At 36.3% G+C, this 126,167-nt stretch overlaps 9 protein-coding genes across 10 annotated transcripts in view; 7 read left to right on the top strand and 2 right to left on the bottom strand.

The window, feature by feature from the left end:
• LOC114521392 overlaps positions 1-855 on the top strand; it is a 1,924-nt gene extending 1,069 nt beyond the window's left edge. The window contains exon 6 of the mRNA XM_028541828.1: positions 49-855. Within this exon, the coding sequence (XP_028397629.1) occupies positions 49-707 (659 nt within the window). The 3' untranslated portion in view covers positions 708-855. The remainder of the gene's footprint in view (positions 1-48) is intronic.
• A 2,703-nt stretch (positions 856-3,558) lies between these two features.
• Positions 3,559-5,881, bottom strand: LOC114521321 (general transcription factor II-I repeat domain-containing protein 1-like). Its single transcript, XM_028541727.1, has 6 exons — positions 5,671-5,881; positions 4,943-5,084; positions 4,379-4,572; positions 4,158-4,305; positions 4,009-4,068; positions 3,559-3,866 (listed from the first exon to the last, which is right to left on the bottom strand). The coding sequence occupies exons 1-6, from the start codon at positions 5,827-5,829 to the stop codon at positions 3,559-3,561; spliced, it is 1,011 nt and encodes a 336-aa protein (XP_028397528.1). The 5' UTR covers positions 5,830-5,881.
• Positions 5,882-22,311: 16,430 nt separating this feature from the next.
• LOC114521308 lies at positions 22,312-61,740 on the top strand. The gene is made up of 34 exons (XM_028541702.1): positions 22,312-22,528; positions 25,741-25,806; positions 28,102-28,158; positions 28,752-28,808; positions 28,934-28,984; positions 29,071-29,112; positions 29,224-29,265; positions 29,350-29,391; positions 29,694-29,735; positions 29,814-29,855; positions 29,949-29,990; positions 30,092-30,133; positions 32,555-32,596; positions 33,473-33,511; positions 33,821-33,862; positions 34,930-35,561; positions 35,849-36,002; positions 36,683-37,611; positions 37,757-37,901; positions 39,067-39,155; positions 39,338-39,383; positions 39,752-39,795; positions 41,450-41,518; positions 42,447-42,590; positions 52,855-53,034; positions 53,136-53,221; positions 53,623-53,779; positions 56,114-56,262; positions 56,759-56,842; positions 58,183-58,338; positions 59,361-59,483; positions 60,173-60,316; positions 60,450-60,512; positions 60,933-61,740. Exons 1-34 carry the CDS (start codon positions 22,312-22,314, stop codon positions 61,132-61,134), a joined length of 4,461 nt encoding a protein of 1,486 aa, XP_028397503.1. The 3' UTR covers positions 61,135-61,740.
• Positions 61,741-64,800: 3,060 nt separating this feature from the next.
• Positions 64,801-69,612, top strand: LOC114521301. Its single transcript, XM_028541689.1, has 5 exons — positions 64,801-64,976; positions 66,915-67,228; positions 67,614-67,922; positions 68,860-69,197; positions 69,586-69,612. Exons 2-5 carry the CDS (start codon positions 66,928-66,930, stop codon positions 69,610-69,612), a joined length of 975 nt encoding a protein of 324 aa, XP_028397490.1. The 5' UTR covers positions 64,801-64,976; positions 66,915-66,927.
• Positions 69,613-69,811: 199 nt separating this feature from the next.
• Positions 69,812-79,558, top strand: LOC114521294 (uncharacterized WD repeat-containing protein alr3466-like). Its single transcript, XM_028541679.1, has 12 exons — positions 69,812-70,208; positions 70,707-71,117; positions 71,562-71,816; positions 72,419-72,640; positions 72,785-73,000; positions 73,101-73,338; positions 75,511-75,749; positions 75,877-75,959; positions 76,874-77,294; positions 77,890-78,503; positions 78,732-78,960; positions 79,053-79,558. Exons 1-12 carry the CDS (start codon positions 69,812-69,814, stop codon positions 79,340-79,342), a joined length of 3,615 nt encoding a protein of 1,204 aa, XP_028397480.1. The 3' UTR covers positions 79,343-79,558.
• A 98-nt stretch (positions 79,559-79,656) lies between these two features.
• Positions 79,657-88,877, top strand: LOC114515576. Its single transcript, XM_028534865.1, has 8 exons — positions 79,657-80,209; positions 80,499-80,696; positions 83,381-83,790; positions 84,145-84,552; positions 84,812-85,219; positions 85,480-85,887; positions 86,261-87,303; positions 88,010-88,877. The coding sequence occupies exons 3-8, from the start codon at positions 83,383-83,385 to the stop codon at positions 88,686-88,688; spliced, it is 3,354 nt and encodes a 1,117-aa protein (XP_028390666.1). The 5' UTR covers positions 79,657-80,209; positions 80,499-80,696; positions 83,381-83,382; the 3' UTR covers positions 88,689-88,877.
• A 621-nt stretch (positions 88,878-89,498) lies between these two features.
• Positions 89,499-92,918, top strand: LOC114516940. Of its 2 annotated transcripts, XM_028536566.1 has the most exons (6): positions 89,499-90,226; positions 90,605-90,799; positions 91,288-91,410; positions 91,563-91,682; positions 91,856-91,941; positions 92,283-92,918. In XM_028536566.1, exons 1-6 carry the CDS (start codon positions 89,509-89,511, stop codon positions 92,499-92,501), a joined length of 1,461 nt encoding a protein of 486 aa, XP_028392367.1. In that variant the 5' UTR covers positions 89,499-89,508; the 3' UTR covers positions 92,502-92,918. The 2 variants fall into 2 exon arrangements, with proteins under 2 accessions (XP_028392367.1, XP_028392375.1); XM_028536574.1 differs by lacking the exon at positions 91,288-91,410.
• A 3,152-nt stretch (positions 92,919-96,070) lies between these two features.
• Positions 96,071-102,430, top strand: LOC114521842. Its single transcript, XM_028542402.1, has 5 exons — positions 96,071-96,192; positions 98,504-98,912; positions 99,850-100,257; positions 100,574-100,981; positions 101,536-102,430. The coding sequence occupies exons 2-5, from the start codon at positions 98,508-98,510 to the stop codon at positions 101,935-101,937; spliced, it is 1,623 nt and encodes a 540-aa protein (XP_028398203.1). The 5' UTR covers positions 96,071-96,192; positions 98,504-98,507; the 3' UTR covers positions 101,938-102,430.
• Positions 102,431-111,955: 9,525 nt separating this feature from the next.
• On the bottom strand, positions 111,956-118,789 carry LOC114516673. Its single transcript, XM_028536212.1, has 10 exons — positions 118,374-118,789; positions 116,174-116,542; positions 115,820-115,862; positions 114,612-114,771; positions 114,432-114,503; positions 114,131-114,203; positions 113,983-114,059; positions 113,423-113,513; positions 113,069-113,146; positions 111,956-112,409 (listed from the first exon to the last, which is right to left on the bottom strand). Exons 1-10 carry the CDS (start codon positions 118,758-118,760, stop codon positions 112,260-112,262), a joined length of 1,500 nt encoding a protein of 499 aa, XP_028392013.1. The 5' UTR covers positions 118,761-118,789; the 3' UTR covers positions 111,956-112,259.
• Between the last annotated feature and the right edge of the window lie 7,378 nt (positions 118,790-126,167).

Genomic DNA, 126,167 nt, shown 5'->3' with positions numbered 1-126,167 from the left:
GAAGGTTTTCAGGTAGTGTATTTTTATAACTTTAATATTTTTTGGTAGATGGGCAAGCAATTGCAGTCAAATTGTCCAAACAAATTTCACAAAGAACCAATGCCATCAAAGCTGCAGTTACCAGGTACAATGCATCATTGAATTCACTGGAAGACTGGATCCAAGAATTACCAGCAGAAATGCAATTTGAGGAAGCCAAAGATCCAAATTCCGTCATATACTCCCACCTAAATCACCAACAAACCAACGACACAGTGCCCTCCGCTGTGAAGAGAGCTGCAATTGATTCACATAATTTCTTAGAAAGGTGCAAAGAAGAACAGAGTATTCTGCTTTTAGAAGTCGAAAGGCTGTTTCGATACTACGTGGACAGAAAAGAAGAACTTGATAAGTACTGCATCACGCACTCTGGGGATCAACCAAAGCTCGTGAATGGTTTAATTGCAATGGCAAAGCAAGAAATTGTTGAAATATATAACGCATTATTTTTATTGAAGTCAAACCTTTCTGAGCACCTCAATGTGGAAGATATAATGATGAATGAAGTATGTATCAGAAAAATTGAAGCAGAACATTCGTGTGCTAAAGGTATGGGAAGAGAATTTGAATCCATTTCAAGTTTCGATGACGAAGTAGACGAAGAAGACACGCCATTGCTGGATTTTTCCGAGGACGATTCGGAAAGCTCCGATGACAGTCTAGAATAAACAAGTGAAGTCACTAAGACACACGCAGATAAAAAAGTGTAAATTCATATTTAAATACAATGTGGTCATGGGATCCTGTAAGCAGGTCATGTGGTCGTGTAAACATGTTTGTCCTACTTAAGGACTGTGTACTAGATTAGAAACAAATTATATGCACACATATTGTTCACACTCCAATGTATTTTTGTGTGCTTCATTTACATTCTAATTTAATTTATGTCAACTTACCCCATCTTAGGGTGCTTTACCACACTAACATAGCGTAGGTCACCTTAACTTGCCGCATAGTGGGGTGCTCAAATTGATACTTAAACGTAAGTTAGATCATGTTGATTCTTGTGTAATTTTTACATCTTAACCTAAGATGTGGTCATGGGATCCTGTAATCAGGTCATGTGGTCGTGTAAACATGTTTGTCCTACTAAAGGACTGGGTACTTGATTAGAAAAAAATTACACGCACTGCGCTTGTTCACACTCCAATGTATTTTTGTGTGCTTCATTTACATTCTAATTTAATTTATGTCAACTTACCCCTTCTTAGGGTGCTTTACCACACTAACATAGCATGGGTCACCTTAACTTGCCGCATAGTGGGGTGCTCAAATTGATACTTAAACGTAAGTTAGATCATGTTGATTCTTGTGTAATTTTTACATCTTAACCTAAGATGTGGTCATGGGATCCTGTAAGCAGGTCATGTGGTCGTGTAAACATGTTTGTCCTACTAAAGGACTGGGTACTAGATTAGAAACAAATTATACGCACAGAGCTTGTTCACACTCCAATGTATTTTTGTGTGCTTCATTTACATTCTAATTAAATTTATGTCAACTTACCCCATCTTAGGGTGCTTTACCACACTAACATAGCGTAGGTCACCTTAACTTGCCGCATATAGTGGGGTGCTCAAATTGTTACTTAAACGTAAGTTAAATCATGTTGATTCTTGAGTAATTTTTACATCTTAACCTAAGATGTGGTCATGGGATCCTGTTATTAAGTCATGTGGTCGTGTAAACATGTTTGTCCTACTAAAGGACTGGGTACTTGATTAGAAACAAATTACACGCACTGCGCTTGTTCACACTCCAATGTATTTTTGTGTGCTTCATTTACATTCTAATTTAATTTATGTCAACTTACCCCATCTTAGGGTGCTTTACCACACTAACATAGCATAGGTCACCTTAACTTGCCGCATAGTGGGGTGCTCAAATTGATACTTAAACGTAAGTTAGATCATGTTGATTCTTGTGTAATTTTTACATCTTAACCTAAGATGTGGTCATGGGATCCTGTAATCAGGTCATGTGGTCGTGTAAACATGTTTGTCCTACTAAAGGACTGGGTACTAGATTAGAAACAAATTATACGCACAGAGCTTGTTCACACTCCAATGTATTTTTGTGTGCTTCATTTACATTCTAATTAAATTTATGTCAACTTACCCCATCTTAGGGTGCTTTACCACACTAACATAGCGTAGGTCACCTTAACTTGCCGCATAGTGGGGTGCTCAAATTGATACTTAAACGTAAGTTAGATCATGTTGATTCTTGTGTAATTTTTACATCTTAACCTAAGATGTGGTCATGGGATCCTGTAATCAGGTCATGTGGTCGTGTAAACATGTTTGTCCTACTAAAGGACTGGGTACTTGATTAGAAACAAATTACACGCACTGCGCTTGTTTACACTCCAATGTATTTTTGTGTGCTTCATTTACATTCTAATTTAATTTATGTCAACTTACCCCATCTTAGGGTGCTTTACCACACTAACATAGCGTAGGTCACCTTAACTTGCCGCATTGTGGGGTGCTCAAATTGATACTTAAACGTAAGTTAGATCATGTTGATTCTTGTGTAATTTTTACATCTTAGCCTAAGATGTGGTCATGAGATCCTGTAAGCAGGTCATGTGGTCGTGTAAACATGTTTGTCCTACTAAAGGACTGGGTACTAGATTAGAAACAAATCATACGCACAGAGCTTGTTCACACTCCAATGTATTTTTGAGTGCTTCATTTACATTCTAATTTAATAACTGCGCTCTAACGAACACTCTAACATCACCTTGCCCTATCTTGGGGTGCTTGGTCACACTCAAACGTAAGTTAGATTATGTCGCTTGTTGGTGTATTTCAAAAAAGTAATCTTTAATGTACATGGTTTACTTAATTACAACATTGAGCAGAACATGATGAACGTAACAACAGATAGTTTGTAAATACAAGCCCAATACAAATGCAGTGTTTCCCTATGATGACGATAAAAATTTGGGTTGGGACGAGCTTGTGGCATCCGCAGTCAATCAGAAGCTCTCATTTCTCTTTATGATATTTACAAACAGCAGAGTCTGCCAAAGAGCCGCTTGAATTAACTTCAAATCTTAACTACAATATACTTAATTAAGAAAATCCCTGATGCTCCAAACACTTCACAATTGAAGTGTCAAAATCTACTGGTAGAACAATTGTCGTACGATTACATAGGAGCAAATGTTTCTTCAGCCGCAACGACCCCAGATTGCCATCAAAACAAATCACATTTAAGGCTTTGATTGATGTCTTTTTATGGAGAAGTTTAAATTCTAAATTTGAGGTCGCTTTATCCAGCCAATATCCTGAAATGCTGTCTTCTGGACTTAGAGATTCTATCTCCGTTGCGGTCCCAGGATGATAGAAAAGCCAATATGGGTCTTCTGTCTCGGTGTAAACTGGTAGAATATAACCTTTGTGTCTGAAACTGCTCTGATAGTTCGCGATAAGCGCTGACATAGCATCCTTTTCAAAATGACTGTGTAAATCTGTCATCAGGACTTGGAAATCACTTGCAGATAAATCCGGGTCAGCAACTTCTAAATCGTCCTTTAATTGACGTTTCTCCTGACAAAATTCTACCAATTTTGTCACTGTCTACAATTTTTGTTAATGCTTGGGAATGCTTTGAAGTGAGTTGAAGTGTTTCTTCACGGTCACTAGCCTGATTTTCAACGATGAAAAACTTTATGTTTTCTGAATTCTTCATAATGGCTTGAATGGTATTAGCACCATAGGAAGTTGGCTTTTTGAACTCTACACCATCAGGTAACCCTGTTACCTCAAACCCACCCTTATGGTAAGGTACACGAGCACAAAGTTTTCCAGAAGCCTCACCTGTCAAGCGAAATACATACACATAATAAATTTACAATATATAGGTACTAAATAGATTAGTTTGGCATTCGACGCATGTCATGAGTGATGATTGAATAATTATATTTTGTACAAATATAAATGTAAATTATGCTAAGCTTACGGTATTTTCTGTTGAACATTGCAGCAACATCTGATGCTGAATACTTTTCGTTCGGGCATTCTGCAAAAAAAATAAGAACACAATGATTAAACATCTGTAGTCAGTATTTAAAACATAAATGTACATACACATGTACTGTTCATACAAACCAAAAAATTCCATAAACTTTATTGTTGCCTCATTGTTCTCACTAAGGTACTTCAGACCTTTGCCAGTACCATAGTGGCTAATTTCTTTCGACTCATGCTCAAAAATCATGACCGATGCATCACAACCAAGGCTTTCCAAATATGACAACTAAAAAGATATAAAACACTAATTTGTTTTATATTATTAACTAGAATGACTTGTATGAAATATAAATGTATACCTGTGCTATTAGTTGTTTCTTTGCTTTCAATACTTGAGCTTTTTTTTGTTTTGGTGTTAGCTCTGTTGTGCAATTATTAGCAAGTTCTCTAGCATTTTCTTTCCATTCTTCACATTTTTCCAATGAAAGTGATTTCCACTTATCAACTGCAAACTTCATTTTAGCTGACTTGCTTGATAACATTTGGCATTCGTCTAAATATTAGATTTCATTTATGTAAGTCATTTTACATACAAAATTACAGATTAAATATTGTTATACTATTTAATACTTTTTTGGTTTTGCAGATTTACAGAAGTTCTAATCAGAAGCAATCCACCTGGTTGCTTCTGTTGTGTTTGTCAAATTGTTCATGGAACTTATAACATGTTTTTGCACTGATGAATGCCCAGGTTATACTGCACATAACAAATACATGTGGTATTTACAAAGAAAAGGTACCAACTTAAAGACCCTTAATGGTAAATTATTCATTATTTTTTTTGCATTGACAGAGTTTAAAGTTTAGCATTGCTCAAGTATAACATTTTTTAAATTAGTCACATGTTAGAAGAATACTGAAACCTGAATTCATCATTTGGGAACAGAAAAGATTATATCCAGTGATTGCACGTTTAGATGGCGGCTTGTTGGACTGTCTCTCTTCCAAATCATTTACAAAAGTAGAGCTTGCTCTTCGCTTTCTCCTTTCATTTCCTATCCATTTCTAAAAACAATAATTTATTTTACACATTATGGGTAGTCATGGCATGCTGACCCATGCATTTGCAGAAGCATTAACCATTATATACTATAATTAGATATTCAAAATACATGCTTAGAGAACACATTAATTTAATGTCTTTTAATTACAGTTGGGGTAGTTGTTTTTGGTCAACTAGTATTAAACAAATATATATTCTGCCAATTGTGCAATAGAATCTTTTTATTTCAAATAGTTTTCTATTGCATGGTTGCTTTCACTATTCGCTTTTTTAAATGGAACATTCCATCTTTCAAGTAATTATGTAATATAATTACATCCTTACCATTGCACGAATGAAAACAATCTGACATTATTAGTTCATTATAAAATGTATAATATAGGATACTCAAATGCTATAAATACGATAAACAGGCATAACTTTACAACACCGTACTAAATATAAATTGAATTTACACGAAACCAAGTAATTAAAGCATTATTATATACACCTAGAAACATTAATTTTGTTGTGAAACGATCACAAACGTTTAATAACATAACGTTTGCCATTTGAAGGGTTTATTTATATTAGAACAAATTCACTAACCTTGACTTTATCAACACTAAGATTCGCTTCTTGCGCAGCTTGGTCAATGAAAGCATGCATGCATGGAGACGTTGTGGTCATGCCTTTATCATAATATTCACAAAGAATTCGTTTTTTTTCATCGGTCAAGACAGCATAACAACCCCTTTCTGTCGCCATTTTGTTTATGTTCAACACGTTGTAATAGTTATCCCAGCTTGCTTTGCGCGTGCGGATTAGATTATTTAGATTATAATCTGGCGACGCTTAATTGCGACGTTCTAAAATTTAGAACCCATGCTTCAAGCGTTTTAGAACATGTGAAACCGGTGCCCGTACATACCTTAGAGAATTACCAGGGTAGGTATGGATTACGAAAAATATAAGACAGACAACCTTCAGCAGACCTAAAACGATAATGAATCAATAATTAGTCTCATCTTTGAATGCATCATGCAAATTATTTGATATATGTATCATAAGGTGTGCAATATTCGTCCTAACCCCTCGTTAGTCTAACCAACCCTACATCGAAACATGTATAAAATTCTTCAATATCCATAAACTTTATACAGGGTGAATCAGAAAAAGGTAGATGATAGTGAGTAGTAAAAGTAGATAGAAAATGTGTGTATAATTCCACTCGAAATTAAGACTCTTTCAACCTCTCTCTCTATATATATCTATATCTAAATACAAATTTGGATTTGTTCGTAGTAAATCAGCCCGTGCTCAATACCAATTAAATAGTAGAGCAAATAAAGAAAAAAAGGGATAAATCAACAATATATATATATAATATATAATTATATTATATATAATATAATATATATAATATATATATTATATATATATATATATTAGAATAAAAGTAAACCAAGACAGTAAAAATTTCAAAACATATAGTTTACTGTACAGTTTCGTACGTGAAGCTATGCTTACACGCACTCTTCAGATCTTTGTACAAATTTGTACACTTAAGTGTCGTCTTCTTGCATGCTTATAGTGGTTGAACTACTTTATGTAAGTATAATATAAGATTTGATATTTTCCGGAAATACACTAGGTTACCTTGTGAAAATAAGCCATATATAAGCCATACATATAATTTTCACCGATAAATATCCGACTTCGATCTTTCTGTACAAACCTCGCTCTGTTCAAAAAGACCTCGGTCCGATATTTTTCGGTAAAGACCTCGTGCTCGGGAAGTTAATGATCTTGAAGATTATAGCTACTAGCCAGAATAAAATGGAGAATAAAATGTGGAAAAACAAGATAAAGACAACCAGATAAGTATGACGGAAACATGGGTGTAGTTCAAGACTAGTTTATATTTGTATACTTTTGTGCTGCGGCCAAGTTTTACTAACTGAAAGGCTGTTACACCACCGCAGTTTAAATTCAAAAAGTGTTTTTGAAGGTGTAATTTGAATTTTGATACAACAAATTTCACTATAAGAGTAGACTGCAATCAATAAATATTCGAAAGATAATGTTAAATTTTGACGCTTAGTCTTTGAAAATTTTGTACAGTTCCGAAGCGGCGGGAGTCCATAAACCGTAAAATACCGCCGTGCAGAATGATATAGAAAGTTGAGCAATTGTTTACAGGCTGGAAATAATTTGTTGCCCAAACCCATTTAATTATTATATAGTCAAAAACAATCAATAGAAATCTATATTTATTGTATGTAAATGCAATTAATTAAGACGCTGCGGCTCAATTTCCTATAGAATACAGGGCATCATGAATATTACATAATATGCCTTAAATGAAACATTATACAAAATTATATACCTTTATAATTTGTTTCAAACGAATGTAACTCCGTTGCACATTAAGAGAAAACCTTATTAAAAATAGGTAGCTAGTCAAAATCTAGCTAGCAAAATGACAATAACTCCTCGAGTAAACACACTCGATAAGACGAAACACTGCACGCAATTTATCTAGCAACTAAATACTGAATGAACTATATTCTTACCTTAATTATATTCAATCTCACTTAATCTGAGCGTCTTAAATATTGATTGAATTCAACTTGAATTTTTTTGTCCTATACCGGGATCAACCACCTCCGTGCATGACTCACCGTGTTGTGAATGTGTCACGACGCATCCAATAATTTTATGTCTGGAACCGGATATATTAACTCGTGGTAACAAAAATTTCGCCCACGTCTTACTTAGAAAATTGCCATTGCGTCACTGTTCCCCTGAATAGATGAATGCTTTGCTGATAAATTTTTAAATTCCTGAAGCAGATATAGCTAATACCAATTATACTTCGTTCCAAATATATAACACTGATAAAAATTATTCATGCACTCACTTAAATAACAAAACACTAATTCGATTCCGTGCATATTCTATCTGAAATTCGTTCAATCTATTTAATTTTGAGTGATTTTATTGAATTCGTTCTAAAACTATTTCTACTCTATATAATGATAAATCAATTCAACCCTTCGGGAAGCTATTATCTAAAACGCGGTTTGAGCGTGATATACATTCCACTCGAATTGTGTTCCTGCTCCCTTCTTAGAAAGAGTGCAAATAGAAGAATGATTTGATGATAAATCTTTAAAATTCCAAAGGCAAAGCAGATATAATACCAAGAATCCTTCGTTTCTAATTCCAGGAATCACAAATATAATATACAACACTGAAAAAAAATATTCACTCACTTAAACTAGTTTAAGTGAGTGAATATTTTTTTTCAGTGTTGTATATTATATGTGTGATTCCTGGAATTAGAAACGAAGTTCCCTTCTTAGAAAGACTGGGAATGACCAGAAGAATGTTTTGATGACAAGTTTATTAAAAATTGCGCATTGCCTAATAATAATTGCATTAATAACCTACACCGCATCGCAGACGTATAGGTTCAAATGTTGCGTATGATCCGTAGTTTACGAATATTTCTTAGCTCTTCCTGGTTTGAATTCGAGATGTGTACGACTTCCGATCGAAATTTAGACCATTAACCTAGAATATTTGCATCCTGAAATATAACAAATGTTTGCATATATGTCACAAACAGTCAAAAGTCACGTGTATTGTATGTGCGATTAAGACGCTGCGGTTCTTTTGCAATTTCCAGGAATATAGGGCATCGTACGCGGCAGAATGATGATCGCGCCTAATTATGTATATTACATATATATGACATAAATGAAACATTATTAATTTTATAACAATTATACTGTATAATAAGCTTTATTTCAAACGAGAATTTTATATTAAGAGAAAACGTTATTAAAGAATTATATAAGTAGTCAAAATCTGGCTAGTAAAACGACCATATAACTCATCGTGTAAACATGCACACTAATAAGAAAACACAATGCATGCATGCATGCAACATACCTGTAACTAAATATACTGAATGAACTATGCTTAAACAATGATTGAATTCAGTTTTAAATTTTTTCTCCTCCACCAACAACCTCTGTACATGACTCGCCGTGTTGTGAGTATGTCACGACGCATCCAATAAATTTATAATATCTGAAACCGGATAAGCTCGTGGTAACAAGAATCTCGTCCAAGTACGCCTTACTTAGAAAATTGCGATTGCGTTTAACTTACTGTTATACCATCTTAGAAAAACAGGAAATACAAAAATGCTTTGATGATGAATTTTAAAACTTCCAAAGCATATAAAATACCGAGAATCCTTCGTTCCAAATTCTCAGAATCACATATACATAAAAAACACTGCAGGATAAAAATATTCACTCACTTAAACAACCAAACATGCTTTATCTAAAATTCATCAAATCTATTTAATTAAGAGTGATTTTCAGTATTGAATTTGTTTTAAAACCCTATAGCTATACTCTAATGATGAACCAATTCAATCCTTCGGGAAGTTAGCTATTATCTAAAACGCGGTTAGAGAATGATCATGTGTGCCGTCAATAGCATATAGATTCCACTCGAATTGCGTTACCGTTCCCTTCTTAGAAAGACTGGAAATGACTAGAAGATTGTTTGATGACAGATTTATTTCAAAATTGCATTGCAGATAAAATAGTGTGCATTCTGTGCATGTCTGCGTTCCAACTTAACCAGATACACTTAATAACCTACACATGCAGCTCGCAAAAGACATAGGTTCGATTTCTGCAGTAGGACCGTATAGTCGTCAAATATATTTCTGATCTGTTCCTGGCTTGAATTCGAAATGTGTAGCACGTCCGCTCGAAATTAAGGGCATTAACCCAGTATATCTGCATCCTGATATATAACAAATGTTTGTACATATGTCACAAACCGTCAAGAGGCTCTATATATATATATATATATATATATATATATATTTATTATATACCACTTGTCAAAGTTTTGTTTTCGTAGCGTTTCATTGGTCGAGAGCGAATCACGCGAGAGTGACGAAATTTTGATGTCGCCAGCGCGACCCCCTGCAGAGTGAGATAACGTGTTATCTCATGGGAAATAACAACTTTTAAGTTTTATCCATTTGAAATTATATCTTTTATAAATAGATATTTCGTTGTTTACCTTGTAGTTTGGTTTTTCTTTGACAAGTGGTATATAATAAAACACTTATTTACCGAAAACTCAGAAAACATTATGTTTTGTGGACCCTCGACCATCGATATTTTACTCGGCTTCGCCTCGTGAAATATCGACAGGTCTTGGGTCCACAAAACATAATGTTTCCTTCGTTCGTAGTAAATAAGTGTTAAATATTGTATGCAATAAAGAGGCTGCGGTTCTTTTGCAATTTAGTTGAAATTAAATAGCTATAGAGCATCATGTATATTACATAATATGACATAGCTAAATGTAACATTATACAATACTATTTAGCTTTATTTTAAACGAGGATTTCGGATGTATAACTCCGTCCCACATTAAGAGAAAACCTTATTATAAATATAGGTAGTCAAAATCTAGCTGGCAAAACGACCATGACCCCTCAAGTAAACACACTGATAAGACAAAACACTGCATGCAATTTACCTGCATGTAACTAAATACTGAATGAACTATATTCTTACCTTAATTATATTCAATCTCACTTAATCTGATCGTCTTAAACAATGATTGAATTCAATTTTAATTTTTTGTTCTCCTTCACCAACAACTTCTGTGAATGACTCGCCGTGTTGTGAATATGTCACGACGCATCCAATAAATTTATAATATCTGAAACCGGATAAGCTCGTGGTAACAAGAATCTCGTCCAAGTACGTTTTACTTAGAAAATTGCGATTGCGTTTTACTTACTGTTATACCATCTTAGAAAAACTGGAAATACAAGAATGCTTTGATAATGAATTTTAAAACTTCCAAAGCAGATATAATACCGAGAATCCTTCGTTCCAAATTCTCAGAATCACATATACATAAAAAACACTGCATGATAAAAATATTCACTCACTTAAACAACCAAACATGCTTTATCTAAAATTCATCAAATCTATTTAATTAAGAGTGATTTTCAGTATTGAATTTGTTTTAAAACCCTATAGCTATACTCTAATGATGAACCAATTCAATCCTTCGGGAAGTTAGCTATTATCTAAAACGCGGTTAGAGAATGATCATGTGTGCCGTCAATAGCATATAGATTCCACTCGAATTGCGTTACCGTTCCCTTCTTAGAAAGACTGGAAATGACTAGAAGATTGTTTGATGACAAATTTATTTCAAAATTGCATTGCAGATAAAATAGTGTGCATTCTGTGCATGTCTGCGTTCCAACTTAACCAGATACACTTAATAACCTACACATGCAGCATCGCAAAGACATAGGTTCGATTTCTGCAGTAGGACCGTATAGTCGTCAAATATATTTCTGATCTGTTCCTGGCTTGAATTCGAAATGTGTAGCACGTCCGCTCGAAATTAAGGGCATTAACCCAGTATATCTGCATCCTGATATATAACAAATGTTTGTACATATGTCACAAACCGTCAAGAGGCTCTATATATATATATATATATATATATATATATATATATATATATTTATTATATACCACTTGTCAAAGTTTTGTTTTCGTAGCGTTTCATTGGTCGAGAGCGAATCACGCGAGAGTGACGAAATTTTGATGTCGCCAGCGCGACCCCCTGCAGAGTGAGATAACGTGTTATCTCATGGGAAATAACAACTTTTAAGTTTTATCCATTTGAAATTATATCTTTTATAAATAGATATTTCGTTGTTTACCTTGTAGTTTGGTTTTTCTTTGACAAGTGGTATATAATAAAACACTTATTTACCGAAAACTCAGAAAACATTATGTTTTGTGGACCCTCGACCATCGATATTTTACTCGGCTTCGCCTCGTGAAATATCGACAGGTCTTGGGTCCACAAAACATAATGTTTCCTTCGTTCGTAGTAAATAAGTGTTAAATATTGTATGCAATAAAGAGGCTGCGGTTCTTTTGCAATTTAGTTGAAATTAAATAGCTATAGAGCATCATGTATATTACATAATATGACATAGCTAAATGTAACATTATACAATACTATTTAGCTTTATTTTAAACGAGGATTTCGGATGTATAACTCCGTCCCACATTAAGAAAACCTTATTATAAATATAGGTAGTCAAAATCTAGCTGGCAAAACGACCATGACCCCTCAAGTAAACACACTGATAAGACAAAAACTGCATGCAATTTACCTGCATGTAACTAAATACTGAATGAACTATATTCTTACCTTAATTATATTCAATCTCACTTAATCTGATCGTCTTAAACAATGATTGAATTCAATTTTAATTTTTTGTTCTCCTTCACCAACAACTTCTGTGAATGACTCGCCGTGTTGTGAATATGTCACGACGCATCCAATAAATTTATAATATCTGAAACCGGATAAGCTCGTGGTAACAAGAATCTCGTCCAAGTACGTTTTACTTAGAAAATTGCGATTGCGTTTTACTTACTGTTATACCATCTTAGAAAAACTGGAAATACAAGAATGCTTTGATAATGAATTTTAAAACTTCCAAAGCAGATATAATACCGAGAATCCTTCGTTCCAAATTCTCAGAATCACATATACATAAAAAACACTGCATGATAAAAATATTCACTCACTTAAACAACCAAACATGCTTTATCTAAAATTCATCAAATCTATTTAATTAAGAGTGATTTTCAGTATTGAATTTGTTTTAAAACCCTATAGCTATACTCTAATGATGAACCAATTCAATCCTTTGGGAAGTTAGCTATTATCTAAAACGCGGTTAGAGAATGATCATGTGTGCCGTCAATAGCATATAGATTCCACTCGAATTGCGTTACCGTTCCCTTCTTAGAAAGACTGGAAATGACTAGAAGATTGTTTGATGACAAATTTATTTCAAAATTGCATTGCAGATAAAATAGTGTGCATTCTGTGCATGTCTGCGTTCCAACTTAACTAGATACACTTAGCTAATAACCTACACATGCAGCATCGCAAAGACATATAGCTTCGATTCCTGCCGTAGGACCGTATATAGTCGTCAAATATATTTCTGATCTGTTCCTGGCTTGAATTCAAAATGTGTAGCACGTCCGCTCGAAATTAAGACTATTAACCCAGTATATCTGCATCCTGATATATAACAAATGTTTGTACATATTGCACAAACCGTCAAGAGGCTCTCTCTCTATATATATATATATATATATATATATATATATATATATATATATATATATATATATATATATATATATATATATAAATGTATATATATATATATTTAATATATATATATATATATATATATATATATATATACCTTAATTATATTCAATCTCACTTAAACTGATCGTCTTAAACAATGATTGAATTCAATTTTAATTTTTTGTTCTCCTTCACCAACAACTCTCGCCGTGTTGTGAATATGTCACGACGCATCCAATAAATTTATAATATCTGAAACCAGATAAGCTCGTGGTAACAAGAATCTCGTCCAAGTACGCCTTACTTATCGCTACTCTGGTTTTAGTAAATGAAAGTAATCACCACACAAAGATTAACTTTCACGAGGTCGTGAAAGTTAATCTTTGTGTGGTGATTACTTTCATTTACTAAAACCAGAGTAGCGATAATTACGATGGATTATATACCTGGTTGCCGTGAACTCATAAACTTCAATTCGTTGCGTTTTACTTCCTGTTATACCATCTTAGAAAAACTGGAAATACAAGAATGCTTTGATAATGAATCTTAAAACTTCCAAGCAGATATAATACCAAGAATCCTTCGTTCCAAATTCTCAGAATCACATATACATAAAAAACACTGCATGATAAAATCATGTGTGCCGCAAGGGCGGCGGAACAGGGGGGCTAGGGGGGCTTTGGCCCCCCGAGAAATAAAGGGGGGGGGCTTAGCCCTCCCAAAAATTTTATGAAGAATGTCAGAATCACAGATTGGGAGAGCAAATAATAATACAAACTACGTTAACATGAAGTCAAATTAATGCTCGCCGGCGTATTAAATGCTAATAAGAACTTGATATCCTATAATATTATTAAATCATAGTTGTCTTTAACAGCAGAATATTCGTGGTTGTACATTGTTATTATTTTCGGACCGTCATTTTGTTTGGAAATTATTTTGAGAAATGATTTTTCAAATGTAGAAGATAGAGCTACACGCACTGTGCCGTTTTCAGTTTGTGTTTGAAAGCGGCAAGTAAGACTCTGAAATGGGCATTTCTGAAGATCTAGAGCATTAAAATTCCAAAAAAAATTCGCTCGGCGCCAACCATGGTGGAGCCTCGTGAAATTAGCCCCCCGTGAAATTATGTTCCGCCGCCCCTGGTGTGCCGTCAATAGCATATAATTTGCGCGTTACCGTTCCCTTCTTATAGAAAGACTGGAAATGACTAAAAGATTGTTTGATTACAAATTTATTTCAAAATTTGCATCGCAGATAAAATAGTGTGCATTCTGTGCATGTCTGCGTCCCAACTTAACTAGATACACTTAATAACCTATACACATGCAGCATCGCAAAGACATATAGCTTCGATTTCTGCCGTAGGACCGTAGTCGTCAAATATATTTCTGATCTGTTCCTGGCTTGAATTCGAAATGTGTAACACGCCCGCTCGAAATTAAGACCACTAACCCAGTATATCTTACATAATATGACATAGCTAAATGTAACATTATACAAAATTATTTAGCTTTATTTTAAACGAGTATTTTGGATGTAACTCCGTCCCATATTAAGAGAAAACCTTATGAATATAGGTAGTCAAAATCTAGCTAGCAAAACGACAATAACTCCTCGAGTAAAAACACGCACTCATAAGAAAAACACTGCCTGCAATTTACCTGCATGTAACTAAATACTGAATGAACTATATTCTTACTTAATTATATTCAATCTCACTTAATCTGAGCGTCTTAAATATTGATTGAATTCAATTTGAATTTTTTTCCTATACCGGGACCAACCACCTCCGTGCATGACTCACCGTGTTGTGAATGTGTCACGACACATCCAATAATTTTATGTCTGGAACTGGATATATTAACTCGTGGTAACAAAAATTTCGCCCACGCCTTACTTAGAAAATTGCCATTACGTTACTGCTCCCATCTTAGAAAGACTGAAGAGATGAATGCTTTGTTGATAATTTTAAAATTCTCGAAGCAGATATAAAGCCAATTTTCCTTCGTTCCAAGTATATAGCTAACACTGATAGAAAATATTCACTCACTTAAATAGCAAAACATTAATTCGATTCCATACTCTATCTGAAATTCGCTAAATTTATTTATTATATAATACGCAGTGTTTTATTGACGAAGCGCCATTTTAAAAAGCGATAATAACAAATGTGCGATTATCGTGTTTGATCCACCAATCTGGAATCAGGAAGGGGGATAAAAGACTTTTCAAAAAAACATTTATTTCTCGTGTTGAGAAAGATATCTCACTCGTTCGATATCAATCTCAACACTCGAAATAAATTCCATATTTCCGCGCATCCATGTATTATTCTCTATTTAACTATGAATTATTTTATTGAGTTCGTTTTAAAACTATATATACTCTATGATTATAATGATGAATCAATTCAACCCTTCGAGAAGTTAGCTATTATCTACAACGCGGTTAGAGCATGATATAGATTCCACTCGAATTGTGTTACTGTTCCCTTCTTAGAAAGAGTGCAAATAGAAGAATGCTTTGATGATAAATTTTAAAATTTCCAAAGCAGATATAATAGCAAGAACCTTCGTTCCAAATTCCAGGAATCATACATAATATATAACACTGAGAAAAAATATTCACTTACTTAAAACAATCAGAAATCAAAACCGACAGTAGCAGCCTTTCCTTTCAGAGCGACGATAGCGAAATAGCGAAAAACGAGGTGTCCCGAGTGGACAGCGGTACTGCTTCAAAACGTATCGACATTTCGCAGCACTCTGTGAAGCAAGTGTGCGAGATTTTGAAAGGATTGGGTATGGGCAGATATATTGTTAAGAAATTGGTATCGTTCGAAAGCGGAAGCTCTCCTCTTTCGAATGACACCATTTCGTGGCGGTATGTATTTTTGTTCAGGAGATATTTGAGTGCGAACGAGCGGACTTGAAATTCTTGACATTTGACCCGACAGCAATGAGTTAAATTACTTGCGTTACTGTTCCCTTCTTAGAAAGACTGGAAATGACTAGAAGAATGTTTTGATGAGAAGTTTATTATAAATTGCATTGTAGATAAAATGCCAAGTAAGCTATCTGTGTGACCGCCTTACCATCTTAATTAAATACACTTAATAACCTACACTGCATCGCAGACCTATATAGGTTCAAATGTTGCGTATGATCCGTAGTTTACGAATATTTCTTATCTGTTCCTGGCTTGAATTCGAAATGTGCACGACTTCCGCTCGAAATTAAGACCATTAATCTAGAATATTTGCGTCCTGATAATTTATATAACTAATGTTTGTAAATAATTATGTCACAAACAATCAAAAGACACCTGTATTGTAAGTGCGATTAAAACGCTGCAGTTCTTTTGGAATTTTGAGGAATATAAGGCATCAACGCGGCACAATGACGATCGCGCCTAATTATATACATTACATATATGACATAAATGAAATATTATTAATTTTATAATAATTATATAATATAATTAGCTTTATTTCAAACGAAAATTTCACATTAAGAGAAAACGTTATTAAATATAGGTAGTCAAAATCTGGCTAGCAAAACGACCATAACTTCATGGTCGAGAATACCGAAAAACGGTATACCCGACCATGGTCGAATATACCGAATACGGTATAATGGTGATATGACTGATATCAACAGTTTTGGTTTTTCGAAACAACCTGTATATCCCATGCAAATTAGTCTGAATTGATGTACAAATTTGCCACCATAGTCGAATATACCGAAAAACGGCATGTTATGGATGATTTCAATAGTTTAGGGGGTTTTTGGGACACAATGTATAAAAGATATAGCAGAAAATTAACAAAAATCAGCAATTAACAGTGACATGTCGAAAGTTAAGGCGCTTGAGTTGTGTAAATTTAAATATTTCTACCCTTATTTGTAAAGTGTAATATTTGCATTGGTAATAAAATTCATTTGTGGGTACAAACAAACTTTAATGCCTAAAAAAAATAAATAAAATTGCTTAAAATTTATAAAATGCTTATGTGAGACATTTATACACTTGTGGATCCCAACAAGGTGCTTCAGGCATTCAAAATCTGACTATTACATTGTTATGGGTGGTTTCAATAGTTTTGGGTTGTTTGGAACACCCCGTACAAGGTGTATAAAAAAAGAACTCTAATTTGTATGCACGAGATCATACATTTCAATTTGCTGTGCTACTCTTTCAACAATACTTTGGCAATTTACTCTTTGTGTGAATTCGAATCAAACTTGTGTGGAATTTCTCAAAGTATAATGAAATAAATGAAGAGCATAAAGATTATTGTTATTATTAGGATTTCACATTCAATAACATACTAAATACGAGTAATAAAAGTAATAAAAAGCCTCAATTTGCCGATATCTGCTCAATCATATGATCCATAGGAAATGACGTGTGCCTTACAAGAACTGAAGGATGTTATCAAAGAAGTGCTTCCGAACGGCCAGAATGAATAAATTTTAAAATTTCACAAGCATGCAGCGAGAATGTTTGAGTGGTTTTAATTGAGAGACACGTCGCTTTCAAAGTGATAGCTGGAAGCACAAGATATACCGAATTGTAATATATCGTGCCTAAAGTATTCTTTTAAAAGTTCTATAATTATTCTACGGTATACAAAATTAAATATGAATATTGTTATTTTCTTGTCGCAATTGGCGCTAAACTAACGAAAAAAAAAGTAAAAGTAAGAAATTAATGAACGCAGAATGTGTGAGCGATAGTCAATTCACTTTAAGGATCCGTTACCGGCTGTTATTAGATACCCCAATATCATGTAATTATAATATTATACATGCATTCAATGAACCTGTTTACCTTACATGCATGAGTAAGAAAATAGTTGCGGAGAACCTCTTTCCGCAAACCAACAACGTAACCGACATGGCTTGGTTTGGGGATAACCGTTGTTGTTGTTTACTTGCTTATTCACCCTGTATTGCGTAGCGGAAATATGTCATAGTTTTTCTCCTTGCAAGCGATATAAAAGTCTGGGTACAACTCGACAATTCATGCATTATTCATAAGGCGCTAGCCTCAAAAACAAAAACGCACTTTATGAGTCAGGAATCAGGGAAAATGGCCACGTACCAAATCAGTTAATTGCTGGGTTTCATGTTAATCCGGTTAACGTTGGTGTAATCTAAATATAGCTATAAGTTACCCGACTTAGAAATTTGAGTAGATTTCATGCCGATTCGAATAGCTTCTACCTTGAAATTCAATTCCAGAGACGAAAATATTGTACTTATATGTAGTTTTTGGCGTTTTCATAATTTTGACAAGATCGTGTTTCTTATGTGCCAAAAGCAATTATGAGCAACAATGAAGTGATGAGAAATATATGTATCTCAATTCATTTGGCCATTTTTTTGCCTGAACTGGAAAATTTATGGTACCATGTGACGTCGACCACTTTAGTAACGCTGTCAACACCGCTACTTTCAGGAGAAACGTTCATCTTTTGCATGGCAGATAAAACTATGATGGTGATACCTGGGTTGAACGATGAAAGAAAATGAGGTATAGCAACTCGTACTATGAGTGATCTAACAAGAGCAGTTTATCTGACCAGCTCTTCAAGAGCTGATCAGATAAAACAAAAACAGTTGTTTGTTTATATAGAAAACTGCTGGGTTTTTAGTCAAGATCTTGCGTATGTCATTTATCCCCAAGCTGGCGCCAGGCGCCGGCGAAGGTACTAATTCCGCTAGGATATTAGGAATAAAACCTGGGTATTGTGAGAGAATATAGCAGAATCCAAAGTTTCCCAAATTCTATGTCATGGACGTTGGACGTTTAGTGGTTGCGCATACTTTTACCTGCATTCTATATAGGGCAATGTTTTCACTTTATGACTATTTGTGACCGAATTATGGAAATATAAGCCATAAGAATAATATACTCAATAATTTAGACTGATTTGAGTTTTTAGTCATTTCATATTATAAGTTTTATTCACTTTGCAAAATTTCAATGTAACAGCTGTCTCGTAAATTCCAAAAACATTGAAACGACGGCAAAAGCTTACATTGCAAGTGAGAAAACAAGGCAATATTCTACAGGAAGAAACTTAGTACCCTTTGACAAAATGGTATTAATTATATTATAAAAGTTCTCAATCGTTCGATAATTAACAAAACAATACATTTCTTGCATTCCTATTTTTTAACATGTCACAGAGAAAAAGATTCTCATTCATGCAAGTAAAACTTTACATTTTCATCAAGTCAATCAGAATGCATAATTAAATCTTGATTACTTCGGATAAAAAGTTAAATCATCTGCCATTTTACCTGAAGTATTAAAAATTTAGGCATTCTGATTGGCTTAACCTGAAAAATGTAAGCAAATATACAGATTAGTTCAAAATGAAGTTCCTCCTTGTGTCTATCGCATGCAATATTAAAGGTGAAAAGATCAAATCATTGCCATGCAGAGTACAACTGTGGTAGGTTGTTGACTACAGCGTTTAACAAACGAAACTAGTACTACAGAACTAACTAAAGCGGAAACTTACGTAACAGTCCCGTGTCCCGTTTTGTCGCTCAAATCACTATATATTATACATAATTATTATGTTTATATGACTACAAAACTCCTCGAAACATGTACTTTTCCAAGAACTTTAGGATACAAATACTAAAGTCTGCCTCCCAAATGTAAAAATCCAACTGAGCAAAAACATGATCTACCCAAAGTTTATAGCAGCTTCAAATCGGAACTGGTTATTGCGTCATATATAAATCGCCAATTAAGTAATGTTTCTGGTATTCTTTTTCTTTCTTAATCATCTTGAATGCTGCTATAGTTGTGAAATTTATAATCAACTCGGTCCGCAGGATCCTATATCAGCAACGTAATAAAGTGTAAACTTAAGTAAAATGTTGCTGCTATTGTTTCCCTTTCTTAATCATCTTGAATGCTGCTATAGTTGTGAAATTTATAATCAAATCGGTCAGGATCTTATTTCAGCAACTTAATAAAGTGTAAACTTATGTAAAAAGTTGCTGCTATTGTTTTTCTTTTTTAATCATTTTGAAAGCTGCTATAGTTGTGAAATTTATAATCAACTCGGTCAGGATCCTATATCAGCAACTTAATAAACTAAATAAAGTGTAAACTTATGTAAAAATTTTTGCTGATATTGTTTTTCTTTCTTAATAATTTTGAATGCTGCTATAGTTGTGAAATTTATAATCAACTCGGTCAGGATCGTAATTCCAAGTGAGGATTCCCTATTTTGAAATGAAAACATGAATGTGGACCGTTCAATTTCCAAGTCAGAATGCTCAAAAATGCAGGTTTTCTAATTCATTAATGTAACAGCATATGCTAGTATTGCTCAAAGCCATGCTACACGCCACGTATATGTATGCCCTTATTGTGGAAGAAAGAGGCACATTCATTTGAAAACCAGAATTTCATAGTTATATGCTTGTTGTTCCCAAATGTATCCTGGGATAGCCTTAAAATATTAGGTACAGTGGTTCATTCTTTAACTCTACGTCACATGCAGTGGCGTACGGGAGACGATGATTTATATATTCATGTTGTGCAAGATTAATTTCTTTTCAAATCTATTGTCTTTACAGTTCTGTTAACATGAATTGATGAATATGTGCCCACCCCCCAATGATCGTCTCCCGTACGCCACTGGTCACAGGAAATTTAACTTCAATTATTGCCAAGTCATCGAGCACGAACTTCCTGTTATAGATACTTTTAAGAACTCGGTTGAAGTTGTGTAAGTACACAAACCACTAACAATGCATCAGCCTATGATGGTTCGTATAGATAATATGTTAAAGACCTATACGGTGGCAAACTAACAGGTGAGCTTTGAAATCAGAGAAATGATGAATTTTAATGCCTAATTTGAGGATTTTGTGACATGAACTTCGAGTGATGTATTATGTTTGTCTACGGAAGTTAATATGAATTCTATTCGCTACTATGAAATCACTATTCACTACTATGTTCATGTTGCCCATTGCAAATAATTATGTAGCCCCAGTGTTTTGCCACAATTTTGTGCCTAAGATAAATGCTTTCAAGTCAGAAATTCTGACCGCGCAAGCATATATGCCCCTATCTAATTCAGACAATGATGTGAAGGAAGTGAGAGCCAGCTAGTCAGTTTGGTCGTTTGGTACAACCTATTAATCGATATATGTCTACGATATTTGGTACCACTTAAATGTATCACGTTTGGTCGTTAATCTATGTTACATCATTATGGAAATAAACGGTCCTATGTTTTTTATAACTTGTATATAATCGATTATTTAATAAATCAAATAAATAAATATCTATCGAGCATATGAGAACACCGCTGAGAAAATTTTAATAAGTAAACGATGTTAGCGACTTCAGTTGGATTAATATGCTTGTAAGTTTGCATGGTGACACCAATATACGTAAATTAGCTTGTAGGTGCATATTTAAAATACTTACGTGGTGTACCTACAAGCTAGTTTGCTTATTCAGTTGGATTGCCTAATAATAGGTTGTCTGGAAATATTTTAACGAACCAAATGAACTATATCCCAAAAATGTTGTCCAGACAAATATATATAAATACATATAATTATATCGATCACGTGATCGTTATATATATATATATATATATATATATATATATATATATATATATAATTTTGTCTGGACAACCTATATATATGGTATATATATGGTAAGTGGTTTCTTTTTAAAAAAATGCTCAACAAAAGGAGCTATATACACCGTTTAAGAAGGCTATTTACACATAAAAAACTACAAATTTGTTTTGAAAGCACTCTATCGAGTGCTCTCTCTGCTTATATAACGCCTTTATATATTGCAGGTGGTTTTAAGGCTGTGCAGCACGAACATGCTTTTGTTGACGAGCATCCGAGTTGTAGTCTAAGGTTCCTAAATCCGCTGAAAAGTTTCAGTTTTCAATTCGTGGCGCATTGTATATCACACAGCTTTATGGATGACCAAGAGGATGAGGTTATTAGGGGGGAGAATGCGAGCTGTAGCCACCAGACACAATATAGGGTTGAATCACATGGACCAGGACCCACCTACATAGGGGATGGTACGACGGTGAACGTTAATAAAGATGAGAGGGCAACCACAAACTTTGTAAAAGTATCTTTCTATCAAATTAATATCGATCCGCAGTCGAAAGCTGTTGATAAAAAAGGTACATGCGGGTGTGACTAAAGAGAGAGTCATCAACTGGAGAGTTATCTCAGAGAGCTCTCAGAGAGTACCAAGGTATGATTTCGTAGAGTTATATTGGGATCACGCCTAAACCACGCCCATTTTCCAGAACGACCATGCCCAATTTCTTAGCTCTCTATAGATGTTGAGTTGAACTAAGATGAGAGAGTTGTGTTTCACGTAACACTCTCTCCTTAACTCTATGAAGATGTTAGGAAGTTAACCTGTTTTTTACCTCTTAGTGTTCCCGATTCTGAATATGTCAAAGAGAGTTATGTCAGTTTTGGGAAAGAAACTCCAAATCTTTAACTAAATCTATAACAATACAAAAAAGCAATATCTAACAAACGCGCGTGCATTACCAGAAATTATTTTCAGAATGAGAATGCGTACTCTCACTTGCGTACTAATATAAAGATCTAACCTAAGTCTTTTTTGATGTTGCTTAGCAAGAAGAACAGCTCGTTATATATCACACTTATATTATAATATCCTCTGGAAATTGGGTTGAACGGCATCTAATTAAAGACCGTTTGATATTTCACGTTTGACTTTAACAGGTAGATAATTCCAAATAGGCTTGATAAAACTCCGATACAATGCAATTTTTGAAGAGTATGGATTTTATACGGTGCCGGGATAGGAATTTCATAAACGTTTTGATTAAATCGGTCGTGTCACAATTCATTGACTTGTTTCACTATGTTAGTATTAAAATTCCCACTGGCGTGAAGTGCTCAAGTTTCAAATATATTAGGATTTAGAGGTTTTTCCCAAAATTGAAATAACTCCCGTCATAATTAGAATTGTGAACACGGAGAGTTAAAAGATAATTGTTGACTCTTGACTCTTCAACATCTTCATAATGCTACCGATAGAGAGAGTTACGTCAAACATGACTCTCCCATGTTAGTTGAAGAAATATCTGGAGAGTTGAGAAATAAGCGTGATCGTTAAGGGAAGTGGGTGTGATTTGGGGGTGTTCCAAACATAACTTTCCGAAGTCGTAACCCTCCCAAGTCGCAACTCTCCGAATTACATAAGGCACGAGACAAAATTTTAAATTCAAACAACTTCTATCTTACATATTGCAGTTGCTGAGTTGAATTTAAGACAGGCAGAAACTCATTACTGTTTTTCATATTTTTGTCTCAACTTTAACAGCTTCCCCGTGTCATTCCAGCAAGGCGTTATAGCTACTTGCTATATAACAATTATATTGCAAGTACTGTATATATAGCGTTGCTGAAATCACATTATTGGGGTACAGGTAAGACAAAAATATAAAAAATTGGCATAATCCTACTTTCTGCCCATCTTAAATCAAAATCGCGAATGCAAGATATGTAAGATAGAAGTTACCTTAATTTCAAATTTTATACCTCGTACTTTTAAACTTTTATAATAATCCTACTTTTCACAGTCAGTGTACATACCACTTTCTTTGCTAATATCATTGTCTTGTGAAGCTGAATCTGTAAGACCTGTTTTACGTAAGAGCAATCAGATGGGAACTTTTTTAAAGTATACTAGGAATTGCAAAAGTATCACACTAGGTATCATACTCAATTGAGTCTATCATACTGCATTGATCTTTAAATTTTAGAAAAGTATCCCGGGCACAAAAGTATTTGTTCATCCCTTTAGAGCTTCCTTTTGGTCAAGTATAACTAACCTAGATATATTAGCATCAAATGTGGTATAACAACTGCATAAAATAGACAAAAGAGAATTGTTTTGTCTATTGTTATACCACATTTGGATTTTGAGACGCTACGTGTTTTGAGCGCACGCCGCTAGTTATATTGGAACTAACCTAGATATTGCATGCAAAGAAACAGATGTTCTTATTACTAATTCCCAAAAAAGTTTTAACACACCATTGTTAACATTTGGTTGTATTACCATATATAGTTTTAGACTATCTGACTCACACATCATAGACTTAATATGCCCTACTAAAACATATTTGTGTGTATCTAAGATAATAAAGTCACGCATTTGATCGGAGCTTTTTAGCTAACTGGCAAAATAGCAAGCATGCATGTTTCCTTGAAATTTGAACATGCACGCATCGTACAGCACTTAGGTGTTTTCTATATTCTAACGCTATTGGTTTGGTCCCAATATTCAAATTGTGTTCCATATAATACGTTGTTATCACTTACTAAGGTCCACATTATGCATACTGAAATTATATGTTATATGATTTCCGCTTCCCGAATTTAACCCAGCGTAGCGTACAAAGTATCTAAAACCTCAATCCTATACATGAGTATATTACTTACACAGGGACATAGGATTATATTAAAAACATAAATATAAAACAAAATAATAATACCCGACCATATATAGAGTGAAGACCAGTAAACAAGCAGGTAGCTGAAAGAAAAAAAAACTTTTACAGCAGAATTTTGCTACACAATATTCAGGTCAAACATTAAGCCCTATAAAGGACACAAAATTTTCTTAAATACTACCAACACCAAAGTTGGTTTGTTGCAAATGAGTTATGTAGAACAAGTACCCTGTAACAAGTACTCCCAGGTAGGGGGCAAGGGTGCTTTAGAAAAATTAAAACTAAGTTGCTATGAATATAAAGTATAACGAGTCAAAATTTCCTAAAAGGCAAAAGTAAAATAGACTGAATTCATTCCTAACCTAGTCTAAGACCACTCAGAGATAATGCTAAAATTTGAAGTGAACTAAGGATATGCTAATAGAACCCCTCTCCAAAGAATCGAAAGACTGCTTTTGGGTTGATATGCTAGCACATTCTTACTTTGTTAGACAAACATTAATATTTTGAGTATAATATATCAGCCCTTATTTACTTTCTAAAGACGGATTACATGTTATGACCACCCTACAAGTTATCAAAATCATAAAGTTTAATATAACAGGGCATCAATATTCTATGTTTCTCTCCACAGAATAAGGGGTAAGGGATATTAATGTTTCGCTCCATAGAATAAGGGGTGCAGTACACTTATAAGTATACTATAGAATATGTATCTAGACTCTAAGTTTATTGTATTTTATATCGTCTTGGTACTTCATATGACTTTATTCACTACAAATTTGATTTGTATAACAAGCGGTGCTTGCCACACTCATCAGGTCAATTTAAAATTGAACTGAAGTTCTGTTAGAGAGAATGCATAAATAGAGTTTCATTTCTTCTTTGTATAGGATTGCCTCCAGATGGTACCGTTCAAAAGTTGGTTAGAGTTTTGGAAGAAAACCAGCTGAATGAGGGTACATAGACTTTTTTCAATGCACTCATAAAACTTTTTTATGTAAATAATGTTTATTTAGAATATTTTTTGAAACGAATCGTTAACATTTATTAAATTTCAATTAGATTAACAATTACTGATCATTATTTAAGAATAAGGTAAATTTCAATAGCTTTTAAGAGAAGTTCCATAAGCATAACGGAACAGTCTATAGAAGCAAAGCCCAAGAGCAGGTTAATTTAAACGTTTAATACTTTTAAAGTATGTGCGAATTACTAACCGTTTCCCTACATGTCCTTAATTGTTCACTGTCTTAGCTTCCTGCGAGGATTATAATGTATATAAGATATAAAAACGTAATTATCGCTACTGTGGTTTTAATAAATGAAAGTAATCACCACACAAAGATTAACTTTCACGACCCAACGTTTCGACACTCCGGTTTAGTGTCTTTATCAGGGGTGATCTGATGTTGAAACTCAGTTCCTTATAATATACTCTCAAAATGACGTCATCTATCAATCAGATGTAAATATGTGACAAAAGAATGAGTTCTACGAGTGTTTTAGCTCTAAGTAAAATATGTATATATACAACTAAAACACTCGTAGAACTCATTCTTTTGTCACTTGGAGAACTCATTCAAAGTTTATTCCTTTGCCCGGCATTAAACAAAAGCTAATATTAAATAACATTGTGCGATATGCCAATAAAAATTTGAAATATTCATTTTAACGAACAGAAAATCATTAATATTTGAATTTAATTTCAATTAGATTAATCTATTAATTATTGAATAATTAAAGTGAATTTCAATAGTTTTTTACGCGTTAAAACACTCAGCAAGAAAGATATATTGAAAACTCTTACGATAGTACAATGACGTATAGAACTTTCAGGACGTGTACATAACGATACTGAAAAAGCTGACATGTCATTGCCGCTGATACTGATATTCATCTGATTTAAATTTAATTCAAATATTAATGATTTTCTGTTCGTTAAAATGAATATTTCAAATTTTTATGGCCGTAACGCACAATATTATTGAATATTAGATTTTGTTTATTGCTGGGCAAAGGAATAGACTTTTCTTTGTTACCTGATACCGTAATATCATGTAATTATAATTATAATAGCGTTATATACTTACTATAATTAAGAATTAAAAAACGAGTCGCGTGCCTTTATGGTGTAATAATGCACGATGGGGGAATGTTGGGAGAATACGAGAGAAGCTTGTAAAACACGAGGCGTAGCCGAGTGTTTTACAAGCTTCTCGAGTATTTTTCCAACATTTCCCCGAGTGCATTATTGCACCATAAAGGCACGCGACGAGCTTTTTTAATTCTTTTATGATATAAGAAGAAATTATAGGGCAACAACAAAATTTATTTATTTGATCAAAAATGAAATTCTCCTTACATGTTATTTAAGATGTTGCTTAGCAACAAAAACTTCAAAAGCCAGAAGCGTGCATTATGGCCTCACAATGCACGCGCGGTAGCAAATCAAATTGCTCGTTATATCATACTTATATTATAACTATATATATGATACATTCGATGAGCTTAGTAAACTTAAACTTACATGCATGAGAAAGCAAATAGCTACCCACACATTATCCTACAAACATGTAACAATTAAGGTGTCGACCACAAACCACGATAGCATGTGCTACAACGCACTGTATTGCGTATACTGAGGGGAAATGACTTGTAGTTTTATAGCTTCTTCTCCTAGCAAGCATATAAAGCCAGAGCACAAACCTTTAAGGCATGCATTATTCATAAGGCATTAGCCTGAATAACATCACAATGAAAAGAAATACCGAGGGGCACGCAAATACTGAAGAGAGACAAGAAGGCTAAATTGAATAGCCATACACCTGACGATGCTAATTTAAGCTGATTAATGTCAACACACATCTACATGGATTTCCAACTAGAGAGCTATTGGCTGTTTAAGTTATCAGTCAAGCTATCGAACTATGTTACTCTTACCAGATAAGTTATGTATTAAGAAATATGATAATGTTAATCTGCTTCGTTAAGTTTAAATTCCTGTAGTTCACTAAAAGTTTAAAAATGCTCAACACTGTTCTCAGTTTTTGTTCGTCATCACCGGCGAACGTAACATCTTTTTTAGACTGTAATCTGTATTTTTCTAATTCATGTTTCTTGCATACTAATTTAGGAGAAATCATGCAAATGTAGGAATAACTTGTTTCATTACATTATAACAATAGCAATAATTGTGATGGAATATATTATAGTGTTTTTGGTTTACATGTTGGTTGGCTCCTTTTTTTTAGCCACATCGAGCAGTGATGCGTGTGATTTTGAAGACTATGACGATGTGTTGGAAATGGGTATACATCTTGAAAATTATTATTGTGTTTTTCCTGAGCTTATTTCGATGCAGCTTGAAATTAGGCACTTTGAATAGCGTATGTATAGACTACAGTACATGAAAATTAGGTCAACAAGCGACGTATTGAGATTTTAGTTATATTGAAATTTTGCTTATGAAAAAATGACTCAAATTCTACAGGATTAGAAATATCAGTTTTTGATGGGTTTTGAAAATATCTGATGCAAGTAAAGACCACAAATCACAAAGTCTTTGTATTATTATTATTATTATTATTAACTTCATCTTTAACCAGGATACCCACGTCACCGAAGTGTTTTTCAGTGGGGTCCTGCATCTATATGTTACATGATTTCAAAAGGAAACATGCATTATTTACAGCAACACATATATACAACACAATACAATACAATACTGAACGATACCATCCCATACTATGCCAAACAATACAATACTGTAACAACGCAATACAATATAATACTATATGATGCATTGTATAGTCTTTACAATGTGAGAGTGCACACTGATTTGAATAGCAAATTTCTAAAAGCAAAAAAAACGAAAACTAATAGTTTCCAGCTTTTTTTCCAGTGGATGAAAACGATGGATATTTGCAACCAATTGGGGAAAGCGTACGAAGAAAAATAGGTATATAAAATTTGATAGCCATATATAATAGTAGTTTTAATAATAGTAACAAGCGAGTGCAATTATTAGCTACAGAAATATTGCGGTTATACTTTTTCTTATATAATGTTTCCGCATTTTCATAGAAGCCATTAATGATCTTGGTCACGAAGCAGAAGCAGAAGTAAAAAAGAAAGGTATAGATGAAGTAATAGCTACACAGCATTACCTAGATAATACCTAGATATGGCTACACTGTACACTTTTTACTATTTAATAATAGGAACTGTCGATCTTGGTTACACAGCAGAAGTCAAAGAGAAAGGTAGATAAAATTATAAGGTGGTTTTCTTATTACTTTTGGTGATGTTATGCAAAGCCATACCAAGCATTGTAATTGTTATTTTTATTACTTCACATCTTCGCATTTTAATAGAAAATCTGGATATTGATCACGATACAGAAGCTGAATGGAAAGGTAGAGAAACGTTTTGGCTACAGAACATTACTTAGCTAAAGCGAAAAAGGTGGTCATAATTTTTTATGTGACATTTTATAATAGAAACCCTTAATCTTCGTCACGAAACAGAAGTAAAAACGAAAGGTAAATAAATTATAATTAAGCAAAATAAAATACGAAGTACAGTAGTACATGATCTCAAGAGAGATTGTAAGTAGCAAAATAAAAGTAGCTAAATGAAACTACTTCGCTGTCACTGTCTTCATATGTGTATGGAAGTATTTGGTTAATTTTGGTACATGTGATTACTATTATGAGAAAGTGCCCTATTTTATTAGTGCCCCTCCTCCCCGCTTCGAAATGGTTGGTGCGCTTGCAAAACGCTTGCCACAGAGATAAATGTAGTTACACAATTTTTATTGTCACATTTTCGCATTTTTTATCAGCAACTCTTGATCTTGGTCCCGAAGAGGACGTAAAAAAGAAAGGTAAGTCAAAACATTACTCAGCTACGGTGATAAAGGTGGGTATACTTTTTCTTATATTAAATTTTCACATTTTGATAGAAAACCGTGATCTTGGTCACGTAGAAGACGTAAAAAAGAAAGGTAAATAAATTTTAACCACATTAAGGCATTACTTAGCTGCAGAGAGAAAATTGGTTATGCTTTTTCCTAAGTCACATTCTCGCATTTTAATAGAAACTCGTAATTTTGGCCACAAAGCAGAAGTTAAAAAGAAAGGTGAGTACAATTGTAGCTACAAAGCATTATACGTATATAGTCTAGGCGATAAAGCTATGGTTATTCGTTTTATTGCATTTCACATTTTCTCATTTTAATAGAAACCATCCATCTTAGTCACGGGGAAGAAGAAGAACACAGAGGTGAATTAAATTATAGTTATATATATAATTAAATTTTAGCCACAACAATAAAATTGGTCGTTTATTCTTTCATCATATCACATGTTCGCATTTTTACTAGCAACACCTGTTCTTGCTCACAAAGCAGAAGTTAAGAAGGAAGGTAGGTAAAAACAAGGGTGATTATTATATACTACTTGTCAAAGTATGGTGCTCGTAGCGTTTTATTGGTCGAGAGCGAATCACGCAAGGGTGACAAATTTAAATGTCGCTCGCTCGACCCCTGGAGAGGGAGATAACGCATTATTTCCCAGGGGAATAACATATTTAATCAAATGCAGCGCAACTGGACATACGACCTTTACACTATTTCTCTATTCGAAATTGTCTTTTATGAATGAATATTTCGCTGTTTCTCTTGTTGTTTGGATTTCTTTGACCACAGTCAATAGAATACACATGCTTTAGCGACAAAATAAAAGTACAATACAACTCATTAACTATGTTATTGTCTAGGTTTAGGCAAAAAATGGTTTCTTTCTTGTCACGTGTCTATTGTATGTAAGCCAAACTTACTAATGGCATTTGTCTTGCTAAGCTCCTCAACCTTGGCTTGATTGCTATTGATTTATCTGTGCATAATACAATAGACATGTGATGAGAAAGGTACAATTTTTTGCATAAATCTACCTCAACATAGTTGAGTTGTATGAATGAGTTGTATTGTAGTTTTACGTGATCTCCAAACCATTTAACTGTGCTTTGACAAGTGGTATATATAATACACAGCAGCGTAGCCAGCCTGTCGATTTGTCCCGCTATGCTAATATTTGGTGTTCACTGACTGTGAAAACAATACATTTCTAAAGAATAAATAGTTATAATAACTCGAAATTTACATATAGTGGTACAAAATCGTAAGGCTGGCTACGCCAACAACCAACGGGGGAGAGCGTACAAAGAAAAATAGGTATATTAAATTTGATAGCCACATATAATAGTAGTTTTATAATAATAGTAACAAGCGAGTGCAATTTTTAGCCACAGAAATATTGTGGTTACACTTTTTCTTATATAATATTTCCGCCTTTTCATAGAAACCATTAATAGTCTTGGTCACAAAGCAGAAGCAGAAGTAAGAAAGAAAGGTAGATGAAATAATAGCTACACAGCGTTACCTAGCCAAAGATATAAAGGTGCATGGGTACACTTTCTATTATATAACATTATCCTATTTTATAATAGGAACTGTCGATCTTGGTTACACAGCAGAAGTCAAAGAGAAAGGTAGATAAAATTATAGCTACAACAAAAGCATTAACTTCAGAGATAAAGGTGGTTTTCCTTTACTTTTGTGATGTTATGCAAAGCCATACCAAGCATTGTAATTGTAATTTTTATTACTTCACATCTTCGCATTTTAATAGAAAATCTGGATATTGATCGCGAAGCAGAAGCTGAATGGAAAGGTAGAGAAACGTTTTGGCTACTGAGCATTACTTAGCTAAAGCGAAAAAGGTGCAGTCATCATTTTTTATGTGACATTTTAATAGAAACCCTTAATCTTCGTCACGGAACAGAAGTAAAAACGAAAGGTAAATAAATTATAATGAAGCAAAATAAAATACGGAGTACAGGAGAACATGATCTCAACAGAGATTTTTAAGTAGCAAAATAAAAGTAGCTAAATGAAACTACTTCGTTATAACTGTCTTAATTCATATGTGTATGGAAGTTTTTGGTTAATTTTGGTACATGTGATTATTATTATGAGAAAGTGCCCTATTTTATTAGTGCCCCTCCTCCCCGCTTCTAAATGGTTGGTGCGCTTGCAAAACGCTTGCCACAGAGATAAATGTAGTTACACAATTTTTATTGTCACATTTTCGCATTTTTTATCAGCAACTCTTGATCTTGGTCCCGAAGAGGACGTAAAAATGAAAGGTAAGTCAAAACATTACTCAGCTACGGTGATAAAGGTGGGTATACTTTTTCTTATATCAAATTTTCACATTTTGATAGAAAACCGTGATCTTGATCATGTAGAAGACGTAAAAAAGAAAGGTAAATAAATTCTAACCACATTAAGGCATTACTTAGCTGCAGAGAGAAAATTGGTTATGCTTTTTCCTAAGTCACATTCTCGCATTTTAATAGAAACTCGTAATTTTGGCCACAAAGCAAAAGTTAAAAAGAAAGGTGAGTACAATTGTAGCTACAAAGCATTACTTATATAGCTAGCCCTGGCGATAAAGCTATGGTTATTCGTTTTATTGCATTTCACATTTTCTCATTTTAATAGAAACCATCCATCATAGTCACGGGGAAGAAGAAGAACACAGAGGTGAATTAAATTATAGTTATATATAATTAAATTCTAGCCACAAAAATAAAATTGGTCGTTTATTCTTTCATTATATCACATGTTCGCATTTTTACTAGCAACTTCTGTTCTTGGTCACGAAGCAAAAGTTAAGAAGGAAGGTAGGTTGAATTATAGTTACAAAGTATTACCCACAGAAATAAGGGTGATTATTATATACTATTTGTCAAAGTATGGTGTTCGTATAGCGTTTTATTGGTCGAGAGCGAATCACGAAACAGTGACGAAATTTGATGTCGCCCGCACGACCCGGGGAATAACAAATTTAATCAAATGCAGCGCAACTGGACATACGACCTTTACACTATTTCTCTATTCGAAATTGTTTTCTATGAATGAATATATCGCTGTTTATCTTGTTGTTTGGTTTCCTTTGACCACAGTTAATAAAATATGCATGCTTTAGCGACAAAATAAAAGTACAATACAACTCATTAACTATGTTATTGTCTAGGTTTAGGCAGAAAATGATTTCTTTCTTGTCACGTGTCTATTGCCAAACTTACCAATGGCATTTGTCTTGCTAAGCTCCTCAACCTTGCCTTGATTGCTATTGGTTTATCTCTGCAAAATACAATAGACATGTGATGAGAAAGGTACAATTTTTTGCGTAAATCTACCTCAACATAGTTGAGTTGTATGAATGAGTTGTATTGTTGTTTTACGTGATCTCCAAACCATTTATATTCTATTAACTGTGCTTTGACAAGTGGTGTATATAATACACAGCAGAGTAGCCAGCCTGTCGATTTGTCCCGCTATGCTAATATTTTGGTGTTCACTGACTGTGAAAACAATACATTTCTAAAGAATAAATGAAAATAATATAAAACAAAAATAAATTCCATATTAGCCATTTCCCAGTCGAACTGGGTACTGGGTCTAGTCGCCAACCGCAAAAAATCTATGGACTGTTTGACAGTTTGAGGGACAGGAAACAATCATATATATAATATATATATTTTGAATTTAAATAGAAACTCTTGATGTGTTTCATAAAGAAGAAGCAAAGAAAGGTATCTTAAATTATAGCGACAAATACACTCTATGTGATGTATTATATAGAAACAATTTATTTAATTTTGATCACGAAGTAGAAGAAGACAAAAGGGAGTGAAATAGAGCTAGAAAGTCTTACATGCACAGGGGTGGACCCAGCACTAGTGCACTAATTTGCATTACAAAACAAAATGGCTATTTTGAGCAGTTTTCTTGTGTCATGCAATTTAGTGCACTAGTGCTGGATCCACCCCTGTACATGCATAACCACTAAGAAGCTAGGTGGTTATACTCTATACATTATATCACATTTTGCATTTCAATAGAAAATTTTGATCTTGTTGACAATGTAGAAGTAAAAAAGAAAGGTAAGTAAAATGATAGCCACACAGATAAAGGTATTTATACTTTTTTATTACGTTTTTGCATTTTACATCTCGAGTGTGAGTGTGGGGTATACAGTTTTGAGTGTGGGGTATTGCGGGTTTTGAATATATCCAAATTTTAGGATATTTTGAAAAACTTCGCAATTCATACATTTTGTTATTGACGATATCCCGATTTGACGTAATGTCCGTGATGTATCATGTAAATTTAGTATTATAATTTATAATAGTAGTGCACATTAGGTTAGATATTTAACCCAAACAATCAAGTTTTGAGCGCTTTATACTTCTATAGTACTCGATCCCTTTGTGTTAAACGCGCTTATGCCATACGTATGCCAAAAGTAAATTATAGTCAAGTTATGCTAATTATGATAACACATGCGAGACAGCCAAAATTACACATTGTTGCTTTTATAAAGAATGACATGAAAGCGTTTAGTGCCATTGACCAAGGGTTATATCATGGTAAAAAAAATACCAGTTTGAAAGAGAAATACACCTCCAATTTTGGCCAAACCTCCAACGTATAGGGGAAACCCTGTTTCTGTTTCATTGCTAACTTTACCGATAGCAATGTCGCCCTGCGCTCGCCCGCCAAAGTCAGCGCCCTACATGGCAAAGCCCCTGCGTGAGATTTTGAAAACAGCATTGTTTCCACGTCATTCTGAAGCATCTAAGGTTGTATTTAACAGTAATTTAAATTTTAAAACGTTTAGTTTAAAAATCAATCGAAATCGTTTCTGTTATAGGACAAACGTTTGTCAATCACGCTAAGGATATTACTTGCTTAGACGTGGCCAGAAGATTAATGCATTAATGTATTTCTCGTATCAGCCACAATAACGACCCCCCCCCCTATCCGTACTGACCCAGGAGTGTTTGACAGCATTATTCACTATTCTTTTTTTGGGTTTCCATAATGAATGTTCTATAATAAATTTTCCCCCTCGATATTTCTCAATAACTTCGATAATTTATTTTGTCGGATCATTTTATTTTGGAATATGCAAATTTAGGTGCTGATGGTTTGTACTATGTTTTCGCAGGTGCTGAAATCAACGAAACTGAAACTGCTGAAGAGAATGATCGTTTTCGTTTTTCTATATCATATCGAAAAAAAGAAATCGCGAGTTTCGAAAAAACGGAGAGGCTTGATCTAATGATAGATGAATATTGCAACGCAAAACGTGGATTAGAAAAGAAAAAAATGAAGGAGATAATTCACACTAAATTGAACTCACTCAGCGTAAACTACAATGATGACTGTAATATATATCAGGCAGAGTCGAAGCTACGAGCATTCTTGCTTCAAAATAACGACACACTCGTAAATGGAATTAGCCTCTATGCATCATTACTGACTCTTATGGCGCAAAATTCATTTCAACTCGATGACGAGAAAACGTTAAAGAGTCTTCTGACAAATTTAGAAAGGGTCGTGCAACCTTCTAACTTTTCGCGCATGTCTCGTGTTCGTCGAGATATGGAAACCGTAATCAGTTTGCTTCCCGCATTCATTAAGAAGCTTAAAGACAAGAAGATAATAAATGTAGCCAAGCTACTTGCAAAAATCAATAAAGATCCGCAAAAACAATCGGTGGCTAGTAATCTAAATAAATATCTGGGAAGCAAATGTTGGATGCAACATTATCTGTTGATATCTTCACTTAAAATGCAGGTAACGTTAGGTCAATTACTATTGTAGTTTCCAGGAATTATTAGTCATTAGTGTAGCGAAAAACTCCCAATGCACTAATGTCATACACCCTTCCTTGTTTGAAAGGCCGGGATATTGTATCTATATGTATATCATATCAGTTTTAAAGTCTTAATTATAAATGCAGTGGAATAGCATTCAATACTGACAACTTTGGTGATCGAATTTCATTTCCATCACTGTAGTACTATTTTCAAACTTATATACGTATGGCAGATAATTTATTTCCGTTTTTGTTGTGTTTTAAGGTTTTGAGCCAGGTCGATGAAGGTCTTCTCACAGCATTCTTGCAAGTTATCGATTGGTTATCAGCGTCTTTAAATCAGATGGGTTCGAGTCATCTATGGAAATATGTTGTTACTGTTGTTGAGAGTCTAGTTCAAATTACAGGAGAATCTCAAGGTTGGTGGTCAAATGTATATTAATTTTTTACTGTTGGGGAAGGAAACATGTTAAAGAGATGAGTTGTGTGGCACTTGGACATTCGATAGGCCTATGTTAGAAATGTAGCTACGTTCGCATATACATAATAATTATACTGAAAATCGATCTCTTACATTCAAGGTCATTAGTGTTTTGGATAAATGTAGTATGGTTTACGAAATACTAGAGAGCGCTCAATTCCGTAGAACGGTCCAATTCCCATCTGCGGAAAGATGTGACTTTTTTGGACTTTTTTGCCAAACCATGCAATATTCGTTCATTTTCCAGCGGAATGACGCGTACATTCATGGGTGTCATTTGAAAAAAAAACAACTTAGCAATGGTGTAAAAATCAACCAATTTTGTCACATATATTCTGCATACAAATTGTTTTTGTTATGACATAAAGTTCGGATGCAATTCACTTCTGACTTACGGAATGCAGTCATTATTTATATGCGGTGTAGCGCTACAAATTGTGTTTTATTGACCGTTTCATACGAACAAAAACTGAGTTTCTTCATCTTCGCATGTAACCCCAGCAAAACGACTGAAAACGAATTTGATCTTTCAATCACCCAATGTGATATACCATTTTTTTATGTATCTCAGTGTGATATAGTTTGTATATTAAGTTTTTATTGGCTTTCTTTGGACAGATCCTGCACGTAAAAAAGCAATCAATGGTCTATGCAATTTATATTCTGTTCTGCAAAAAAAGAAACTTAACGATTGTATGGGCATATTTCAACAACGCGCACGAGTTCTAGTTTTCAGTCAAGATATGAACACTCGGAGCTTCTTATTAGAAGGAGTTTTCAAAGAATTAGTTACAGATACGGAAGAGATGTGTAAAGAGAGACTTGAATTTTGCAAGGATTTGGCACTTAGTGCAATCGAGAGGAGACTTCACGGCGGGAAACACTCATGGATTTTTTCCGCGTATGCCAACGGCTTCGAGGTAATTGTAAAGTGCTACAGGGAAACGCGGGCCGAACTTCTTAACAAGCGTCTTGGCTCACGACCAAGTTATTGTGAATACGAATGCAAAAATTTAATCGAGTTGCAACATCCAAACATCATACGGCTTATTGATTTTGACGAGCGTGTCAAGTGTGTGCTGTTAGAGCCTGTCTCAATTGGAAATCTGCTGAACTACCTAAGGAATCGCCGATCCGATGCACTTGGGCCTACGTTGACGGAGCTGTTGTGGATTGCTGTGAACATTGCAGATGCGTTAAAATATTTAGAACGGATGGGCATTCTTCATCTGGCAGTGCAGGCGGGAAATGTTCTTCTCCATGAAAGAAATATTGCAAAGTTAACAGGGTTTCAGTTCAGTCGAACATGGGAACAGATAAAGGAATCTGGAGTGAAGAAGGCCGTCGAAAAACGACATTTTAAATGGATGGATCCGCAAGCACTTCGATTTGAATCTCTTAATCGGAAGACTGTGTCGTGGAGTTTTGGTGTCTTTCTTTATGAATTGCTGACCTTGGGTTGCGTTCCTTACAACCACCACGGGTCATGTTCAGAACACGAGGATTTCAAAAGAAAACCGTTCACTTCGCTCGAAGCAAGAATTTTTGTAAGTGTAAAGCTTTCCTTGACAAACATACTCCATACTTTTTATACCTTATGTTTCATACGAAAAGAAATTATGTTTCATACGAAAAGAAAATGTTATTTATAATTGGTCACATTTTTAATCTCATTGATGTTGAATTTTACAGGTAATACGCGGAGGAAAATTAGGACGAGAACCTTGTATTCCCAAAGCCATATACCGCTCAATCATAATAGAAAAATGTCTTCAAGATAATTATTCATCTAGAGCCTCGCCAGAAGAACTTGAAGGACTCCTTCGCAGTCAAATAAGTACGTAGCTAGTCTGCTTAGTTGAACGATCTCTCGACGTTTAATTATAATTCAACTCCCCTCGGTATATATTTTCATAAATAGTTTATGCTTGATAAAATGTTCATTATTTGCACGATAAAATTACGGGCTGCTAATTGGTCGAAAGGAAAAACATATATTTCATTATTGATTTATTATACATCTTCTGTAATCAATAATTGCAAAATGCAAACATCTTTCGAAGACGTCGGTCACTTTGAAGTTCTTCGAACGAAGATTTTGAACACAGACTTTGGGCACACAAACTTTGCTAGTGTAAACCGGCCTTAAAAGTTGGTGGGAAGGAATGCAAATTAATGCAACAGCGACAGCCATTTTGCCAGTAATTTTTGGTAATGTTGTGGCAAAATTTATTGAAATTAAATTGTATTTTTGTCCTTTTTTGATTACAGAAGATATATAATTGATAAGTATTAAAAGAGTTAAGTCGTGCATTTAATGCAAAATCATACTCGTGGTTAGCAAATCAATCTCCCGCTTGACTGTATAAACAGTCTATGATTTTGCACTGCTAATTGTTCTATTACGATTATTTATTGTACTGCAGTACAATTAATTATGTTGTTATAATTAATGCGATAAAGCCCCTACCTCCTCCGCAGGCCCTTTTCCCGGAAAATATGGTGGGCGGTAATATTTTGCGAGTTTAGATAAGGCGCTACAAATTCGATTTTATCAGACAAAAAATAAACAAATAATCATGCTGCTGGTACATTGTTCGATACATTATGTCCTGAAATTGGACGAGTCGCCAGGGCAAAATTTTCAAACATCACTCGCAATATAAATCCTGAATAGACCTTTCCCTTATTAGCTTTCAAGCGCGCAATGCGTGACGGTAGTTGATTATCAAGTAACTTTGAGTTGCAATATCGCTCTGCTTAGAAGCGATTTTGTTTGTTAAAAACCTTACTGATTGTTTTTGCTCCTTTGTTGAACTAAATCGCTCCTCAACATGCATGGCGAAATCACAACTAAAATTGACCTTCATAATCAACTTCCGTCACGCATTGCGCGCTTCAAAGCTAAAAGGGAAAAGGTCTATTTTATGATCGACAACGCATGATTACCTATACAAATCCTTCATCGTAACTTACTAATTTGTATAGCTTTTAATTCCTAGAAAATACAAAGCCATCCAAAAAGATCTCTGCTCCTCCGGAGATAATCCTCGAGAAAGAAGATCGAAATCCAGAAAATTACAACCCAGGGGTTGGTATAGAGGTTTTATTAATTTTTCAACACAATAGTAAATTTGGCTTTTCGTTCAAAGATTTTCATTGGGCTAATTAATATTCACGTAAAGGAAATTTTAAAACACCTTAGTAATTTCAATTTCATTATTTCTTACCAGTGTCCCAATTTAATGCTAAATTTTTCTTTAATTTTGTTAGATCGACGATGATGACGATTTTCCCTTTGCCCATCTAGATGTTTTAGGTACTTTCACGGTTCTTTCTTTTCAATATGTTCTTAAATTTTTTTCAATATATTCTGTTTCTAAACTATATTCATTCGCTTCCCATACCCATGAAGAATCCAACATTATCTGCTTCCATTTGAGGTTATGCAGCCATTGCTGTTATCATTTATTCGAAGCGGTGATTCAAAAACGTTTATTTCCAGTTAGGTCCATTCTTCCGAAAAACCTTCAACATTTAAATAAATTCATATCAGAAAATGAAACTATGCCAAATCTAGTAGACTAGTTGTGACCTTAACAACTGGCGCTACACAAATATATTTACGGACGTGAATTTACACCTCTCACCATTGTACAACTGTCGTGAATTACTTTTCAATTGCAGAACACGTTTGGAATGAAAAATACCATTGCAATGAATTTTTTGAGGTACGATTTATGTTAATTAGATAAAAAAATAGAATCTGCACTCACATACGATATCCGCAACTTTGATTGCAAATAACAGTAACTAGAAATTATTTTGTCCTCAAATTTGTGTCCTCAAATCTTCCCAAAATGTACACGTCATGCACATGCCATGACACTTGCTGGGCTGATGGCTGCGGGCTGCCTGTGAATTTTTTACTCTTTCTGCCGTTTTAGTAGGAATTTGTTGGCTTTTAATTGATATAAATTATTAGTGAGACAAGTGGAGTGGTAAAATGTGCTACCGAGATTCTCCCGCGCTCTTGTACTGAATTTTTTGTAACACCTGCATGATCAATATTTTTTGCGAGGCAGACACTGTTTTCGAAACAGACGCGATGGCGACGTTTCTAAGGACAACTCCTACAACGAAATGGTCTAAACTTAGAGCATTTGTACAAAAATATTGAGTAAAATGGTTTTTTACCATGGCTTCTGTGCAAGCAATGGAAAAGGTGACATTGATGTAATGTTTAGAGGAAATTAATGCTTAAAACTAGGCGAAAGACGGCTACTCGAGCAGCAAATACAAATCATGAAGAAGATAACGTTTCATCAAGTTTTGTATATTAATAGACAACACATTAGAATTAAAACAACCTAGGGCTATTACGAATCCGTGTACTATTACGAATGCGTGTACTATTACGAAAAAAAGTCATAAAATAACTGCTCGAGATGGGCAGAAAACAGCCACAAAAGCTAATGATGTAATGATGTTGATCTCGATGTTGATGATCAAAATTGTGTACAAACTGAGACAAAGGATAAACCTGCAAAAAATAGGTTAAGTTTCCGTCCTCTTTTTTCCCGTCCTCTCGAATCGTATATAGCACACCAGAAAGGAGAAATAGACAATCAAGGGTCAAAAATTGAAATACTTTAGCAGGAGTTAGCAGATTATATACAGCGGAAAGAACCCTTACCTGGAACTCTTTCGTGTTGCAGCAAGTGTGACCGTAAAGAGGGACATAATCGCTTAAATTGCCCATACCCAAAAGAATGCACTTCTGCCTTGCTTTTGCGGAAATATTGAAAAACATCCTAATGATAAGTATGACGGTCAAATAAAAAACTAAGAATGTCGCTGGTGCTTCCCCGGAAAATATCCGTTCGTACTGTCACCGCAAGCTTTTAACACAGAGTCGATAATCTCGCCTTTAAATTTATTATACATGCTTTAAACATGCTTATTATACTTTGCTTATTAAACATTAGTTTGTTGTTCACCAACTCGTCCAGTGAAAAATAGCCATCACGCGCTGCAAAAATGATTGATCACGTGGTACAAAAAATTAAAAGAACGCGGGAGAATCCCGGTAGCAGATTTTACCACTCTACCTGTTTCAATAATAATAAATTTATTTTTAAATGAATTGTCATCTCCGCAAATGCCAAAACATTAGTGAAACGGCAGAGATCATGACGTATATCACGCAATATCACGCAATAAACACTTGCAAGCAAGATGGCTGCCTTGGCCGGACATTTTTATGCTGAGATGGACACCTGTCCATCATTTATCTATGCCATCATGCATAAGCATCTGCGTTATGTCCCAGTTAAATTCCTTTTCATTGATCCAGACTTTCATCTATAAAAATCTCTTCTTTAGGATGGATACAACAATGCAGATCCTTCTCATTATGGACCAGTTTTGTGTGCAATGAAACGGAAACTGGAGGTATGTACATAGGAAGCCCAGAAATCTGTCTGTGACTGAGTCTTCGACTACAATTGTTTACGCGCGCGGTCAGCTTTACACTGACTCGTACTCGAGAAAAAGTTAAATTGAGGTAAATATTAAGATACCTTTACTAAATTTTCGTAAATTTTCGTAAATTTTCGTAGATTTTCGTAAATTTACGAAAGTTTACGAAAATTTACGAAAATTTACGCAAATATTCGTAAATATTCGTAAATTTTCGTAAATTTTCGTAAACTTTCGTAAATTTTCGTAAATTTTCGTAGAGTTCGTAAATTTTAAAAGGCAATAAAATAATGCCTTTGTGATTCAAACCAAAACTCAAAAGCTGCTATCAGGCAATTTGCATCCCGCATGCATGGTCAGAACAAAAAATTTAGCAAATTTGTAAAAAAATGTGCCGATTCTTCGATACTTGCAGTGTCGTTTACGACAAAAGAAATGGCTAGTAGTTTAGTTGTTTTCTTCGAAATTAAGTCGCCAACCTTATCAATATATAGTACAGTCAGTATAAAGCTGACCGCGCGCGTAAACAATGTAGTCGAAAACTAAGTCACAGACATATTTCCTAGGTATATATATATATATATATATATAAATATATATATATATATATTTTTATATATATATATATATATATATATATAATATATATATATGTATATATATATATATTATAATATTTATATATATAATATATAATATGAATATATATATATATATATATATATATATATACATGTTTTTTAATAACAAAGTCAATGAAATGAGGGTATATAGGCATAGCATCATCTAGGATTGTTGCAAAAAAAATTAATTTACACATTTGATAAATGAATCTACCATGGGGAATTTAGGAAATGCAGCTATATTATTGTTGCTCTACTTTTCATTCCATTTCATGCAGGGTAATGAACACAAAGAAATCTGTGTGCTAGAATACATACCATTCAAAGCTATAAAACTGGTCGAAAAATTGAAAACTTTGGATTGTCCGGAACTTATTAAAGTTATCGCGGTCAATCCATACGGTCCGCATACATTGGAAATGGTTAGTATATAGTCACTTTTTACTTTTGCGCAGGGTCGTAGCTAGAAGCTTAATTGGGGGGGTGCATATTCATATATTCGTCTTATGCCCGAATGATTTCTTTTGTATGCTATTGTTCCTACGGTATGCAAACATGAATATATGAATATACACCCCCCCAATCAAGCGATCTAGCTACGGCCCTGCTTTGCGGGTAAAATAAAAAACGGCCGTCACGTCAAATAAAAAACGGCTTGCGCACAAACGACCACTAAACAAGGCTTATTTTGTTTCTTTATTAATATCAGTATTTTTCGCCTAATTAATATGACATTTAAGAAACTTTCAAGACAGATTTCCAACGATTTCCCATAAAATTAACGTTTGCAGTGCAATCATGTGATCGATATTTACGTATTTATATTAGCCATTTCAAATCGAGCATGGTACTGGGTCTAGTAACGAACCGCAAAACATCTATGGACTGTTTGGAGAGACAGGAAATATAGGTCTGAAATCATTTGTCTCTCGATGCACAGTTTAAGTTTAAGTGTAATACGAATATTTATACAGTCCATAAATGCTTTGCGGTTCGCTACTAGACTCAGTACCCTGCTCGATTGGGAAATGCATGGTTAATTATTTCCGGCTGACGACATACATAGTAAAGTAGAAACAAAATTCGAATTATACAAGGGCTGTTCCAGCCTGCAAGTATAATTTCGGTTATATGAGGGAACGAAGGGAGAAATATATGAGAATACAAGCGGTATGGCATACCAATCTGTGCTTCACATCACTTTTTTAACCCTGAAAAATATTTGGTATTACCCCCCCTGAACTGACCTGTCCCATGATCCTGCTGTGGCTTATTTAACCCTGCATGAACAATGGGAGGGATTAAGGGAGGGCTCATATATTTCTCCCTTCGTTCCCTCATATAACCGAAATTATACTTGCAGGCTGGAGCAGCCCTTGTATAATTCGAATTATATTTCGGGAACTCCGGTCGAAATATATGAGAATACAAGTGGTAGAGTTCAACACTACAACAGTAATTCGTATTTAAACTTGTTTTATTACTCTCTGTAGAAAATTATCAGTCCAAAGACTATAATATGATTAATTTAACACAACACGACCAAAGTTTGATGTCGATGCTATAGGTCTGTAATAGAACTGACGAAACGTGGACTCTTTATTCCAGTCAGCCATCTTCAGTATCTCGTCTAAGGGAACAGATCCATTGACAGCTGCCGAAGTTGCTGCTCCCCTGACTGAATGTGCTTTAAAAATTTTTGTGTCTATACCAGCCGGACCTAGCATTGAACGAATCCAGCAAGCCAGTGTTGCTGAACTAACTGGTTTATGAGGTTTAATAAATGAAAGAAACAGCTTATTGGGTTGTTCTTTTGAAGTTTCTCTAAATTCAGCTGTCGTTGAAATGTAATGATTAAAACATGCCACTGGACATAACCTACTGTCATCCGGAAAACAAGTATAAAATGGCGTAACGGTTTCATCCGGTCGAGTTGTCTTTGTGGTAAATAATGTAAACGTTAGACCCTCTGGAGAAAGTTTGTAGTGATTGAGGTCAAAATTAGAGAGAGACGAGACTCTTTTTTGGCAAGTTAAGGTGAAGAGGGTTGCCAGCTTCAAAGAGAGCTGTTTTAATTTGAGTGTGGTGTTTTCTCCCATTTGCTTAAAGTACGCTGTTACTGAATGAACATCCCATGTGTGGGTATATCTAGGCTTTGGAGGACGATTGTTTAAGACACCTCTCATCAGATTTATAACATATGGATGTTGCCCAATAAGATAACTGTCGATTCGGGGATGGGTTGATGACAAAGTTGATCTGAGGACATTCATAGTTCGATACTCTAAACCTGAATTAAATGAATCAGCCAAAAAGGTAAGAATGTTGTTCAAGGTCGCTGAAACTGGATTAATTTTCCTCGTAGAACACCAGCGGCTCCAACGCTGCCAACTAGATTCGTAGGTTTTGCGTGTGGAACTACGAGTTGCTGAAATGAGTAGTCGGCTAACGTGTTCAGGAAGGCCTTTTGCTTGGTATCGTCGTTTGAGATGTGAAATACGCCCAGATGTAGACGTGGATACATTGGATGAATCGAAGAAAGGTTCGATGGGTCTATCAGGAGATGTTTGTTGTTTGGTAGAAGAGTCGGTTGTTCGACGAGAAGGCTGATTAGTAAGGGCCAACAAGGCTGGGCTTGCCAAATCGGCGCGATTAAGATGATCTCTGTTTGGTCCGACATAACTTTTTTGAGCACCATAGGGATTAAGTTGAACGGTGGGAAGGCATATCCCGCAAGTCCTTTCCAGTTGACCGTGAAGGCATCCCAATGTTGGGCTTCTGGGTCCGGTCTCCAACTGATGTAATTTTTCAGTTGTCGTGTGAGTCGAGAGGCAAAGAGGTCCGTTCGACAGTCTTTCAGGAATGGTCTCAAGATTTTTGGATCGACCATCCAGTCGCTGTTGTCCAGAAATTGTCTGGACTCGAGGTCTGCTTGAATGTTGGTCTTTTCTGGAAGGTGATGAGCTATGACAAAAAGGTCTCTCTGATTGCACCAATCCCAAAGTTGTAATGTCAGCTCTAGTAACTGTAACGAGTGGGTACGTGCCGCCCTTGTGGTTTATATAGGCAACGGCCGTGGAATTGTCCATGTTCAGTGACACAGTCCTTGCCCAATTGTTCTTCAAGAGGGCTTTCAAGCCGAGAAAAGTAGCTTTCAGCTCGAGTATATTGATGTGTAACAACTTCTCTGTGGCTGACCATTTCCCGTTGGTGTGATTGGTGCTGCTGACTGCTCCCCACCCCAGTTTCGAGGCATTGGAAAATATTGTTACATCCGGGGGTGGTATTATAATTGGGCTGCTATTGATAGTCGTAATATTTCGAAGCCACCACTGGACTTCCGCTCTCTGTTTGTCTGGAAGACAAACTTTCACTTCGTAATTGTGGTTTGAGCTGTGAAGGTTGCGGATAAGTAGAGGTTGAAGGAAACGGAAATGAAGGGGAGCTTTCCAAATTGCTGGGCAGTAAGATTCTAGCACACCCAACAGTTGAGCTATGCTCCTTAATGTATGTTTCCCTGTTTTCAGCAATTGTTGACACAGCTCTCGAATTTTGTTTATCTTTTGCTGAGGTAAGGAGATGATCATTACGTTCGAGTTGATAATGAACCCCAGAAATTGGATTACCTGAGTCGGAGACAGGATGGATTTCTCCTGATTGACTATAAATCCTAGGGACTCCAATAACTGTACTGCCATCACCGTGAATCGGCTTGTCTCCTCCGGTGTTGCCCCTATGATCAACATATCGTCGAGGTAAACTATTAGCAGAACGCCTCGTTTCCTAAATAACTCGCAACCGGTTTCATTAACCGCTCGAGTGAAGATCATTGGAGCTATATTGAGACCGAAAGGGAGAGCTTTGAATTGATAGGTTTTGTTTTTCCAACAGAACCGAAGGTATTTTTGAGATTGTGGGTGAATAGCGATTGAAAGGTAAGCATCCTTTAGATCTAGTTTTGTCATATGATAACCCTGTTGTAGAAGTGTTTTTATCGAGGAGAGATGCTCCATCTGAAAATGATGAGCATCTATGTACTGGTTTAGTGAGCTCAGATCTATGACTGGTCTCATACCGCCGTCTTTTTTGGGAACTAGAAACATGCGACTGTAATACGCATCCTTGGTAAAGGGAACTTTGCAAATTGCCCCCTTGATCAAGAGGTCGGACACTTCTTTGTCTATAAATGTTACTGACTCTGAGCGAATCTGAGTTATTTGTGCAGTCTTTTGAACAGGAACGCAACGAAAAGGAATCTTTAAACCGGTAACAATCTCTAGAATATATGGGTCTGCTGTCAGACCTTGCCACTGTTTGAAGTGGCTTGGTAATTTGGCGGCCGTTGGAAACGAGACTGGGAGGGACGAAAAAACCGACCCCGCTTGTTTGGAGTTTTGTATTTTCCTGACAAGGGAAAGCTTCTGCTCGAATGTTTAGAGTCCTGGTTATATAATCGGGGGACCGTGGGTGCCAGGTTTTTTGCCAAGCCCCGCGATAATTCGGCTTCTTTAGATGCAAGGGTGGGAAAGTCAGGTCCGAAAAGCAACCTTTTGGCATTTGGTAAGGGCTGGTTTGCCAAATCAACTTTTGATTTGTTAATCGACGTTAGTACCTTCTTGCGACGCAGTATGGATAATTGCGTGTTAGCCGAACCTAAAAGACATAGTGATTGCTCAACAAGTAATTTGAGATCTGTAGGGTTAACAGGAATGTTATTCTCTAAACGGTCATGTAATGTGCATAATGGACCTGTGATGTTTAACATGGCGCGTTGGACAACTGAGAGCTCTTTGTCTCTCTCCTGAACAAACCTTTTGTCATGATAAGAAATATGAGATAACATTGGAGGATTTAGAGTAGGAGCGACCAGTGCATCGACTTGCGGAATAGCTTGATCCTCTAAAATATCACAAATGTGATCAAAGTATAGTTTCCTTCGGAAATTCTTTTCTAGAAAGTCGTTAAACTCAGAGGATGGTGACCACGAGGTCGTCACGGATTCGGGGTCGTAAAAACTTGATTGACCCTCGGTGGATTTACTATCATCCATTGTTTGTCGATTTGTCGTGCCTCGTGTATCATCGCCATCGGTATCGAGACAAGGATTTTGTTGTGTGGTAGAGTTGAGAGGCTTAATAGCCTGTTCTGGTGGCTTAATAGCCTGATCTGGTGGCTTAATAGCCTGTTCTGGTGGCTCAATAGCCTCAAAGTCCTCGCAGTTCAAGGGATTGTCGTTTCCCGCCAAAATCGAAAGTGTGTCATCGTCCCGTTCGGAATCTGCTTGATTTCAGAATGAGAATGTGTGATGTTTTCGCAAACCATGGAATCTTCAAGTTGCGAAATTCTTTTATTACACACTTCCATGTTTGATTTGAGATCAGAAACTGTAGATGAGATAGTGCGAAGCTGGCGCAGCATCTCCACGTTAATTTTGTTATGATTTGACTGCTCTGTTTCGTGCGAGGATTTTTTAGACTTCGAAGATCGGTGGCTGGAGTCGCGTGAATGAGATCTTTTTCGCTTGTGGTGATTAGACATGGTCTAAAATATACGTGCCTAAAGAGGTCGACAACACAAAAAGGAAACGTGTAAAGATAGAAATATTTGCTTACCTGAAGCCTTACCTGTTCGTGTGTGAAGCAAGGTAAAAAAGCCACAGCAGGATCATGGGACAGGTCAGTTCAAAACACACAGGACAGGTTAAAAACAAATTATTTGAGAGAAAGCGCCATCTGAATTTTTCTCTAAGTCATTTGTGATCAGGGACTTGTAGTTTGTATAAAGTTTGGTTGTCGTTTGCGTTGTTTATTCCTTGGTTTTGATTGTCTGTTTACTTGGTTGAAGAAAAATTTTTAGCAGTTCCGTTGAGCAACGCCACTTGGTATGCTGACGATGCCACACAAGTTTAAAGGAAAAAGAGCGCGTGCGCCTCTGATTATTCAAAAGAAATACGAGAAAATCGCGGGAGAACTTGAACAAAATCACTGTGGATGGTGTAAGTCATGTATTAAGGACAGTGTAGGCTGTCTCTTGATTGTGATATCATTTCTCTGGCTATGCCTACGAATAAAACCATCATATATTCCATTGGAGAATGCATCTAACAACAATGTTATTAATTCCGAACTTACGACACTACCAGAAAAACTTTGTTGTATATGGTCAGCTACTCGAGATTTCAAACAGAGAAAATTTAATTACACGCCCAAGCATCGCTATGGATTGAATCTGGACACTAATCGTAAACTGGCTCACTTATTTCTTCTTATTCTTCTCGCTGGTGATGTGGCTTCAAATCCAGGTCCTATCTTGCCAAGTAATTTAAATAACGATCGTTTCATAAACAACTCATTCAATTGCTTAGTAATAAATGCGAGAAGTCTCAAGAGCATTCATAAAGACGGAGAATCAAAGATACCAGTCAATAATCTTCATCGATTCCAAGATTTGGTTTACAGTGAAAATTCTGATGTTATTTGCGTGACCGAAACGTGGTTAAACAACACCATTTCTGACAAAGAATTATTACATCCTGATTACACAGTATACAGAAAAGATCGTAAAGACCGCAGCGGTGGTGGAGTCCTAATCGCGATAAAAGCTGACTCGTTCAAATCGGTCAAAGAATTCTCTCATCAGGATCAAGAAAATTTGGAAATTGTTTCAGCTGAGTTAAGAACGGTTGCCGAAAAGAAAATTTTGTACTGCTGTTGTTATCGTCCTCCCAATGAAGATCTATGCTGGATGGCCAAATTTAAAACCTTTCACACAATTTGTGACCGTTACGATAATATTGTAATTGCTGGAGACTTCAATCTTCCAAACATCCGTTGGGAAACAATGGAGAGCGCAACTGGTGTCAATGAGCTTCTGTTCTTACAACTACTGAACGATCATTATTTGTCTCAACTAAACTGTATCCCAACACGTGGCAATAACGTATTAGACCTTGTAATCACCAACGTGCCCGACAATGTTAATCATATGCACATATTATCGCCGAATGACACTTCTATATTTACTGACCATCACTCCATCGTGTTCGATTTCTCCGCTTTTGTCAAAAAATCAAAAAAATCAGTAAGAACAATTTATGACTACACGAAGGGTAATATGGATGGACTATTTTCCGCCTTGAGAGAGAGCAATCTGTCTGAAATGATTACCAAAACTGACGACATTAATACTGACTGGGAGCGTTGGAAGTGTACTTTTCTATCGTTTGTTGCCGAGTTTATCCCAACAAAGAAACTTAGAGGTCGGAATCCATTACCATGGATCAACAGCAATATTCTTCACTTAATCAAGAAGAAAGAATCTATTCGCCGAAGATTGAAATCCACTCCCACTCAACATCTAAAAGAAAAGTTCAAGTTCATGCGATCGGAAGTCAAACGTTTGCTACGCGAAAGCCGTGAAAAGTTCTTCTCTTGTGTCAACGATGGCTTTAAGGACAACCCTAAGCGCTTTTGGACTATTCTAAAGCAGAAATCAAAAACCTGTAGCATCCCTGATTTCATCTCTATGCCTGCCACATCCAATCCCGCCAACCAAAATGACCAACCCTCAACTAGACTAACGGCCACAAATCCTTGTAAGATATCCAACATGTTCAATACTTACTTTGCATCTATATTTACCTCGGACAACCCAGCCTATCAACCAGAAATGTCAAGAATTAAACCAATTATTACAGAAAAAAGTCTGACTGAACTTGAAGTGGAATCGTCATTACGTGCTCTTGATATTAACAAAGCTTCCGGTCCTGATGAAATCCCTGCACGTTTACTCAAAGAATCTGCCTCCATCATCGCCCCATCTCTTTGCAAGCTGTTTAATAAATCTTTACGCCTAGGATCTGTTCCAGATGAATGGAAGTTAGCAAACGTCGTACCCGTGTTTAAGAAAGGAGATAAAGCCAAAACTGAAAACTACAGACCTATCTCACTGTTATCGATTGTCTCCAAAGTATTAGAACGCAGAATTTTCTTGAATATCAAACATCATTTATTTCAGCTGATCAACAAATGCCAGCATGGCTTTCTCGAAGGCAAATCATGTGTAACAAATCTGTTAGAAGTTTTGGACTACGTTGGTAGAATTCTAGATCATGGAGGTCAAGTGGATACGATATATCTTGACATGTCTAAGGCTTTTGATCGGATTAACCATCAGACTTTACTAATCAAGATGAGAAATTACGGTTTTGGAGGTAGTCTGCTGAAATGGTTCCAATCGTATTTATCAGGCCGTCGCCAGCGTGTAACAGTACTTGGTGCCACCTCAAACACTCTTCCTGTATCATCAGGTGTTCCACAAGGATCAATTCTTGGACCAGTTTTGTTTCTGTTGTATGTTAATGATCTTTTTGAATCAGTCAATACGTCCCAAGTAGCAATGTTCGCTGACGATACGAAATTGTTCTCTAACATTAAATGCCAGGAGGATTCTACGTTACTTCAGAAAGATCTCAAAAAGCTGGAACACTGGTCATCTACATCTGGTCTGACTTTTAATAAAGAGAAATGTAAGCAGCAACGTATAACCAGGAAGATTAAACCAATATCATCTGAATACAATTTAATCGACCACCAATTACATCGAACTAACATTGAGAAGGATCTTGGAGTATGCGTATCGTCCAACCTTACGTGGAATGCACAAGTTCATCAACAGGCATCTAAAGCTAACAAGTTGCTAGGCTACATTAGAAGAAACACAATGTTTATCTCGAGTTCAGCACCAAGACGGACATTATATCTCGCATTGTTCGTTCTCACTACGGCTACTGTTCGCAGATTTGGGCACCACAAACCATTGAACTCATTAACTTATTAGAAAGAACACAGAGACGTGCAACGAAATATATCCTCAACCTTCCATTTTCGACAGATGAAACGTACAACACAAGATTGCAAACCCTACACCTTCTTCCTATATCCTACTGGCATGAATACCTTGACCTAACCTTCTTCTTCAAAATTACTCATGGCATGATCGAAACGACTGTTTCCCCTGTAATCCAAAACTCACGTAGAAAAACAAGATCCTCATCAAGTAACAACACTAAATATGATGTTCCTAGATGTAAGACCACAACCTACCAACAGTCATTTCTTATCAGATCATGCCGCATATGGAACGCACTCGTGGATGAGTTGGATTTTGATACGGACAGTTATAGTTATTTCAAAACAGTCTTGCTAAAATATTATTATAAATCTTTAGCAGTGAATTATGACTCTGAAAATCCTCGAACATTCAAAACGATATGACTAAAATGTAACTTGGCGCGCAGTCTTGCGTGTCCAATATCCTGCTGTTGTTAGATAATACGAGAATGAGAGTTGATAAGGTCTACTAACCTATACATATATTCGACGTGAATTTCTATTTCATTCAGTTTTATAAATTGACTGATCGAGGTGATCAGTTTTCATATTTACTCGATCTTATCCACTCTTGGTCTGGTGTTGTATTAACTTTGTTTCTTTGTTATATGTTTGTTATGTTGTGCTTTGTTGTTATGTTAAGTAATTATTCGGTCCGCGGTAATTGGCAACTAGCTGTTGCGGCTCCCGTGTCAATTTATTGTTATTACATTGGCAAAGTTATTAAATTAGTTCAGGGGGGGTAATACCAAATATTTTTCAGGGTTAAAAAAGCGATGTGAAGTACAGATTGGTATGCCATACCGCTTGTATTCTCATATATTTCGACCGGAGTTCCTGAAATATAACTGATCCGAATAGACAGACATCTTTGATCTTTGAAACTGTAAATGAATCAAGTAAGATACAGGTTGACAGTTTATTTCAAAGTACTCTGAGTAATCATTCGCCTTATGATCGTTTCAGAAGAAACGTGAAACATTTCTGCATGCATTGATTTTATTTCATTTTATCAATTGCTCTATTAAATTTTGATATCGAGCACTCTTTCATCTTGGATACTTCACTGATTGTATATATATCATGCACAACGCAGAGAGAGAGAGAATCGATCAATCTATCATGTTGTTGGAAGGCCGATTAATCCAAGCGAAGCGAAACCTGATGACGTGCATGGCGAATAAAAGTGAATTTGTATGATATATTTAGAGCAATGTTTATATAGTAAAAAGATTAAGGCCAGTGTTAAGAGAAGGCTTGTTGTTTTTGATGAGGAGGGCTTCAAGAAAGGCGAGAATGTTGTAGCTGTTAGTCGAATGAAGTATTTTGTAGTTAAATCTAAGTTTTCAACAGGAGAAGGGTTTTCTGAAGGTGTAGGAAGATCGTTAAGTTGTGCATGTGAACTGGTCTTGTAGAGTGGCTAGGAACTGAGATGTTAACTTGCTATAGTGCATGTTAGCATGCTTATAAGTTTCTAATCAAAAACGGATAAGTCTTTTGCTGGTATGGACGATCGGAGCTATAATATAACACATTTTAATTTAAGTCCCATTTACACTACACTCGATTTATTGGCAGGGCACTGCTCGTGCCCATTTCACCCATGCCCGGCCTTTGTTTTGGTGGCCTAAACACTAATAAAATTGGGCTCGGGTACCTATTTTAGCCGTGCCGCGCCGTACCAATAAATTGAGTGTGGTGTAAACGAGGCAATTATAGCCATGCAACTGAAGAGAAAGGACGCGTAAACCTCTTGAATATATGCGCTGACTTAAATAAAAAAATTATTTTTCAGATTTCCGAAAGCTTTCCGCTGGGTAATGTTCTCGATGCAATGCTTCAAATTCCCCTGCTTCGTGGGTCGTATAATTCGTACATTCATCAAGCTGCGAAAGCCGTTGCCTATCTTCACACACACGGAATCGTGCACGGAAATTTAAAAGTTGAAAACTTTCTGTTGGTCAATTTTGACAAGGTAGGAGTATCACACATATCTCGTTATCATTGAATGTTTGACCAAACTTATGTATTGTGTTCATTAATATATTGTTTTTCATCATTATCAATTCTAATTAGATCAAACTAGGCCGTCTTGGAATGTCTATTGGAGAGGTGGATCCGAATGCTATATACTGCGAACCTATTGATAAAGATCCTCGATGGTAACTATATATACTGACTTTGCGGTTACTTACAACTGTTTGCTGTGTTATTGAAATAATACCTGCCAACTAAAATCTTAAAAATGACATCGCACACGCCAGAATTTAGTCGACCAACAAAAGCGTACGACAAAAAGCGCGTCCTGTGCGCTTGGCTTTATGTGGTACATATAGTCATTTGCGATTAATTAGCAACCGTTAAACTCAGAAATTAAAACTTAATGAAAGTCCGCCTAATTGATGACTGCATGGATGCGTGAAATGCAATTTGAATTTTAGTCTTCCCATACTGCATTAGATATAAAGCTATATACAAAACGTGATACATTATGGTTGTTATAATTTGCAGTTGAGCAAGCTTATGAAATGGTATAAGAAAGCTTGCATGGATTTTTTTTCAGGAATGCCCCAGAAGTTTTAAAATATGGTTACTACTCACAAACAAGCGATATTTGGTCCTTAGGAGTTGTTATTTGGGAGTTTATGAAAATTGCAAACAGTTCACCAGATGCGAATAGACAAGATGTCCTCCCATACAGCAATATACCGGATGATGAGGTATATACATTCATTATTGGCCTGCATTATTTATGCATAAAACTTTGTTTAAAACCGATAACTCATAACCCCATGGTAATGCAGCGCGAAATTGAAGCGATGAAGTGCGGGGTCTTTACTGTTGCCGGAATAATTAATACCGATCGCGTGTCTTTTAACTTGTTCATATACGCTAATCAGACCGTATTCTTGGACCAGGAACTGGTCCCTAACCGCTGCTAATCTTCCTCTTCTTCTTCTTCTTCTTGTTGTTAGGGGGCGACGCTCTTTAAAAAAACCCTAAGGCTCTAGCATTACTTGTTTGATCGGAATGAAACTTGGCACAATTATTCTAAGCAATATTCCGCATCGATTGACGGAGTTCGAATTTTTACTTTTGACCTTTGAAGCAAGTTACAAGCAATTCTTGATATATTTGCAGCAAATAATATATACATATCATTAATATTCAGCCTATATACAGGGTGAGTCAAAAAAACCTGACACCTTTCAAATTCAAATTAGCTGCGAACTTATGGCTGGAATATGACAATTCCCATGTACAATCAACAAAAACGTTTTGATAATACTGTTCTTTTGTATTTACAGAGCAGAGAATGCATTTTAACTCCCAATGGGAACAAACTTAATGTTTTACGTTAATTAATATGATATGCTTCGTATACCTATGAAATATTTTAAGCAACTTCTGTCACATTACAGCCACTATGCGACTAATTTGAATTTTAAAGGTGTCCGTTTTTTTTTTACTCACCCTGTACAGGGTGTCCCAAAAAAAACGAAAACTATTGAAATCACCCATAACAATGTAATTGTTAGAGTTTGTATACATACGTGTACATGTAAACTAGATCGTGCTACACTAGTCCTGTTTCAATAGCACAAGAACTGTGATGGAGCCTTATATCACACAGAAAGCGTTCATTTCGATTAAGATATAACCGAAAGTTGCTGCGGAGGTGATATTTTATCCGTTGTTTATGCTAGACGATAACCGAGAGTGAGGAACAAGTTCGTCAGTCTGTTCCTTTGGCTAGGCGTTACCAAGACCACCTGTTAAAGTGAAGAAACGAAGTATTTTAAAGAAGCTGCCACTACCCAAAAAACAGATAAGACTAACTTCAACCTGTCAAAAATGGTTCAGGCGCCGATTACATCAATCGCCGAGTGACAAAAAATCTTAGGGATATACGTCCATTGTATATAAAAATAGATTTAATCACAAAAGATGAACAATTGGAATTGAACTCTTTTTGCGAAAAAAACAAGTTGAAAGGGTCATTCATGATATCTTCCAGCCATGATGTTTTTTAATAATTATAATGGTGCACACGAGCGTCGTTTTCGAGCGTTTTCAAAATCGTTTTTGACTTTTGTCTATGGATTTTAAAACATTTTCATTCCTAATCGTGCCTCCATGGCTTCTCGACTGATTTTTTGGTGCATTTGCCTCGCTTTCGGTTTTTGCGTTTGCTTCCACTTCCGGGTTTTGTACTAATTTGTCCTGATAATGTTTGTTCTAGAATTTGTTCTAATAATGCATGTGTCCTAATTTCATCTGCTTTCCGTATTTTGTGACAATATGCTGTTGTTCCATCACAATACATAGGTTTAATCAAAATACCGCGGGTCGGAATTATAACTATACTACCCCTACTCGCTTCACACCGGCTCACGAATACCACAGTTATGGAATTGTTAGAGTCGGTAAACGTGTTTATATCTGTTAATTTATCCATCCATCCATCCGCCTTCAACCTTAAACCGAAAAACTGAAGCAAAAAAACAAAGCGTTTTACGCCACTTTTACGCCCTATAGCTAAAAAGTAATGGAGATTTCCATTTACTCATGCATGTATTCCTGCGCTCGATGCCGCAACATACATTTTGGCGAAGAAAATGCGAAAGTCCCCCATTCTATCTAACGCCGATAAATAATTGTGTAGATGTAGATCTCCCAAAAGACATATACGTAAATTTTTGACGATTTAGTTCCCGGTAGTATGATTATTCATTTCCTAAAAATTTGACACAGTTGATGAGCACCACTTAGTGCACTAAATTTATTGGCACGGCATCGCTAAAATTGGTAACCGTATCTAATTTTATTAGTATTCGGACTATCAATACAAAGGCCAGGCAGGGATTAACTGGGCACAGTACCGATTCTAGCCGGCCGTGCCGCCCGATAAATTAAGTCGCAAAATCAATCGTTTCTTGCCACGACTGTTCTTTGGTATATTTATCATCATCATCATAAATTATCATCATCAATGTTTATAATACATAATATATAATATTGTACATTTTACACCACTGCAATTAATTTTAAAGGTATTCAACGTGGTGAAAAACGGAAACATGCTTCAAAACCCAGACCCAACTCGACCATTTTTGTATCAGGTCTACAACAGATGTTGTGATTGCGATGCAAAAAATCGCCCGAAAGCGACAAATGTTGCCCATTTAATGAAGAACCATAAGTAAGTAAAATAACAAATTATATATAAATGACAATTAAATTATTATGAAAATTAGTTTTTCTAAATCAAAACTCAAAATTTTGCGCATTAAAACATATTTATTACCATTCAAAAGTTGGATATTCTTTCCAAAAGACTTGATAATGCGCTAAATGTGTAAAAGTCTTGAATATGATAATTATTTTTTAAGTCTCACTGCTATATTTCCCTAAATTTCCTATATTTCTAAATTGCCGCCAAAATAACATACGACAATTTTTCATTTGTGAAGAATATCGTACGTCTAATAAGATTGCATGAAGTTAATTTACCCAGTGAAATACGATTTTTATTTCCTCATTCTGCTGTGCATAGTCTCTATACACATATAATAAAATATTGTATTGGGGAAGGATCGACTGACACTAAAATATTACTATAGTAGGACTGTATTGTCAGGCCCCTAGCTACGCTACGGCTAATTACCATTATTTTTAATAATCGTTTCTTTCTTTAGGGATAACTTTTTATTACAGAGACCTTTACCTATAATTCCTGGAGAGACAAACATGTCAAACCTGTATGCTCCTCTTGGCGGAAGGTAAGTGTGAAATCAGAATATTTCACTTGTCTCTTTGTTTCTTTTTCGGAAGCGAACTAGCTGCGATTAGAAAAAAATTTTCAATCAGTTTAGGTACGATCACAAATCGACACAGACCGAACGCAATGCGACAACGCGACGCGAAATTTCAATTTTGAGAAGCATATAAATTAAATTCTGGAAGTGATGTTTGGAATATATATGGCCAGAGCAGTCAAAATGCATTAATCGTTAATAAGGATTACTAAAGAATAATTATTTTGATAGGTAAAAGGTTATTTGCGTTTGGAAAAGTAAAAAACCGCGTTCGTTGCCAGATCGCTTTCTGTCTCTTTGGGCCTTAAACTCTCAATTCGACTGCTTGTTTACAAGCATAGAATAAAGTTTGATCTGAAAAGGCGTGATATAACTAGTCAAAATGGTTGTCGCCTGTATACTAATTTGCATTTCATCCATACATCATAGCTTCGAGTTTTACTGTAAAATACATGAGAATACAGTGTGAGAATACAAATATATAACCACAGACTTCGAACGCTATCTGCCGCCGACGTCTTGACCGATAGAGCAGCTGTTTAGCCACGATTTGGTTTACCTTAGGTATTTCTGCAATCCGCTAAATTGAGAAATATATTGCTCAAAGTTTTAGCCGTGTTTTCTCAGCAAACTTATCAAAGCCTCTGACCACACACCTAGGCGGGCAGGATGCCAGGGTCCCCCTCCCTCCAGATACACATATCAACACAATCAGGGGATCAAACGGGGAGATACTTAAGGAAAGTAATTCGATCATCAAAACAATGCGATGGACGGCTCTACTATTGATTTAGAGGTCAGCAAACAGTGGGCAAGTTACTGAGAACTCGAAACGGTGATTTTAAGCCTTGTATTTTTGCTAGGTATATGTATTTTATAGTAAAGGTTGAAGGCCATTGTTAAATATCAGTATACATTCGACACTCATCATGACCCAAATTTCTGGTAATGCTTGTCATTTGAATACCACTCATCTAGAGCTTAGGATCACTTTTTGTGTATGCTATACGATTAAGTTTTGCTAATACCTCGAATTGTTCGCTAACACAGAAAATTTGCTAATACTTTTTGAAAACTAAAAATGTTGCGTCTTCAAAACATATGTATGGGCTGTAAACAAGGTAGTAACTTAATTTATGATGCGGCTCTGGTAGCGGCGCTTTATGATGCGGCATATACCTTTATTATCCATAAGATTGGTGACAGTGAGTTTGAAGAATGAGATGCAAGGAAATAATATTTGTCTATTTTGGAGGGAATATACAATATACCCATCCTAACGGTGTAATACCACGTTATTACAGGACGGAGAGCACAGAAAATATATACCAAAAATACCTTCCTGTTGTTGATTCACATGGCAATGGTGAATACTCAGAAGACGCGAGATCAAATGTTCATGGCGGCAACTTGCAAGAGGCATGTGGTCATCCTTGTAGATTTACGACGAATACGAGCAGGTATATACAACGAGATGAGCAAAAAATGTTTATGAACATTCCTTTGTTCAGACGATTTTAGGTGGCTGTCTACAATTCTCAAAGAATAGTCATTTTGCGCACCTCGACGTTCAATCTAATTTAATTCGAGTATATACACAGAAATAACCCTACGAGCGTTTTTATGGAGTTGTGTCGATCGTTTGCACTTTACTGCGCTTTATTTTTTGTCTCAATTTTTTGTACTTTTATACCGCACTTTTTTGTCTCACTTCACCAATCAAACGACAATATATCTTTTTTTTCTTCGGTGAATTTTTCTAAATTTTGTGGGAAGATATCGTCGACACTTCCCGTGTCTTCTTTAATGATCGTAATGATCATGATAATGATGGTTGCCATGGCAACCATAATGTTCGGAATAGTCATAATAATCATAATGATCATAATGATCATGATTGGTCACATCATCAGTAAAAACTTAGATATAGAAATTGCACATTGATCACATTCCAAAAGTTAGCAAACGAGTACCCTTAATTACACCGTTAAAAAGCTGAAATTCCTGATACAAAACAAAACTCGCTTTGACATGGCCATGACCATGTGAATCCGCCATAGTGTAAATAGAGAATAATACGTGGAAATTTAATACGTAATCTCACGTACTCATTTCATTAGCTTTTCATGGACTATTTTAAATTTAATTGTGATAGATTATCACGGTGTACAAGACAGATTGCGTCTACCTAGGGTAAAATTGGAAGCTGCAAAGAAGTCGTTTTACTACAGGATGTCCCAATAAAACCGGAACCAACATTATATGTATTAATTATGCATGTACTCGCTGAAATTAAATTAACATTTACATAATTATTTTTCACTATAGTTTAAAACTTAACAAGCCTTTTAGAAAGACGCCTCTCGTCCAATCAGCACGTATGTTGTGTAATTCGTTCGGAATTTTTTTCGGAACATTCGCATGGTAAGAACTAAGAAAGTGGTTGAGTTTAAAAGATGAGCCAATATAAATTGTTTTGCAGGACGGAAGAAGACATGCACCTCACTCGTGGTACAATAGAGGACAAGGAATCAGAAGATGTTAATTACGACGTACAAGAGGCACATGATGTTTGTGGAGTTACTGCGAGCGAAGATATACCGGGGTGAGCTTTATGCTAATTTTCATTTTACCTTACATAATATATAATAGCCCTTGCGTTTTGCTATAAAATACATTGAGTGGGAACAGCTGCTGAACAATTTAATCTCGCTATGCTAATATTTTGGTGTTCATTTTCTGCGAAAACGATAAATTTCTAAATAAATGTGTAGCGATAAAGTAAAACGATGAATTTCTAAATAAATTTGTAGAAATAATGTAAGCAACTTCAAGCAAGGTTAACGGCGACGTTGCGCGTTTTTGTATAAGTTATTGGCATGCGTGAGTCGAAGACGAATTGAAACTGGTAACTAGCAAATGTTGGAAACTTAAGACTGGCTAAATTAGCAATACATACATGAAAAATCCCTTTGCCTATTAAAGCAATTAAACATACATATATATATTTCGAATAGACAACAGTGAAAAAGTATAGTACACGTATCTATGATTACCATCCATTTAAATCAGTTTTTGTCTGAAGGCGTTTTTCACACTTCCTTTCTATCAATTTTACGAGTTTTCTGTATATTTTTAAAACGACCTGAGATCAAAAATATAATTTTCCGAGAGTTTTAAAGAGTTTGCAAGAGTTTTCCAAGTTTTAAAACGAAATGCGGACAGAATCCAAATTTTAAATCGCACGCTTGCAACGATTGCTATAGTTATTAGTAATTAATCGTGTACCTTTAGAGACGAGTCAAGTCATGAATACTCCGAAGTATGTGATGATGATGATAATGATGATGAGTTTAAAACTGATAATGAAGAGAAGTATAAAGAAGGTGATCATTCACGAAGGCCGAATGTGTTGTTACGATTTTATTCCCAAGAATGGTATATTTCTCTTTGATTATCTCTGAATAATTTCACAATTTCATATTAATCTGAACGAAAAATTTCAAGTGTCAAGCGGGAATTGAATTAGTTACATCCTCGGGTATCTAGACCCTGTCTATTTTTGATTTAGGGTGGAGGAGGGTATTCATGAAGATGACATTGAAAGAACAAATACACATGAAGATAAAAAGAGGTAGATTTATTATATAGAAAAATTATTAAGTGAATTGAACGCATATACTAGCACATAATATTATATAGACTTGTACAAAACAATATAGAAGTTCCGTAAAGAGTAAACAGTTTGAAAAATACAATTTTTCTGAAAAAGATGATGACTATACCAGTCGAAAAGTCGAAAATTATATTTTTCAAAATGTTAAAATACTCAGTTGTTCCCGTAATTTTAAGACTTGTACATGCATATAGCGTTAATAATATGTATCTACCGTAGTTTTAACAAAAAAACGCATCCATCCTTCTAAAGTGTAGCCCCGTGCATCAAAATTTATATTGATATTAAATTCATAAATGCGACATTTGAAATATTGCTTTGAACCAAATGTATTCAAGAAAGACTGTATCATTGATCAAAACTTGGTGTACCTTATAGTGACCCGGCCACTTGCGAGTATTTGATGGAACAAGACTCGTCGCCTTCTTCAAATATACAACCGAATGAGCAACCGAATGTGCAAACAAATGAGCAACTGACTGAGAGAGAGCATGAAAGAGAAGTTGACATCGATATCGCTGAGAACATTGGTAGTGAAGGTCACGTTAAAAATGTGCGGGCAATTTTTTCTAAAGAATAGTAAAATTGATGCTCGGCGGATAACACTTCTATTTTGGGAAGGTCATTTGTATACTTCATTGCTACTCCTCAGTTTCACTAAAAGGTTCATATATACAAGACACTATTCTTATATAATTCTTAAAATAATTAATATACCAGTTCTGTGTTTTTAAAATTTGCGTCAAGCATGTTAGCAAATCATTCATCTATATCCTGTTTTTCTAAGATGGGAACAGAAACGCAATCGCAATTTTCTAAGTAAGGCGTGGGCGAAATTCTTGTTACTACGAGCTAATATATCCGGTTCCAGACATAAAATTATTGGATGCGTCGTGACACATTCACAACACGAGTCATGCACGAATTCAATCAATTTAAGACGCCCAGATTAAATGAGATTGACTATAATTAAGGTAAGAGTATACACGTAACGGCTATCAGCTCATATAATTATATAAGACTCGAGCTCGTGGTATAATTGTTACATATTTAACAGTTATTCTGCGAACTCGAGTCGTATATGAGCTGATATCGGCCATATATACGACGAGAGTGAGCAGAATAATTGTTTTATTATATACACAAACTTTGTCGCCCTTTCGTTGCATTTTGGTGTGCTATTATCAACTAGGCTTGGATTTCTATTTCACTCAATTCCCCAAATCTTTCCGCCATTTTGTTTACTTTCTCTACTAGACAGATATGAGCTAATATCTGTCTAGTAGCCAACCAATGAAATTGCAGCATACCTCATATCTGGTGCTTGTGTATATAATAAATATATATATATATATATATATATATATATATATATATATATATATATATATATATATATATATATATAATAAAAATAATATTGTCCGTACTTGAACAAAGAGTGCTCAATATCAATAAATAGAGCAAAATAAATAAATGTTTAATCTAAAAATATTTTCATCGCTACACAGTGTTTCACGCTCAAGGCGATCATCAGGCGATTGGATACATTTAACGGTTTTTCTGAAGCGTAAGGATAGCATACTAGCGCGTGCGCTATATGCACGCAGTATATATATACATATATGTATATATATATATATATATATATATATATATATATATATATATATATATATATATATATATATATATATATATATATATACATACCGCTTTCCGGCCATATTCGACCATGGTCGAGTATACCGTTTTCCGGCAATATTCGACGCTTGCAAGTTGCAACTTGATATAGATGTTTGTATATGAGTACCAAACATGCTTGAAACTTTACACAGCACCAGCATTAGACCATTTAACCTGCGTGGTTATCCATATCAAAATATTTGACATCATAACCAAAGCATGGTTATTTTGTTTAATGTTCATATATATCACCACAAAATATGCTTGCAACTTTCCATAGGAACAGCATTTGACCATTAAAACAGCGTGGCCAGAATTAGACCATGGTCGAGTGTGAAATTTTCCGGTATATTCGACCATGGTCGAGTATGCCGTTTTCCTGTATATACTCGACCATGGTCGCGAGTATGCCGTTTCCCGGTATATTCGACCATAGTCGAGTGTACAATTTTCCGGTTTATTCCACCGTGGTCGAATGTACCGTTTCTCCGTATATTCGACCGTGGTCGAGTATACCATTTTCCGGCGTATTCGACCATGGTCGAGTATACCGTTTTCCGGCCTTATTCGACCATGGTCGACTATACCGTTTTCCGGAACACAGGCCTATGTATTTATTTAGATATTGCTATCCTTATTTGTAAAGTGTAATTATTGGGAATAAAATTCATTTGTGGGTACAAACAAACTTTACTGCTTAAAATAAATAAATCAAAATTGCTTAAAATAGGTAAAATGCTTATGTCGAACAATTATACACTTGTGAGTCGCAACAAGGTGCTTAGGCATTCAAACTCTAACTATTACATTATTATGGGTGGTTTCAATAGTTTTGGGTGGTTTGGAACACCCTGTATACAGAGTGTATAAAATAAACTCCATAATTTGTATGTACGAGATAATAAATTGGAATTTTAATGAATGTGCTACTCTTTCAACAATACTTTGGCAATTTCCACTTTGTGTGAATTCGAATCAAACTTGTGTGGAATTTCTCAAAGTGTAATGAAATAAATGAAGAGCATAAAGATTATTGTTATTATTAGGATTTCACATTCAATAACATACTAAATACGAGTAATAAAATTAATAAAAAGCCTCAATTCGCCGATATCTGCTCAACTATATGATCCATAGGAAATGACGTGTGCCTTGCAAGAACTGAAGGATGTTATGAAAGAAGTGCTTCGAAATGGCTAGAATGAATAAATTTTGAAATGTCACAAGCAGCAAGAATGTTTGAGTGGTTTTAATTGAGAGACACGTCGCTTGCAAAGTGATAGCTTGAAGCACAAGATATATGCCGAATAACATATCGTGCCTAAAGTGACGTATAGCGTAGCTATAATAATAATACAACATGTACAAAGTATTCTTATAACGTTAAATCACAAGGACACACCTACGTAGGGGACGGTACAACGGTGAATATTAGTAAAGATAAAAGAAAAACCACAAATGTGTTAAATGTATATAACGTTCACATCGTGAAGCCGAATAATGAAAAATATAAAATTAACAAAAATTAATTTAAAATTTACCATTATACATGCGAAAACACGTACACATATAATAAATTTGGCGCTACCAACATTTTTTAATGACATATTTTATCAGATGTATATGCTTGAATATGAAATTTCAAATTTGGACACATTCCAATCGAAGACGATCGATTCATTAGACTAATATCAAAATTCCCTCTTTAAGTCAATCAAGATGTAATCATTCTGTTCTGCAGTTTAGTGAAATTGTAAAAAAAATTTTGATTTTAATGGATGGTAAAAATCTACGATTTTGAACCTTTTTTAGAATGTGTATCTTAAGGCACGTATTTATTTATTAACTAAGGCCATGTTAATTAACTATCTCTTTGAAGTTAATTGGAATTAGGTAAGAAGTCATTTCAAACTATTAAAGTTTAATAAAGGTGAATCTGCTTGAAAAGCAGTTAAAATTTCGCTAAAAATTGTAGTATTTAAAACTACTCGTAGCACACTTATAGCTCGAGAATATTTTACTGTTGGAATTATGTCAATTGCTTCAGGCGAGGGAATATTTTATTGCATGCCTGTATTCTGGTTGCAGATATAATTCAGTGATATAATCCAGTTGGCTTGCCATTGTGTCATGGATGTTGTGCAATTTTCGAAGTTATGCGCATGCGTGAGTTAAGGACGACTTGAAACTGGTAATTATATAGCAAACGTTGTAAACCGTACGATTGGCTAAATTGATTAAATAAAACTCTTTTAAAATTATGTTATTAGTCTCTGATCATCTTGAAAATATGCAGAAAATTGTATTTAATTAAGATGAATATTATATATGTATATCGAATCCGAAATTATTATATTATACATACCTTTAGTAATATAAAAGTTTAATTATCATTGACTATTGTATAATTTTATCAGTCCAAAATTGTAAAGTGGGTAAAATTATCTTTTATTTAAAAAATTATTTTGCGGTTTTTCGCCGCTTCGTCTGAATTTTTTGGGGGAAACCCACTGACCATAACTTTTTTGGGGAAACCCACTGAGTTAATAATACGCCTCGATGCACGAGGAATGGTTATTAAATGTATGATTTTCTTAGAACGCGTTTAACAATGCAGGGCGTATATTATATAAAACTATTGCTAAATGTTTCGTAGCACTTGGTCATTAATCAATTCTTCACTGTTAACAGTGTTCGGTGGATATAAGCAACAAGTCAAGGACGTGTTTTATCTTAGTAAGTATTGAAATAAATCATGAATTAATATTTTGACTTGCATTTATAGTATATAATCATGGCATTCAACTATTCAAATGTATCTATGTAGTATATGCAGGTAATGCAGTCTTTATAGTATTTGTTTCTACTATATTTTTTTTGAAGTGGTCATCTGGTCGTTCTTACTGTACGTAATACATTTAATGATATTATCGTATTGTATATTGTCTCCCACGATAGTGTCAGTAATTTCTATGACTATGTTGTAACAATTAACTATAAATCCGGCTGGAGACAGCCGGAATGTGGGAAATCGTTCGTTTGGCACAATATAATTGTCATTAATAGCGATACTGATTTCGAATTTGAACCGTAACCACCAAGTCTAATATCCTAGCAGATTAGTGAAGAGAAATTTGGGTATGGGATGAAGTATGGCTAACAGTTATATTCATTAGACAGCACATTGGTTCTGTTAATAACTATGGATATGGACAGGCCTGTTGAAATGAAATTGCTGAAATTCTGCATTTTTCTCATTTTTCCAAACATATAATTCAGCTCATATATACAACCACAGCGAACCAAAATATTGTGAAATATTCTGACTGTTGTTCTTAATATTTTAAGAAATATAGTTTTAAAAAGAGCATTTGTTTACAATATGATATGGACCATAGTGGAGGTCAAGTCCATAGGTGTAAACAAATTATTAGAGCATGTTAAATTGCTTGTGGGATAAATGTCTTAAAGAGCACAGTGGATAGTACACCTGTTTAATAATAGACTAAGCATGTTGATCGAGCCATTTACCAAGAGGCATTATTGTCAACCAAGAGTTTATTTGTTTTAGCACTGTCAATTGTTGTAAATCTATCAAATTCTTCCTTTTTTGTAATATTGTATTATTTGTATAGTTCTTTATCAACATGTTAAGTTAACATTGTTATAAGCATGGTGCCAATTAAATCTTTGGCCAGCATGACTGCAAAAACAAACAGATGTTTTGAAAAATGTACCACAAGAAAAGACAGTTATAGTGGCATCATTAATGCTAAAAAAGATTTAAACAGTTTTTTTTAAAATAAACCTTGCATACAAATTATTTCAATGTCTTTCCTAATAATATATATTACATATTTATAATATATTATCACATTTATCATTTATTAATATTGTCATCAATATTTTAACTTCTCTCTATAATAATAGTAGTAAATGGTTCTATGCACATTTTTAGTAGGTTTCCTTTAGCCTCCTCTGCAGGCATCTCTTATGTATTAAAAATATGCATATTTGGCTTAGGCTAGCTGCGTGGAGATGCATGTGGAAGAGGCTAGATTTACTCTACATTGAAGGTTATAATTTGGTAAGTTAACTTTGCATTAAAGGGATCAAGAAGGGTTTCAGTTTGGACAGGGTGCCATATCTTATCCAGCACTTGCAACCCTAATAGGGTAATAGGACTCCACTTTGTAATGTCCCACCCACTTGCAAGAGTGGTTCTACATTGTATGTAAACAAGATTTTGATCTCTTATAGCAAGATCTATAAGACTATAACGTCTGATTTCATCATTTTTTAGTCATCCGTTTTACTAATTATAAAATCAGTAAATGACAGTATATATATAGACTTTAGTTGTTTCAGTCATTTTATATATATATTTGGCTCGTTATCAGCTGTTCTACTTATTATTCAATATTTTTGTCGTTCCAAAAATTGGTAGAGCAGCCGACTCTTTTATTTCAAGAAAAATACATTTACACACCAAGAGCTTCAGCGAGTCAATAATAATAAAATTATGATTATCGTCGTCCTGTTATTAATGGCATGTGCAATTTTCTTTTATATTGAATGAATATAATGTAATCTGATTATATGAATATCTGCTTAGGTAAATCATATTTTTCTTATTACCAGTTTTAACACGTAGTTATCTCAATAATTTTTCAGATAGCAATTGCTAATGGCGAATGAAGATGAACCGTGTTGCCGCACATTTACGTCTGTTTGCCTCAAATTATCTCGAAATGTGCCGCGAGACAAACTGAAGCAGTTAAATTTCTTGCTTCAAGATATCATGCCAGAAATCGACATTCATGACGAAAAACCATTTGTGGAAGTGATAAAGAAGCTTGAAGCCCGTGGAGTTCTAAACCGGAATAAACCTGGGCAGAACGAGGCAGTACTACTCTATGAGTTATGTGATGCAGTTTCATTGAACAGTCTGGGTGACGAGATATGTTTGGATTTTGCACTTGAAAGAGGTACAGTATATTTAATTTAAACAAATAAACAAAATATGAGATAAAAATATTTAGGGGTAAGTAGAACTGACAAAAAGCAACTTTCTGTTCATGAAAACGGGTTTTTAAATTCAATTTGACATTTAAACGTTCAACGAAAGCCTGTCACACAACTAAAGTGTTTATTCAATATTTTTTTGAATAGCTGATTATAATAAGTAGTATTTTCAACTTTCAAGACTCAAGTAGTAGAACTAAATAAAGCTTGGCTATGCCGCTGGATACTATACTGTATATTACTGATATAGTAGAGTTTATTTATCGAAATGGTCAAAATTTCACGTGTAATAAAATATGATTATTTCAATGCACATTATTTGTAACAATCGACAAACATCTTTACTAGATCCTTTGCATCATATGCGTATCTCGTCATTCAGAAAACTTCTAGTAAAGTTATCTGACGAATTAAACCAGGATTTTCTTATCGATAAAATGAGGGAATTCTTAGCCAATACATTAGATGGTGAAATTCCACACAGTTTGGGCGATGAAGACGTTTCCGCCATAAGTATCTTTCAACGCATGGTTCAAGCTTGTTTAATCTCGGAACAAAATTTATCATTGTTGGAAGAAATGATAGTATTTTGTTCAAGAAATGATCTTCTGCAACGCATTGATGATTTCAGGAACAAGAACAATATTTTCAAGAAAGGTACGTTTGTATAACACCACGAAAAACGTCTGCGCATGCGCCAAATTATGAAAATATCATGGGAATTTGAATACCAACTTTGGAAACAACTAATGCGTACTAAATGTTAAAATTTACTGTCAGTTGAAGCATAAATGCATTTCATATGCATTTTGATTTAAAATAAAATCAGGCGAAGAAATGTACGCCGTTAATTGCACCGTTTCCGATAAGTCGTGTATTAAATGGACGACTTGCGCTTAAAGGCGGATTTCCACTTACAGCGAAATCGTTCGCTGGCGAAATATTTGCATATTTTCTTTTGAATTAAGAGCACTCAAGTCGCACTAATTTATTTATGCTGTTTAAATTCAAAAGAAAATATGCTAATATTTCGCTAGCGAACGATTTCGCTGTAAGTGGAAATCCGCGTTTAGACTAATTAACTTTTGATCGAAGTAATAAGAAGAAAATGAATCACCACAGCTACAAAGAGCGTACTTGAATTACTCCAATGCAAAGTTTGGCTGCGAAATTTTGTAAAATTCGGAGCCATGCGAGGTTGGCATAATTATTTTGTATACTTTTGTATTATACGCACGGAATGTGCAACGACCCTGTAACTAATTTAGTTACAAACTTCCGGCCGTAATACAAAAGTATGCAAAAATCGACAACTTAGCATGGCTATATTTTCCGTAATTTACAACAATTCACAGCCAAACTTGGTAGTTTTACTAATTTTAGTAAGCTCTTTCCGAAAATTTCCTTTTTACCGCTGAGATAAGATATTAGTCTAAAGCGCAAGTCTTCCATTACATGTCGAAATGTTTTTTCGTGAGTATGATAGGACTCCTATAATCTCGCTATTGGGACGTCAAATTGAAAATTGGACTCTCTGTCTCTTCACTGACATTTAAATCCCTTGTTTCTGACAGTTTTAATTTTGATATCGTAGTTCCGTTTGGATTGCGCAATCTTCCTCGAGACATGGTGGAACGCCAAGCAGAAGTAAACGACATATTAAGCTTGCTCAGTGCAGGCAATAACCTTGTGGGCGTGGTTGGGGTTCGCACCGGTGACATAATTGGTATACGCGGTATGGGAGGCCTAGGGAAGACTGTCTTAGCCCAGGCTATTGCGTGGAAAGTGGCAATGACTCGTCAGGTTATCTGGCTTGATATTGGTCAAACTCCTGACTGCTTAGCACTGATAAACACTCTCGTAAAAGCTCTCGGAGGGTCAATGTCATTTAGTGATATATCCAGCGCGCAGGCCTGGATACGAGCAAATACGGTACGCACATAAATTTGCACGTAACATCCTGTATTTGTGTCTCTAATTGGTTAAGATTGATTATAGAAGCCGCTTAATTGTACTGACTATTACTATGCGGAAAATAGTGATTTTTGGTTTGACACACTAATTCGAAAATGAGCATAATCACGTAATGTAGGCCCGGATCCTTTGTCAAATACCTTATTAGGCTTATATCAGTTCATGCATGAACCGGGCAAAATTGAAAAATTTGTGATGCATTTTGAAGGACACTGTTCTCACTTTGTCTGTAGTTTTTGTAATTTTGTCTCAATTGTTCTGTTTTAATGTATTCTGTGGACGTTTAAACCCAACGAAAAAATAAGAATACACAACCAACTAACTCACATGCACCATTTGTGTGTAGGTGAATAAGGACTGCTTGGTCGGATGACGTCTGGAATGTTGACGACGCTGGGTCTTTGATTATCTTGGAAAATGTCAATATTGATAACTACCAAGATTCGATGTCGTTCGGCCTAAAAGCTTCAGCTCTGTACGAACTACAAACTATGGCACAGAATAAATCGAGGGCGCTTTTATACCAAAGCGCACAAGTTACCGATGACGAAAAATCCATGTTTAGCACAAGAATGCAGGCAATTGTTGTCGAACTACTGGAGCAGTGCCGTGGCTTGCCACTAGCTTTGTCACTCGTAGGCTCAAATTTAATTGACTCCCGGGCCGAACAAGACTGGCAAGATGAGAACTTAAAGGATGCCAATTTGGAAGAACTAAGGTCTTTTTTTCCAAAAGATTCTTATCCCTACGATAACCTTTTGGCTGCCATTAACGTTAGTTTTGAGCGCTTGGAAGAAAGCCATCGAGAGAGGTTCCTCGACTTCGCGATATTTCCAGAGGACACAGATATACCATCTGATATTCTTGAGCTCTTTTGGTCTTCGGGCGATTCTGGGAAACGCACGTGCAACGCTCGGATGGGAAGGCGCATTCTTACTGTCCTTGAGAAGAAATCATTGATTCAAAAAGGTATTTATAGGACAGGGGACAGAAGGAGCTAGAAGACGATTAGTACAGCAATATAAAAACTTTTTCGACAAGTCTAATTACTTCAATGCTGCTGGACGTTAATAGTAGAAACAACCAAATACAATGAAACTCTTTTCCTATATTAAATAAATTGTTCACAATGGAGCAGTGATCCCCCAAACACTTTTCAGCGAAAATAGATACAGGCGCTTAGTTGCAAAATAGTCCTATATATAGGACTGAGAATCAGATATAGCTTGCGCACGTTAGCAATTTGTTGGGTTGAAGGTGTATAACTTCTTAGACAGACTGTAACAGATGTGTTGGGGCATCGGTTCTATATACGTACAAAACAGCCGGATAACTATTTCTTAAGCATGCAGTAAACAATCTTAAAATATCAGAGGATATTTTTTTAGAATAAACTGCATTTGCAATACGTCTTTATCTCGTGCGTTCTACATCGATTTAAACTGAATGTTATCATTGGTCTTTTAGGTCCAACACTGCATGGAAAGAACAGCTACCGTGTCCACGATCTGCTCTTAGACTTTGCGCGAGGAAAACTGCGCGACACAATAACTGATGTCCAGTGCATGTTTATCGAGGCACTGAATAGAAAATGTGTAAACGGTGAATGGGCGAAATTCCAAGGCAATAAAGATTATTACTATCATTATCTTCCCTATCATCTGCACTCTTCCGAGCAGTATGGGGTGCTGCTTAATCTCTTCTTTGACTTTCACTGGTTGGAACAGAAAGTGAAGGAGACAAATTTGCCATCTTTAATTTCCGACTTTCGCTTTTTGGGTACGGATTCGTATGAAATTAAATTACTGAAGTCATCTTTGATGTTATCTGCAGACGTGATCGAGAAAGCGCCTGATTCAATTGGTCCACAACTGTTAGGTAATGAAAAACAGTTTTTTTTATATGAGCAGTTCTTTCAATAGAACTCGATTATTGAATTAGCAACGCTTATATTATGTCTGCACATGGCCAGTTCAGTACCGGGCTAGATACACGTAAACAAAACGTGTATAACGATTTCTCGTTGTTCTATAATTATATCATTTGTTTTCGAAGGACAAAATATGCACATTAATTTATTTTCAAAACCTTTACAGTTCTACCTTATTCGTTTGAACCCAGTGAATTTATAACACACGACATAAGATACGCGCATATTTAGTATAATCTCCGAAGGGTTTCTCCATCTGTCTCTTTTATTTAATTAGTATTTAAAAAGTATTGGGAAATCGTTGCTAATCTGTTTTGAGGTGATTTACGAGTTTCATGCAGGTATAACAATTTTTTCCATACGTGTCATATACGCATGTGTACCACGTGCAGGTAGATTGCTATCGTGTGCTGACGAACACCCAGCCGTGAAGCGGCTATTGGAACACATCCGTGAAAGATGCACTAGAAAATGCCGTCTTATGCCACTATTTTCTTGCCTCTCCGAACCTGTTGGACCGCTGATCAAGATATTTAGAAAGCACGTCGATAAAGTGCTCGCGTTAACCACATCCGTTAGTTCAACGGGTACAATTGTCATCTCTGCATCAACAGACCGTTCAGTTAAAGTTCATGATCTCGAAACAGGTGTGTATAGCTATATGCAGCCATAGGCAGACCAGAAATCTGTTTATACTCAGTCTTCGACGGCATTGTTTACGCGCGGTCAGCTTCTCCTGCCTGTACTAATTACTGTATTATATATTAATATATAAGACAGTAATTAGTACAGGCAGGAGAAGCTAACCGCGCGCGTAAACAACGCAGTCGAAGACTGAGTGTAAACATATTTCTGGGCTGCCTATGGTTCTATGAAAGCCGGATAGCGCTATCCACCGAATAGGGATTTTTTCAATCCCTTTAAAATCGCCCGTTTTTTGCTATAACTTTGATTAAACCTCGTGCAGTATTTCTGAATCGAGGATCCTCTTTAATAATTTTTGGTCCCAAAGTTCAAATTTTGATTACTACTCAGCTGAAATATTTCAATGTTAATATTTTAATTGTCAATGGAAGTATACATATTAAATCCATAAGATGCAGGTTCAGCCATTCACAAGATCTGTGTATAGCGCTATCCGGCCTTCGTACAACCGTCCCCTGCATTTTCCAACAGAATTAGTACTCATCGAGCCATTACATCAAATTTTCAAGTAATAAATCTTTTCATATTAATGTTATGTATACAGGCAAAGAGTTGCAAGTGCTCAATGGTCATACGATGGCAGTGTATTGTTTAGCTTTGTCCCATAGCGGGACAATTCTGGCCTCAGGGTCTTATGACTCCACCACTAGACTTTGGAATATGGACAGCTATGAACAGCTGTTTGTTTTACAAGGAGATGGTGGCTTTGTGAATGCATTGGATTTCAGTGCGGACGATCGGCGTCTTTTTACTGGGTCAAATGATGGTTTGTGTAGCCGTGAATAATTTATTGATGTATTGTAGTGTGGAACCTATACGAGAAGGTCCATGCAGCATCCGGATGCAGCATTACTTATGCTGTACGACCGCAAGGATGTCATCCATCTTATAAGAAACTCATTTTTCATAGGGTACCTCAGGGTGTGGCTTGTCGCTACAGGTGAACTGTTTAGTTCCATTCCTGCACATAATGGTCATATCCGTGGTCTGTGCACGACCAAAGATGGTTTGTACGTTGCAACTGCATCCCTTGACCACACCATCAACCTATGGCGTTCGGATACATTAGAATTTCAGGGTTGTTTCATTGGCCATATTGATACTGTATACAGTATAGTGGCAACAGGTATGTAGTGCGACATTTATTGATAAGTACAACATCGACTGTAATGTTATGTAGCGTGCAGCTGTGGTTCTTTATTTTCTGTCCTTTCCTTCATGTTTAGGTGGTGACAAACCAACGCTTGTGTCCGGTTCCGGCGACAAGACCGTAAAAATCTGGGATTTGAAAACATGCAAGGAAGTTCGTTCTCTCTGTGGTCACCAAGGCGAGATTTATTGTGTTGCTGTGAGCCCGGACACGAAGCACGTTATCTCCGCGGGCAAGGATTTAATTGTGAGATTGTGGTGTTACCACACGGGAAAATTGCTATTTAATTTTCAAGGACATAGTCAATCGATCAGGTATAGATTTATCTGATATAACCATAAGAGTTAAGACAGTTTTATCTCGGCTCAACACAGGATGGTAGTAACATTCCTTTTCGTGAAATCTTAAGATTGACGTTCACGGCAAACCGCGAACTGCAAACTTTCAGCCATATTTGATTTGGTACGGGTACCCATTTTAGCCGTGCCGATCAATTGAGTGTAATGTAAACAGGACTTAAACCCCACAGGTTTTTTGACAGCCCTATACAACAGGGTTTCTAGATCTCAAAAAAAACGCAACCACTTAAATATGCAAGAATATTAATATTGTTCGGGTTTGCACCATAGTTCAGCTAAAATGACTTTTAGCATTGTAAATGAAGGATTAAGAGACATTTTCAATTCCCAGAGGTGCACTTTAGAGCTGTATTAGTGTTCTTGCATATTTAAGTGGTTGCGTTTTTTTTGAGACACTCTGTAGTTTAAGGGGCTGTTTACATGAGCCCGGTTACCCGAGATTCAGCGAAGCGTGAGAGGACTTTGAGGTATTGAAATAAGTCTTTATGGCACCAAACAAGCACATGCTATTGTTGTGGTGATTACACGACTGCCAGGATCAAGTGATCTGCTCATTTCAATACCTCAAAATCAACTCACGCTTCACTGAATCTCATGTAAACAGCCCCTAAATCTTATGCATGCTGCAATTTGCATGGCTATTGTCCCAAATTCATGAGAGCTAATACTACAGGGTGTATCAAAAAAAAGGAGACCTTTAGAAATCAAGCTATTGTTAAAATTTGAATGCCATTTCAATTGCATTTGCATGCACATATGCTGAACCGTAGTGCGTTAAATATTGATGGTATGCATGCATACATTAGAAAATGAATTGACGTTTGTACACAAGATTGTCTGCTCCTGGGAATTTGAAAATAACTTTAATAGCATAAGGAAAAATAACGACCCAAAAATATTCAAATGACTAAGCACACTACCAGAACAAAAATGGTTCAACTGACTTCGGAGCAAAGAGTTTTTGTAGTCTTAACTTATACCCAGCCTGCCGTCATCAGAAAAGCAGTTCGCGATATGCACAAGCGTACGGTAGTTTGTGTTGAGAGAAATGGAGGCCACGTTGAAGGTCATGGTCCATGACATTCAGTTCTTTTGATGTTCAATTTATGAGTAATTTTCAATCTGGATCGAAATGTCAAGTGAATCTGTGTCAGATCAAGTTGTAATTCATTCCTGACTCATGTAAACATTTTAATAGGCAGATTTCGTAAAATGGGATGCTGAGCCATTCCGGAATAATCCGGATTCAAAGTCAATTCTAACTCATGTGAACAGCCCTAATGCTCGCACGCAGTGTTACTGAAAAATTATTGAACAAATGATTTGTTCATGTTTTAAAGGAACAGCTAAAGCAATTTACCATGCACGCATACTGTTATCGCTTTTGTGCTTAGTCGTTTGTGCTTAGTCATTTGAATATTTTTGGGTCGTTATTTTTCCTTATGCTATTAAAGTTATTTTCAAATTCCCAGGAGCAGACAATCTTGTGTACAAACGTCAATTCATTTTCTAAAGGTCTTCTTTTTCTAATGTATGCATGCATGCCATCAATATTTCACGCACTACGGTTTAGCATATGTGCAAATGCAATTGAAAAAGCATTCAAATTTTAACAATAGCTTGATTTCTAAAGGTCTCCTTTTTTTTGATACACCCTGTAGTTTACTAAAGAGTATGATTTTGAGTTTGCCGTTTGCGATTAGCGATTAGCCGTAAACATTAATCTAAAGGGATTAAGGGATGTCCATTCGGGGTCTGCTCAAAAATTGGGACCTTCTTATAGGTTCATTCAGGGTATTAATATTGGATTGTTTAGATGTCGACAGTTGAACAAATTAAAAATATCCGGTTGATTTACAATTTTTATACTCCCCCCAGACCCTACCTTTTACGTTACTTAGCAATGTTTTAAAATAAAAAGTGAACAATCTATATATCCTTATGAATTATTCGGCGAAAAGGATGTTGTCACGCTTGTCTTATAACTCAGGAATATAAGACCGTTTAAGGCTGGCTAGTGCAAAAAAAAGCTTTTTTCGATGGTTTACAATAGATGGTAAACAAAGTTTCATGAAAGTGGAGAGAATTGTAATTGAAAATTAGACTAATCCGTTTGTTGCCTTTCAGATGCGTTTCAATCATTTCCGATGGTTGCAAAGCTTTGTCTGGCTCCCAGGATAAAAGTTTTCGAGTGTGGGACCTCGACACGAGTGCATATATGAAACGGGAGAGAATACGTGGTCACTCTGATGATGTCATGGACATAGCAATCACTCGCGATGGGTCGAGATGCGTTTCCTCCTCAAAGGATGGGTCTTTAAAGATCTGGAAATGTGAGACTGCAGATGAACGCTACGCATTGACAGGTATCTGAAACTTGAATGAAAAATGAAAAAACGTTATGCTGACAATAGGATGTATAGGTACTTTCAGATGGGCAACCAATTCCAAATGGTTAATTATTCGCACTGTTAGTATCATAAACCGTTCTAGGTCACACGAAAAGAGCAATAAGTGTTGCTATTTCAGTCGACGATCGCTACGTTGTGTCGCTCGGAAAAGATTCTTTCATAAAGGTATACAGGGTGTCCCAAAAAAATGTCCCCTCTATTGAAATCAAGCCTTTGTTAGAATCTGATTGCCTTAATATTATGATAAACCCAATTGAAAGCAAGACGCTTTATTTGAATGCCTCAACCTAATAACTATGCTATTTACACACTACTGCGTTGATCATGCATTCAAATTCCAACAAAAGCTTCATTTCAATAGCGGGGACTTTTTTTTGGGACACCCTGTAGAGTATATTTTAATGCATCTAAACGGGGTTAGGGGATGAAATAAAATGGTGGGGTAACTAAAATATTGAATTTAAAGCTGGTTTAAAGAAAAATAACAATATAAATATTTTTTATAATAAAATTCACCATCCATGCATAAAATGACTGACATTTAGGAAGAGTCCACATGCCTCTTTATCAAACTTAAGAATATTATATTATAATGCTTGTTATAAAAGGGTCAAAGACGTGTTAGGGTGCATTTTTTCATCGTCTTGAAGTGGGGCAATTTTTATTAAACAAAAAAAGGAGGAGGAAACTGCAGACTGATGCGACTGATGCAAAAATTTCACAAGCCTAAGCTAAGACTAGCGTTCCTGCTTGTTAAAAGTACTGATGATGAATATTATTCTCGACCGGTTTAACTAGTCAATGGAATGGTATGAAACAGACTCACACGATATAAAAGTAGTGAAGGTCGAATATACCGGAATGTGGTATATTCGACCATTACAAGGTTGAGTGGTATCTTCGATATTGGTAAGGTTGAATATACCGGAATATGGTATCTTCCATCGTGGTAAGGTTGTCTCAATAAGTTTTATCTCAAGGTCCCAGTGTATATGATATGGGGGGGTTACGGTATGTAGATACCATTGGTAAAAAACAAGCAAATATAATGTGAAACGTGATGATTTTTGCCTTTTAAGGTTTGGAACATGGAATCTGGGAACGAAACAAATGTAATTGAAGGCGACAAACAAGCTCGGTTTGTTTGCTTCAGTCCGGAAGGAGAATTAGTCCTAATTGGATGCAAAGACGATCGTTTTTTTATGTGGAATTGGAAGAAATACGATGTGCCTATCAAGTGCGTTAAATTATCCGCATTTACCACCATGGCCATCGCATGTGACAGGAATTTAGTTTACACGTGTGGTAGAAATAGCGAAGTGTGCCAAATTGATCGCTCATCTTCGCTACAAGTGACAGCCATTAGCACAGGGCCCAATCCGAACTGTACATCGATGGTGATATTACCTAGTGGTGCAGCAGTTTTGGCAGGAATACCTACATATAGTGTATTCATCTATTGGGAACTGTCATCATGGCGAGAAATACGATATGACGCGGGTATGTAGGAAACATGCACGAGTAGCTGACGTACCCGGGGGCGTACTGGATGGTCCATAGAGATACCAGAATTTTCTTAGGCCTCATGATTTATTCAACATTTTTGTAATGCAATTCACATCCACCTCGTATGTCTAGTCTATTATGAGTTTTAGGTTGTGCCCAAGTTTTCTCGACATATCATGATTTCTTGAAACCTTGGCCTTGGGGGTGATAACTAAGACCTTTCTTTTGCCTATAGCCAATATTTTACAGTTATTTTGCCTGAGTATAAATTTCCGTTATATAGGCATGCAATAGTAGAAAATATTGACACATGCGGTGACATTACCACATTCATTCGATACTTGAAATGATCTGCTTTGTGTTTGATACAGTAAAGCTGGATAATACTTCCACCCTATGATTTTCGCCATTTCCTGAATTCACGCTGTATACGTATTTCCTCCATAAATATGCCTCTGCTTTAAAACTATGGGAAGCCTCATTTTTAACTATGTTTCACAGTTTCCTGTGAAGATATTTTAATATCTTTTTGGGACAAATTATGATCTGGTCAGTAAAATTAGATCTATATATAGTGTTTTTCTTTCAGGACATCCAGACGAATCAATCGTAACTGCAATTGACATAACCTCAGATGGCAAACTGGCATTGTCTGGAAGCAGCTCAGGCACTATTTCTTTGGTGAACTTAGAGAGCTCGAAAGTATTGCAGACTTTCACAAAGACCGAATCTGGGGATGGCATACGCTTGCTTCGTATTCTGAGAGACGATAACAACTTTGTAGTTGTGAACGAGACTAATACAGTAGAAATGAGAAATTTTGATAACAGATCTGGAATGGTCATGTCTCAACCACCTTTTAAAGTTAATTGTGTAACCACTCTTGGTTTAAAATATATTCTCCTGGGCTGTGCCAATGGAGATTTATTATTGTACGATTATCTAGAATGCCTTGATCGCGAGTACAAGTACCAAGGGCATTCCGAATCCGTATCTCAAGTTGAAGGTCATCCAAGCAATGAATACCTCTACTTTTTATCCGGATCTGAAAATGGGTCAGTAAAACTGTGGTATGTTACAAAAACAACGCCCCCAGTATGGAGTCAAATGTGGTCACGTGACTGCATCCACTCACATCCAATAACTGCACTGGCTTTCGTTCCAAACTCCGAGGATGTCGTGAGCGGTTCCTATGGAAACGAGGTTTGTTTATTTTTTAGAACATTGTAATAACTTGATTTGCACGACAGCCTGTTTTAGTTCTTGTGAAGGAGAGCCTAACGGTATAATGGTAGGGTAGCGTTATTTGTTTTAAACAAATCGGCACGTTTGTTCACATTTTTCCGTCTTAGCCAATCAGAATGCCTAAACTTTGTATACTTCATGTAAAATAAAGTACTTTTTACTGAATGTAGCAAATGAATTTGACAGGTACACCGAATAAACGCGACAGGAATCGTGCGTACATACAAGTATAGAAGTTATGGAATCGCAGCGCTGCGTGTCGTGGGCACCTCACTTGTTGCCGCCTGTATTCGTGGTCTTACTGCGGTGAAATGGAGTTTAAGCGAAGGCCATGTGACCAAGAAAGTTCACACCGGCGCTGGTAGGGAGCAAGTATCACGTTTCAACCACACTTGCGATCATGTGGCCTCAAAAGGTTATTAGTTATTACTATACTATACTGATTTTTATCAATTTGCCATGACATTGCTATCTTACTTATATGTTTATGCAATTTTTGCAATTTAGGTTCTCGTCATTCTCTGTTGTTTTGGAGTCTCGAAACTGGAAGAACAATCCATAAACTTCGTGGACACACACATGATATCAGGGCCTTGGCATTTGTGCCCGGAGGTCAATTTCTATTGTCAGGTTCGCGCGACAAGACTCTAAAACTGTGGAATCTACGATCTGGTTGCTTAGTTGAAGAGTTTCATTTTGAGCGTTTTGTTCTGGCCATTGCGTGTGCTCCAAATGGGATCGTTTGTGTAGGATTGCAAGGCGGTCAAGTCTGTTTTTTACGCCTCAATAATTTATAACCGTTTACAAGAAGCTTTAACAATAATCCTATCCTAGCACTTGTCTCTTTAAGCGCGAATGAGAGCTGGAAACGCATAAAGAATATACATGCTTATGTATTTCACATGATATTTCCTTTGTTATCCCAGTCTGTTGCTTTGTTTCTACATTGTACTTTTGTAGATAGATCTGGAATGTAATATATCAATTCCATTTTATTAAACCCTGCACGAGTTTCAAATAGTTATTAGTTCCATGCGCTACTACACCTAATGATCAAGAGCAGTCATGTCAAGCACTGAAAAGTACGATGAGCCTCGTGAGCGTCAAGACTTTTCTGCTGCGACTTCTTTGTCAGAATATGTTTCTGCTCCATAGAAATCAGGGTTTTTTCACACTAAATGACAAACGTGACATTTTTTCGTACAAATATCTCTCAGGATGTTCCCACTGAGTTGTTAGAAAAGTATGCCTGTAAATGAAAATGAAATTTTAGGGGAACAGGCCTCGATTCCAATAAAATCCGTTGGGTATATTTGATTCTATTATATTTAAAAACAATTATACAGAAGATTAGAGCGAGTGATATATAATACCCAATGTATCCTGCACCCGCTGCATGATCCTATGATTCCTATCTATATTCTATCTACTCTATTCCATCCTCATTCTATCTCGATGTAATATATCCCTCCATCGGTCATGAAGCAAACTTCCCAGCCTGTTGGGAGAAGAATTTCTTTCTGACTTATTCTTAGATTAATTATCGTGGATTGCTTGCAGCTAAACGGAGATAACGAAGCGGCTTGATTCTGTCGGTTTCTACCTCAATCATCCATTCCGCGCTACTGCTAGCGTTCCGGTGGTAGAACGATGAGTTGATAAAGGTGGGCTTACTGGGCTATACCTTCCATTCTACCTTACATACCAGACGCAGTTTCTCTATTTTCTAGAAACGCAGTTCCGCGTAACTTGTTTTCTGTACTTTAAGATCTAAAAGGCAAGACTATATTGCTCCGCAGCATTTATGTTATACCGGCTTTATTTCCGAATAACAAACATTATTTTCTAAGATTGATGTTCCCTGCAACTGCATGTTTAAGCCTTTGAGGCTGTTGCACAAGTGGAGCGCGCTGCTTCATCATGACTCAGCATTGTCCGAATTTAATTTTGTAGATATTATAAACTTCAACAAAGCTTGAGAAGAATACCTGTTTTTTCAAGTGGAAGTAATTCCGGTGGTTTCAAGTTTCACAGAAATTAGGAACATATCAGTCTATCAGCTGAGTAACTTCAAAGACTTCAAGAAGTTGTCGAGCTGACGCTTCTCCTAATCGTCCCGAAGATATCGTCCTAAATTAAACGTGTTTTCAGGTAGGTTGCTATTTCGAATATATTTATGTCCATTAACATTGCTTTTCACCGGTAACAGGTTTGCGTGCGAGAACAATTTCTAGTAGGGAAGGTCCACTGGCACTGTGAAGGATTTCATTGTATTTAAATAAAGGCGCTCGCTTTGTATGTGACAGTGTTAATTATTTCACTCATTTTATTCTTTTAAACCATGCATTCGTTTAGTACTTTTTGAGCACGCACATTATTTGCCATTTTTATGATCACATTTTTATGACACAACATTCCACGTAATCGGAGATCATAAAATACAGGTACTAGATCATTTTGCTGATTCATGCTTATCTGGCATTTTGCAACTCTTGTAATTATAAACTGAGGTTGCCATACTGAGCAAAGAGCTCTTGCAACAATTTAATCATTTCAGGGCCTGGGTTTAAATTTTCCTAACAAACTACGTATTAAAGCCCTAACAAAATATCATGTGCAATAGTCAAAATATCAACAAAATATCATGTGAGTGTTGCAAAGTTTAAATTTTATTTTGAACATAGCACCAGAGCAAAAAAATTGTAGTTCATGGCAATTCACAGCTGAATTGTGATTTGTTTACATTTTTCTGATATAACCTAGGAGCTGAAACATGAATTAGCATTTTAAAGCTAAGCTATGAAACCTCATTTGTATTTATTTAATGAGACTGCATTGTGATTCAGATTAGTTAGTCTTTATAGACTTTGAGGTGAAACCTTTTAATTACTGATGTATATATAATGAGGTTGATTACTGATGTACACAATCAGTCATGTTCTATTTAATGCATGTAATAAACAAAACTAAAATTTTTACCTATATTAATCCAATGTGGAGTCTATGAACATGTCCAAACTGTTCACTGATAATCAAATATTAAATTGTAAAAAGCATTTACAGAGAATGTCCAATTCTCAGGACCATTCAAAGTAAATTCTTCAAATATTGAGCACATACTGGATTTTTTCTGAATATTTATGGTTACTATTCATGCTCAAAATATAAGCCCAGTGGTATGCAAAAGTGTGTATATCAATTATAAAAGTTTTCCTAAATCACATGACCCAACCCCCCCCCCTCGTCCCCAATCATGACTTGTTTGCAATGCCCTCACAAAGAGTTTTTGGTCCTATGAACCCTACTCTGCTTATTCCTGTTGTCCATATATTTCCAAATGATACAATTTAAACTAAATCATAAGTCAGGGAATATTGTAAATTATTTGAGATTTGTATCTGAGTTTCAGTGCTTAATAGCTCATGCAAATTAGGGTTTCAGAAGTAAGATATAGTGTATGTACATGCATATCGCCTAACCAAGGGGCTACCTCATTAAAATTACCATTTATAATAGTAGTTATTAAAATAAAGCTTTTCGACTGCATTTTAGCTTTATATTAATTCACAGGCAAAACGGGTATAGAAATAGTAAAATAGTAATAACATGGAATAACTAGTACTCGGACTGGGGTCCAGAGACCAGAGGACTGTTTTTTGCCAGATATGCAGCATATGCAATGTTTTGTTAAGCAGTACGTAATTCGCTTCGTTCGCTTGTACTACCCTAATAATAAAACAATCTGAAAATATGTTGTTCTATGACTCCAGAATTTCCATTGTTTAGTGAAAAAAATTCATCCTACTTTCCGAAAGCTCTTCCGAGAAGATCATAATTTGAATTGAATTGAAGCAAAGTATTTCGATAACAATACACTTAAGTGCAGTGTCCTTGAAATACTCTGAATAACCTGTAATTTATCTATCGTGTAATAAATAAAGCGCCCTTGGTATGAAGATATATTGTCCAGTTTAGATGACGATATCAATATTGTCATTGAATTTCTCTGCCGAGCGACAGTGCATGTCGAAACACGGATTAGTAATGCGCACTTGTATGCATTGGTATAACTTTTTATGGGCCTGCAATGATATTTGAAATATCAAATTTTGCATAACTACAGGCATATAAGAAGACGCGTTTACCGTTTTCCGCGACAATTTGCTTTTCCCACATAATGATCAAAGGATTTTACGAAAGATTCATGTGTATCATGTAAATTTGTGTGGTATTCGGCGGTACGTAGCTATACACCTGTGGGGAGTAAAAATCTTGCTGTCTCACATTGTATTTTCTCTAATCCATGCGCGCAGAAACTCATCGTGTCTCTCCTTTCCTTTTGGGGGAAAAATAACTCACAATCTCGTGTGGTCCGCAAAAGATACGGCCAAAGGGCAAAGAGGTATTAAATACTCTTGTCTGTTTCAGACCAGAAGTTCTTCTAACCTCATACGCCAGCCCGATCCAAGTATTTTATCCTTTATTTACCAGAAATAATTATACTCAATCCTTCTTTCTCATGTTCATCCATTTTACAAGCTAAACTTAAGACAAAACTTAAGACATATACTCATTTGTCAAATATTTTCGACCTTCTCGAATATACTCACGGTAACATTTGACCATGCACATGCAAAATCAAAAAATGTACGCAAATAATGAAGCGATAAACTGGATGAAGACATAGAACTCGTAATGTGAATGGTGTTCGCTATCTCAAAGTATTTTTCTCAGTTTAGCACATTTCAGAGATCAATTTCGTTCGGCGGTCCAAATAGCGAAAAAAATCCAGTAATTACGCGTTATGGTTACCTTAAGTTACCCATTCATTTTAGTCATGAAAGACGAGGACCTTAAAATTGTGCAGACCTCTGACCTCAAACAGAAATGCCCTTCATTTCAAGAAGGCTGCCCATTCGCCAAAGTTGTTGATAAGCAGCTGATGCAAAGTATCGAAAAATGTCCGCAGTTCCAGAACGGGTGTCCTTTTAAAGATGCAAAAAGTCTTGCTGACATTTACGAGGAATTGTCTCATGTGCCACACTCGGCTGGACATGAAAGTGAATTCTCCGGTCAGAAGTTGATTGAGATATTTAAGAAAATGCACGACACTTCTGAGTGCCTGGAAGAAAAGATGGGAGATTGTCCGGTGTTTCATAAAGACGACGGATGTCCATTCAAAAATGTCCGCGATGTAGAAGGCAAGCACTTGGTGGAACCTGTTGAGTCTGTTGCCCATGATCAAGTATGTAATTTATTTTTTTGTCGCAAGAGACCAGTAAATACAATAACTATACAATAATGTCAATATCAAATGTGGTCTAACAGCTTCCTAAAATAGACAAAACACTTCGCGACGTTTTGACCTGAGGGCCTTCGTCAGTAGAGTTATATAGTATGAAAATAGATCTGGGAGAATACAATGTTTTGTATGAAGGCAAAATATGGGGTTTTGTTTCGGCCCTGCGCGGCGGTTATTAAACAAAACAAAGCTCAGCGTTGAAGCCTTAAAGGAAAATCACACCTAATGTAACATTTTTCCAGATTAATCTATTTGATTTTATTTTCTGATAAGTTTGAACCTTTCTTTTACTGTTAGCACGTCATTGAGGAGCTACAAGAGATCGATGCCACGCAGTTACAACAGCATTGTCCTGCATTTAAAGATGGCTGCCCATTCACCAACCTGGAAGACCAAAATATGAAAGATGCCATTGCAAAATGTCCCGAGTTCAAAAACGGTTGCCCATTTAAAGATGCCAAAAGTTTCGCAGAAGTTTACGAGAAGTTATCCCATGTTCCACATTCCGCTGGACATGAAAGCGAATTATCCGGTATAAAGATGATTGAAATGTTTAAGAAAATGCACGACACCTCTGAATGTCTGGAAGAAAAGTTGGGAGACTGCCCCATATTTCACAAAGATCAAGGATGTCCATTCAAGAGTGTCCGAAATGAGGAAGGCAAACATTTAGCGGAACCAGTTCAGTCCGTTGCTCATGAACAGGTACGTAACTTCAAGTCTGCTTTCCACTAGGTGATTAATAAATAGCGAAAAATCGAAAAAATGTTTCTCTAGATAATCAAATTGCCGAATTCATTGTTCACGCAAACAAGTGCACTCGTTAAAAACCCCCGGATAAACTGAGATAAAAGACGCGCTTCTAATCTGCGAGTATAACGGTAATCGTGAGCAAAATAAAGATCGTGATACAGTAGATATGTACTGTATCTCTTGACTGGTTTGCAACTTTCTTTCCTTTTAGCACGTCATTGAGGAGCTACAAGAGATCGATGCCACGCAGTTACAACAGCATTGTCCTGCATTTAAAGATGGCTGCCCATTCACCAACCTGGGAGACCAAAATATGAAAGATGCCATTGCAAAATGTCCCGAGTTCAAAAACGGTTGCCCGTTTAAGGATGCCAAAAGTTTCGCAGACGTTTACGAGAAGTTATCCCATGTTCCACATTCCGCCGGACATGAAAGCGAATTATCCGGTATAAAGATGATTGAAATGTTTAAGAAAATGCACGACACCTCTGAATGTCTGGAAGAAAAGTTGGGAGACTGCCCCATATTTCACAAAGATCAAGGATGTCCATTCAAGAGTGTCCGAAATGAGAAAGGCAAACATTTAGCGGAACCAGTTAAGTCCGTTGCTCATGAACAGGTACGTAACTTCTAGTCTCCTTTCCACTATAGGTGATTTAGCGAAAAATCGAAAAAATGTTTCTCTAGATGATCAAATTGACGAATTCATTGTTCACGCAAACAAGTGCACTCGTTAAAAAACCCCGGATAAACTGAGAAAAAAAGACGCGCTTCTAATCTGCGAGTATAACAGTAATCGTGGGCAAAATAAAGATCGTGATTTGTACAGTAGATATGTACTGTATCTCTTGACTGGTTTGCAACTTTCTTTCCTTTTAGCACGTCATTGAGGAGCTACAAGAGATCGATGCCACGCATTTACAACAGCATTGTCCTGCGTTTAAAGACGGCTGTCCGTTCACCAAACTGGAGGACAAAGAAATAAAAGAAGCTATTGCCAAATGTCCCGATTTTGAAAACGGCTGCCCGTTTAAGGATGCCAAAAATCTCGCAGACATTTACGAGAAATTGACCCATGTTCCACATTCAGCTGGACATGAAAGTGAATTATCTGGTAAAATGATGATTGATATGTTCAAGAAAATTCATGATACTTCGGAATGTCTGGAAGAAAAGTTTGGGGACTGTCCTGTGTTTCACAAAGATCAAGGATGTCCATTCAAGAGTGTCCGCAGTGACGATGGCAAGCATTTGGTGGAACCTGTTGTGTCTGTTTCTCATGATCAGGTATACACCGTTTTCAACTATATAGCATCGATTTTTGAAAATTTCTTTTGAAAAACATCAAATAATTCTATTAAATCTATGGCCTCTTTCCTAAGAATATATAGAGTGTCCAAGGTTTGGGATTCTGGACAGTACTGTATGCCTAATATGCAAAAATAGGTGAAGGCCACAAGAGAATTATTTTGCTGCGTATGACTTGACGAATTCGGTTTCCCTTATGCACGGTTGTATGCAAAACTTGCAGGATATAGAGAATTATAATATCGTTTAATGCAGTCGTTTTCAGGCAGACAAATTTTATATGTTCAAAACTGATGCTGGATCTATATATTTTCTGATTTTTCATGTTTCTACCCTTGTTTCGTTGCTATAGCACGTTATGGAGAAACTTCAAACTGTCGATTCTGTTGACATAAAGCAGAAATGCCCTGCATTTAAGGATGGCTGCCCATTTACAAAGCTAGAAGACAACGATATGAAAGAAGCAATTGAAAAATGCCCGGAGTTCAAAAGCGGTTGTCCGTTTAATAGCGCTAAAAGCCTTGCTGAGGTTTATGAGAAATTGTCCCATGTTCCACATTCCGCTGGTCATGAAAGTGAATTATCTGGTCAGAAGTTGATTGAGCTGTTCAAGAAAATGCACGATACCTCTGAATGTCTAGAAGGAAAATTGGGAGAATGCCCTGTGTTTCATAAAGATGAAGGGTGTCCATTCAAGAGTGTTCGCGATGACAAAGGCAAGCATTTGGTAGAACCAGCTTCGCTTGTCGCTTCTCCCCAAAAGCCGGTACTTTCCTGTCCCACGAAGACGAAAATCATGACAACAGAGGTAGTCAACTTACAAGAAGCTTGTCCTGCATTTCAACCATCCTGCCCTTTCGCCAACGTTGCCACCAATTCGGATGCATTTAAAAATGCTCTGAATTGCCCGAAATTCAAGGACGGTTGTGCTTTCAAAGAGTGCAAAAGCTTAAGTGATATCTATTCCAAGCTTGATGAAATCCCCGAAATTGAAGAGGAGCAGGGAAGTCACGGCGAGGTGCTGGAAAGTCTAAAGATGATTCATGAAGTGTGTGTCGAAATGCAGAAGCAGATCGGCGAATGTCCTGTCTTTAAAACCGATGTTGGTTGTCCGTTCAAGACAGTGTGTAGCGATGGCAAGCTCATGATTGCTAAAATTGAAGAAAATTTAACGAGCAGAGTGATCGTTGAAAGTGCACAGGAAGCAGAACAAGAGATTGGAGCTGAACTGTTGTTGTCTTCATCTGGCATTGTTCTCCATCAAGAATTGACAGAAAATACGAAAAGTATTCACAAGAAGACTGAAACATCACCCTTTGTCAGAGGTTTAATTAAAGGCAAAATCGATCCTGCCGGATATAAATTATATTTATCCAACCTATACTTTATTTACAGGTAGCCAAACTTCGATATTTGCTTTATACTATTAATGTAAGATAATTGTATAGCCTTTAACAAACAACTCAGCCAGTCTAGCCGTACCCCCATAATCGTGAATTTACGCATGCGCAGTATACTTAATGTTTTCCCCCAAAAAAAAGGCTGACATCGCACAATCAGTTATTGAACGTTCCGCTCTTGATTTAACTAGTGCAGTGCATGCACACTTTTAATATAGGTAATCATGCGATAGCGAATACAATTCGGGATTAATAGTATGAGTGATGTTTGAAAATTTTGCCAAATTAGACTCGCCCTTTCTTTGTTTATTATATTAGCTGAAAGCTTTCCGCCATTTTTGGTTTATTTTAGCTAAATCATTAATTGTACTGCAATACAATTAATGAAATAATTGTGCTCCTTACGAACAATCAGCAAGCAGTAATTTTAGTACGCTAATAATAAACTCCGAAATCACATATTTTCCGATATAAGTGCGATGACCCGTGTAATCATCTTTTCCATGCAACTTTGTGAATTTTATAGGCTAGTTTGGCGTTTGAACGCGTATTTTATAGCTACCTTTAATACAGCTTTTTTATTTTTCTAAAATATCCTAACTACGAAATTATAGACTTTCCTGAAAAGAAAATTTATAAATAATTCTTAACATGCACGTAACTATGCAAAACTTAATTTTTTTTCTCTTTAAATTGGCTAGCACTTTGGAGAAGGAGGGAGACAAGCACAAATCTCACCCGAAACTCAAGCCCGTTTACTTCCCAACTGAGCTGAGGAGAACACCGAAGATTGTAGAAGATTTGGAATATTTTTATGGAAGCGACTGGAAAGACGAAATCGAACCGCTGGAGGCAACGAAGCGCTACATGGCGCGACTTCGACAGCTGAGCGAAGAAGACCCAATGTTGTTGGTTGCTCATCAGTATATTCGATTCATGGGCGACCTCTCTGGAGGTCAGGTTTTGAAGAAGATCTTTGTGAAAACGTACAACCTCTTTGACTCCAATGGCATCCAATTCTACGAATTCGATAACATTCCCAAGGTTGGGGAGTTCAAACAGCGGTATCGTCGCGCACTTGATTCGCTGCCGTTGGACAAAGAAGAGGCCGATCGTGTTGTGAACGAGTCCATTAAGGCTTACCATCTCCACATCGAAATGTTTGCTGAGATGGCGGAGCTGTGTGGTATCGAGTCTGACCTTCCAACGAGGATTGAAAGTAAACCCCTGATGAAAAAACCTAGCGCACGACAAACCTTTGAAGAAAATCCGCTTGTGAAGCCGGACCATGCCAGCAATTCATCAAGTGGCGTTCTCTTCATTATTTTGGGGCTGGCCGTGGCCATTTTTGCCATCTTGTATTCCTACTTGCTCTCGTGAACATATAAACGTGCTTAGAAAAACTTTTAGTGAAATAAATCGTGGACCGTTTTCATGTATTGATTATAATTATTTGGGGATTGATATACTGGCTGATCGATTACCTAATTCGATTATACCAAAGTTTGACAACAACTTAGAGTTTTCTTTTTTCTACTTGGAAATTTGAACATAAGTTGATTGATTTAGCGTAAGAATTTAACTATATCTACTATTTTAAAGCTACTTGGAAATTAGTGATTATTAATAAAATTGGTTCACATAAAGAAAATTGTTTATTATAACAACGCGCATGCATGTACATTATGTATGTGAAAAAACGCAACTCGATTCAACCAAAACTAAATCGCAGCATTTTGAGCTTTAACTCAATCATCCTGAATGAAACTAACTCATAATTTTTAGGAAATAAAATTCCACCTAGCAAAAGTCTAAAATCTGCAGAGTTTGTCAATTGAATTAGCTATTTCTCTAATGAAAGCGCAGTTCGTATCTAGTTGAGTCAGGAACCGAACTAAGTTTCGTAGTGAATAATAAAACGGACGAAACGTCCAGTTTTGTTAACGAAATAACTATTAAAACTTAAACTTACTTGTGTTTTATATCTTACATGTTATCCATCCATCGGATGCTGCAAATTTATGCAAATAAATACCTTATTTCGAACTCAGGCTACTCAGCACATACCTGAAATAGCTTTTCAGTTGGGTTTTCCCCCGAACAAAAGACACGTATATGACTAGAATTCATTTTGCAAATAAAATCGTTCTCGCGAACATAAAATCGTTATTTAAACTTCGTAGAGGTAATTGATGCGGGGATGTCCACAGAAAGCGAGGATCGCGTATTACCACCGCCAGAACTCGACTGGATACTTCCAGAAAAGAAGGAAATTGGATCGGAACGTTACGAATGGTTGAGTGATGAGATTCAATCGCGGCTTCCTATTGACATTCTGTTAGTTACTGCAACAGACCACGAATTCAACAGTTGCTACTCGTTTTTGAGACTGAAACCTATTCGTCGAAGTTGGTGCCCTGACATGGGATTGGGATTTGTGGATTTCGGTGAATTCGATGATGGAAATCCGCGAAATACGAATGTGACCGTGGCGCTGATGCGATGCGAAGCCGGACCGCTACCGGCTGTGATTGTTGTCAAAAATGCTACCGAAGTTTTGAAACCCAAAGCTGTGCTTTTCGTCGGAGTGTGTGCCGCCCTCGACCGGGAGAAGGCAAAACTCGGCGACGTGATAATTTCGGCGAAATTGGCGAATCACGCATTTAAGAAAGTCAAGGACGACGGCAAATACGAGCATCGTGGTTTCAAAGAGAACGTCAGCAGGAATATGGCAAAGCTTATTCTGTCTGCAGACCATGGTTGGGAGCCACCTATTAAAAATAAAAGTGGTTTTCATCCCAAAGTAAATAAGAAAGCTGTAATGTTAAGTGGTCCTGAGTTGATTGACTACGACAAAAGACGGTTACAATTGCTGGAAGATTTTCCAGACGCTGATGGTCTCGAAATGGAGGGTGAAGGTAGGTTACTTTGACGTATACGTAATTCTAATACTGAATAATGTGGCAAATCTCTTTTGGGTGACTAAATTCTATATGCATCTTTTTGAGTCACTATTTTCTTTGAGCAACGTTTGCATATTCAAATCGCATTGTGCATGTGAAAAGCGAATATGATCGAGCAGTTTTTTTGAAGAATATAAGAAGCGTACAGTTGTCTAATGACAGCTATTGGCAACGTAAATCGATCCTTTCAACGTATTGTTCTTAATCTTCCATCAGGTGCAAGGACGTATTTTCATTATTCGACAATACCTTGTCCGCATTATTCGACAATTCCTGATCCATAATCTTGCATGTATGCATGCTATTTTTTCTCTTCTGTTTTCTTTAATTTAGGTTTGTTTGCAGCGGCATATGATCTTGGTATAGAGTGGGCTGTTATCAAAGGTGTGTCAGATTTTGCAGATGGGAGTAAAAGAGCTACAGAAGATTGGCAACCATTTTCCAGCACAATGGCTGCGTCTCTGGTTTACAACATGTTCAAGTCCCCTGATGTGACAAGATATTGGCCGCATTATCAAAAGACAGAAGGTATAGGTAACTCTTATTCAGACAGTCTTGATATAGGCCTAATTCGTTTTCAGGTCGTTTGCTACAATTTTTTAAGCAAAACCACGATTCAGTTTACGCTGTAAACGTCCACTGGTAAGAATAAAATTGGGTCAGCTAAGAAGAATAAATTGGGTCAGCTAAGAAGGTGTCGAGTGGCACCAACCGAGTTTTGACTTTCATTGATTACGTGTTTTCTCGCTCCTGTGAAATATCATTCCGTATTACGTCACTGCTATCATTCTGTTAGCTTTCTGGCTGCCTCCTCGTATTGACAATCGGCTTACTTGTTTGGTACGTGCCCTTTTCGAAGTCACTGCCAGATTTTCTTGAAAGGGGCACGTGCATGTAGCCAGCACACGCGATGACAGTTAAGCTCTCTTTTGAGCTTTGTTATGTCATTTACACAACCAACTCAGTCTTGAAGTTATAATTTGATTGATTTTGTTTGTTGCTTCTCTGCCATTCAGTAGCTGTCACTCGGACATCGCTCTCATTCCGTATGCTTTCTGGCTTTCTTCTCGTATTGATAATTGGCCTACTTGCTTGTTACGTGTCATTTTGGAGGCCATTGCCAGATTTTCCTGAAAGGGGTACGTGCATGCATTGTACATTATCAGTACCTGGGAATGCGGTCTGAAGTGACTGCTAGACACGACGGTAGTTGTTATGTCATTTACATAGTCAATTAAGTCAGACTTCAAGTCAGACTTATAATTTTGTTTGTTGCTTCTCTGCCATTTAGCTGTCACTCCGACACCTCTCTCAATCCGTATGGTTGCTGGCTGTCTTCTCGCATTGATAATTGGTTTACTCGTTTTGTATGTGTTCCGTCCGATGCCGCCGCCACATATTCCTGAAAAGAGTACGTCATTACTATTATTTTAAGTGATCAAGGGTGAACATTAGTACCTGGGGTAGAGGTCAAGGCAATTTAATCATTATAATTGGTACTGGTTTATCTTTAAGACCCCGCCAGGTCCATAGGCGTCCTTTCCAATTCGAATATTACAAATTTCACTATAAATTCCTTTATAGTTACATCGCCGCCTGTTCCCACAAATCCACCGTTTACCCCTATTGAACAATTTCTTAGGGGCATTGCTGGTACAAAGGAAGGAAGAGTATGTATATATATAAATTATGGAAGTATTGCCCTGATAGCATGTTATCTGACAGATTTTCACTTCTGAAACTAGTGAATTCTCAGCCCAGTTCCCATTGACTCGTTACCTGTCGTTACCAGGCAATAAGCCACTGGATTATTCCGGGGGTTAATATATTTCTGTGATCAGACAACAGACAAGATTATTTCATATCTACCATATTCTGTGGTAGGTTAATTAGATCAAGGCAAATAGCACCTAACTCCTAAAATCCTTTCAGATATTGTGATTGCGTAATTCTGCATTTTAGCTAATTTGCAAAAAGCCTTCACGAGGGATGTGTTGTTTTTTGTACACAGAGAGAATATAATGGTCGCATGATCGAGTACTCAGTTTCAGGAAGAGTTCATTCATTTGATGAACCTTGGGTGTACGATGGAACAGCAAAAGATGTTGAATCTGGTATATTTGCAAAGAAGAAGCATTTTGAACATGCAGACGAAGCTATTAATGCAGCAATTGAAGAATTAGTCAAAAAGCTTAAGGAACGCAAGATCTTGCAAGATCAATCAACATAAGAAAGTCAATCGAAAATTTTTTATGCTTCACATTCGACTTTCAAACTCGTCCCGACTTTTACAATTTAATTACAATATGAGTATAAATGCAACTGTTTCCCATCAACCTTAATTAAGTTAAAGGTCTATAATGCAGGTAACTATTATTAGGCTACAGGTAACTGTGTTATGATTTTATTAGCTACGATATTTTATTTTTTTTTAAATGACAGTCCATGTAATTGTCCATTTTCATGGCAGCATTTGACACCGATTTGTTCAATGGAAATTCTTGTTACATGTTTTATGACTGATGTAAACTCATGCTTGCCTCAAGAGGCTAAAGCGGACTATACTCGAAAAGGACTGTCGAGGTGAAGTTCGAAAAGATTGTTAAACACCCAGCAATGGTAACTTGTGCAAAATAAGGCCACCGGAACCAGGACAGGGAATCTTAACCTTTTTACCAAGGTTTATCGGTCATTTTAATATCAATTGCTTTATTTCTAGTACTGTATGTCTGTATTATAATATTCCTTTCACTTTTTGGCTAGTTTTTGATGATTCATTTGTACTGAATAGTACTGTACTATTATTACTGAGTTAGATCTGGGATTTATTATTTAGACTAGGCCATCAATTTAAATAAAAATAAGAAAAGGATATAATTATGCACCGGAAAATAACGAGGGGAATTGCGATAGTATAACCGGTAACTAAACTTGCGGAACCGCCATAAATTATATTAAAGGACATTGGCAACGAAAATTTTTATTCGCTATTTTTAAAGTGTTCAACCGTCTAATTATGGATATGGTGTTAATTTATTCCAAAAATGTTTCGTTTATGAGTTATTTTCACCACAATTCAGCCAAAATTTGGACCTCGTCCGCCATATTGGATCAATTTTTGAAAAAATTATATTTGGCGGAAGTGACGTCATTTGATGGGTTCCCTAAACACATCAATATATTTTACTAGCGTGTTTACTGTGTTTATCGAGATTTTTTGCTTTAAAAAGGGAGTTGTAGTTTTTTTATGATTGTCATGGAACATATTAACGAAAACCATGCAGTTAGAGGAAGTGTTGCCCTACCAATATGAGCCAGAGGCGCAGGGAAAATCTTGTGATATATATCTAACGATAGCGATGCCGAAAACGGTAGTGATTCATCTTCCTCTGACGAAGATTTCGATCGCGAGTTCGAAATAGCGAATGCGGGCGCCTTGAAAAACTTACTTGGTGTAAATGTGGTGGACATTGCGCATTATTAACAAGGGCTGTAGAATGTTATTGCTGCTATGAAAAAGCACTAGAGTACGACGAATACGAACATTTCGCAAACTCGCGCTTCGTCGTGTGGTCACTCAAATAATATTTTGTCGTGTCGTATGACATGTTCATTTGATTTCTCTCACATGATACGGCAATTCCTCTAAAAGGAACAAATAAACCGTGCGTTTGATGCTGTTCGATTAAGTTTCGATTTAATTGGGGAAAGAATATATTAAATACATGTAGATTCTGGTCCTATTTTAATATTATCGCTGCTATTTTGCCGTTTAACAAGATATGATCACTTATGGTTGCGTTGACACGTCGCAGTTAATTTGCACAGGATTGAAGATTTAATATATAAAGCACGAATTCCAAAGTGTAAGACAAAGTGAACGTATCATGCGGTTTATTTACATTTTTGAACAATTAAACTTCTATACTTTTTAAAGTACAATGAGCTTCTGAATTTCGCGATCGAACAACATTTAGGTTTGCAAGGCATCTAAATGAATATGAACTGTATAAAATGCACCGCATATAATGTCAATTGCACGGTATATAAAGAGAAATGCACCGCGTATAATGTCAATTGCACGGCATATAAAGAGAAACGCACCGCGTATAATGTCAAAAGACAGCATATAAAGAAAAATGCACCGCATATAATGTCAAAAGGACAGCTTATAGAGACAAAAGCACCGCATATGATGAATATATACCACGTAAGACAGCTATGGCATTCCATAGTATTGTTTATGTTCAGAGCCTTTATATTGAAGACTAGCACGTGCGCGGCACGCCGGAGTTAACGCCAGAAAAGGCGTCTTGTTTATGCTAAAATATAGTAAAATTGTTAGCAGGGGAAAATATGCGCGCCTTAGCTTTAGTATAAATCTAAATATAAGTAGAATTCTAAACTTTGGGAGATTGGTTATTAGTTGTGTTGTGTTGCCACCGTAACGTCCTGTTGTGTATCGACGTGCACTGCATGTGTAAATATGTGTGTACATAGTTCATATTCAATGTTCTCTTCCAAATATTTTGAAAAACATGTCCCCGCAATGTTGATGCATTAATTTTGCATAGGTATTTGATTCTGTCCCCCCTCTATACTCTATTTTACCACGTTTTTCAAGTTGCCATATGAGAATACAACAATAGTTTATATAATCATATTTCCCAAACCCATCAAATGACGTCACAAATGTATGCTAGCATAAATTAGCATAAGGCTCGATTTTCAAAATGGCGGACCACCGATGAACATTTTTGGAAATTTTCTTAAGAACCAAATACGATAGACACACAAAAACATTAAATTAAGTATTTCCTAGATGATTTCAACAGATTTGGCAAATAAAAATTTTCGTTGCCAATGTCCTTTAAGATAGGTAGTGCTGAAGCGGGCTTTCAATATCATGACTTGCATTGAATGATATTATACCGTTGACTTTTCCAAAATAACAGGAAGTCCAGCTGAAGTATTAGGCTTTCATAAGCTGTATGTGCATCAGTGCATGGCTTTGCATATAAACCAGAAATATTCAGCGTTCCCCTTTTGTATAGCTATGCTGATTACAATTTTCCAAACTATATATTGAAATCCCAATTCCCAAGAGCTAAAAACTTTCTAAACCTAATCTTATCTATCGCCCTCTAATTTTAACATGATTATAGCTACAATCAGGTTCATCAAATTTGATACATGAGGAAAACCAAATTGCCACCTTTTTACCCAGTTTAAACTGTTTCGTTATCTCCATAACCTGCAGTTTACCTACAGGGTGTATCAAAAAGCTGCAAATACCATAATTTGTATGCCGGCACGACATTAGAATTTCAATGACTGTGCAACTGATTACGCTTCTGGGATTTGAAAATACGTTTCCCAGGGTTATCAAAACAAGCATACAAAGTGAATTAAACTTATGAGTTCGATTACGAATGGCTCAGTTAAGAACAGAACTAAGATCCCAGAAGCGTAATTAGTTCAGTGCACAGTCATTGAAATTTTATGGTATTTATACAAATGATGGTATTTGCAGTTTTTTTTATACACCTTGTATAGATAAAAATCATACCCCGAAATGCATAAGCCTAAAATTGGGCTCGTGCATGAATATCTAAATGAATAAGTTTTTCAAATTAATGTTCACTATTTCGGGATTATATATATATAACTGTTCTAGTAAATTTGTTCGCCTCAGACTTTCCGACGGACTTATATACACGAATGTGTTATTCAACTCTGGCATATGTTAAAGATTTACCGGCTCATCAGGTAATTCAGGTTACCAAGGTGAATCATCATTAACGGCAGTTGTATTGTGTCGTGGTTCCTTTCAAGTCTTGTCGTGTAACAGCGTAGGACCGAAAATCCTTGGTATTTTGGTTAACAAACGCAGAGAATACTCGAGATATTACACACAACAGGTGAGTAAAAATACGGTTAACACTGATGCGTGATCTTATAGGAGAAGGTTGTATGTTTGTCACACAACTGTGTCTTATAGTATAGGATCGATATTGACATCTTCTTGTCTTTCAGCGTATGCTAATATTCGGTTATATATGAACGTGATATGTCTTATATTGTATAACTAAACGCATTAACTGCCATTGGGAACTTCTATCTGAGAGTATAAGTTTCATGTTTCGAATTTCGGCGTCGCTATACCAATGAAATCGAAAACTGCATTTTGAATAGAAGCATATGGCTGTCTCGTGTTTGTGTCTATTTTTGAACGCATTTACATATTTGTGTTTGTTTCGACGAGTATTATATAACTACATATTCGACCGGTAACGATTTCTTGCGCAGATTTTCTTGCCACAACACCACAGGCCTCTATATGTCTTAGCAAAACTTTGCAAAACTGAATGTGAGGTCTAAATGTCTATTAATTTCAAAGGTCGACATTGTTGCCTATTGTATTATAATACTAGCTATATTGGAACCTCTGCACTATACTCTGTCTATAGTAATAAAGAGCATGGCCATTTGGGTTTGCATATGAAGTTATAGTGAATATAGTCTTTCATGTTATATGTCACGATTGATTCGCTTGCCATTGAGAACAAGCGAATCTTGAATGCTTTAGTAGGAATCAGACAATTGTATCTAGTTGTACGGTACTTTATATCAGAATTCATTGTCGACACTCGTGAAGTACACGAAGAATATTTTTACTGACACACACTTAAGCAATTTATGCACCAGGTAAAACGAGCCGCACGGTACGCACTTATCCCTTGCGTACGTGCTCTACTAGATTCACTAAAGTCAATGACCTCAAACACTGATCTAATGCTTTTTCTGTTATATATTTGCGTTGTCTAATGTCTAGTCCAACATTCATATATTCAATTCAATTCCATACATGAACATATCATATATTCCCGTCGTTGCTCTTTGAGATCGCCTAGCTCGTATTGTACAGAAATCTATGAAGGGTGATTTGACGCGCAATTCATCTCTTGGCGATCACAGCAGAAGTGACAGGACCACTTGTTGTGCTGAATTTACGTCAAAACAATTAGAACATTCACGTGAACGCTTCATGCAACATATCCTTCCAATTAATGAATGAGGCCAGAAGATTCGGATTTTTACCTCATGCTATTCCGGGAAAATTTGTTTAGAAGGGTTGCGGCAAAATGTAGAATTTGGCTCTGTGGTATATAATTTTTTGTTCGAATTTTTTACCCGGTAACATACAACGCAAACAAACAAATCAATCAACAAGCCTGGAACCAATCAACAAGCGGCTCAAGGCATCCACTACGTAGGCCAGCAGAGCATCAGATAAAAAGAATAGTTGTTTATTTTGGAATAAAATAAAATAAACAGTATTGGTGCAGCAAGAAAAGCTGCTGCATCAGCCTGCATGCAATTAAGAAAGGGTGAAGCTCCGCTCCCATTATTTCTCAAATGGAATCTACATGCAGTTCCTCGATCGTGGAGCCAGTGAAGTCCATGATTTTTCACAACGTTCCTGGTTTATTCACGAATCGTGATCTTTAGTTCTCGACAGACAATTTGCGTCAATATATACACGCATATGTTTCGCTACTATACAGGCCGGTGTCCCCAAAAAAACGAAAACTATTGAAATCACTCAGTTTAATGCAACTTATAAAATGCTCAATGCTTTGTGTTGCTAGAGAAAGGGGACATGTCGAAGGACATGGTCCTTGAGATGCACATTAAAATAATGTTATCCATATTTGTAAATTGTAAATATTGTTAGTAAATATCATTTTTGCGAACAAGCAAATTTGACTGCATCACATGCATGCATAAAAATGCTTATGGCAACCCCGATTTATACACCTGTGGGCCCAACAGAGTGCTTAGGCATTCAAACTCTAACAATGGCATTGTTATGGGTGATTTCAATAGTTTTCGTTTTTTGGGGGACACCCTGTATGTTTGGCTTGCTCTCCGTCCATTTTAGACAGTCAATAGTATACAACAAAATTATTCATACATGAGGCGGAGAAGACATATAATTGATAACCCCTCTGTTCTTTGCACCAGACCAACGGCTATCACGGACATATCTCTCTCACATAAATCACCCTCCCCCCCTTGACTTCCCTCATTGCAATGTTGTGATACCGGCAATAGTTCTGGGTCGATTTTGCATAGTATTTGTGCGAGTAAATTCGTGCTAGATTGTGCATAAATACACGTCTAGAAAATTTATTAAATTTAGAAAATGATTATGTTTTAACTTTTCAGAAAAATGGCAGAAGAATTGGAAGGTGTGAAAACAGATCACCTCGATAAAGAATGTCCGGCATTCAAAGAAGGTTGTCCGTTTTCTAAAGTGGAAGATAAGCAGATCAAAGATGCAGTTGAGAAATGCCCTGAATTCAAAACCGGATGTCCATTTAAAGATTCCAAAAGCCTTGCTGAGGTTTACGAGAAGTTATCGCATGTTCCACACTCAGCTGGACATGAAAAGGAATTATCTGGTCAAAAGTTGACTGATATGTTTAAGAAAATGCACGATACGTCTGAAAGTCTGGAAGAAAAGTTAGGAGATTGTCCTGTGTTTCACAAACAGCAGGGATGCCCATTTAAAAGCGTCCGTACTCACGACGGCAAGCGGTTGGCTGAACCGGTTGAATCCATCGGCCATGACGAAGTAAGCGATATTAAGTGCCTTCGGATTATTTAAATACCTTTTTTGCTGTAGCTATAGGTGAAAAGGTATCTTTTAAAAGGACTTTTAAAAGATAAGATTATGTTTCAGTTCTGAACGTGATATTTGAGTACAACAAACCTACTAACTTTCAGTTTTCTGGAAAAATATCTCCTACGTTTACGCCCTATACCGGTTGGTGTCGAAGCTGACCTAATTTTGAATATCTTGATGTCGGAGACCACAAAATAGATAAGCCGAATGCCGTATGTAAATTATTGAATAGCATTTGTTATTAAAACGAACTAACGAAGGCTTCTTAACAACAAACCATTGAAGATGTCGTGATCAGCAAATTCGGCAATGCACAGAGCCGGGACGTAGTTTCCGGGTGTTTTTCTTACCTTACACTCCCTGACTGCAATGTATTCTGACGAAATATAAATCTATCTCTGCTATAAATCGTCTCTGCTATTGCTCACTATTCAGGGACTATTGTAGCCGATTTCAGGGACCGCCTGCAATGCAGGCTAGGGCTATTGCTGTGGTAAACTCTCTTCAAACCTCTTTTCCACTTCTTCATATACGGATCAACTTGCTATTTATCCTGCAGTGATCCCGAGAAAAATCCAACAAAAGAGACTTGAAACACGTCTATAGCAAATTTGATGCCGTTACGACGCATGTAATCTCTAGTGCATGGACTAATTAGGGCCCGTTTGCACTTGCAATTTTTACTGCGATTTTATTTGGGATTTTCTTCGTTTGATAGATGTGAACGAGTCGTTTAGTTACTGATGTTTCAAAAAGAGTTCTTATACATCAGAGCATTCGTAGCTAATTATATAATTACTCGTTCACATCTGTCAAAAGAAGAAAATCGCACATAAAATCGCAAGTGTAAACGAGCCTTTAGGAAACTTTGTCAACTTTGTTTCAGCGAGTGTCGAAGAAGCTGAGGACTGTCGATGTCACTCATCTTAAGCAACAATGCGCTGCATTTCAAGAAGGTTGCCCGTTTGCTAAAGTGGAGGAAAAGCAACTAGTGGAGGCGATCGAAAAGTGTCCCGAATTCCAAAACGGCTGTCCGTTTAAAGATGCCAAAAGTCTTGCTGAAGTTTACGAGAGGTTGTCCCATGTGCCGCATTCAGCTGGACATGAAAGCGAATTATCCGGTCAGAAGTTGATTGAGATGTTCAAGAAAATGCACGATACGGCAGAATGCCTGGAAGAGAAGTTAGGAGATTGCCCTGTGTTTCACAACGATCTAGGATGCCCATTCAAGAGTGTTCGCACTGAGGAAGGCAAGCACTTGGTGGAACCTGTTGAGTCTGTTGCCCATGATCAGGTACATAACTTTACAAGACCATTTACTATAGACTAATTTAGCCATAAAAATTTCAGATATGCCATTAGTTTATAACAAACTAAATGATTTCTTTCTAATCGTGTTCCGAATTTTTCCCGGGCGAACACATGCATTCCCTTAGTGGGAAGCCTCCAGAATGAGAAACAGTTTTGTTGCTAAAGTCGAACTGTTTGTTAGGCAAAAGAGAGCTTACTTTATTTACTTGGAAAAATATGATACTTTGTTTGACAAAATGATACATTAAGACATTACATTATATCTTTCCTGATTGATTTGTGCTTCCTTTCATTGTTAGCACGTCATTGAGGAGCTCAAAGAGATCGATACCACGCATTTACAACAGCATTGCCCTGCTTTTAAAGATGGCTGCCCATTTAGTAAACTGGAGGACAAAGATATGAAAGAAGCCATTGCAAAATGTCCCGAGTTCCAAAATGGCTGCCCTTTTAAGGATGCCAAAAGTTTTGCAGAAGTTTACGAGATTTTGTCCCATGTCCCACATTCAGCTGGACATGAAAATGAGTTATCTGGTAAAAAGATGATTGAAATGTTTATGAAAATGCACGATACTTCTGAATGTCTAGAAGAGAAATTAGGTGATTGCCCCGTATTTCACAAAGATCAAGGATGCCCATTCAAGAGTGTCCGTACTGAGGACGGAAAGCATCTGGTAGAGCCTGTCAACTCCGTCTCTCATGATCAGGTATACACTGTGATTTTCTATCGATAGTATGAATCCACTTGATTGGTAACATTGTAGATTTTGTAAAAATGCATTGGAGATGTACTCTCGATGGATCCGGTGAACCAAAGGGACTGCTTCATCCACAGGTGTTTTAATAACTAGAGGGGATATATATGAGATATCGACGAGAATTCTTTTTCCTTACGTAGTAATCTGGGATGTGCGAAAGAACATACGCCTAGTTAAGTTAAGATTCTAAATTCGTCGAGTACACGAGCAATGCCTTTTAAGATGGGAACCGGAATACCCCATAAAAATATCACATGTCGTAACTGTTTGAAGAGAAAATTTAATATTTAAAGACTTTATTTAAAGGGAACGCTTAGTTTTCGGTCTGTCGTTTTGAAAGTCGTCAGAAAATTAATATTTTGGTGTATAATTGAAGCAGTATATGCACTCTAGATAAAAAATAGACCAGGCTTTCTATTTTGTGGCGGGACTTATTTCGCTATAACAGGCATTCTATTGTCTACATGGCAATAAATCTTTTGCCATTCCATTCTTTCATTTAGCATGTTATTGATAGCTTGGAATCAGTTGACGTGACTGAAATTCAAGAAAAATGCCCTGCGTTCAAAGATGGTTGCCCGTTTGCGAAGGCTGATGAAAAGGCATTAAATGAAGCGATTGAGAAATGTCCCGAATTCCAAAATGGCTGTCACTTCAAAGATGCCAAAAGTCTCGGGGAAGTTTACGAGAAGTTGTCCCATGTTCCGCATGCGGGAAAGGTGGAAGAGTTGTCTGGGCAGAAATTGGTTGAGTTCTTCAAGAAAATGCACAGTACTTCCGAATGCCTCGAAAAGAAGATTGGGGATTGCCCTGTGTTTCATAAAGATGATGGCTGTCCTTTTAAATCCGTCCGTAGCAACAAAAAACATTTAGTGGACCTAGTCGATTCCGTTGCTCATAACTAGGTTTGGTTTTTGTAAGAGTGCCTTAAAGAGGATGTAACTTCTCGGGTAATTCATCGTAATTTTTAATGCTAAAATAGGTCAGATACTATCGTATGAAACTATTATCTCCTGTAGTGTGTTTGGTATAGTTTTATACAACGGCCCCTGACCAACATTTGTAATGGTTTTATCCAAAATACGCGATTCTAAATTGACCTTTCATCAACTATGCTTCAAATTTAACTGTTTTTTATTCAACTGACCCTTTGTTTACAGCGAGGTATGAGTGTAGCGCATCCATAAAGCCATATTTAGAGAACTGGGTTTAATATACATACTAGTACTATGCTTCCGTGATGGTAGTTCTTGGTATCCTGTAAACCAGGGGACGGTGGTATAGAAATGCAGTTATATAATTGTAACTAATGTTAAAGAAGTGGAAAATCAGAATTAATGATTTTATATCGATCAAATAATAAGTTTTGTTGTACAAAATAATAATTCATTGAATTCATTTGTTATTGGAGTTATTGGAGAGTAAACTTTGAGGTTTTGCATGACAAGATAAGTATTAAATACTTGTTAAAAATTAAGGTTTAAATCGTAAAAAGCGAAACATTTCAAAATTAGTAGATGCTGTATGATTTTTTCTGGGATAGTATAGTTTTTTATTAATTATTGCAGTACAATGAATCAAATAACTGTGCTACCCTTAGCCAATGGCGAGTTATTCAATGGTGGTTCGAATCCTAGGAAAATTGTCTTTTATCATGTCACATGCGACAACGATTTATTTTGATTGGCCAAAGCGAAGATTGGCCACGAAAAAACTGACCGATTTTAAGATTCTCGCTTTAGCTCGAGTTAAAAACCCTTCGCTGTCGCAGTGAACGTGTAATAATCCCACAATCACCACATTGAGCAATGCCATATATACTGAACTTTCGACTCTTGGAGTCTCATTCATACCCACTGCGTTTTTTGGTCTCTGGGTACTTCTTGGCAACCTTGAACGGGGCGCTGTTGGGTTTGGTAAAACAAGACGCCTGTTCTGGCGTTAACTCCGGCGCACGTGCCAGTCTTCAATATATAGAGCTTCTGAACATACACAACACAGTTCATATTCGCATTTAGATGCCTTGCGAACCTAAATTTTCGATCGCGAAATTCAGAAGCACATCGTACTTTAGTATAGAAGTTTAGAACTATAGAAGTACTAAAGTATAGAAGTTTAATTATTAATTATTATTATTAAAAACTTTATTTACCCACGCTAGCCTCGACAGCATATTTATATATAGCTGATTTCCACGAGGGGCGTCACACAATAAACCGCATGATACTTTGGAATTCGCGCTTATATAGTTATATTAAATCTTCAATCCTGTGCAAACTACGACGTGTCAACGCGCCCATACACGACCACATCATCTTGTTAAACGGCGAAATAGCAGCGATATTATTAAAATAGGACCAGAATCTACATGTATTGAATATATTCTTACCCCAATTCAATCTAAACTTAATCGAACAGCATGAAAAAAACGGTTTATTTGTTCCTCTTGGAGGAATTGCCGTATCATGCGAGAGAAATCGAATCGCGCATCGGAAAATTAGCCAAAGCTGTGCACCACAATTCTTGGGAGATAAGACTGGGACGTAGATATTATGAGTAAAGTTCTTCGAAAAGCATTAGGTCAAATAAAGAACAATAGTTTTCGACAAATGATGTGGTGGTCTAGTGGTCTCGGCCATTGCGAAAGACTTGAATTTGAAATAAAAAAAACGAAAAAAAATTCTCGCGTTCAAGGGTACCTGAAAATTGAAAGAAAAGCACAAGTAAAATGTTTAAAAACATATGTGTCTCCTAATCATTCCCGCTTTTAAAATATTCATGTTTACTTACCTTAATATTTTTTTCACGAAAATTTGACAGGGTGATTTTCTCGAGAGTGAAAAAATTTAATTTTTTTTCACTTTTTTTAAATTCTCTGAGATTTTCAAAAAAAGTAAAAAAAGTTTAATTTTTTCACTCTCGAGAAAATCACCATGTCAAATTTTCGTGAAAAAAAGTTAAGTAGAGTAATCATGAGTTTTTTATAAAAGTGGGAAATTTTAAATTTTTATTTCTGCCTGACTTTCTTCATTTTCAGGCTTTTTAGCACACCTAATTTTAGTGTGCAGTGATAACCAATTTGTGCATTGATAAAAGTAGAATGTGCAGTGATAAAATGAGAAATGTGCAGTGATAAATGGTGTTTTCTCAACAGAACTCACTCTGCCGAGATGGCTTCATAACTATAATTGTCCCCCAAAATGCTGGAAATCAAGTCACAGGGACTCAAAAAATACGGAAAATTTTCTGCAAGAGGTCATGCAGACCCCATACAATTCCCCCATCTTCAAATCACCAATTTCCAGTTAGGACCATTTTTATCATGCCCCTCTCTCTCCACTATACTATTGTGATGATATGTGCAGTGATAAAAAATTTTTAAAATTATCTATGCTTTTTAGAAGACACGTGTTTTTAAAACTTTTTTCATTTGTGCTTTTTTCTCAATTTTCACGTACTTTTGAACGCGTGAATTTTTTTATTTCAAATTTTTTTCAATTTACAGTCTTTCGCAAAGGCCAAGAAGTCTTTTAGCTCTTTTAAAGCTTCCAAATCACACCGAAATTTTTCAGGCTATTTTTTGCATTGCCCTGGATATATATGCCAAATTTATCATATTAATAAGCATTTACTAATCGTTGCTCCATAATGGAAATTGGAAACGAAGATGTTGTGACGAGCGGATGATACCGTGAAAACGCAGCTTAAGAGAAGAAGAGTTATTTAATATCTGTTACATTATGTTGGAGATTTCGAGCATAATTTCAGCCGTGAAATAAGTGGCAAAAATTCTAATGAATCTGAATTGCCATTTTCCTCAAATTTTAATTTGTGACCTGTACAATCAGACTTGCCTTCATTAAAAATACAAAACAATTGCACCGTAACCATTAGCTTCACCTGGGCCGCATATAACTAGCTTATGCCGACGTAATACTGCTCCTTTGCTCAATGGAATCCATACCTGTGGTATTTTAGCATCAGCGCAAATGTTGAGAGTGGAGTTAAAACACAAACTTTGCCAGCGGTTGGGCGTTTACCGTAAACGTCAAACTAAAGGTCTAATATTAGGTTAAAACTACGGATAAGAATCAGTTTTGTGCGTTTTAGACAAGAGAATAAATTATCATTATCAAAGTAAACTGATATAAATGTATGTAAAATCCTTCGAAAAAAGGTTGAGTAAAATAAAATAGTGCAGTAATTCGCCTGAAGTTCTGCTGGTCTAGTGGTTAAGGCAATGCTCTACCATGTTTCAATCCTGTGGTTCGGGTTCAAGCATGAACGTTTTTCATTATGTCTTTCCAGAAAAGGATAAAATAAATCAATTAACCATATCCATTCGGCACATGATCTCGTAGTCCAGTGGTGAAGACAATCATCTCCCAATTGCCAAGTCGATGGTTCGAATCCAAGTATGCCATTTCTTCATTATGTCGTTCGTGAAAAGGATAAAGTAAGTTAAATAAGCTTAGCCGTTCAGCAGAAGATCTTGTAGTCTAGTGGCGAAGACAATAATCTCCTAAGTGGTAATTCGAAGGTTCGAATCCTACCATAACCGTTTTTCATTATGAACTTCGTGAAAAGGATATAGTCAATTAAATAATTATAACCGTTCAGCAGAGGATCTCGTCGTCTAGTGGTCAAGACGTTGGTCTCATGTGTCGACTGTCGAAGGTTCGAATCTCGTTTTAGGTGGAAATTTTCGTTATTAATATTACATGGTAAGGTTATGGAGAATAAGTTGGTGTAGGCTTCCAACAATCACCAGTTAGCCTTGTGGTAAAGTCGTGGACTATCAAGTACAAGACCGATGTATCAAGAACGGGATGGTACGTTTCTCATATCGGTAAAAGAAAAAAAAAATGGTGGGTATGTTGCTCCGGGGAGGTTTATACTCGGTTAATCTTTGGAAATTAAAGTTAATCTTTAGGGAAATCATTGGATAGATAGGGTGAATGAGGGGTATAGGAGTACAAAAAGACTTAGTAATAGGGCGGCCTCGGCTCCCGGAGCAAGGGGGAGGGTATAGGTGAGAAAACAGTATATAAAATGTTTAAGTCTTTTTGTACTCATTTAAACCTCTTTACCCCTATTTATCCTCCAATTTACTCCTATCAATCCCTAATTTTTCCTATCCTCACATATCCCTAACTATCCCCTAACACAATTAAATGTTTGAAGAAAGCTCGTTGTGAAAGTCAGGAAAGGCGGGGGAAAGAGAACCCCCCTCAGTCTACTCCTCGCCCAAGGCGAGGGCATATTCGCCCTCTCGCTCTACTCCTCTCACACTCACAAATTCTCACTTTATTACCTTGTTCTTTTTCGGTTGATCCAGGACTTGAACCATCGACTGTATACTTGGTAGATCACCGTCTTCACCACTACACCATCAGTTCTTGTGGTGAAAGCCTACAGTTTTTTATTTTGCTTAATCTTCTTTTGGAAGGATCTTTGATGAAATAGAAGAAAAAAACATTTCCCATCTGGGACTCGAACCTCCGCCTTTAAACTCGTAGAGCACTGCCTTCGCCAGTAGACCGCACGAGCTTGCCGTGAAAGCCTATACCTTTGAATACCTTTTGGGTGGGATCTCAAATGTACTAACAATTTAAATGAGTTCCCTTTAATGACAATGTTCATGATTTTTTTTCTCGTCTAAAACGCACACAACTGTGTCTTATTTGTAGCTTGTAACATAATATTAACCATTTGTGTTGTCGCTACTCGCTAAAATATCACACTGACATATAGTTATGAAGTGTCCATCTTTCCGCAAGTTAGTTATATGCGGCGCAAGTGAAGCTAACGGTTACGGTGCGATTGTTTTGTATTTTTAATGAAGTGAAGTCAAAGTAAAGAATTAACAATGCATTTCAAAATAGGTTTAAAAGAAAAAAAGTACAAGAATTAGCCGAATTCATATTAGTGACGGGAAACTCATCTTAGAAAAGATGAGGTAAAAACCCGTCTGAATATGAATTGGGATATGGATAAATTTATACGTATGATGTGTCGGGTATTGAGTAATCATTACGATAATAATTTTGTTTATTTTCGCTTAGCCTTGTTCCGTCCTTGACCGTGCTGATATTTTACAAACTTTTAGTGATTTATCCGTCTAAATGCATGCGAATTTAAAACGAGTTTCTGTTCCAGACGGGATCCAGTCTAAGCTTACCCGTCTGTTAAGACGGGAAAATTCGGACGAGAAACCCGTCTGTGATTCACATCAGACGAGTTTTCCGTCTTCGATGGGTTTCCTGTCTTCGACGAGTTTTCCGTCTTCGATGAGTTTCCCGTCTTTAATATGAATTCGGGTAATGTATATGACGCGTATAGTCATGAGGCAACAAGCATTACATCTGAAATCGCAAATGAAGCAATCGACTATGTATTTCAAAGACTTTAATTGTGGCCGTATAAAAAGTAGAGATACTAGTTGTTCTAGCCGGTTCGTCGATTATAAAATACGCTAATCTAATACTTGAAGCTTTGGACTCAAGAGACCAACGTCTTAACAACTGCTTGACGACCACATCGTTTGTCGATAAAAGTTCGAAGAACTTTTAAATGAAATAATTATGAATCGTTGCTGTAATGTTGTTGAGCTGCTGTTTGTTTGTTGGTTACCGCAGCTGCAGAAATTGCGCTTTTGAACAAAACTTTTTTTCTTCGCGTATTTATAATCGACGAGTTATAGCTAGTAACCTTTCTTCATTTGCGATTTCAGATGTAATGCTTGTTGCCTCATGACTATATACGCGTCATATACATTACCCGAATTCATATAAAGACGGGAAACTCATCGAAGACGGAAAACTCGTCGAAGACAGGAAACCCATCGAAGACGGAAAACTCGTCTGATGTGAATCACAGACGGGTTTCTCGTCCGAATTTTGCCGTCTTAACAGACGGGTAAGCTTAGACTGGATCCCGTCTGGAACAGAAACTCGTTTTAAATTCGCATGCATTTAGATGGATAAATCACTAAGAGTTTGTAAAATATCAGCACGGTCAAGGACGGAACAAGGCTAAGCGGAAATAAACAAAATTATTATCGTAATGATTACTCAATACCCGACCCATCATACGTATAAATTTATCCATATCCCAATTCATATTCAGACGGGTTTTTACCTCATCTTTTCTAAGATGAGTTTCCCGTCACTAATATGAATTCGGCTAATTCTTGTACTTTTTTTCTTTTAAACCTATTTTGAAATGCATTGTTAATTCTTTACTTTCATTGACTTCACTTCATTAAAAATACAAAACAATCGCACCGTAACCGTTAGCTTCACTTGCGCCGCATATAACTAACTTGCGGAAAGATGGACATTTCATAACTATATGTCAGTGTGATATTATTACAAGCTACGAATAAGACACAGTTGTGTGCGTTTTAGACGAGAAAAAAAATCATGAACATTGTCATTAAAGGGAACTCATTTAAATTGTTAGTACATTTGAAATCCCACCCAAAAGGTATTCAAAGGTATAGGCTTTCACGGCAAGCTCGTGCGGTCTACTGGCGAAGGCAGTGCTCTACGAGTTTAAAGGCGGAGGTTCGAGTCCCAGATGGGAAATGTTTTTTTCTTCTATTTCATCAAAGATCCTTCCAAAAGAAGATTAGGCAAAATAAAAAACTGTAGGCTTTCACCACAAGAACTGATGGTGTAGTGGTGAAGACGGTGATCTACCAAGTATACAGTCGATGGTTCAAGTCCTGGATCACCCGAAAAAGAACAAGGTAATAAAGTGAGAATTTGTGAGTGTGAGAGGAGTAGAGCGAGAGGGCGAATATGCCCTCGCCTTGGGCGAGGAGTAGACTGAGGGGGGTTCTCTTTCCCCCGCCTTTCCTGACTTCACAACGAGCTTTCTTCAAACATTTAATTGTGTTAGGGGATAGTTAGGGATATGTGAGGATAGGAAAAATTAGGGATTGATAGGAGTAAATTGGGAGGATAAATAGGGGTAAAGAGGTTTAAATGAGTACAAAAAGACTTAAACATTTTATATACTGTTTTCTCACCTATACCCTCCCCCTTGCTCCGGGAGCCGAGGCCGCCCTATTACTAAGTCTTTTTGTACTCCTATACCCCTCATTCACCCTATCTATCCAATGATTTCCCTAAAGATTAACTTTAATTTCCAAAGATTAACCGAGTATAAACCTCCCCGGAGCAACATACCCACCATTTTTTTTTTCTTTTACCGATATGAGAAACGTACCATCCCGTTCTTGATACATCGGTCTTGTACTTGATAGTCCACGACTTTACCACAAGGCTAACTGGTGATTGTTGGAAGCCTACACCAACTTATTCTCCATAACCTTACCATGTAATATTAATAACGAAAATTTCCACCTAAAACGAGATTCGAACCTTCGACAGTCGACACATGAGACCAACGTCTTGACCACTAGACGACGAGATCCTCTGCTGAACGGTTATAATTATTTAATTGACTATATCCTTTTCACGAAGTTCATAATGAAAAACGGTTATGGTAGGATTCGAACCTTCGAATTACCACTTAGGAGATTATTGTCTTCGCCACTAGACTACAAGATCTTGTGCTGAAAGGCTATGGTTATTTCATTTACTTTATCCTTTTCACGAAGTTCATAATGAAAAACGGTTATGATAGGATTGGAACCATCGATTTACCACTTGGGAGACCATTGTCCTCGCCACTAGACTAAAAGATCTTCTGCAGAACGGCTAAGCTTATTTAACTTACTTTATCCTTTTCACGAACGACATAATGAAGAAATGGATTCGAACCATCGACTTGCAATTGGGAGATGATTGTCTTCACCACGGGACTACGAGATCATGTGCCGAATGGATTCGGTTAGTTGATTTACTCTATCCTTTTCTGGAAAGACATAATGAAAAACGTTCATGCTTGAACCCGAACCACAGGATTGAAACATGGTAGAGCATTGCCTTAACCACTAGACCAGCAGAACTTCAGGCGAATTAATGCACTATTTTATTTTACTCAACCTTTTTTCGAAGGATTTTACATCCATTTATATCAGTTTACTTTGATAATGATAATTTATTCTCTTGTCTAAAACGCACAAAACTGATTCTTATCCGTAGTTTTAACCTAATATTAGACCTTTAGTTTGACGTTTACGGTAAACGCTCAACCGCTGGCAAAGTTTGTGTTTTAACTCCACTCTCAACATTTGCGCTGATGCTAAAATACCACAGGTATGGATTGCTTTGAGCAAAGGAGCAGTATTACGTCGGCATAAGCTAGTTATATGCGGCCCAGGTGAAGCTAATGGTTACGGTGCAATTGTTTTGTATTTTTAATGAAGGCAAGTCTGATTGTACAGGTCACAAATTAAAATTTGAGGAAAATGGTAATTCAGATTCATTAGAATATTTCAACATTTGCCACTTATTTCACGGCTGAAATTATGCTCGAAATCTCCAACATAATGTAACAGATATTAAATAACTCTTCTTCTCTTAAGCTGCGTTTTCACGGTATTATCCGCTCGTCACAACATCTTCGTTTCCAATTTCCATTATGGAGCAACGATTAGTAAATGCTTATTAATATGATAAATTTGGCATATATATCCAGGGCAATGCAAAAAATAGCCTGAAAAATTTCGGTGTGATTTGGAAGCTTTAAAAGAGCTAAAAGACTTCTTGGCCTTTGCGAAAGACTGTAAATTGAAAAAAAATTGAAATAAAAAAATTCTCGCGTTCAAAAGTACGTGAAAATTGAGAAAAAAGCACAAGTAAAAAAAGTTTTAAAAACACATGTCTTTTAAAAAGCCTGCATGAAAATGAAGAAAGTCAGGCGGAAATAAAAATTTAAAATTTCCCGCTTTTAAAACACTCATGTTTACTCTACTTAACTTTTTTTCACGAAAATTTGACAGGGTGATTTTCTCGAGAGTGAAAAAATTTAATTTTTTTCACTTTTTTGAAAATCTCAGAGAATTTAAAAAAAGTGAAAAAAATTAAATTTTTTCACCCCCGAGAAAATCACCCTGTCAAATTTTTGTGAAAAAAAAGTTGAGTAGAGTAAACATGAGTTTTTTAAAAGCGGGAAATTTTAAATTTTTTTTTCGTGTGACTTTCTTCATTTTCAGGTTTTTTTTAGAAAACACGTGTTTTAAAAACTTTTTTTACTTGTGCGTTTTTCTCAATTTGTACGTACTTTTGAACGCGAGAATTTTTCTATTTCAAATCTTTTTTCAATTTACACTAGACCACCGCGTCATTTGTCGAAAGCAATTGTTCTCTACTTGACCTAATCCTTTTCGATGAATTTTAAATTAAATGGTAATCTCGGTGGGAAAAATGGGACCCGTTAGGACCGTGCCTTAACCTATAGGCCACCGGATCGATATCTTTTATAATTTTTCTAAAAATGTGTTACCACGCTAAAAATGGCTTCGCACGTTTCCTAAGACTATAATCTCAGTAACTATAATCTCAATTTTCGCCGTCGTGGGTAGGAGTATTCTTACCATTTTGGCCAAATTTGACGACTTTTGAAAATTTTAAAAAACTGTGTTAAGATGCTAAAAATAAATGTTAAGATATATTCAAATATTTCCTGAGACTATAATCTCTTTGGTTTTTGAGCATATTTGGTTGCTTTTTAGAGCATTGAAAAAGTCGTCAACGTTGCCTAATTAATTTTTCACAAGACGTTTGCTAAGCGTTTACTCGAGCTAAAGGAGCTGTTTTTAACAGAGAAAGTTTAAAAATAAAAGCAGAAAATTGGCAGTCACTGCGAAAACATCGCAGGTTAACTTAAAACAAGAGCTATCTTTAAGAGGGGAATTGCATGCATGTGTCTGTGAATCGTCGATTGCCCATAGGGCCATACCCATTTTAACAACATAATATATCATTACTAAAATATATTAGTGTTTAAACCTTTATCAGCACCCAAAGAAAAATATGCATTGTTATATATACATTACACAATATTTTAAAATCCGTCATGCAAATAAACTTCCATTACGCCTTTCGCAGTTGCTTTGCTTTACTTCCGAGAAAAAATTGAAGCTTCGTATAGCCAGGGCCGAGGGTTGAATTGTTCGCTACTGTTTCACCGCAAAGTATCAGTAAGTAAATGCTCCTCAACAAAAACTGAGCAGGTATGTATTGTATGTATTTCACTTTGGTATGTACCAAAGAAAATTCCCGAATTGAATTGACTTTTGCTGGGTTCAGCGCTATTCTTGTAATTCTTTAGCAAAATCTGTTAATTTCTCCATCCATTTACCCACGTCTGCATCCTTGTTATTTTGTCGCAAATCCAGCAAAGTCTCGCACAGATGCCTTTCTTCTGGGCTCTTAAATTCGTCCAAACTCTGTTCAAAGATCTAACAAACAGGGTATCAAGGACATCAATCCATATAACAAAATAATTAATTTTTGCTAAGGATGACATGCATGGGTACAAGTATGTGCGAACACACCCTGAAATACTTATTCCAAAAAAGGTCAGGCAAATGTTTCTACAAGGATATTGTATAGCTGTCACAACCATTATAATTTGTATAGGAATTTGTGGGCAAATGGCAAGATAGTGTTTGCTACGGTCCAACCAAAAGCATTTATCTGACAGTGTGTGTATCAAAACTGCATTGTGTGTTCGTGAAGTTGAAACCAATGGACCATTCCCATACTAAACTAGGAAAATTCGTCGGTACAGAATAAGTAAAATCGAAACGTTTGGTTGGGATATGTTTGAAATATGAAAAATAGCTGTGGGAAGTTCGCAAATTTTGCGTAAAATTAGTATTACGCGTGGAAAAGCGTTGCCACTTTTTAGAAAATTTATACAAAATTTTTACTAATTTATACAAAATTTGCCATCTACGAACGGTATTATTTTCACACTATACGAAATATTTTTTCTAATGATTTTTCCAGCTGTACTGATGAAAATTCCAAGCTTTAAATTTGGGAAATGGTCCATTCCTAGGTTTAAACAGACAGTCTGTTGTATAGCTATACTATATCATGCATCCCATGATACCTCATCCTCGATGAAGAAATCATCCGGTAACATCGGAAGGTTGAGCACATCCTTCGACTGTCTAATTAATGGATGGGCCTAGTAGATACATAAAAACGTCAATGTAAAACACATATAGAAGCTTGGTGTATTGCGGGATATTTTTTATAGCTATCGAAAAATATATAAAATGTAAAATTAAGACATTTTTTAATGTCAGAATAAAAACGCTGTTGAAGGATTAACAAATTACATGATCTATATAAGATTGAAGAAATGCTATTGGCTAGCTTAAGACACATGCACGTGCTAAAATGTGACTATCATTGAATATTCATTGATTCCAGTAGTCGCAGAAGACTTATATCTTTATACCTTATCTCTTTCTAAAATTTCCAGCTCATGTTCAAATTTTTCAAGTTGTTTCGTGAGATCGCCAACCATTGCTGTCTGTTTATCCAATAGTCTAGAAAAAATGCGAAAATAAATAGCGTATAGTCATTTTGGAGGGAAACGGGTAAAGTTTTAAAGTGTGCATCATCACAATTAATGAAGATTCGGGCTCCGGTTCCAAAGATGTATCACGATCGTTATTAATATATATTGAAGCTGGGTATGATCCATGCAGGCATGACAGCCGGTGAATTGTGATTTTTACACGAAAGACATTAGGGATCTTATGATGCACCAAAACTACGACGTGGACATGAATTAATACTTTCGTAATTTTCACAGTTTCACAATTATCACGAACTATAAACAGTTCGAGACATTAAAGACATTAGTGGGGTGAAATACTTCTAGCCGGGGAGGGGGGGGGGTTTCAATTGATTAGACGAGGGTTGGAGTTCGAAGGGGGAATGCCAGCTGCCAGCGACGCGAGTTATGACAGAAATAACTTATGCTAGAAAAATTATTGGTATCATGTAGCGTACTTTTGTTCCTCTTCGATTTTCTTATTTAAAATGTTCAACTCCCTTGACTTTTCAAGATAAGCATCTTCAGATAATCTCTGAAAATAAACATGCAGAATCAATTACGTATATATGCACTGAAATCATACGTCTTTCGGCAGTCGCGTACATTCTCTGATTCCATTTTTCGATAATCTCCTTTCGTGTGCGGTGCCTTCAAAGTTGGAATTCTTTCCATAACCCTTAATAAGAATCAGACAACATAAAATGGTGCGCCTATGCACGCCAACTTGTGCAAGCAACATCTTGCATATCCATCGTTTATGCACTAAAAATGGCATTTTTAGATTATTGGTATAAATAGTAGTTGATAGTGATTTTGTCGTACTATATTCATTTAGTGTATTCTGAGGTTGTCTTTTGTTATAGAGAAAACGTTAGAATTATATACAGTAATAAAAGTAACAAACCTTCTTTTTAACGTTGCAAGACATTTTCCTGCGCCCTCGTCAGTTTCCAGATTCGCTTCGGCAATGACACTCCTTAATAAACAGTATATAAAAGTGATACAGACAGATCATGATGACAATTTTTCTCCCAATTTTTGTCGTTGTTACTGAACGTCGATCAAATGTTTCAACAGATCTTACAGTGTCACAGATTTCATGATATCCTCCACGAACGCTATTGTTACTTTGGACAAAGGCTTCCACTTTTCGAAAGACTTCTTAGTCACTTTAAGATCCCTTATTCGATCTAGAGCCGTATGTATTCCCGACGACTTCCTTGATTTAGGTCTGCCTCTGGTACCTACAAGTTTGTAAGCACGCAGCTCTACATATGCACCGTACGAATGAAAACAACAACCGAATGATGGCGGCATGTGGACCAACCAGTGAACTCTAAGTGTATGCTGGAATGATAACTTAGCAAGATAGCTTAACCGCCATCTTTCAAGTCAAATTGAAGGTCGCTATTAAAGATCCGAAGCCAAAAATACACTGTTTATCTTGACCAAATTAGGCAGTAGGCACAGAGTCACTGGGGGGCGCCCATGTCAGTTAACTCAACTCTTAGCCCCAGGCCCCCTGCATTCAATTTCGTGGTGCCGTCACTGAAAATTCATCCATCGGAGCAAGATTAGAGCATTCATACTTGAACCTCCGTAAAGACAAGTTTTGGGAACGCGGAAAAATGTTTACCTTTTTTTCAAGAGCAGGAGTTTTCATTTACAATGCCAATCACCAGAAATATGGGATATTTTGCGGTCGCGTTATGTCAGCGGAAAATCTCGACATAAGTATATAATTCATAATGGCGACCATATATAAATATCTACAATATTAGTATGTAAATCTGGTTTAAATCAGCTTTATACAATGATCCAATCATAAGATTTGAGAGCCTTTATTACTGTAGTCATCATTTCAGTCTACTTGAATTTGAAGCTATCTGGTAAAAAAAGCCGTTTCCTCGCAAATTTTTGCCAAAAGCACACTTTCCTGCTCATTGACACCCTCCCAAGTCCTTTTCAAAGTGTTTTTCTCGTGGAATCATGACTTGAGAGACTTCATCGCCACAGTTAGCGTTCCGGTCTACTTCACTGGGATACAGCTATACATTGTTTCCTTTTCATCATACCAGCGAACTCTAATAAATAACTTGAACGATAAATCAAGGAGGCGGTATCGTTCCAGTTATCTATTAGAGTTCACTGCATCATACGTTATTAATGCATAGTTGATAGGGAGAAAAGGCACAGCCAAAGACATGCAACTCAGAAAGACAGGGGTACAGTACGTGATGTTTCGGATTTCGGATGTTATTCAAAAGTAATGTTGCTATTTGGTTTACTTACTTGAGGATGTTGGAGTGAGAGAGGAGTTTGCTGGAGAAGCAGTCTACAAGAGATTGTTACGATTTATATATTATTATAATATAGCAGGATACAACTAAGCCTAGTTTCAATTTAGTCGTAATTAATTGATGTAAGCTTTTAAAACTGCCCCAAAAGATCTCGATAAATCGTTAGAAAATTTTATCATGCTAATAATAAACAATGATCTCATTTTTTATGTGGAGTATATTAACAATCCCATTTCTAAAGGTGCAGTGCCTGTCTTGATTACCATATAGCTGATTCTGTTTACATCAAAGACAGGAAGGTACTAGTGTATGTATTATGTAGTAACAGGTGTATTAAGTACTGTACCTTTGACGTTTTGCGTTTTTTTGCTTCACGACCGGGTGTAGCCTGCAGTTCCTTTTCACCAGCCATTTTCCGTTTTTGACTGGTTTTGGATGACACCAGAACACCTGTCGAATGTTCTATCGATTGACTGTCGGAGCAGCTATCCGACAACTTACTGATATGGTTATTAGAAAGTCTGCTGATACTTGATACTGAGCTGTTAAATGCTTTGGCATCACTATCGACATTTTCCCCTCTTTTGAGGGTATGCCCTGTATTAGATTGGTGGTGACTAACTCGTCTTCGTTCTTTGTAAGCAACAAAATTGACTGAAGGTCGTTTCCTTTTCTTAGTCTTCGTGCTTGTTTTCATTTCCTTTTCCTGTCCTCCCTACGTACGGTTAAAGAGCAAACAAACCACTGAGTGAAGAGTAAATTATTCGTATGTTACGTACGTATGTACGTATATTTTGCTCAAAAATTAAAAATCTTCTTTTGGCATTGCTCTTTTAAACAGTTCTGTTTTCCTTGCTTCATTTTGGAGAGCGTATACAAGGCAGTGCAACGCTGGGAAACACGTGTGACGCATTTTAGAGAGTGCGGGCAGGGCCGTAGCTAGAAGCTTAATTGGGGGGGTGTTTATTCATATATTCGTCTTATGCCGGACTGATTTCTTTTGTACGCTATTGTTCCTCGGTAGGCATAAGACTGATTTCTTTTGTACGCTATTGTTCCTACGGTATATAAACATGAATATATGAATATACACACCCCCCCCCCCCCAATTAAGCTTCTAGCTACGGCCCTGAGTGCGGGAAGGCGCAATTTGCTCAGAGGAATTTGCAAATGTACATTTCAATATTTCACATGCGCTAAATTGATCATGGGTTATATTGCAGTTGTACCACCCTATCTTATATAAGCTCTAAAGCCAGGCAGTAAACTACCTTTTTTATTGCAGTAGAGAGACACGAAAGAACCATACTAAGTATAAATAGGCAGGAGACAAGATGCAACTGGAGGAAATGTCTTTCACAGAATTGTATTATCACATATAATCATTTGCACTTCAGAAAAGGATGAAGAGACACACTTAATTTAGAATAAGATATTATTTGTTATCAATAAATACTACATTGGAAAACCGTACTACATTTAGATTTGTTAGATCATATTTCCAGAAAAGTTTATCAGTCGGTTTCTCCTGCTAAGTGCTAACATTGTCATTTAAGGACAATTAAATTGGACGCAGGCAAAATAGTTAAACTTGGACCACAAAGACCTAAACCAATATGTGTTATATATTGTGAACCAGGGGCCTAAATACAATGAATACTGACTGGAATAATAAATTTTGTACAGTTTTGCACAGTTGATCATGCATCAATAGCTAATATCCCATACTTATAAATTAAGCAATTCCTTTTCAATTAATTTAGAAAAATGTCATGTAGAGCAACAGTGAAATATCAAAGAGCTATGTAAGGAATTTAAGGAATCATCAAGGAATTTGAGTATGGCTTTTAAAAAAACCATGTTATTTTCATCTTATGGTAGGTATAATATTATTTCAAACACAAGTTGTGATTATAGTTGTATAGTCAGCCAGTAGGTACAGTAGTCATCATTTTTTTTTTAATATGCGAACAGTCGACAAGACAGCAGACCCTCATTATTCGGTTGTATAAAACTCTTTAACTGCATTTTGCATACACTTCGTTCTGATCAAAACTGACTCCCCGACAGTCAAAATTTACTGCTTTCTAATTATGCCATCTATGCTAAGTATTGTTCGGGAAATTGGGGGCTTTTTTGCTAAAGAAGGTAAGAACATTACCACAGAGAAAATATATTTAAGATATTTAATTGAAAGTTGAAACACAGTTTCAATGGCTTTTTCTCACATACCTATATACTTCAGCTTTTGCTGAGGCACATTACAATAGACCCTTTGCACATGACGTCACATTAGGCATCTGGAGGACAAATTAACGCAGCATAATACAGAAATATTTAATAGGACAACTTTTAATGATTATGACGTCAGTGCAATAGGTCTATAAGTATAAAACGTATTGGTGCTCCACAATCCGCTCCCTCGGTAAGGCTGGTATAAAAATTCTGTGTATCACTGTATGGCCAGGCTAAAAGGCCCCCCTCTCTCCCAAAATGGACTTATACAGCAATATCTTAAAGACTTAAACAGCAGCCTCGTGACTTACTTTATCGGTCGCAGGTTTTCTGGCAATTTCCTTCGTAATGTCATGGTTATCATTTTCTGTCGTGATCACAGTCGTGTGAGCAGGCCTCCCACTGGTTTTCTTCTTTTCCCGAGCTACTGGAGTCTTTAAAACGCTTTCCGAGCTACTGTCATCTCGATGTCCTGTTGGCGATGATTTCGGTGTCGAAGAAACTATTTTGATTCTTTTATTACCTGACGATAAGTCCATATCTGAGTCTCCATATTGCGAGTCTTGGTCTCCATTTTCCGGAGTGGTCTTTTCTTTTGGCTTTGATCTTTCTCTTGGGGTCAAAAAGTTTATCGATTGACGTTTCTTGCGCGGCTTTTTAGCACTTGAAATGCCACTTTTGGCCATTTTATAAACCATGAGCAGAATCTCCACTGTTTACCCGGCGGCCATATTGGAAATAAATGGCGCGAATTTTCTTATTTAAGGTGGCTCCACCAGTGGGCAACCAGTGGGCTCCACTGAGTGGCTCCGTGCCTTTTTTTCGTACCATAAAACGAGAATGGCGGAATTATTAAAGTTTTGTGTAGCAATAGAAATTTTTGAGGGAAAGTCAAATAAAAAAACTTAACTTCTACCCTCCAAATATATCGCCATATTTAGGAACTCAACGTTTACCATTTATATAAAATAGGATCGACCTTGGAAGTTCTTTTCAGATGGAAAATGATCATCCCAGGACGTTTGGTCTATTAGAATTTGAACATGAAAACCCTAATCTACTATAATTAAACCACTTTAGTCTATATCCATTATATCCATTATAAAATTTCTTTTGAGATTTTGCATCCTTTCTATATAATGTAATCGAGTCGGTGAAAAGCAACGGTGAGAGAGACTACGGTCCCGGCAGGACCCGAACTTGGAATTGTTTCACCCGAAGTAATAGCCTTATCCATCAGGCTATTGAGGACAATATGGGATTCATCGACAAATCAGCATTGGATCAAAATGGATGTATTAAAAATTGTAAATAGTCCGCAACTGGCTTAAACGTTTAATTGAGACCGTTCTATTGAGCCCATCACATGCATTGCATACGATATAAAACATTTATTGCATGTCGTTAAAACTAATAGTGCTTGCTCACGGACACTTTTTTCTAAGAAATTAGAGTTCACTATTGAACGTTGAAAGGTACACTATTGCCCTTGTGCATAGCGAAATATTTGTTACACCGCATGCGTTATATAGTAAAATTCTCTGACTCTAAAGAGGGAAAACGAGGAACACCTAATTGTTGGATAGGAATTGGTTCCGTCGCCATATATTTAGGCTTTTCATAACATTCATTCCTTCTGTGCGCAAAATCTTGTTTTTCCAGTAAAAAATCAAGCAGTTGAATGTCGAGTTCATGGAGATTAAAGTTGAGCACCAGAACCCTGCAATGTTTACATTGTTAAACGTGTGTCTAGCCCTCGGCTTGTTCTCTAGCGCGATGTAAATACACAATGGAATAGAGAGCACCACAAAACAGGCAACGGCCAGTAGACAACTGGATACATTTTTCAAAGAGAGCCTTTTCATCCGGTCTTGTGAAAGTCTGACTTAGTCTGTTGCTTCTACGGCATTTCCTGACGACAACTAACAATTTGAAATTGAAAAAAATCATCGGGAGAACGATGGCTGCGAACGTAACTGGAGCAACAACTTGTTGGGGAATCAAGAAGTCCTCTGTAGAAATCAACAACAGAGTAAGTTCGACAGTAATTAGTACCGCAAGAAGAGCTGAGAGTTTTCTCTTTGTTACCCAGACTTGATGAAAAAAAGGATGCGATGTCGCCAAATAACTTTCAAAATTCATTACCAACATGGCAAGTAAAGAAAAGCCAAGAAAAACTGCCGAAGTGTCGAATGAGATACGCACCCATTTTGGGTATGCACTGAACTTTCCAGTGAACGACAACAGAGCGACAATTGCCATGAATGTATGATTAATTAAAACAGAAAGAAAATCGAAGCACGACGACACCATGACCATGAAATGACATAATTTCTTCCATAGTTGTGCGCATCTCCAGAAACTAAGAATGACCAGGATATACAATCCAGTTCCAGGGAAGAGGAAAAGAACATTCACAGCAAATAGGAGTTTGATGTTGAAGAAGTAATAATCGAGGCCCATCGACTTGTTGTGGAGAACGAAAAAGTTGTGTGTTTGAAGAGAGACGTCAGGCAGGTGAAAGAAAAACAGACATTTAAACATAGACAACTGGGGCCGGTTGTTCATTGGCGGAGATTTAACGCCATAGGTTAACGCTAACCCAGGGTTAAAAATGCTTAACCCAGGGTTAAATTTTAAACCTCGGTTAATTTGTGTTGCACAAAGCCCGGTTAGCGTTAACCCTGGATTAAAGTTGATGAAAATTTTAACCCATCTAGCTAGGTGGTTTAACTTTTTAACCCTGAGGCTGAGTTATATACGAAGAGTCATGGCGGATCCCTTGCAGTTTGTCGTCCCAATACGGAATTTTGTGCGCAGACAGCGACGATATCGTCACGACAACTTAAACATACATGGTTTAACTGATACAGAATTAAGAATTCGGTACAGATTTGGAAGCCAAGCAATAAATTATATCACTAACTTACTCTATGAAGACCTTGTTCGCGACACGGACAGAAATTTTGCACTAATCCCCGACGTTCAAGTTCAATTGCGCTACGGTTTTTCGCAAGCGGTAGCTTTCTTCAGGTCATTGGTGACACGTTTGGCGTTGATAAGTCCATCGTATCGCGAGTAATTCGAGACGTATGTGTAGCGCTTTCAAGCAAGCAAGCAAGAGCAATTCATTCGTTGGCCGACAAATCAAATAAAAGAGGAAATTAAAAACGAGTTTTACGAGATGGCCCGTTTTCCATGCGTTATTAGCTGCATTGACTGTACCCATGTTCGAATCCAGGCACCACACGAAGACGAGAATTTCTATGTCAACCGGAAACGATATCATTCCATCAACGTACAAGCTATTTGTGACACTAAAGGTAAATTCCTAAACATATACAACGCTAAACAATGTATTTTCAATTGGTATATTAAAGACCCTACAAAATAATGACGAATGTGTATAATGGGAGTTTAATTATTTTCGCTTGTGTAACAATATTGTAGTAATTTTGTGCTATATATGTAGTATATATTTTAGGAAAGTTCACAAATATAGTAGCCCGCTGGCCAGGAGGTACACATGACACTGATGACAGTCACATATTCCGAACCTCCCATGCAGATAAAAGATTATTTAGAAGAGCACCACACATCAATAGAAGATGGACTAATGTTGGGGGACAGTGGATATGCACTGAAACCGTATCTGATGACACCTTACTCGGATCCTATAACACCACAGCAAAGATAATTTAATCGTGCATTGCGAAAAACAAGAGTGCTTATTGAGCAAGTATTTGGCCGATGGAAGAGGAGATTCCATGTACTACATTCCGAAATATGGATGGAACTTGGCCTGTGCGAGGATCGAAATTAAATTTCTATTAAAATTTTTCTTTCTTTCTGATCTGATGGAGTTCGGATGAAAAGCAATGAAACACAGGGTAATGGTCAAATTTTGAGAGAACACGGGATCGTCTCATCGGAAGTGAGACGCCTTACTAAGAATTTCCGTCGGAAATTTCCGGGAAGTATATGATTCGGGAATTTCCGATACCGTTAATTTCCGATTCTCGAAAGTAAATAATATAAGCACCCCTGGTAATAAATTTTACTTTTTAGCGTTTAAATTCCTTTGGTGCATCATGGTCTTACGTTACTGATTGCTTCGTTTCCCAAATAGTTGAGAACAGATATAGAATTTTTGCTTACCAAAAATCGTCCACCACAGTCTGTACATCCGAATAAGAATCGTATGTAAATAATACAGGGTGAGTAAAAAAAAACTGACACCTTTGAAATTCAAATTAGTCGCATAGCGGCTGTAATGTGGCAGAAGTTGCTTAAATATTTCATAGGTATACGAAGCATATCATCATATTAATTAACCTAAAGCATAAAGTTTGTTCCCATTGGGAGTTAAAAAGCATTCTAAGCTCTGTAAATACAAAAGAACAGTTTTATCAAATCGTTTTTGTTGATTGTACATGGGAATTGTCACATTCCAGCTACGAGTTTGCAGCTAATTTGAATTTCAAAGGTGTCAGGTTTTTTTGACTCACCCTGTATAATCACAAAACAAAAATCAATTAGTGTTCAGCGAAGTGGTAAGAGCACAGTTGCTGAAGGAAATACATATCTTTCAATACATACGCCAGCCTGGAATGTGCATTTGTCAATACATATCTTTCAATACATACGCCAGCCTGGAATGTGCATTTAGCTTAAAAGTTGCTAAACTCAGAACGTCATAAGTTCATATATAGCTATGTCTAGCGACCTAGAAATTCTAGGCGCAGCGTATGGAAAGGCCGATGTCACTGCAAAAGTAAGGGAATATCAGAAAGGACCAGCACTTTCGGTTATAGCAAAAAACAGTGTATTTGGGGATACCTGGCGCGGACACGACAAGAGCCTGGTCGTGGTTTACAAGTACGGTGATAAGGCAGCAGAAGTAAAGGTGGTAAAAGAAGGCAAAACTTTAGAAATTAACGGTCCACAAGTCAATTCACGAACAACTACTGAATCTTCACAACTAAATATCCTTGGTGCCGTTTACGGTCTCTGCGATGTCACCGTGAATGCTCGAGGACTCATAAGCAATAACGTACTCGACCAACCAGTTTCTAATGATTTATGGGGGCAGGGTTGGAGGCGTCGCAAAAAAACCTTAGTCGTTGTTTATGAATACAGATCTAATGTCATGGTCGAGATCGCTGTTCAAGGTGAGAGAATAAATATTAGTGAGCTTAAGCAAGTGACGTTTTTAACATCACAAACGGCATGAGTAACGCCAAAAGACTGGGTCAAGAATTGTGATTGGTGAAAAATAAAAACTTTACTTCCGGTCAACGTACGTGTTGTCAAAAACGTCACTTGCTTAAGCTCACTATTATTGCATCACCCCCTCTTACCATACTTGGTGCTGCGTATGGAGTGAAAAACGTCACCGATAAGGCTCAAGAGTTGGTGAAAAATTGTTCACTGAACGTCCAAGCGGATGATTCTACATTTGGTGACGGGTGGCGTAAGAATCGTAAAAGTTTAGTGGTCGTTTATCAGTACGGCGGAGAGACGCCATCAGTCGCTGTTGTACAGGAGGGCAAAAAAATGGTAATACGTTATTCTCGGAAGGGAGATTATCATGGTCCAAGGGATCCGGGTGAGCTCGCAATCCTGGGTGCAGTTTACGGGTTAGGGGATGTTACAACTGAAGTTCGACGCAAAATTAAAGATAAAAGTACACTTGATATAAACGCCAACAATGATACATTTCGTGACAGATGGCGCGGTAAGAAAAAAAGTTTTGTCGTGGTCTATCAATATGGCGGAAATGCACCAAAGATATCTATCGTAAAAGAAGACGCAAATATCCACATTGCAATTGCTAGTTCAAGCCAAACGTCCAGTCTATAGTCAGTCCGCACGACAACATACACTGATTGTCAATTGATAATTACATTACATGACAAGTACATTGATTTAGATTTGGTACGGGTAAAATTGAGATTATTGAAATTTACATATGATCGGAATTCCATCCGTACGTATTTTCATCCGTAGCAAATCCAAAATCGTCCGTAGTGTAAAGGCTTGTTTTAATTCGTGATAATTCTGCATTATTGACATATGTAAATCATCGTAATTCGTTATTTAATCAATATGCTAAGCCCCCCACCGCCACATACATGGTTCGCATATTTTTACTGGAAAAATTAAACTTGTAATGTATTAACTAAATTGACCATGATTTTGCTAGTAGAATATGATTGAACACATTAGAATGCACAGCCACGGGTTATATGTAAATCACCGTTACAGGCAAGCGTGATCAAGCTTTTCCAGGAGAAAAACATTGTATTATCCAGATATCATAAGCTAAAAACACAAATGCATGTGTATTCCGTGTACACTGCATTTGAAAGAGAAAGTAGTGTCTAGTGACCACAACTCTTGCATGCCAAATTAATCCGATATCACCTAGTATATGTAAACTCGAGCTCACACAAATATATCCTTCAAATATATGTATTCGAAATTAAATAAAATGACGCGTGACTCCAGCATTAGCTGCAATCAAAAAGCTGAAAAGCGCCGTTCTATTCGGTATGAAAGTTTTCTTTCGCTGTATGTCTGTCTTTATTTCATGCCGTCAAGTGATGTATCAAATTCCAAATCTCAAATCCGCTGTATATATAACAGTTGAGGTAACCTCGTCTGATTGTTGCAGTGGTTGGAAATTAATAAGGTATAATTGGTATTTCAAATCTCCAGAACAATCACCCTCCATAGATAATACCCTCTCAAATCCACTCTGCGGTTTAAATTTGGAGTTGCAACACAGGTAATAATATAGGCAAAAATGTTCTCCGTGTTTACTATACTCACCCTTGACGGGCATATTCAAACCTAAGAATGTAAATTTGTCCCTTTCCCTCACCAGCTCACTCGTTAAGAGTGCCTTATATACCGGGTGGCGCAAAAAAATGTTCCTCCTCTTTGACTTAATTTAATTTAAAAACTAAAAAAGATATCATTCTCAAGTAAAGTCTATTGAGTGGAGTGGTGTTTAACTTAAATTTTAATGTAAGCCTTGTACATTTCTATGCAATATTAGCTAAGATATAGGCGTTTAAACTCAAGGTAGCGTTTCTGGGAGAAGCAAAAAATGTTTTAAAATAGAATGAAAACATCACGCAACATGCAGTAAGAACAAATATTGATAGCTTCGTCTGGCAAATCCTCACTGTTTTTATGCTTGGAGATGGAGTATTATTCCAATGATTTTGCCATCGACGTAAAACTTCTCTTGCATTGTTAGTCCTCACATATTCCAAAAAAATCCAAACTCGTTGCCGTATCGTTAAACGAGGCATGTTTATAACAAAGCGGGCAAGCTCCTTTGCTTTCGTTCCCTTGTGCATTGCAACTCCTTGTTCGAACGATGAACAGTATTATTTTAACATCAAATACACTTACAAGATACTTCGAATACCTTAATCTAAGAATCTTTAAACATGCAAAGACAACATACATGAAAAAAAAAACGCTTTAAAAAACGCCTATCGTGGAAGTTGAAAATAACTTAGTTGAGTCGCGATATTTAGTCATGTTATTCGCTTCGTCAAAAAATGCACCTCTATTTTAAACGGCTCGATCTCGACTAATATTGTGCAGAATTGCTCAAGACATATATCAAAATTTAAGTTAGACATTACAGCGTTTAACAAACTTTATTTGAATAAGATATCTGTATTAGTTTTTTAATTACGATAAGTCTAAGAGGGGGAACATTTTTTTGCGCCACCCCGTATATATATATATATATATATATATATATATATATATATATATATATATATATATATATATATATATATATATATATATACATATATATATATATATATATATATATATATATATATATATATATATATATATATATATATATATATATATATATATCTTGGACGAAAATGATTGGGTAAAAGACTTTTAGACAATGCACGATTGGAAATTATTCGTAGGGGTATTTAATTTACTCATGCATAATATATGTCAATTTAATACTTATCGTAAAAGTTATTTTGTTACATTTTTATACTCTGATAAAGATGATAGATTCTAAATGTTAGAATTGTTAATGTCGGGTAATA

The sequence above is a fragment of the Dendronephthya gigantea genome, unplaced genomic scaffold, assembly GCF_004324835.1.
Source record: "Dendronephthya gigantea isolate DGI-Jeju-01 unplaced genomic scaffold, DenGig_1.0 000000F, whole genome shotgun sequence".
Lineage (NCBI taxonomy): Eukaryota > Metazoa > Cnidaria > Anthozoa > Malacalcyonacea > Nephtheidae > Dendronephthya > Dendronephthya gigantea.
Note: the sequence above shows the minus strand (reverse complement) of the source record. Positions and strands in the feature narration are given on the sequence as shown.

Coding starts and splice junctions, on each gene's coding strand:
- LOC114521321 (XM_028541727.1), bottom strand. CDS start 5,829: ATGGCGACAGAAAGGGGTTGTTATGCTGTCTTGACCGATGAAAAAAAA. Junction 4,306..4,378: donor AGAAACAACTAATAGCACAG/GTATACATTTAT, acceptor ATATCTTTTTAG/TTGTCATATTTGGAAAGCCT. Junction 3,867..4,008: donor AATGTTCAACAGAAAATACC/GTAAGCTTAGCA, acceptor TTCGCTTGACAG/GTGAGGCTTCTGGAAAACTT.
- LOC114521308 (XM_028541702.1), top strand. CDS start 22,312: ATGGATGACCAAGAGGATGAGGTTATTAGGGGGGAGAATGCGAGCTGT. Junction 28,809..28,933: donor AAGCGTACGAAGAAAAATAG/GTATATAAAATT, acceptor GCATTTTCATAG/AAGCCATTAATGATCTTGGT. Junction 28,985..29,070: donor AGCAGAAGTAAAAAAGAAAG/GTATAGATGAAG, acceptor ATTTAATAATAG/GAACTGTCGATCTTGGTTAC.
- LOC114521301 (XM_028541689.1), top strand. CDS start 66,928: ATGGCGAATGAAGATGAACCGTGTTGCCGCACATTTACGTCTGTTTGC. Junction 67,923..68,859: donor GAACAATATTTTCAAGAAAG/GTACGTTTGTAT, acceptor TTGATATCGTAG/TTCCGTTTGGATTGCGCAAT. Junction 69,198..69,585: donor CCTGGATACGAGCAAATACG/GTACGCACATAA, acceptor ATTTGTGTGTAG/GTGAATAAGGACTGCTTGGT.
- LOC114521294 (XM_028541679.1), top strand. CDS start 69,812: ATGCAGGCAATTGTTGTCGAACTACTGGAGCAGTGCCGTGGCTTGCCA. Junction 70,209..70,706: donor GAAATCATTGATTCAAAAAG/GTATTTATAGGA, acceptor TTGGTCTTTTAG/GTCCAACACTGCATGGAAAG. Junction 72,641..72,784: donor TTTTACTGGGTCAAATGATG/GTTTGTGTAGCC, acceptor CATTTTTCATAG/GGTACCTCAGGGTGTGGCTT.
- LOC114515576 (XM_028534865.1), top strand. CDS start 83,383: ATGAAAGACGAGGACCTTAAAATTGTGCAGACCTCTGACCTCAAACAG. Junction 83,791..84,144: donor AGTCTGTTGCCCATGATCAA/GTATGTAATTTA, acceptor TTTTACTGTTAG/CACGTCATTGAGGAGCTACA. Junction 85,888..86,260: donor TGTCTGTTTCTCATGATCAG/GTATACACCGTT, acceptor TCGTTGCTATAG/CACGTTATGGAGAAACTTCA.
- LOC114516940 (XM_028536566.1), top strand. CDS start 89,509: ATGTCCACAGAAAGCGAGGATCGCGTATTACCACCGCCAGAACTCGAC. Junction 90,227..90,604: donor TCTCGAAATGGAGGGTGAAG/GTAGGTTACTTT, acceptor TCTTTAATTTAG/GTTTGTTTGCAGCGGCATAT. Junction 90,800..91,287: donor GCATTATCAAAAGACAGAAG/GTATAGGTAACT, acceptor TCTGCCATTCAG/TAGCTGTCACTCGGACATCG.
- LOC114521842 (XM_028542402.1), top strand. CDS start 98,508: ATGGCAGAAGAATTGGAAGGTGTGAAAACAGATCACCTCGATAAAGAA. Junction 100,258..100,573: donor AGTCTGTTGCCCATGATCAG/GTACATAACTTT, acceptor TTTCATTGTTAG/CACGTCATTGAGGAGCTCAA. Junction 100,982..101,535: donor ACTCCGTCTCTCATGATCAG/GTATACACTGTG, acceptor TCTTTCATTTAG/CATGTTATTGATAGCTTGGA.
- LOC114516673 (XM_028536212.1), bottom strand. CDS start 118,760: ATGGTTTATAAAATGGCCAAAAGTGGCATTTCAAGTGCTAAAAAGCCG. Junction 115,863..116,173: donor AAAAACGCAAAACGTCAAAG/GTACAGTACTTA, acceptor AATCTCTTGTAG/ACTGCTTCTCCAGCAAACTC. Junction 114,204..114,431: donor CTTGCAACGTTAAAAAGAAG/GTTTGTTACTTT, acceptor ATTCTTATTAAG/GGTTATGGAAAGAATTCCAA.